At 43.5% G+C, this 144,179-nt stretch overlaps 1 protein-coding gene across 4 annotated transcripts; it reads left to right on the top strand.

The window, feature by feature from the left end:
• The first annotated feature begins 16,134 nt into the window (after positions 1 to 16,134).
• ZFYVE27 (zinc finger FYVE-type containing 27) lies at positions 16,135 to 112,361 on the top strand. 4 transcript variants are annotated; one of them, XM_077258312.1, is made up of 13 exons: positions 16,144 to 16,213; positions 31,488 to 31,700; positions 35,176 to 35,246; positions 40,720 to 40,906; positions 43,594 to 43,689; positions 44,154 to 44,266; positions 62,902 to 63,041; positions 68,690 to 68,761; positions 69,578 to 69,694; positions 71,323 to 71,467; positions 106,200 to 106,246; positions 109,403 to 109,484; positions 110,710 to 111,722. In XM_077258312.1, exons 2-13 carry the CDS (start codon positions 31,489 to 31,491, stop codon positions 110,772 to 110,774), a joined length of 1,347 nt encoding a protein of 448 aa, XP_077114427.1. In that variant the 5' UTR covers positions 16,144 to 16,213; position 31,488; the 3' UTR covers positions 110,775 to 111,722. The 4 variants fall into 4 exon arrangements, with proteins under 4 accessions (XP_077114429.1, XP_077114427.1, XP_077114426.1 ...); XM_077258311.1 differs by lacking the exon at positions 16,144 to 16,213 and adding an exon at positions 31,173 to 31,379; XM_077258314.1 differs by lacking the exon at positions 69,578 to 69,694 and having other exon boundaries at positions 16,135 to 16,213; positions 110,710 to 112,361.
• Positions 112,362 to 144,179: the final 31,818 nt, after the last annotated feature.

The raw sequence follows: 144,179 nt of genomic DNA on the forward strand, positions 1-144,179 counted from the left end.
GCTTTACATACAATATCATCGCTGTCCCCAATGGGGCTCACAATCTACATTCCCTATCAGTATGGTCTTATAGGAGTGTGGGAGGAAACCGGAGAATTTGGAGGAAACCCACGTAAACATGGGGAGAAGACACAAGATCAAGGCATGTTTTCCTTGGTGGGATTTGAACCCAGGATGCTGCAAAGCAACAGTTGTAACCACTTAGCCACCATGCAGTGCTAGCCACTGAGCCACCATACAGTGCAATCACTGAGTCACCATACAGTGCTAATAATCACTGAGTCACCCTATAGTGCTAACCACTGAGCCACCATACAGTGCTAACCAATGAGTCACCCTACAGTGCTAACCACTGAGCCACCATACAGTGCTAACCACTGAGTCACCCTACAGTGCTAACCATTGAGCCACCATACAGTGCTAACCACTGAGTCACCATACAGTGCTAACCACTGAGCCACCCTACAGTGCTAACCACTGAGCCACCATACAGTGCTAACCACTGAGTCATGCTACAGTGCTAACCACTGAGCCACCATACAGTGCTAACCACTGAGCCACCACACAATGCTAACCACTGAGTCACCCTACAGTGCTAACCATTGAGTCACCCTACAGTGCTAACCACTGAGTCATGCTACAGTGCTAACCACTGAGCCACCATACAGTGCTAACCACTGAGCCACCACACAATGCTAACCACTGAGTCACCCTACAGTGCTAACCATTGAGCCACCATACAGTTCTAACCACTGAGTCACCATACAGTGCTAACCACTGAGTCACCGTACAGTGCTAACCACTGAGCCACCATACAGTGCTAACCACTGAGTCATGCTACAGTTCTAACCACTGAGCCACCATACAGTGCTAACCACTGAGCCACCACACAATGCTAACTACTGAGTCACCCTACAGTGCTAACCATTGAGCCACCATATAGTGCTAACCACTGAGTCACCATACAGTGCTAACCACTGAGCCACCCTACAGTGCTAACCACTGAGCCACCATACAGTGCTAACCACTGAGTCATGCTACAGTGCTAACCACTGAGCCACCATACAGTGCTAACCACTGAGCCACCACACAATGCTAACCACTGAGTCACCCTACAGTGCTAACCATTGAGCCACCATACAGTTCTAACCACTGAGTCACCATACAGTGCTAACCACTGAGTCACCCTACAGTGCTAACCACTGAGCCATCATACAGTGCTAACCACTGAGTCACCCTACAGTGCTAACCACTGAGCCACCATATAGTGCTAACCACTGAGCCGCTGTGCAGGACTAATTTCTAGATTTTTTTTAGCATTCGTTATGTATATAGCCCCAACAATTCTGCAGCGCTGCATGGAGATTGTCATCATTCACATCCGTCCCCGTCCTCGGGGCTCACAATCTACTTTCCCTATTGTAGATACACAAACTGGGGTCAGTATCATCGGAAGTCAATTACATCTTAGTAATTTTGGAGATTTGGGAAGGACTCCCACCGGAATAAAAACACTCTTGACATGTCTGTTGCACTAAATGCTTCTATGTCCGGGATTGGCATCTGCACCGTCGCAGCTACAGCCACAAAATTTTGCAGTCACACATCTGGACCCTGAGAGCGTCATAGGCTATGTTGTGAGGCGAAATTTTAACCCCGCGCTTTCCAATTCACCAAACAATTTTGCCCCTATCTACATAATGGGGAAAAAGTGAAAGGAAAAGTGTTGGAGGCAAATTAACAGCTGCCAGATGTGAACAAGGGGGACTTAAAGAATGACAGCGATGGCGCCAAAGAGTATATACTGTACAGTTGCTAAGGTGGGGCCCCAACATGGGATAATCACCACACCACCACGGGGATATGAACACACACAAAATGCGCCACACACTACCACGTGCTCGAACACATATACCACCCTCAGCGCACATTTCACCACACATACACCAACCTCGCCACATAAAAGTCGAAACACAAAAGTCGCCGCTCAAAACTCGCCACGCGCAAAACTCTCCACATGCAAAACTCGCCACACGTGCAAAACTAACCTCATGGAAAACTCGCCACACGCAAAACTTGCACACGCGGAAAAATTGCCACATGCACAAAAGTTGCAACACATGCAAAAGTTGCCTCACACAAAACTTGCACATACTCAAAAGGCACCACGCATAGAACTCGCCACGCGCAAAACTGGCTGCACACAACTTGCTACACTAACCTGTCACATGCAACTCGACGTTAAATCTGTGTGGAATATCTCTGGTGTTGAAATATATGTTGTGAAATGCTTCTATTAGCTTCGTTTTTGCCTTTTAATAATTACATTTCTATCTGTTTGGTGGTTTTTGTGTGCCGAATAAATGTCTATTTTGCTAACAGCAGTTATGAAGCCAGGTAGTACAGCTAGTATATTCATATATTCCCAGGAAGAGTAACAGAGGGTCAGTAGTAACTTTTATCGATTCTTTTCTGTAGGGTGGGAAGTTAATTATTGGCGACGCTGTGCCCCATTCTGGCCCCTGAATTTGGATCTGGGTAATGCAGCATCCTCCTGGCAAAGGAAAATGTTAGGGGAGCGCCGCTTTGTGGTTATGCAGTGCCTGGCGCCATCTCTTCCTGTTGTCTTGGACATTTCCCCTTTTTCTGGTTGGTGAGTATTTAGTACACTCACACATTTCCAGGAGGAATAACAGAGGGACCAGACAGAAAGGGCCATAGACTATAATGGTGCGGGCAGAGTGAACGTGGGCTCTAGCGTGCATCATTGTGTACCCTACAGGAGGCGGACACCCTGATGCGCTCTACTACGTCTGAGTGTTCGCCTCCAGTAAGAGTATACGCCCGAAAATGATGCACATAGGGAACGTTCGCTCTGCCGGCACCATTATAGTCTATTGCCCCGTCGGCGCATATGTCCGAATCCCATTTTGCGGTGATATGGACGCAAGGTCTGACGGGACCCACAGACATGGAGAAAAGCACAATGTGAAAGGACCCTTATGGGACAGATCCACAAAATCCTAAAAGTGGGAGAAGCAGCTGCAAACGTGAGGCTGTACTGCCCTCTGCTGGTCAAAAGTGTCATAACAAGCCTGAAAAATAAGATAAAAACCTGATATTCTTATAGTTAGACCAACAACTAAAATCTAGATGTGAATAAAATCAACCAGCGATCAATTGTATCTGTATTAATGTTATTTTTCATAACATCTCTGTAGGGCTCCTATTTAGGTGCATGGAGCCTCTACTGAACCTCTGGATTTCTTATGTGCAGCGAAACTATGAACAGGGCGAAACTAAAATGGTCAAATGTATCAGCACTGTCTACCAGGAAAACTATTTTAGGCCGCCGTCACACTATCAGTATTTGGTCAGGATTTTACATCAGTGTTTGTAAGCCAAAACCAGGAGTGTAACAAATAGAGGAAAAGTATAATAGAACCATATGCACCACTTCTGCATTTATCACCCACTCCTGGTTTTGGCTACAAATACTGATGTAAAATACTGACCAAATACTGATAGTGTGACGGCAGCCCCAGACTGAGCAGCTTTCGTTTTATCAGAGCTGTTTAACCAATTAAAGAAACAGAGAATTTTTGTTTTTGCTATTCAGTTTCTCTGTTCCTTTTCTAAGAGCCAGAATTTTTTATGAACATCTGGAGTTTGATTGTTTCGCCTATTCAGCCATACGCATTGTTTTAACTGTCTCAGTTCAAGAAACTCCTCTTGTTTTTTTGTGTGTATCATGCTACTACTTTGTGCCCTGCTTACACTCCTCTGTGCTGGACTTTTGTTGCTCCACTCTGCTTTACTACTCAGACTCTGCTAGACCAGCTCTGCTATATCATCCATCACAGGGCCATATTTGTTACATCAGCTATTGCTGAGCCAACTCTGCTACATCAGTCTCCGCTGTTCCAGCTTTGATACATCAGTCTCTGCTGTTCCAGCTTTGCTGCATTCTATATATTAGGCCCTTTTAAATGGTTTTATCTGTGTCTGTCTTTTTTGAGGTGTAATAATAAAAGTTTTTTGATATTGTTTAATTTTCGGGTGTGCATACCATCATTAGTCTAGTCTTTTCTCTTTTTTGCTGTAGCTAGTTTGCCTTACAGACTAGGTTTTGCACCCTGTATCATCATCATCAGTATAGGGAAGCACCCCTTTTACATATATTTACAGCTTTGCTGCATCATTCGCCACTGTTCCAGCTTTGCTACATCAGTCTCTGCTCTTCCAGCTTTCATACAAGTCTCTGCTGTTCCAGGTTTGTTACATCAGTTTCTGCTGTTCCAGGTTTGTTACATCAATCTCTGCTATTCCAGCTTTGCTACATCAGTCTCTGCTCTTCCAGCTTTCATACAAGTCTCTGCTGTTCCAGGTTTGTTACATCAGTTTCTGCTGTTCCAGGTTTGTTACATCAGTCTCTGCTGTTTCAGGTTTGCTACATCAATCTCTGCTATTCCAGCTTTGCTACATCATGAAGGAAGACTTTAAGTCCATCTAGCTCAACCCATAGCCTAACCTAACATGCCCTAACATGTTGATCCAGAGGAAGGAAAAAAAAAACCATGTGGCAAAGAGTAAGCTCCACATTGGGGAAAAAACTTCCTTCCCGACTCCACATACGGCAATCAGACTAGTTCCCTGGATCAACGCCTTATCAAGGAATCTAGTGTATATACCCTGTAACATTATACTTTTCCAGAAAGGCATCCAGTCCCCTCTTAAATTTAATTAATGAATCACTCATTACAACATCATACGGCAGAGAGTTCCATAGTCTCACTGCTCTTACAGTAAAGAATCCACGTCTGTTATTAGGCTTAAACCTTCTTTCCTCCAGACGTAGAGGATGCCCCCTTGTCCCTGTCACCGGTCTATGACTAAAAAGATCATCAGAAAGGTCTTTGTACTGTCCCCTCATATATTTGTACATTAACATAAGATCACCCCTTAGTCTTCGTTTTTCCAAACTAAATAGCCCCAAGTGTAATAACCTATCTTGGTATTGCAGACCCCCCAGTCCTCTAATAACCTTGGTCGCTCTTCTCTGCACCCGCTCCAGTTCAGCTATGTCTTTCTTATACACCGGAGACCAGAACTGTGCACAGTATTCTAAGTGTGGTCGAACTAGTGACTTGTATAGAGGTAAAATTATGTTCTCCTCATGAGCATCTATGCCTCTTTTAATACATCCCATTATTTTATTTGCCTTTGTAGCAGCTGCCTGACACTGGCCACTGAATATGAGTTTGTCATCCACCCATACACCCAGGTCTTTTTCATTGACGGTTTTGCCCAGAGTTTTAGAATTAAGCACATAGTTATACATCTTATTACTTCTGCCCAAGTGCATGACCTTACATTTATCCCCATTAAAGATCATTTGCCATTTATCAGCCCAAGCTTCTAGTTTACATAAATCATCCTGTAATATAAAATTGTCCTCCCCTGTATTGATTACCCTGCAGAGTTTAGTGTCATCTGCAAATATTGAAATTCTACTCTGAATGCCCCCTACAAGGTCATTAATACATATGTTAAAAAAGAAGAGGGCCCAATACTGACCCCTGTGGTACCCCACTGCTAACCGTGACCCAGTCCGAGTGTGCTCCATTAATAACCACCCTTTGTTTCCTATCCCTGAGCCAGCTCTCAACCCACTTACACATATTTTCCCCTATCCCCATTATTCTCATTTTATGTATCAACCTTTTGTGTGGCACCGTATCAAAAGCTTTTGAAAAGTCCATTTACACTACGTCCACTGGGCTCCCTTGGTCCAGTCCGGAACTTACCTCTTCATAGAAGCTGATCAAATTAGTCTGACATGAACGGTCCCTAGTAAACCCGTGCTGATACTGGGTCATGAGGTTATTCCTCTTCAGATACTCCAGTATAGCATCCCTTAGAATGCCCTCCAGGATTTTACCCACAGTAGAGGTTAAGCTTACTGGCCTATAATTACCGAGTTCAGTTTTTGCCCCTTTTTTGAATATTGGCACCACATTTGCTATACGCCAGTCCTGTGGTACAGACCCTGTTATTATGGACTGTTTAAAGATTAAAAATAATGGTCTATCAATGACTGTACTTAATTCCTGCAGTACTCGGGGGTGTATCCCATCCGGGCCCAGAGATTTGTCAATTTTAGTGATTTTTAGACGCAGCCGTACTTCCTGCTGGGTTAAGCAGGTGACACTTAATGGGGAATTTTTGTTATCACTAGTGTTGAGCGATACCGTCCGATACTTGAAAGTATCGGTATCGGATAGTATCGGCCGATACCCGAAAAGTATCGGATATCGCCGATACCGATACCCGATACCAATACAAGTCAATGGGACACCAAGTATCGGAAGGTATCCCGATGGTTCCCAGGGTCTGAAGGAGAGGAAACTCTCCTTCAGGCCCTGGGATCCATATTAATGTGTAAAATAAAGAATTAAAATAAAAAATAGGGATATACTCACCCGTCCGGAGGCCCCTGCACCTTACCGCTGTTAACCGGCAGCCTGCTTTGCTTAAAATGAGCGCGCTCAAGACCTTCCATGACGTCACGGCTTCTGATTGGTCGCGTGCCGCTCATGTGACCGCCACGCGACCAATCACAAGCCGCAACGTCATTCTCAGGTTCTAAATTCCTAGAATGAGGAGTTTAGGGCCTGAGAATGATGTCGCGGCTTGTGATTGGTCGCGTGCCGCTCATGTGACCGTCACGCGACCAATCTCAAGCCGCGACGTCATTTTCAGGTCCTAAATTCCTAGAATGAGGAGTTTAGGGCCTGAGAATGACGTCGCGGCTTGTGATTGGTCGCGTGGCGGTCACATGAGCGGCATGCGACCAATCTGAAGCCGTGACGTCATGGAAGGTCCTAAACGCGCTCATTTTAAGCAAAGCAGGCTGCCGGTTAACAGCGGTAAGGTGCAGGGGCCGCCGGAGAGGTGAGTATATCCATATTTTTTATTTTAATTCTTTATTTTACACATGAATATGGTTCCGATACCGATTCCCGATACCACAAAAGTATCGGAACTCGGTATCGGAATTCCGATACCGCAAGTATCGGCCGATACCCGATACTTGCGGTATGGGACTGCTCAACACTAGTTATCACTGATCATATTGTCTGCCATGGGATTTTCTTGTGTAAATACTGATGAAAAAAAGTCATTTAGCATATTGGCTTTTTCCTCATCCTCATCCACCATTTCACCCAGACTATTTTTAAGGGGGCTCATTGATCGATTCTTTTAGATAAAATCATCAACTTCAGACAAACATAGTTGGAACAACTGCGCGCCCCATCGCCACCAACAGAACAGCCATGAAATCTATTATTATTGATGCACTTTATTTTTATGGGATATTTAATTATTCAGAGAATATGCAAATACAATTATCTGGATAAAAATCCTCACCGCACAGATGAAAAATGCATGAGCTGCGAGAAATGTTTGTGTCTGCCGTCTGTTCCCTTACATTGCCACATGGCCCCTCAGGCGCTAGGAATGTCCAGATATCATGGAGAATGTGTCCTTTACCCTCCAGGCGGCCCATATACAGATGTTATCTGCGCTGACAGATCCCAGAGTGAAGCTGCGCTCTATATCTACAGGCCGGATACAGCGAGTCTACCATATTGGGATTTTTCAGCTTTCCTGATTTTAGTGTCGATTTTCCTTTATTTCGTTGCAAAGAGTGAAAACCCCTAAGGCCGGTTTCACACGTCAGTGGCTCCGGTACGTGAGGTGACAGTTTCCTCACGTACCGGAGCCACTGACACACGTAGACCCATTAAAATCAATGCATCTGTGCAGATGTCATTGATTTTTTGCGGACCGTGTCTCCGTGTGCCAAACACGGAGACATGTCAGTGTTCGTGGGAGCGCACGTATTACACGGACCCATTAAAGTCAATGGGTCCGTGTAAAACACGTACCGCACACGGAAGTTCTCCGTGTGCAGTCCCTGTGCCGTGCAGGAGACAGCGCTCCAGTAAGCGCTGTCCCCCCCACATGGTGCTGAAGCCGCCATTCATATCTTCTCTGCAGCAGCATTTGCTGCATAGAAGATATGAATAACAGTATTTAAAAGAAAGATCTATCTGTAACCCCGCCCTCCCACCCCCTGTGCGCCACCCCACCCCCTGTGCGCCCCCCCGCTGTTTTGAAAATACTCACCCGCCTCCCTCGTTGGCTGTCGCTGCTTCCTGTCCTGGCCGCACCTTCTACTGTATGCGGTCACGTGGGGCCGCCGATTAGAGTCATGAATATGTGGCTCCACCTCCCATAGGGGTGGAGCCGCCTATTCATGACAGTAAATGAGCGGCCCCACGTGACCGCATACAGTAGAAGGTGCGGCCAGGACAGGAAGCAGCAACAGCCAACGAGGGAGGCGGGTGAGTATTTTCAGAACAGCGGTGGGGGCGCACAGACGGTGGGAGGACGGCGGACAGATAGATCTTTCTTTTAAACACTATTATTCATATGTTCTATGCAGCAAACGCTGCTGCAGAGAAGATATGAATTGCGGATTCAGCACCAGATGCTGGTACGTGTGGTACCCAGCACGGTGCGTGTGGTACCCAGTGGGCACACGGGCGGCACACGTGTGCCGCACGTGTGCCACACTGATGTACACCAGAAACGTAGGGGCACACGGACACGGATAATTCTGGTACCGATTGTTTCCGGTACCGAATTATCTGGACGTGTGAGACTGCCCTAAGACAGAATGGAAACGCTAAAGGTTAGAAAATCTGCACAACTTTTCAATTCAACATTGTTTTTTTCTGCTACATGTGAACCTCATCTGCGCGTGTCGTACTTTACAAATCTGCAGCATTTCGTCAATTTGTGAATTTAATCCTTTGGGGGTGGTTTCCAGAAATTGTTGCACAATACATATTGAAAATTGCTATTTTTTTCTTTAGATGGGCTATTTCAGCACCCAATATGTCCAGTTTGTGACATTATTAAGCTATGTTTATGTAACAAGGTAATGTCTTCAAAGGGAAATTTGTAGTTAAAATTCCGCGCTGCCGCTAAGATGAATTTCAGGAGAGTATAGTTGATTCACAGTGGTTTTATTCAACGCGTTTCAGGGGTCTCATGCCCCCTTCATCAGGTGGTATTTCCTGATGAAGGGGGCATGAGACCCCTGAAACGCGTTGAATAAAACCACTGTGAATCAACTATATTCTCCTGAAATTCATCTTAGCGGCAGCGCGGAATTTTAACTACAAATTTCCCTTTGAAGACATTGTTTTCTCTGGTCGGTGAAGACCTGTGGATCTGCAGCAGCCGCTATCTACATGCTCTAATCTCATCCTAACCAGGTGTATATTCTCCTCTATGTAACGTGGATAAGACCCTATTGCGCTTTTTGTCTCCCCATTGTTTTGCAATATGTAACAAGGTGGCACGGGGTAGTAGTCATGGGCGAGTCCAATAAGGCACAATCAGTGAGCACCCCGGCCCTTGCACATAGAAAGACAGATAAAGTCCCGGTCCTGCAGCACAGTCAGTTACCTCCATCACATTATTGCTCTCCGTGCGGGAAACTCCTCCTCAGAGGTGAATGAGGTAACTCTTCCTGCGCTTTCCCTATCAAAATATGCAGCATGGTCTCTGAGAACTAAGGGTATGTGTCCACGTTCAGGTTTGCTTCAGGCTTTGGTCAGGATTTTATGCAGGTAAAATCCTGACCAAAAATGCACCTGAGGTCACCTGCGGTGTTCCTGCGTGTTTTGCTCATTGTAGCAACATGCTGCGTTCTGAAAAAACGCACCGCATGTGCGTTTTTGTGGGAAAAACGCATGCGTTTTTAATGCACAGTGGAGACAGGATTTCATTAAATCCCCTCCACTATGCTGTAACATCTGGACGCTGCGTTTTTGACGCTGCGGCTCAACGCTGCGTAAAAAACGCAGCGTTTCCTGACCGTGGACACATACCCTAACAGTCTTTCGGTGGGCACTTCCAAAGTTCCAGTGCCCGTTCCCACTGACCGGCAGTCCTTGGCAGTAAGTTATTCTCTTCCAGGGGTATACCCTGCTCCCGACAGTGGAGCAGGTCCTGCCTCGGGCAAGCCCGCCCGGGCTCTGGAAGTTACTTCCTGCTTCTTTTTGGCTGTTAATCCAGGCCCCCTGGAAACACGCCCATCTGTGACCCCCATCACGCAATCGCAGGTCACCGATGGGTTGGCATGGCATGACAACCAGAGGTCTCCTACAGACCTCTATGGTTGTCACTGCCGGATTGCTATGAGCGCCACCCAGTGGTCGGGGCTCATAGCAAGTGAGTAATTCTGCTACATACAGGCAATCTGAACATCGCCTGTATGTAGCAGAGCCGATTGGGTTATGGCAGCTTCTCCCATGGAGGCTAAGGCCTCTTTCACACGTCAGTGTCTCCGGTACGTGTAGTGACAGTTTTCTCACGTACCGGAGACACTGACACACGTAGACACATTCAAATAAATGGGTCTATGCACATGTGCGTGTTTTCACACGGACCGTATGTCCGTGCTGAAAACACGTAAACATGTCTGTTTTCTACCGGCAGCACGGACCACAATACGGACAGCACACGTGCACACGGAGAACAGTGTGCACTCTCCTCCGTGTGCACGTACCGCCCGCAGGAGAGACAGCGCTACCAGGGGCGTAACGACCGCGGTCGCAGCGGTCGCCATTGCGACCGGGCCCCGCAGGTCAGGGGCCCCGGGCCGGCAGGTCAGGGCAGGGCCGGGCTGGACATCGGGCACTTCTGGCAAATGCCAGAAGAGCCGATGCCAGTAGTGGGCCGCTGCACTGTTCCTCCCCCCCGCCGCCGCCGCCGCCGCCGCATTTAACTATACCGGCGTCTATGACACCGGTATAGTTCAATGCAATGATGGAGGAGAGCGTCACCTGACGCTCCCTCTCCCATCATTCCCCGCTCTGCCTCTGACAGTACACTGCGGGTGCGCGATGACGTCATATCATCGCGCACCTGCAGTGTCCTGGGCAGACTGCAGCCACCAGGAGCAGCGCGGGCAAAAGGAAAGGTGAGGAGAGTTTTTTTTTCTTTTTCACCGGACTGTGGGGCCATTATCGGGGGGGGGGGGGGGAGATGAGATGCGGGCTGTGCTCTATATACCCCTGTGCTGGCTGTGCTGTATATACCCCTGTGCTGGCTGTGCTGCATATACCCCTGTGCGGGCTCTGCTGTATATATCCCTGTGCGGGCTGTGCTGTATATATCCCTGTGCGGGCTGTGCTGTATATATCCCTGTGCTGGCTGTGCTCTATATACCCCTGTGTGGGCTCTGCTGTATATATCCCTGTGCGGGCTGTGCTCTATATACCCCTGTGCGGGCTGTGCTCTATATACCCCTGTGCTGGCTGTGCTCTATATACCCCTGTGCTGGCTGTGCTCTATATACCCCTGTGCTGGCTGTGCTGCATATACCCCTGTGCGGGCTGTGCTGTATATATCCCTGTGCGGGCTGTGCTCTATATACCCCTGTGCGGGCTGTGCTCTATATACCCCTGTGCTGGCTGTGCTGTATATATCCCTGTGCGGGCTGTGCTCTATATACCCCTGTGCGGGCTGTGCTGTATATATCCCTGTGCGGGCTGTGCTGTATATATCCCTGTGCGGGCTGTGCTGTATATATCCCTGTGCGGGCTGTGCTGTATATACCCCTGTGCTGGCTGTGCTCTATATACCCCTGTGCGGGCTGTGCTCTATATACCCCTGTGCTGGCTGTGCTCTATATACCCCTGTGCTGGCTGTGCTCTATATACCCCTGTGCGGGCTGTGCTGTATATACCCCTGTGCGGGCTCTGCTGTATATACCCCTGTGCGGGCTGTGCTCTATATACCCCTGTGCTGGCTGTGCTGCATATACCCCTGTGCTGGCTGTGCTGCATATACCCCTGTGCGGGCTCTGCTGTATATATCCCTGTGCGGGCTGTGCTGTATATATCCCTGTGCGGGCTGTGCTGTATATATCCCTGTGCGGGCTGTGCTGTATATATCCCTGTGCGGGCTGTGCTGTATATACCCCTGTGCTGGCTGTGCTCTATATACCCCTGTGCTGGCTGTGCTCTATATACCCCTGTGCTGGCTGTGCTCTATATACCCCTGTGCTGGCTGTGCTGCATATACCCCTGTGCGGGCTCTGCTGTATATACCCCTGTGTGGGCTCTGCTGTATATATCCCTGTGCGGGCTGTGCTCTATATACCCCTGTGCTGGCTGTGCTGTATATACCCCTGTGCGGGCTCTGCTGTATATACCCCTGTGCGGGCTGTGCTCTATATACCCCTGTGCGGGCTGTGCTCTATATACCCCTGTGCGGGCTCTGCTGTATATACCCCTGTGCGGGCTCTGCTGTATATACCCCTGTGCGGGCTGTGCTGTATATACCCCTGTGCGGGCTGTGCTGTATATACCCCTGTGCGGGCTGTGCTCTATATACCCCTGTGCGGGCTGTGCTCTATATACCCCTGTGCTGGCTGTGCTCTATATACCCCTGTGCTGGCTGTGCTCTATATACCCCTGTGCCGGCTGTGCTGTATATACCCCTGTGCCGGCTGTGCTGTATATACCCCTGTGCGGGCTTTGCTGTATATACCCCTGTGCGGGCTCTGCTGTATATACCCCTGTGCGGGCTTTGCTGTATATACCCCTGTGCGGGCTGTGCTGTATATACCCCTGTGCGGGCTGTGCTGTATATACCCCTGTGCGGGCTGTGCTGTATATACCCCTGTGCGGGCTGTGCTGTATATACCCCTGTGCGGGCTGTGCTGGATATACCCCTGTGCGGGCTGTGCTGGATATACCCCTGTGCGGGCTGTGCTGTATATACCCCTGTGCGGGCTGTGCTGTATATACCCCTGTGCGGGCTGTGCTGTATATACCCCTGTGCGGGCTGTGCTGTACATACCACTGTGCGGGCTGTGCTGTATATACCACTGTGCGGGCTGTGCTGTATATACCACTGTGCGGGCTGTGCTGGATATACCACTGTGCGGGCTGTGCTGGATATACCACTGTGCGGGCTGTGCTGGATATACCACTGTGCGGGCTGTGCTGGATATACCACTGTGCGGGCTGTGCTGGATATACCACTGTGCGGGCTGTGCTGGATATACCCCTGTGCGGGCTGTGCTGTATATACCCCTGTGCGGGCTGTGCTGTACATACCACTGTGCGGGCTGTGCTGTATATACCACTGTGCGGGCTGTGCTGTATATACCACTGTGCGGGCTGTGCTGGATATACCACTGTGCGGGCTGTGCTGGATATACCACTGTGCGGGCTGTGCTGGATATACCACTGTGCGGGCTGTGCTGGATATACCACTGTGCGGGCTGTGCTGGATATACCACTGTGCGGGCTGTGCTGGATATACCACTGTGCGGGCTGTGCTGGCACCCAACACCATGTTGCAGTGCAGGAGATTCCTGCAACAGTCCGAGGCGTATCTAGGGGAAGGGGGTGGGGGGGCGTCACGGAGGTAGGGGGGGGGGCCCCATTTGGAAGTTCGCACCGGGGCCCATAACTTTGTAGTTACGCCACTGAGCGCTACACTAAGCGCTGTCCCCCCGCGTGTGGTGCTGAAGGCGGAATTCATCTCTTCTCCCCCGCCGGAGAGAAGAGATAAAAGATCAAGTTTTTTTTTTTTTTTTTTTGTGAAAAATAAAGTTTTCATGTGCGTCTGCGTCCCCCCCAGTGCGCCGCCTGGCCCCTTGCCGCAGAAATACTCACCTAGCTCCTGCGACGTCTCCTCTGTCCTCTCCGCGCTGGCAGCCTCTACTGTGTGAGCGGTCACGTGGGACCGCTCATTACAGTCAGGGAATATTCACTGATTGTAATGAGCGGCACCACGTGACCGCTCACACAGGAGAAGCTGCCAGTGCGGAGAGGACACAGGAGACATCGCAGGAGCTAGGTGAGTATTTCTGCGGCAAGGGGCCAGGCGGCGCACTGGGGGGGGGGACGCGGACGCACATGAAAACTTTATTTTTCACAAAAAAAAAAAAAAAACAACTTGATCTTTTATCTCTTCTCTCCGGCGGGGGAGAAGAGATGAATTCCGCCTTCAGCACCACATGCGGGGGGGACAGCGCTTAGTGTAGCGCTGTCTCTCCTGCACGGTCCGTGTGGTCCTCAGGCGGCACACGGGCGGCAAACGGATGCCGCACGTATGTGCCACTTGAGTACACGGACATACGGACACGGATATCTCCGGTACCGGTTTTTCCGGTACTGGAAATATCAGGACGTGTGAAAGAGCCCTAATAAAGCATGCCAAAAGTTAAAAAAAAAAAAAAAAAAAAAATCAAACCTACACATATTTGGTATCGCCGCGTTCAGAATCGCCCAATCTATCAATAAAAAAAGGATTAACCTGATCGCTAAATGACGTAATGAGAAAAAAGTAAAAACGCCAAAATTACGCTTTTTTGGTCGCCATGACATTGCGTTAAAATGCAATAACGGTCGATCAAAAGAACGTATCTGCGCCAAAATGTTATCATTAAAAATGTCAGCTCAGCACGCAAAAAATAAGCCCTCACCTGACCCCAGATGACGAAAAATGGAGAAGCTACGGGTATCGGAAAATGGCGCCATTTTTTTTCTTTAACAAAGTTTGGAATTTGTTTTTTACCACTTAGATAAAAAATAACCTAAACATGTTAGGTGTCTATGAACTCGTACTGACCTGGAGAATCATAATATCAGTTTAGTTTTAGCAATTAATGAACATAGCAAAAAAAAGCCAAACAAAAAACAAGTGTGGGACTGCACTTTTTTTTGCAAATTTCACCGCACTTTAAATTTTTTTCCAATTTTCCAGTACACGATATGTTAAAACCAATGGTGTCTTTCAAAAGTGCAACTCGTCCCGCAAAAAACAAGCCCTCACATGGCCATATTGATGGAAAAATAAAAAAAAAGTTATGGCTCTGGGAAGAAGGGGAGCAAAAGAAAAATGAAAACGCAAAACCAAAAATACCTCTGGTTGTTAAGGGGTTAATGAATAAAAGTTCCGTTTTATTAGCAGCTGATACAAGAAGGGATCAAATATGTTTTTTCACATTACCTTAAAAGCAAAATCGACAGAAAAAAAGTCTTAAAAAAATAAATAAAATAAAAAATAATAATAATTTTATTCATATAGCGCCAACATATTCCGCCGCAGCGCTCTACATTTACATTAACTGCGGGCACTTAATTTTTTGTCTCCAGGCCATCCTGCCCCTTCTCCCTCTCCTAGTTCTCCTCTGTATAATAAAAAATAATTAAAAAAAAACAATTTTTCATGCAATTTTAAAAAGGAAAAGGCAAACAATTGCAGCAGGTTTTTTTTTTTCATAAAAATGCAGACAGAAATAGATTGGGCTAAACAGTCAGGAGATGGGTGACATTTATGGCAGCGGCTACTGAAAAGAAAGAGGTTACAAAAAATAAAATTATGTATAAAAAAATAAATAAATTAATCATCTTTTGCATCTCTTCATCCGCCCAGGCCAGTCCATCAAAACAGAAAGTCAATGAACCCGCTCGTGTGTATACGGTAACGGAAAAAATACAAATAATAAGAATTTTTATTATTGAACAGTTCTCTCTTGAACAATGGAAGAAGAAAAGAAAACAAAAAAACAAAATAAAAATTGCCCAGAGGGAAAGGGTTAATGCCGCTTCTATCAGTCAGGAGCATTGCAGCAATGAACTCTGCGATGTGCAGGGCGGAGGGTGTCCGGTCACACGGGCCGGCTCGGCTGTACCGGCCCGGCTCGGCTGTACCGGCCCGGCTCGGCTGTACCGGCCCGGCTCGGCTGTACCGGCCCGGCTCGGCTGTACCGGCCCGGCTCGGCTGTACCGGCCCGGCTCGGCTGTACCGGCCCGGCTCGGCTGTACCGGCCCGGCTCGGCTGTACCGGCCCGGCTCGGCTGTACCGGCCCGGCTCGGCTGTACCGGCCCGGCTCGGCTGTACCGGCCCGGCTCGGCTGTACCGGCCCGGCTCGGCTGTACCGGGGCACACGCTCCGCCGCCTGCAGGACCGGCCTCCTGTGACGTCACAGCCAGTGACTCCTGAATCCTCCCTCCGTGACGTCACAATGACTCCAAACAGGAAATGCTGGAGAATCGGCACAACAGGGAAAGCGCTGGAGGAGAGAGAATAATGTGCCTGTGAGAGGAAGGTAAGAGCCGCCATCTGCTGCCGCCTGTCCCCGGTGTGTACAGCTGTGTGTACAGCTCCTGGAGTGTCATCACCCATCGTGTATCACACACTGTATATCATATATCACACATCATACACCGATCACACATCACACACTGATCACACATCATACACTGATCACACATCATACACTGATCACACGTCACACATCATATATCATATCACACATCATACACTGATCACACATCATACACTGATCACACATCATACACTGATCACACATCATACACTGATCACACGTCACACATCATATATCATATCACCCATCACACACTGATCACACATCACACACTGATCACACATCATACACTGATCACACATCATACACTGATCACACGTCACACATCATATATCATATCACCCATCACACACTGATCACACATCACACACTGATCACACATCACACACTGATCACACATTGTATATCATCCATCATACACTGATCACACATCACACACTGGTCACACATCATATATCACACATCATACACTGACCACACATCACACACTGATCACACATCATACACTGATCACACATCACACACTGACCACACATCACACACTGATCACACATTGTATATCACCCATCATACACTGATCACACATCATACACTGATCACACATCATACACTGATCACACATCACACACTGATCACACATCACACACTGATCACACATCATACACTGATCACACATCATACACTGATAACACATCATATATCACACATCATATATCACACATCACACACTGATCACACATCACACACTGATCACACATCACACACTGATCACACATCACACACTGATCACACATCATACACTAATCACACATCACACACTGATCACACATCATACACTGATCACACATCATACACTGATAACACATCATATATCACACATCATATATCACACATCACACACTGATCACACATCACACACTGATCACACATCACACACTGATCACACATCACACACTGATCACACATCATACACTAATCACACATCACACACTGATCACACATCATACACAGATCACACATCACACACTGATCACACACTGATCACACATCATACACTGATCACACATTGGATATCACCCATCATACACTGATCACACATCATACACTGATCACACATCACACACACTGATCACACATTGTATATCATCCATCATACACTGATCACACATCACACACTGGTCACACATCACACACTGATCACACATCATACACTGATCACACATCATACACTGATCACACATCACACACTGATCACACATCACACTGATCACACATCATACACTGATCACACATCATACACTAATCACACATCACACACTGATCACACATCATACACTGATCACACACTGATCACACATCATACACTGATCACACATCATACACTGATCACACATTGTATATCACCCATCATACACTGATCACACATCACACACTGATCACACATCACACACTGATCACACATCACACTGATCACACATCACACACTGATCACACATCATACACTAATCACACATCACACACTGATCACACATCATACACTGATCACACATCACACACTGATCACACACTGATCACACATCACACACTGATCACACACTGATCACACATCATACACTGATCACACATCATACACTGATCACACATCACACACTGGTCACACATCATATATCACACATCATACACTGATCACACATCACACACTGATCACACATCACACACTGATCACACATTGTATATCATCCATCATACACTGATCACACACTGATCACACATCATACACTGATCACACATCATACACTGGTCACACATCACACACTGATCACACATTGTATATCACCCATCATACACTGATCACACACTGATCACACATCATACACTGATCACACATCACACACTGATCACACATCATACACTGGTCACACATCACGCACTGATCACACATCATACACTGATCACACATCACACACTGATCACACATCACACACTGATCACACATCACACACTGATCACACATCACACACTGACCACACATCACACACTGATCACACATTGTATATCATCCATCATACACTGATCACACATCACACACTGGTCACACATCATATATCACACATCATACACTGACCACACATCACACACTGATCACACATCACACACTGACCACACATCACACACTGATCACACATTGTATATCATCCATCATACACTGATCACACATCACACACTGGTCACACATCATATATCACACATCATACACTGATCACACATCACACACTGATCACACATCATACACTGGTCACACATCACGCACTGATCACACATCATACACTGATCACACATCACACACTGATCACACATCACACACTGATCACACATTGTATATCACCCATCATACACTGATCACACACTGATCACACATCATACACTGATCACACATCATACACTGGTCACACATCACACACTGATCACACATCACACACTGATCACACATCACACACTGATCACACATCACACACTGATCACACATCATACACTGATCACACATCATACACTGATAACACATCATATATCACACATCACACACTGATCACACATCATACACTGATCACACATCACACACTGATCACACATCACACACTGATCACACATCACACACTGATCACACATCATACACTAATCACACATCACACACTGATCACACATCATACACAGATCACACATCACACACTGATCACACACTGATCACACATCATACACTGATCACACATCATACACTTATCACACATCATACACTGATCACACATTGGATATCACCCATCATACACTCATCACACATCATACACTGATCACACATCACACACACTGATCACACATTGTATATCATCCATCATACACTGATCACACATCACACACTGGTCACACATCACACACTGATCACACATCATACACTGATCACACATCACACACTGATCACACATCACACACTGATCACACATCACACACTGATCACACATCACACTGATCACACATCATACACTGATCACACATCACACACTGATCACACACTGATCACACATCATACACTGATCACACATCATACACTGATCACACATCACACACTGATCACACATCACACTGATCACACATCATACACTGATCACACATCATACACTAATCACACATCACACACTGATCACACATCATACACTGATCACACATCACACACTGATCACATACTGATCACACATCATACACTGATCACACATCATACACTGATCACACATCATACACTGATCACACATTGTATATCACCCATCATACACTGATCACACATCACACACTGATCACACATCACACACTGATCACACATCACACTGATCACACATCACACACTGATCACACATCATACACTAATCACACATCACACACTGATCACACATCATACACTGATCACACATCACACACTGATCACACACTGATCACACATATCATACACTGATCACACATCATACACTGATCACTGATCACACACTGATCACACATTGTATATCATCCATCATACACTGATCACACATCACACACTGGTCACACATCATATATCACACATCATACACTGACCACACATCACACACTGATCACACATCATACACTGATCACACATCATACACTGATCACACATCACACACTGATCACACATCATACACTGATCACACATCACACACTGATCACACATTGTATATCATCCATCATACACTGATCACACATCACACACCATATATCACACATCATACACTGACCACACATCACACACTGATCACACATCACACACTGATCACACATCATACACTGATCACACATCACACACTGATCACACATCATACACTGATCACACATCACACACTGACCACACATCACACACTGATCACACATTGTATATCATCCATCATACACTGATCACACATCACACACTGGTCACACATCATATATCACACATCATACACTGATCACACATCACACACTGATCACACATTGTATATCATCCATCATACACTGATCACACACTGATCACACATCATACACTGATCACACATCATACACTGGTCACACATCACACACTGATCACACATTGTATATCACCCATCATACACTGATCACACACTGATCACACATCATACACTGATCACACATCATACACTGGTCACACATCACACACTGATCACACATCACACACTGATCACACATCACACACTGATCACACATCATACACTGATCACACATCACACACTGATCACACATCACACACTGATCACACATCATACACTGATCACACATTGTATATCACCCATCATACACTGATCACACATCACACACTGATCACACATCACACACTGATCACACATTGTATATCACCCATCATACACTGATCACACATCACACACTGATCACACATCACACACTAATCACACATCACACACTGATCACACATCACACACTGATCACACATCACACACTGATCACACATTGTATATCACCCATCATACACTGATCACACATCACACACTGGTCACACATCATATATCACACATCATACACTGATCACACATCACACACTGGTCACACATCACACACTGGTCACACATCACACACTGATCACACATCATACACTGATCACACATCATATATCACACATCATATATCACACATCACACATCACACACTGATCACACATCATACACTGATCACACATCATACACTGATCACACATCATACACTGATCACACATCATACACTGATCACACAACATACACTGATAACACATCATATATCACACATCACACTGATCACACATCATACACTGATCACACATCATACACTGATCACACATCATACACTGATCACACATCATACACTGATCACACATCACACACTGATCACACATCATACACTGATCACACATCACACACTGATCACACATCACACACTGATCACACATCACACACTGATCACGCATCACACTGATCACACATCACACACTGATCACACATCACACACTGATCACACATCATACACTGATCACACATCATACACTGATCACACATCATACACTGATCACACATCACACACTGATCACACATCATACACTGATCACACATTGTATATCACCCATCATACACTGATCACACATCACACACTGATCACACATCACACACTGATCACACATCACACACTGATCACACATCACACACTGATCACACATCACACACTGATCACACATCACACACTGATCACACATTGTATATCACCCATCATACACTGATCACACACTGATCACACATCATACACTGATCACACATCACACACTGATCACACATCATACACTGATCACACATCATATATCACACATCATATATCACACATCATACATCACACATCACACACTGATCACACATCATACACTGATCACACATCATACACTGATCACACATCATACACTGATAACACATCATATATCACACATCACACTGATCACACATCATACACTGATCACACATCATACACTGATCACACATCATACACTGATCACACATCACACACTGATCACACATCATACACGGATCACACATTGTATATCACCCATCATACACTGATCACACATCACACACTGATCACACATCACACACTGATCACACATCACACACTGATCACACATCACACTGATCACACATCACACACTGATCACACATCATACACTGATCACACTGATCACACATCACACATCATACACTGATCACACATCACACACTGATCACACATCACACACTGATCACACATCACACACTGATCACACATCATACACTGATCACACATTGTATATCACCCATCATACACTGATCACACATCACACACTGATCACACATCACACACTGACCACACATCACACACTGATCACACATCACACACTGATCACACATCACACACTGATCACACTGATCACACATCATACACTGATCACACATTGTATATCACCCATCATACACTGATCACACATCACACACTGATCACACATCACACACTGATCACACATCACACACTGATCACACATCACACTGATCACACATCACACACTGATCACACATCATACACATCACACACTGATCACACATCACACACTGATCACACATCATACACTGATCACACATCACACACTGATCACACACTGATCACACATCACACAGTGATCACACATCACACACTGATCACACATCACACACTGATCACACATTGTATATCACCCATCATACACTGATCACACACTGATCACACATCATACACTGATCACACATCATATATCACACATCACACACTGATCACACATCACACACTGATCACACATCATACACTGATCACACATCATATATCACACATCATATATCACACATCATACACTGATCACACATCACACACTGATCACACATCATACACTGATCACACATCATACACTGATCACACATCATACACTGATCACACATCATACACTGATCACACATCATACACTGATCACACATCACACACTGATCACACATCATACACGGATCACACATTGTATATCACCCATCATACACTGATCACACATTACACACTGATCACACATCACACACTGATCACACATCACACACTGATCACACATCACACTGATCACACATCACACACTGATCACACATCATACACTGATCACACTGATCACACATCACACACTGATCACACATCATACACTGATCACACATCACACACTGATCACACATCACACTGATCACACATCACACACTGATCACACATCATACACTGATCACACTGATCACACATCACACACTGATCACACATCATACACTGACCACACATCACACACTGATCACACATCACACACTGACCACACATCACACACTGATCACACATCACACACTGATCACACATCACACACTGATCACACTGATCACACATCATACACTGATCACACATTGTATATCACCCATCATACACTGATCACACATCACACACTGATCACACATCACACACTGATCACACATCACACACTGATCACACATCACACTGATCACACATCACACACTGATCACACATCATACACATCACACACTGATCACACATCACACACTGATCACACATCATACACTGATCACACATCACACACTGATCACACATCACACACTGACCACACATCACACACTGATCACACATCACACACTGATCACACATCATACACTGATCACACTGATCACACATCACACACTGATCACACATCGTACATCACCCATCATACACTGATCTCACATCATACAGTGATCACACATGATACACTGATCACACATCACACACTGGTCACACATCACACACTGGTCACACATCACACACTGGTCACACATCACACACTGATCACACATCATACACTGATCACACATCATACACTGATCACACATCATACACTGATCACACATCATATATATCACACATCATATATCAAACATCATATATCACACAGCATACACTGATCACACATCATACACTGATCACACATCATATATCACACATCATACACCGATCACACATCACACACTGATCACACATCATACACTGATCACACATTGTATATCACACATCATACACTGATCACACATCATACACTGATCACACATCATACACTGATCACACATCATACACTGATCACACATCACACATTGAATGTCGCACTTCAGATACAAAAAAATTATAAAAGATTATTTCCACTTTTCCTGCCTCCAAACCTCCCTGATGGAGCCTCCGGCTGCAGACCTTCCAGCACTGACCATTATGGGGTGCGACTCACGTTTTTGACCTTGTGAGAAGAACCGGACATGAGGCAGTGAGCAGAGATCTGCCGGTGCCAGGACACACAAGTATAATCCCTTTTTAATACCTTCCCTCGGCTTATTGCGGGACGCTTGATTTTCATAAAGAATTGACTCAGTTCAAATTTAATTCTGTGGCCGATTTACACATTTTTTTCAAAATTAGTTCATTTTAGTAACACAAATAAATAAACATCGCTGTTACATTGTATCATGGCACACTTGTCATATTGACTTCTCACCGTCCGTTACATTGTATCATCGCATGTGGTTCATTTTATAATCACACTAGTTACATTGTATAATCACACTAGTCACATTGTATCATCACACTTGTTACTTTGTATCATCACACTTGTTACTTTGTATCGTCACTCTTGTTACTTTGCATCGTCACTCTTGTTACTTTGCATCGTCACTCTTGTTACTTTGCATCGGTGCTCTTGTTACTTTGTATCATCACACTTGGTACATTGTATCGTCACACTAGTTACATTGTATAATAACACTGGTTACAGTGTGTAATCACTCTGGTTACATTGTATCATCGCACTTGTTACATTGCATATACACACTTGGTACATTGTATCACCACACTTGGTACATTGTATCACCACACTTGGTACATTGTATCATCACTCTTGTTACTTTGTATCATCACCCTTGTTACTTTGTATCATCACTCTTGTTACTTTGTATCGTCACACTTGTTACTTTGCATCGTCACTCTTGTTTGTGTCGTCGCTCTTGTTACATTGTATCGTCACACTTGGTGCATTGTATCATCACACTTGGTACATTGTATCGTCACACTAGTTACATTGTATAATAACACTGGTTACAGTGTGTAATCACTCTGGTTACATTGTATCATCGCACTTGTTACATTGCATATACACACTTGGTACATTGTATCACCACACTTGGTACATTGTATCACCACACTTGGTACATTGTATCATCACTCTTGTTACTTTGTATCATCACCCTTGTTACTTTGTATCATCACTCTTGTTACTTTGTATCGTCACACTTGTTACTTTGCATCGTCACTCTTGTTTGTGTCGTCGCTCTTGTTACATTGTATCGTCACACTTGGTGCATTGTATCATCACACTTGGTACATTGTATCATCACACTTATTACATTGCATATACACACTTGGTACATTGTATCACCACACTTGTTACTTTGTATCGTCGCTCTTGTTACTTTGCATCGTCGCTCTTGTTACTTTGCATCATCGCTCTTGTTACTTTGTATCGTCAGTCTTGTTACTTTGTATCGTCACACTTGGTACATTGTATAATAACACTGGTTACATTGTATCATCGCACTCGCTACATTGAATATACACACTTGATACATTGTATCACCACACTTGTTACTTTGTATCGTCACACTTGGTACATTGTATCGTCACACTTTGTACATTGTATCGTCACACTTTGTACATTGTATCGTCACACTTGGTACATTGTATCATCGCACTTGTTACATTGTATCATCGCACTTGTTACATTGCATATACACACTTGGTACATTGTATCAACACACTTGTTACTTTGTATCGTCGCTCTTGTTACACTGTATCATCACTCTTGTTACTTTGTATTGTCACACTTGTTACTTTGCAGCGGTGCGCTTGTTACTTTGTATCGTCACTCTTTGTACATTGTATCGTCACACTTGGTACATTGTATCATCGCACGCTTGCTCGGCTGTATACAGGCCGACGTCGGCTTACCTCTGCTGCATACGTTGAATATTTTGTGCCTGCGTGTCACAACTTTGTTTCTTCAACCAAATATTGTCACATCAGAATTCCCAAAACTGTTGCACCATCTACATTACAGAATTTCCACCACTTCTCCTTCTGATGGATCTGTTCCTGTTTTTGAATAGAAATATACAGAAACCCTTTTCTGGCCGTGCTCGCAGCCATGTGGTTCTGATCCATTGTTATCTTCCGGACAGATTTTTCCTGATTTTATCATGTGTGATTTTGTTCATTTGACCTTTTTTTAAGCTTTATCTACCTCCAAAAAGCAGCAAAAATCACCTCAAAACCACCTGAAAGCCTTCCCCTAATTAATTTCATTTTAGAGGAAAAATAAAGTGCATGTCAATTCTTTGAAGTGGATCCTGGTGTAATAATAATAATTTTATTCTGCAGCGCTTTACAATTTTAGAGCTTCATATTAAGCGCTGTCCATCAGTAGACTTCAAAAGTGCTTCAAACTCCACCGAAAAAAAAGCGTTTCCTATATCTGCTTCATCTTGAAAAACCTGTTTCTGAAAACCTTCCGCATAGCCTACAACCCGTGTATGGAATGAGCTGCGCTACAATCCATGTAGGCGATATCTAGCAGAGCTGAAAGAGAAACAGTACAGCAGTGCAGGTTTAGCTGCTGACTGTGGATTGTGGGTCACTTTACTCCCACATTTATGAGATCCGTAAATATTTGGGCATTGTCATCCTAAATAATAGGGTCAAGAAGGTAATGTTTGTCCTAGAGAGGAATCCCAGGAATGATCCACCCATTGTCCCCGATTCTCTGACAGCGGCATGTTTACTCTGCTGTAATGACCATAATGTGACGACAAGCTCAGCTGATTGTATCTTACTGAACCTTGGAAGATATATATATGTGTGTACATATATTTATAAGGTCCCCGTTTGCGTTTGCTATGCTAGTTGAGGCCTTGACTAGTCCATGGGCGTTAGTTTCCTCAAAACTAGTCAGCCCTCTTTCCATGTTATCACGCCCCTGTGAGCGTGATAACAATTTGCAGCAGCCGATGTCATCTCATCGGCGCCTGCGAATCTCGCGCACGCGCGCAGCTTTTTTCACTCACGTCTTGTTCCTGCTGAATCCAGCTGTCCTTCGTCTCCTCCATGGACGTGAGCCATTTTCCGCACTTCTGGTCGTGCGCAATGCGCCTCTGAAGCTGGGAAGCATACACCCGACTACAGAGGCGCAGTGACGCTGCCGAAATGAGCGGTGCACTAAAGCCTTTGTTGGTGGTGATGAAGCTTCAGGACTCCTCCTGTCTGGAGAAACTAGTCGCAGGCATTGCTGAGGTATGATTTTGGCCCATTCTTCCACACAAGCACACTTCCTATCCTGAAGGTCCTCCTTCTATGGACGCTGAGCTTTGGTTCCTTCCATACATTTTGTATCGGATTCAGTTCCCGTGATCGGCTAGGCCATTCTAGCAGATTTTTTTTTCAAGAATGATTTGGTACACTTGTCCATTCACCCTTACTTTCATTACATGAAGTTTGCCAGTGCTTTATGCTGATTAACAGCCCCACAACATGATGATCCCACCTCCAAACTTCACTGTTGGTATGTTGTCTTTTGGGTGAGGCCTTTTGACCTCCAAACATGGTGTGTATTATGGCATCCAGAGAGTTCAATTTTGGTCTCATCAGACCAGACTGTATTCTCCCAGTATTTTACAGACTTGTCTAAATGTTGTTGTGTTGAACAAACTGTAAACATGCGTGAACATGCTATTTGTTCAGCAATTGAGTCTTGCGTGGTGAGCGTGCATACAGGCCATGGAGGTTCAGTGCATTAATTATAGTTTTCTTTGAAATAATTGTTCTTGTTGATTCCAGGTCTTTCTGTATCTTTCCACATGTGATCCTTGGCTCTTGGACAGCTCTTCTGATAATTCTTTTCACTCCTCTGTCTGGAATCTTGTGGGGAGCACCTGGTCTTGGCCAGTTTATGGGGAAATTATGTTCTTTCCACTTCCAGATTATGGCCCCATCAGTGCTCACTGGAACCTTCAGCAGTTTAGAAATTCTTCTTTAATCAATGCCATCAGTAAGCTTTGCAACAATAAGGTTGCAAAGGTCTTGAGACAGCTCACTGGTTTTACCCATCATGAGATGTTTCTTGTGTGGCCCCTTGGTAATGAGACACCTTTTTATAGACCATCAGTTGAATCAGCTGATATTATTTTTCACTAAGAGGCACGATTGCTTTCTAATTACCGATAGATTTCAGCTGGTGTCAGGACTTTCCATCGCTTTTTGCACCTCTGTTTCTTCATGTGTTTAATACTTTTTCCCTGTGCCATGTCTCATTATTACACATAGCTTAAGTTTGGGACATGTGTGGTGATTTCTTTGCCTGTGTTGATTGGATGGGTTGTTACCAACATAATTTTTTTGTCCCCTTAAAGAGGTGGTCCACTACAATGTATTATGCACCCATCAATTTAAACATTTTAAATAAGTATGTTTGTAAATACCTTATGTTGCCTCATTTGCCTGTGAGTGGCGCTATTGCTGCTTGCTCATTCCCGATCACATGATCCCGGCTGCTGCCGCTGATGTCACGTCAACTTCCGGACTCCCTAGCACCACCAAGGCGTGACCCACTCACACACGCTACCCCTGGTGGGGCTGAGGGTGGTGTTTCACCGCAGTTAGCCCAATATCCAGCGCGCGCTTCTGGCCAATGATATTGGGCTGGTAATGGTCAAGTCCAACCTTTGGGACCCCACCTATTATGAAGAGAGAGGGGGACTCCAAATTCTTCATGTATATTTCTGCTGGAGGCGTGAAGCCACGGCGAGTGGAGACTCCCAGATACCAGAGTTGTAATAATACGACTTCTGTCCACGATTCTAACTTTCCAACATTTTACTGTTTTATCTGCCACCACCTTGATCACCAGAGCTGCTGTCATAATATTTTGGGCTTCGGAGCTGAAATCCTCCTGGCTTAAAGCTTTTTTGTTTTTTTTTCCCTGTATTTTAATCCCAATGGACCCACAGTGGGCTAATAAAAAGATCCTGTACTCGGCTCCTGGACGGAACCGGCTCCTGTTCACTTATCCTCCCACCAGTCTGCTGGCATCAACATCTGGCGTAGATGGGGAGGTGGTTCCCATAATTGGCTGCAATGATCCCTCTGGATGTTAATGCCCTTCAACCGGTAGTGGGCACAGTAGTGAGTGTGGAAGAGTGGCGCCAGGCCGTGAGTGTGAGATTAGAGTAGTGAGTGTGGAAGAGTGGCGCTGGGCCAGGAGGTGAGTGCGGAATTATAGTAGTGAGTGGGTAAGAGTGTCGCCAGGCCAGGTAGTGAGTGTGGGTTACAGTAGTGAATGGAGCATAGTGGCGTCAGGCCAGAAGGTAAGTGTGCGATTACAGCAGTGAGTGGACAAGAATGGCACAGAGCCAGGAGGTGAGTATGAGATTAAGAGTAGTGAGAGTGGAAGAGTGGCGCCGGACCAGCAGGTCAGTGTGGGATTACAGTAGTGAGTGGGTAAGAGTGGCGCTGAGCCAGGAGGTCAGTGTGGGATTACAGTAGTGAGTGGGTAAGAATGGCGCCGAACCAGGAGGTCAGTGCGGGATTACAGTAGTGAGTGGGTAAGAGTGGCGCCAAGCCAGGAGGTCAGTGTGGGATTACAGTAGTGAGTGGGTAAGAGTGGCGCTGAGCCAGGAGGTCATTGTGGGATTACAGTAGGGGGGTAAGAGTGGCGCTGAGCCAGGAGTTCAGTGTGGGATTACAGTGGGGGGGGGGGGGGTAAGAGTGGTGCCGTGCCAGGAGGTCAGTGTGGGATTACAGTAGTGAGTGGGTAAGAGTGGCGCCGAGCCAGGAGGTCAGTGTGGGATTACAGTAGTGAGTAGGTAAGAGTGGCGCTGAGCCAGGAGGTCAGTGTGGGATTACAGTAGTGAGTAGGTAAGAGTGGTGCTGAGCCAGGAGGTCAGTGTGGGATTACAGTAGGGGGGGGAGTAAGAGTGGCGCCGAGCCAGGAGGTCAGTGTGGGATGACAGTGAGTGGGGAAGAGTGGCACCGGTGCAGGAGGTGAGAGTGAGATTACAGTAGTGACAGGAGAAGAGGTTCGTCGGGCCAGGAGATGAGTGTGGGATTACAGTATTGAGTGGGAAGAGTGGCACCAGGCCAGGAAGTGAGTGAGGGATTTATTTATTTTTTAAATCCATCCTGGAAATAACGCGGGGAAACCCCTTTAAGTTGTGCACAAAGCAAAATTAGCTTCATATTGGTTTCATCGTCCCAAAGCAACCTGCTTGACTTGTAGAACCCCAGAAGACGTGTAAATATACTATAACTATATACTATAATATAATGTACTGACAGCAAACAGAGATCTTAACATTCGAAGGTGAACTTAATATTGAGCTTGAGATAGAGAAAACCGGACCCCCTCAACCGCCTTTAAAACAAGTTGATAGAATTACATTTAAAATGTACAAGAATATTCCATTCATTGACAGCAAGCAGAGATCTCGACATTTTACTATATTACAGAATGAGATCAAGTTGCACGAACAACAAAGAAATACAATTACCGGTATATTTGACAGAATGTTCCATTCACTGACAGCAAGCGGTGATATTGATATTTAAAGGTCTATTCTACATGACCTAAAACAGGTTTACAATTATATGAAACATTCCAGCCTGGAATACAGCAAACGGAGATCTTGACATTTAAAGGGGTATAACACAGATTGAGCTTGAGTTGGCCAAAACCAGACACTTCCCCTTTAAACAAGGACACACAATGAAATCTAACGTTAATTTTCACATTAGAATATTTCATCTACTGACAGCAGAGATCTCGACGATTAAAGGATCATTACCGATTAGATACAAAACTAATTGCTCCTAACACTGACCGCAAACATTTAAAGGGATGTTACAGATTGAGCTCAGCTTCCGTAAAATCAGCAGCAGACCTGTTTACTAAACAAGAACTTACAATTCTATTTTCCAAATAATGATCCGGATGAGAATATTTCACCCGCTGACAGCAAACGGTGATCTTTGACATTTAAAGGGATAATACGGATTGAGCTTAAAGTTACCTACAATTGAAAAGCTCCTTTCCACGAGAGCGTATAAGTATGTGAACCCTCCGTGTAGAAGCCACAGGTGTGGGAGGTGACAGCTGGGACCTTACAGTCTGGCAGCGGTGACACAAAGCAATTACCCTGCGGCCCGTCCCACGTCCAGCCTGCGGCACTGATCAGCCGGGAACCTGTTTATCTGCTGCCTGAACTTCAGATCCTCTTCAGTTTTCTTCTGACCTTTGAACATATTTTTCTGATACCGGCGCTGTACTTCCTGGTGATCGATGCCAGTCCTCCATGGTGTTCCTGGCATCGAGCGCAGCCATGCACTGGAGGCTCCGCAGACGCTTGGCCGGGAAGAAGAGGTCTGAGCGCCTATTGTCACATTCCAGCAGCTTCCTCTGTTCTTCATGTCCAGGAAGTTTTCCCTTCGTCCGCTGTGTGTCTTACGGTAACTCTCTTCCTTCTTGCAGCATGCAGGCGACAGAGAGGGATGCGGCTTCTCCCGGGGACACGGGCTGGTCGGAGGGCATGCCATCCATGGCGGAGTCCCAGCCGGGGTCTCCTCAAGTCGCCAGCAAGTCGCAAGCCTTTGATCTCTTCAACCTGGTCGTCTCCTACAAGAGGATCGAGATCTACCTGGAGCCCGTCCGGGACGGCTGGGACACGGTCCGATACCTGCTGAGGTGAGAGGCGCTCCCTGTACTCGATGGGGCAGAGCTCACTTTGCCATTTCACTATTTCTGGTGCTTTTTTGATTCTGTTTGCATTTTGCAAATCCAATGCTTATGCTAAGTTCACACTAGGCGTTTTTGCAGTGTTTTTTATGCATTTTTTTTAATGCAAGTTTTAGGCTTAGTTCACACTAGGCGTTTTTGCATTTTTTTCTTTTATGCATTTCTTCACGCAAGTTTTAGGCTAAGTTCACACTAGGCGTTTTTGCAGATTTCTTTATCCAAGTTTTAGGCTAAGTTCACACTAGGCGTTTTTGCAGTTTTTTTCATGCATTTTTTATGCAAGTTTTAGGCTAAGTTCACGCTAAGAGTTTTTACTGTGTTTTTTAATGTTTTTTTTTAATGCTAATTTTTAGCTGCGTTTTACAGTACCAGCAAAGTCTGAGATCTCAGAAATCTCATGCACACACATTGTTTTTTTTGTCATCAGGGTTTTGTGCTTTGCACGGTTTCTTGCACAATGGAGGATTTCACTTCTTTCAGCATTTTTTCAGCGTTTTTCACCCATTGAAATGAATGAGTGGTAAAAAAACCGCTGAAAAAATGCAGATATAAGGTTTTGCTGCATTTTTGTGCCAAAACCTGATCCTGTAGAATAGGACTTTTTTAATACTAAACTTAATCAGCATGCACAAGAGACAAATCTAGCATGCCAAAACCGCAGCAAAAAATGCCCCAAAAATGCAGCAAAAAACCCAAGAAAAACGTGCTTTTTTCCTGCAGCTTCTTTCCTGCCAAGAGATCAGGTTTTACTGCTGAAAAACACCGTGTGAACTTACTCCTAACTATTTTTGATATGAGTTTTTTTTAAATTTTTTATGCCATTTGCATTTTGCAAACCCGACACTTATTTTATTGCGGCAGAAATGTGCATTTTACCGCATCGTGGATCCCCATGAAAATTAACTCCATCCGATGGGGTTATCCAGCTGGCTTTTTCTGTATACTACTTTTTTTTTTTTCCCAGTGAATAAATGAGATATGGATTTCATGTGGTTTCCACCTTTGTGCCAAAATCGGCATAAAATCCGACACATATTCCAGGTGTCATGTAAAGATAACCCAGTAGCCATGTACAGAATTTCTGCAGCTTTCTAAAACAATTAGTGTTTCAAGATCTCTGCTTGCAGTCAGTGAGTGGTAACAAGCTAGAGCCTGTTTTTAGCCTGTGGATGTAGACAAGAATGTTTTTATTCACCAACAGCAACAAGAGAGATCGGGAGAAATGTAAACACCAAGGGCTTCATTATTGCATTTTTTTGTCTACTTTTTAGTGTTTTTTTTTCTCCTGTTTATCACTTGCACCTTATTTTTCTTGTAATTTGTGATTTTTTAAAATTTATTTTATGTGTTAGCGTCTTCTCCTTCTCCTCCTTCTTCTCCTCCTTCTGTTTTTCTTCTTCTCCTTCTCCTTCTGTTTTTCTTCTTCTCCTCCTCCTTCTTCGTCTTCTTCTTTTTATTGTTTTCTTCTTTTTTTTCTTCCTTTTCTTCTTTTTAATCTTTTTCCTTCTTCATTTTCTTCTTCTCCTTCTTCTCCTTCTCCTGCTTCTCCTTCTCCTCCTCCTTCTTTTTCTTTTTTCTTCTTTTTCTTCTCCTTTTTCTTCTTCTTTTCCTCTCCTTTTCCTCTCCTTTTCTTCTCCTTCTCCTCCTCCTTCTGTTCTTCTTCTTCTTCTTCTCCTCCTCCTCCTCCTCCTCCTCCTCCTCCTTCTTCTTTTTCTCCTTTTTCTTCTTTTTCTTATTTTTATTCTTCTTCCTTTTCTCCTTGTCTTTCTCCTTGTCTTTCTCCTTCTTCTCTTTCTTCTTCTTCGTCTTCTCCTCCTTCTGTTTTTCTTCTTTTTTCTTCTTCCTATTCTTCTTTTTATTCTTTTTCCTTTTTCTTCTTCTCCGCCTTCTCCTCCTCTTTCTTTTTCTTCTCCTTCTTCTCCTCCTTCTTCTTTTTTTTTCTCTTCCTTCTCCCCCTTTTTTTATTTAAAGTTCACCATTGTAGGCAGGATTTGGGGTTTCAAGATGTTTTTGGCTGATTCATGAAATTTCCAGTCCTTTCCTGAGAGTGATTTTATATAACGGTCTAGAGAAAAAAAGACCAGACTCTTCTGGAGCGAGTGGTGCACACAGGATACCCAGTCCATCAGTTATAACCTATTGCGGCACCTTTCAGTGTGCTTTATCTGGGTGTGTGCATATTCTGCTTTTTTGGTGGATGCCAGCTTCGTCCTAGCCATCGGGTCTATTTTCTAGCAATCCGGCTTCTCCTACCCTGTAGCTTCAGGCGCCATGCACCACATTATACGGTTCACTTTTATGTTCTGTCCTATGATTGTACTTACACCGTTGCCTCTATAAATGTCTCTGCGGTTTTTGGTTTCTTATGTTCCTCTTTTTTTTTACTTTTTCTTTTCCTCTTTGTTTCTTTTTTCCCTTTCTTTTCCTGTTTCTCCTTTTTTTTTACACCTTTATTTTTCCTTCCTGAACTGAGAGATTGAGAGCAATAATACCACAATGATGCTATCCTGGAATCTCCTCTTTTCACCACTTTGTTAGTACTACGTAGATTTATCTGTATTTTGTTTGATTTGTATTTTATGACACTCATGATAAATGGTGTTCATCTATTTTTTTTCCTATTTTCTATAGTTGTACATTTATTTCTTTTTCTTTTTAATAGACTGATGAAGGTTTTGTATTGACCGAAACTTCTATTGTTTTTTCTGGATTTGTCTCAATTAATAAATATTCCTGTTGTATACACCAAAACGGGTGCTAAGTATTTTTGCAGTGAATACAAATGTCTGTCTGAATTTTTTTTTTTGTCAAATTTTGGGACGTTTATGACTTTATGCTAAAAAAAAAAAGCTTAAAAAAATCTAAAGGCAAAAAAAAAAAAAAGTATTTTTGAACCAAATTGTTAAAGAATTTGGTGCGAAAAACAAATACCACAAGACGGAAAAAGAAAAAGTTACTTCAACCCCTTCACGACATATGATGTCATATGTTGTGTCTTCCCCTTTAATACAGGCCCCGGCGCTGAGCCCGCGTCTTTTCCGTCACATGTCAGCTCACTGTCAAGTGCCTCTAACAGCTGCGGGTGGAATCGCGATCCACCCGCGGCTGTTAACATGTTAAATGCCGCTGTCGATCTCTGACATCAGCATTTAACTCAAATGCGCCGGAAGCTCGTCAATAACTCCACCCGTTGGCGCCTCTGTCACATGACCGCTGGGTGCCAACCCGGGTCTGCAGGAGACCCCCCCATGGTTGAAAAAATGAAAAAATATAAAAGTTCACATCACCCCGCATTCTCCCCATTCAAAATAAAACAATAAAATCATCAATAATAAAATATGAAAAATAAATTCCATTGCAATAATAATAAATAATAATAATATTTTGTTCTGTGTTCAATTTTTTTCTCTGCTTTTCCCTGTAGATGGCAGACGCCAATCGTTTCACTTCTCACCTGTTTTCTGGTGAACATTTTGCTGCTCACGATGAATGAAGGTAAGTGGTGATGATCCCACGGATTTGCCGCCGTCTTCTCCGATCCTGGCAGGGAACTTTCACTTTCGTCCTTCATTCACTTCTTTTATATCTTCTCTTGAGAAAACTGGGTGCAAGGTGAGGAACGGAGAACCTGTAGGCTCGGCAAGGGCCATTGCAATCTGGAAAACCATCCCCTACACAATGGCTGGGCGAGAGCATGGTTGCCTTTTACTAATGGCTTATATTTGGGAATTGTAAGATCTGACCACACCCGGGCGCCCAGGCATCTCCCATGTCTGTAACTCCCGTTAGGTCAGTCCTTAATTACAACTTAATTACCTTTTCCACATCCAGACGAGGCCCCTAATAACAAATTAGATGCAAAAATGAATTCCTCTCTCCCGGTTTGGGTCTCCTTTGGCTCCAGACACCACATCACTGGGTCCTCATGTCCTTTCAGGGTAATGATATTTTATGTTGTGGGGCCCATGACATCTTAACGATGACTGGCGACAAGATTCTCAGAGCTTAAGAGGACCCAACCCGGGAGGGAGGAGCGACGAGCAACAGGTGCATTTAGGGGTCTGCGTTGAGGCCTGAATTTGATTTTGGGATTGGTCTAGAGTCTAAATTAATTTTGACATCTAGCCTGAATTTATATAGGAGATCTGAATATATTTAGGTGTCTGGTCTGTTGTCTCAAAGTATTTGGGGGTTTGATCTGGGTTCTGAGTTTATGTAGGAGGTTGACTGAGGTCTGAAGTTATGTAGGGGATTGATCTGGGGTCTGAATTTATGTAGGAAGTTATTCTAGGGTCTGAATTTCTGTAGGAGGTTGGTTAGGTCTAAATTTATGTATGTGATTGTTTGGCGTCTGAATTTATGAAGGAGGTTGTCTGGGGTCTGACTTTATGTAGTGAGAGTTTCTGCGGTCTGACTTTATGTAGAAAGTTGGTCTGAATACATGTAGGTGGTTTGTCTGGGGTTGGTGTTATGATCCTAATGGCAGAGGATCTCAGGAGTACCAGCTAAGTCTGCAAACACAAAAAACCAGCTCATAGGGAAGTGGTAACTAGGCTGACCGTATACCTGATCCTAGCACAAACAACTAGCAGCAGCCGGGGAACGTACCTACGTTGGTTCTAGACGTCTCGCGCCAGCCGGAGAACTAATTAACCCTTTCAGAGAAAATAAGACCTCTCTTGCCTCAAGAGAAAAGACCCCAAAGAAATACAAGCCCCCCACAAATAATAACGGTGAGGTAAGAAGAAATGACAAACGTAAGAATGAACTAGATTTAGCAAAGAGAGGCCCACTGACTAATAGCAGAAAATAGAAAGATGACTTATACGGTCAGCAAAAAACCCTACAAAATATCCACGCTGAATATCCAAGAACCCCTGCACCGACTAACGGTGTGGGGGGAGAATAACAGCCCCCCTTGAGCTTCCAGCAAAATCAGCAATCACATTTTAAACAAAGCTGAAACAAAATAAGGAAAATTCAAATGCACAAAAATAAGAAAGCAGGACTTAGCTTATCTTGCAAAATCAGGAGACCAGGAGACAGGAGAAAACAGACATGGTCTGATAACAACGAATCCAGGCACAATACAGAGTATCCAGGAAGTTTATATAGGCACACCCAAGGCCAAATGAAGCAGGTGGGTGCCAACCTGGGGAAAGACACTCCAAGTGCCATACCGCTAATGACCACAAGAGGGAGCAAAGAAATATAGTTCACAACAGGTTGGGTTTTATGTAGGAAGTTGATCTGGGGTCTGATTTTATGTAGAGGGTTGTTCTTGGGTTTGAATCTATGTAAAGGGAGGTTCTGGGGTCTGAATTTATGTAGGAGGTTGGTCTGGAGTCTGAATCTATGTATTGGGAAGGTTCTGGGGTCTGAATTAATGTAGGGGCTTGATCTGAGGTCTGAATTTATGTAGGCAGGTAGTCTGGGGTCTGGATTTATGTAGGGGGTTGGTCTTGGGTCTGAATTTATGTAGGGGGTTGGTCTTGGGTCTGAATTTATGTAGGGGGTTGGTCTTGGGTCTGAATTTATGTAGGGGGTTGGTCTTGGGTCTGAATTTATGTAGGGGGTTGGTCTTGGGTCTGAATTTATGTAGGGGGTTGGTCTTGGGTCTGAATTTATGTAGGGGGGTTGGTCTTGGGTGTGCATTAATTATGGAGTCTGACCTGTATCAATCTTTGGGTAAAATTTAATTTCTATGTTAAGAATTTTGCAAAAAAAGGCGCTAAGAAATTTCAAAGGCTTCACAGCTGCCTTCAAATCTGTGGTATGTCTGGCATTGTTGGGTATTCTAGTGGCAGCCATATTGGTTGTCGCCATTGTCCATGGGTTGTGTCTAGTGTCGCAACTTATTCACACTCAAGATACCAGACACAACCTGTAGACAAGCGTGGTGCTGTTTTTTGTAGTTTTTTTTTATCCCTCACATAGTTTCCATTCTTGTCTAGTATTTACTTTTCAGGTGTTACTTTTTTTTTTTCATAAAATGATATTGCTGAATACACATCCTCCAGGCCTGGGACATGTGAATGGCTCCATTGTTGTAGCCGGCTGTGTGTGACGCGGGGTGTTTGCTTGCGTCGGTGTGTCCATATAATGCTACAAAGGCCGGTAATCATCTTCCTTAGAAATATGAGAATAATGTTGCAGGTGATTGGTTGTCGTGGGGCGTCTTGTTCCGATGTGGCGCCAGAGTAACGACAGATGGTAACATGTGCGGATCCATGTAAAACACGTCTCACCAATGAATACTTGATGATGGGTGTAAGGACAAACATTCACTCATGGCCGCCCACTCGCTGTGCTGTCGTCCTTTGTGACAAGGACTGGATGGTGAATCCCTCTGTCCCCTGGATGAGCAGTATTGCATTTCTTTTTCCAAAAATATTATTAACCCTTAGGGACCAGGCCTTTTTTCGTTTATTTTTTTTTTTTTGCATTTGAAGTTTTTATCATTTTGGGGTCTATGATCACTTTCATTGTATTTTTTGTGACCCCCCAAAAATTCTGACAATTCTGGGGTTTTTCTTTTTACAATTAACCTCCTGAGTGATCTTACACTGTTACAGACCGGACTTTTATGGACGCGGCGACACTGAGCATGCTTATTGTTTTATTTTTACTTTTTTTCTTTATGTTTTTATGCATTATACATATATATGCACGTATGATGTGTGCACATATAAATGTGCATGCACGCATACATTTTTTTATATATATATATATATATATATATATATATATATATATATATATATATATATATATATATATTATAATATATTTACGCACCGGATCATAAGATGCATCTAGGTTTTAGAGGAGGAAATTAGGGAAAAAAAAAGTGGTCAATTCTTTACTTAATATCCCCTATCCTAGAATATATGGTCCCCTCACCCCTCTCCTGATATACATGGCCCCCTCATCCCTACTCTGGTATGTATGTCCGCCTTATCTCTAGCCTGGCAGGCATGGCCTCATCCCTATCCTGGTATGATTGGCCCCCACTCCCATACTGGTATGTATGGCCCCATCGGAAAACATTAAAAACACAAACCATTACACTTACCTTCCCGGCGCTCCCTCGCAGCATCTTGTTCCGATGCCAGCAGCTCACTGCTCTGCATGCCGGGACTGTGTGCACGGAGAGCAGTGAACATTCAGTGTGAACCTGCTCTCATCTGTGAAGAACACAGGGCACCAATGTTGAGTTTTGCTGTTCTCTGGCAAATGCCAAATTGCCTTGCACGTTGTTGGGCTGGAAGCACAACACCCACTTGTAGACTTCGTGCCCTCATACTTCCCTCATGAAGCCTGTTTCTGACAGTTTGAGCAGACACACGGATGTTCTGGAGGTCATTTTGCAGGGCTCGATCACTGCTCCTTTTCCCTCTTGCACAAAGGAGGAGGTAGCGGTCCTGCTGCTGGGTTGTTGCCCTCCTACGGTCCTCTCCACATTTCCTGGTTTACTGGCCTGTCTCCTGGTATCATCTGCTCCATGCTCTGGACATTCTGCTTACAGACACAGCTACCCTTCTTGCCACAGCTCGCATTGATGCGCCATCCTGGATGAGCTGCACTACCTGAGAAACTTCTGTGGGTTGTAGACACCGTCTCATGCTACTGTACAGTATCACTAGGTGTGAGAGCAATTACAAAATGCAAAAGTGATCAAAATAACAGCCAAAAAGGATGAGAACAGAGAAAAGGTCTTTGGTCACCCCTTGCAGAACCACTCCTTTATAGGGGTTGTCTTGCTAATTGCCGATCATTTCTACCTGTTGTCTGTTCCATTTGCACAACATCAGGAGAAATTGATTCACAATTGGTGTTACTACATAACTGGACAGGTTGATTTCACAGAAGTGTGATGGACTTGGAATTTCATTGTGTTGGTTAAGTGTTCCTTTTATTTTTTGGAGCAGTGTATATATTTACAGCTTCATATGTGCCTACAATAAAGTTTGGATCAGGAGTCTCCCGGTCGATCTTGGCAGACTGTGAAGAAAATGCCCATATAAACTCGGCCTTACTCATGATCCCTTAGGCTGATCCTTTTATCCCTTGGTCCAAAACGCTGGTGTATTTATCTCCATACATGGATGGAGCATGTCCAGCTGATACTCTGCTACCTCAACCCTAATAGGAGATGTTGGCGATCCTGGAGTTCACAGCGACTGTGCCATTGGGGGCAAAAAACTTCTCTTTCTGTAGGACCTGACATGCCTGTCCACTCATTTCAGCAAGGATTATGTAATACTTACCGTATTTTCCGGCATATAAGACGACTGGGCGTATAAGACGACCCCCCAACTTTTCCAGTTAAAATATAAAATCTTCTTAAAAGTCGGGGGTCTTCTTATACGCCGTATGTCGTCTTATAGGGCCGGTGACTAATGTGCCTTTTGGGGGGGGAGTGGTCCTGATGACGAAGAGGGGGCATATCACAGGAAAGTGTGAGTGGAGTATCCCCCATTACCTCATTGTAGCTGCAGTGTGGGGTGCTGGGGAGCGGCGGCGGCCACCGCCCCACAGCACAGCACCTATGCGGCACAAAGAGGAGCAGCAGCTGCCGCCTCTCCCCAGCACAGAGACCCCATGCTGCAGCTACAATGAGGTAATGGGGGATACTCCACTCACACTTTCCTGTGAGACGCCCCCTCTTCGTCATCGGGACCACTCCCCCCACCCACCATATACACATTGGTGTCTGCACTCAGCGTACAAGACGGCACCCGGCGTATAAGACGACCCCCGACTTTTAAGAAGATTTTCAGGGGTTAAAAAGTAGTCTTATACGCCAGAAAATACAGTAATTCTTAATTAATACTTAATTAATGGAAGCGCTGCAGGAAAATTGATCACCTTCTCATATGCTGATCATCCCATAGGCTGAATATTGTATGTCATCGTTGTGTGCAGATATTGTATTTTACATTGATTTTATATTTAATTATTCCAGTTGCCTGGTTCTCGGTGGGCGCCCTGCTGGTCTCCATACCTGCCCTTATCGGCTACCTCCAGGAGCTGTCGCACGCGAATCTCCCCGAACCGGAGCTGGCCAGAAGGAAATACTACAGCGTGCGACGTGAGGATCTTAAGAAAGTAAAACTCACCCGGCAGGAAGCTGTGGCGGAGTTCAAGAGCTTGTAAGTCCTTCTTCATTCCTTGAGTTCTAGATCTGCCCCATCCAGTGTTACATCTCGCGCCGTCTGAGCGATGCCCGTGGCGCAAAATATAAATGTCTGGAGAATACGGAGATTCTCTGTCCTGGAGAATAACACGGTCACTGTTGGTTAATGTGTACTGTCTCTTTAAAATGTGATTATACTATCGTCATTTAAAGGGTTTGTCTAGGGGATAAAAAACATTCTTAAATGTGGTCAAACTGGTTAAAAAAAGAAAAGAAGTGAAAGTTACCCTAGACATTCCATGAAACCATGCGCATCCATCTAGACATTTCATGAAAGCATGTGCCTTCACCTAGACATTCCATGACAGCATGCGCATCCACCTAGACATTCCATGAAATCATACTCATCCACCTAGACATTCGCATGAAAGCATGCTCATCCACCTAGACATTCCATGAAAGCATGTGCCTTCACCTAGACATTCCATGAAAGCATGCTCATCCACCTAGACATTCCATGAAAGCATGTGCCTTCACCTAGACATTCCATGAAAGCATGCTCATCCACCTAGACATTCCATGAAAGCATGCTCATCCACCTAGACATTCCATGAAAGCATGCTCATCCACCTAGACATTCCATGAAAGCATGCTCATCCACCTAGACATTCCATGAAAGCATGTGCCTTCACCTAGACATTCCATGAAAGCATGCTCATCCACCTAGACATTCCATGAAAGCATGCTCATCCACCTAGACATTCTATGAAAGCATGCGCATCCACCTAGACATTCCATGAAAGCATGCGCATCCACCTAGACATTCCATGAAAGCATGCTCATCCTCCTAGACATTCCATGAAATCATACTCATCCACCTAGACATTCGCATGAAAGCATGCTCATCCACCTAGACATTCCATGAAAGCATGTGCCTTCACCTAGACATTCCATGAAAGCATGCTCATCCACCTAGACATTCCATGAAAGCATGCTCATCCACCTAGACATTCCATGAAAGCATGCGCATCCACCTAGACATTCCATGAAAGCATGCTCATCCACCTAGACATTCCATGAAATCATACTCATCCACCTAGACATTCGCATGAAAGCATGCTCATCCACCTAGACATTTCATGAAAGCATGCGCCTTCACCTAGACATTCCATGACAGCATGCGCATCCACCTAGACATTCCATGAAATCATACTCATCCACCTAGACATTCGCATGAAAGCATGCTCATCCACCTAGACATTCCATGAAAGCATGTGCCTTCACCTAGACATTCCATGAAAGCATGCTCATCCACCTAGACATTCCATGAAAGCATGTGCCTTCACCTAGACATTCCATGAAAGCATGCTCATCCACCTAGACATTCCATGAAAGCATGCTCATCCACCTAGACATTCCATGAAAGCATGCTCATCCACCTAGACATTCCATGAAAGCATGCTCATCCACCTAGACATTCCATGAAAGCATGCTCATCCACCTAGACATTCCATGAAAGCATGCTCATCCACCTAGACATTCCATGAAAGCATGCGCATCCACCTAGACATTCCATGAAAGCATGCGCCTTCACCTAGACATTCCATGAAAGCATGCGCATCCACCTAGACATTCCATGAAAGCATGTGCCCTCACCTAGACATTCCATGAAAGCATGCTCATCCACCTAGACATTCCATGAAAGCATGTGTCTGGGCCTTGATTTCTGAAGATCTCAGCAATGGGATCTATAACTATTGGACATTTGTGATTCTCAGACATGTCTTTGATCTGAACTGTCCATCATCAGGAGTGCACCGCTCCTTTACCTTCCGGATTCCTGCTTACCGGGGGGCGGTGCGCTCCTGACGATGGACAGTTCAGATCAGAGACATGTCTGAGCCGCTGGCCTGAAATATGCGCTCTCTGATGCCTCAAGCAGAAGCAGCTCTAACTCTGTAGCATGTAAGGAGGTAAAGCTGTCAATCTTCAGGAGCGCACCGCCGCCTGGGAGGCATGAATCCAGGAGGCAGAGGAGCGGTGCGCTCCTGATGATGGACAGTTCTGACCAGAGTCATGTTAGAGCCTCTGGTCCAAAATATGAGCTCTCTGATGCTGCAAGCGGAAGCAGTTTTACCTCTGTAGCATCGAGGAGGAAAAACTGTCAGTCTTCAGGAGCGCACCGCCCCCTGGGAGGCGAGAATCCAGACTCATACAGCCAGGTCAGACATTTATTGCATATTCTGTGGATATACCACAAATGTCCAAGATGGAGCGCGCCTCCTGTTATATAGAGAAATTGGATATTGTGTCTAAATAGCCAGATGACCTGAAGGTGTCTCATATCTGTGCACTAACACAGAGACCCTGATTCCACCTCTGGGTCACTTACTGGGCTTCCTACTGTAGTTTTGATGAAATCGATGTCTTCTATGGTCAGCTCTGTTAGTCCTGTCATAATGAGCTTTGCCTAACCGACCAACATCATTGATTGACAGCTTTCTGTCTACACTGTGCATAGGCAGAACGCTGGGTGGGCAGGGATAGCCAGGACTTATAAATAACAAGGAACAATGTCTTATCAGAACTACAGCAAGAAGCCCAGTAAGTGACCCAGAGCTGGAAACTGTTTTTTTTCCCCTGCAGATCTCCCCTTTCAGAAGGTTTCTTCGCTGTATGACTCTCCCGCCTTGTGTTTTGCAGCTTGATTCACCTGGAGGGCATCCTCAACCTGATCTGTGGCACTTGTGAGCGAGTCTATCAGGTCGTGCACTGGCAGAATCCTTCCGCTTCAATTCAGTAAGTAACTTGGAAGATTTCTCTTTTGCAGAAGTCTCCAACCTGTGGCGCTCCGTCTTTTGCAAAACTACAACTCCCAGCATGTCCGGACTATGAACCACCGGTTGCAAATCACAGAAGATTGTTGTTAATGTTTATTTACGAGGCAGGAACTAATATTCCGTGCCTGGTATTCACTTGTCTGGGGCTTGGCTGCAATACCGGGCACAGCCTGTGGACAAAGGGGCGCTGTTTCGGGAAAATAAGTCTTTTTCCTTGCTGGAATAGCACCGTATGTTTCCATCCGCCAGAGAGATTAATTTGTCAATGAGTCTGAGCTGCAATACCACTCCCAACCTGTGTACTACCATGGCGCTGTTGTTACAGGAAAGCTTTCCTAATCCTGTCTAACCACATAGATGTATGAGACCGGTAGAAGGACATTCTGGTGTAGAAATGACCTTAGTGTTCCCTTGTTTTCTCAGGTTGTATGGATTATTACTGGGCTCTATTTGCATTCTCTATCTCCTGCCCTTGTGTTGGGTTTTGGTGATTGTGAACAGTACATTATTCCTGAGGAACGCTGACTTCTACAGAGGTAAGAAGGTTTGTGATGCATCCTGAATGAAAAATGATGCAACAGATCTTCATAAAAAATCTCCTTCCGGTAAATGTCTTCAGCTGCTGGGTTGATCTATGTGTTTCCGTGGTAACAGACTACAAACAAACCCTGTGTAGTCAGATCCTGCAGTTAAACGCTCTTCTATCTTTCCCCTACTTCTTGCAACTGTATATATTTTTTAAAAAACATTTATTTTTTATTTTTTATCTTTTTACTTAAATACTGTACATATATTTTAGGGCTAAAAATCACTTTTGCAATCGTATTTTCTGTATAAGTTTTCACAATTTCACTTTTCCAGGCTCCTTGTTCCTCTTTTGCGTTCAACTTTGATGTTGTCATTGATTCTGTATCAGCTTAGAGGAGCTTAGAAAAAGACTGATAAGAGTTAGAAACTGTTCTGTTATACTGTCGGAATGATTTCAATAATTGTCCCCAACAGTAGATGACGCCTTTTTAATAAATAGATCTTTGAGACCTGATGAAGCTGGTGTACTTATATATATATCCGTGCTAAAATATCTGTATACAGTGGAGGTGAGTCCAGCTAGTACTGTTAGTCAGGGAAACTTTGACAATAGAATTATACTTATGTTCTGACATGGATTTTCAGTGTAAGTACACTAGAGTCATCAGGTCTAAGAGCTATTTAATAATATAGGCAATGGAAATATGGTGACAAAAACCCTGTTTGTCTAATAAATAGGAAAGTGATTCCGAAATTATGGGATCGGATATAATTTTTTTTTTTTTTTTTGCCATGATACTCGGATTCTACATCATCAGACTTGGCCCTGGTGTTTCAATGCCGCTTCTAGGGGTGGGGATGTGTTTTATAGGAGCGTGCTAATATCACTATATACTGCAATACTAAAGTAAGTGTGCTTAATAAAAAGTAAAAAGTCGTTAGAATTAATAAAAAAAAAAATAGTAAAAAGATTAAAAAATATATAAACACTTCTAAAAGTTTAAATCCGGTCCTTTACCACTCCAAAAGTATAGAAATTGAAAAATGTACGAATTGGGTATCGCCGCATTGTAAAACTTCCAATCTGACAAAATCTAGCATTAATTAACCCAATCGTTGTAGATAATACCAATAATAATAATAATAATAATAATAATAATAAAAATCAGGAGAATTTTTTTTTTTTTGTAGAAACTTCTGAATTTTGCAAACCCAGTAAAACATACAATTGTGGCCAAAAGTATTGACACCCCTGCAATTCTGTCAGATAATACTCAATTTCTTCCTGAAAATGATTGCAAACACAAATTCTTTGTTATTATTATCTTCATTTAATTTGTCTTAAATGAAAAAACACAAAAGAGAATGAAGCAAAAAGCAAAACATTGATCATTTCACACACAACTCCAAAAATGGGCCAGACAAAAGTATTGGCACCCTTAGCCTAATACTTGGTTGCACAACCTTTATATATAATAACTGTGACCAACCGCTTCCGGTAACCATCAGTGAGTTTCTTACAATGCTCTGCTGGAATTTTAGACCATTCTTCTTTGGCAAACTGCTCCAGGTCCCTGATATTTGAAGGGTGCCTTCTCCAAACTGCCATTTTTAGATCTCTCCACAGGTGTTCTATGGATTCAGGTCTGGACTCATTGCTGGCCACCTTAGAAGTCTCCAGTGCTTTCTCTCAAACCATTTTCTAGTGTTTTTCGAAGTGTGTTTTGGGTCATTGTCCTGCTGGAAGACCCATGACCTCTGAGGGAGACCCAGCTTTCTCACACTGGGCCCTACATTATGCTGCAAAATTTGGTGGTAGTCTTCAGACTTCATAATGCCATGCACACAGTCAAGCAGTCCAGTGCCACAGGCAGCAAAGCAACCCCAAAACATCAGGGAACCTCCGCCATGTTTGACTGTAGGGACCGTGTTCTTTTCTTTGAATGCCTCTTTTTTTCTCCTGTAAACTCTATGTTGATGCCTTTGCCCAAAAAGCTCTACTTTTGTCTCATCTGATCAGAGAACATTCTTCCAAAACGTTTTAGGCTTTTTCAGGTAAGTTTTGGCAAACTCCAGCCTGGCTTTTTTATGTCTCGGGGTAAGAAGTGGGGTCTTCCTGGGTCTCCTACCATACAGTCCCTTTTCATTCAGACGACGACGGATAGTAAGGGTTGACACTGTTGTACCCTCGGACTGCAGGGCAGCTTGAACTTGTTTGGATGTTAGTCGAGGTTCTTTATCCAACATCCGCACAATCTTGCGTTGAAATCTCTTGTCAATTTTTCTTTTCCGTCCACATCTAGGGAGGTTAGCCACAGTGCCATGGGCTTTAAACTTCTTGATGACACTGCGCACGGTAGACACAGGAACATTCAGGTCTCTGGAGATGGACTTGTAGCCTTGAGATTGCTCATGCTTCCTCACAATTTGGTTTCTCAAGTCCTCAGACAGTTCTTTGGTCTTCTTTCTTTTCTCCATGCTCAATGTGGTACACACAAGGACACAGGACAGAGGTTGAGTCAACTTTAATCCATGTCAACTGGCTGCAAGTGTGATTTAGTTATTGCCAACACCTGTTAGGTGCCACAGGTAAGTTACAGGTGCTGTTAATTACACTAATTAGAGAAGCATCACATGATTTATCGAACAGTGCCAATACTTTTGTCCACCCCCTTTTTATGTTTGGTGTGGAATTATATCCAATTTGGCTTTAGGACAATTCATTTTGTGTTTTTTCATTTAAGACAAATTAAATGAAGATAATAATACCAAAGAATTTGTGTTTGCAATCATTTTCAGGAAGAAACTGAGTATTATCTGACAGAATTGCAGGGGTGTGAATACTTTTGGCCACAACTGTATGTGTGTGTATATATATATATATATATATATATATATATATATATATATATATATATATATATATATATATATATATATATATATATATATATATAATGAAAACACCTTATAAGTTTAATTTTGCTGCCATTGACCTAAGAATCAGGCATCCAGGACCGTTGGTACCGCACGTTGAATTTAGAAAATGGAGCAAAAAAAACCCAATGGAAATAATTGCATTTTTTCACCATTTTATCACACTTATATATTTTTTTCGTACATCATGTATTTAAAAAGAATTGTGACATTCAGGTCAACAAACTTGTCCCATAAATAACAAGCCCTCGTATGGAAAAACTAAAAACAAACAAAAAAACAAATTAATATAATAATAAAACAAAATGAATGGCTCATTGAAAAAGAGCAGGGATAAAAATTGGCTTCTATGGGAAGAGGATAAAGACACAGTCCTGATCGTCGTTATCTGACCCCGTCCTCTGCTGTGTTCTCCCTAGTTTGGCTGCTGTGCTTCTTATACCTTACACACACACACTCCACTGTGTACACATTATACACACACGCACACTCCACTGTGTACACATATTACACACACGCACACTCCACTGTGTACACATATTACACACGCACACTCCACTGTGTACACATATTACACACGCACACTCCACTGTGTACACATTACACACACGCTCACCCCACTGTGTACACATTATACACACACGCACACTCCACTGTGTACACATATTACACACGCACACTCCACTGTGTACACATTACTCACACACGCACACTCCACTGTGTACACATTATACACACACGCACACTCCACTGTGTACACATATTACACACGCACACTCCACTGTGTACACATTATACACACACGCACACTCCACTGTGTACACATATTACACACACGCACACTCCACTGTGTACACATATTACACACGCACACTCCACTGTGTACACATATTACACACGCACACTCCACTGTGTACACATTACACACACGCTCACCCCACTGTGTACACATTATACACACACGCACACTCCACTGTGTACACATATTACACACGCACACTCCACTGTGTACACATTACTCACACACGCACACTCCACTGTGTACACATTATACACACACGCACACTCCACTGTGTACACATATTACACACGCACACTCCACTGTGTACACATTATACACACACGCACACTCCACTGTGTACACATATTACACACACGCACACTCCACTGTGTACACATATTACACACGCACACTCCACTGTGTACACATATTACACACGCACACTCCACTGTGTACACATTACACACACGCTCACCCCACTGTGTACACATTATACACACACGCACACTCCACTGTGTACACATATTACACACGCACACTCCACTGTGTACACATTACTCACACACGCACACTCCACTGTGTACACATTATACACACACGCACACTCCACTGTGTACACATATTACACACGCACACTCCACTGTGTACACATTACACACACATGCTCACCCCACTGTGTACACATTACACACACACACACCACTGTGTACACATTATACACACACGCACACTCCACTGTGTACACATATTACACACACGCACACTCCACTGTGTACACATTACACACACACGCACACTCCACTGTGTACACATTATACACACGCACACTCCACTGTGTACACAACATACACACACGCACACTCCACTGTGTACACATTACACACACACGCACACTCCACTGTGTACACATTACACACACGCACACTCCACTGTGTACACATTACACACACACACACTCCACTGTGTACACATTACACACACACGCACACTCCACTGTGTACACATTACACACACACACGCACACTCCACTGTACACATTATACACACGCACACTCCACTGTGTACACATTACACACACACGCACACTCCACTGTGTACACATTACACACACACGCACACTCCACTGTGTACACATTACACACACACACACTCCACTGTGTACACATTACACACACACGCACACTCCACTGTGTACACATTATACACACACACACTCCTCTGTGTACACATTACACACACACACACCACTGTGTACACATTACACACACACGCACACTCCACTGTGTACACATTACACACACACGCACACTCCACTGTGTACACATATTACACACGCACACTCCACTGTGTACACATTATACACACACGCACACTCCACTGTCTGCACATATTACACACACACACACCACTGTGTACACATTATACACACGCACACTCCACTGTGTACACATTACACACACGCACACTCCACTGTGTACACAACATACACACACACACACACTCCACTGTGTACACATTACACACACACGCACACTCCACTGTGTACACATTACACACACACACACTCCACTGTGTACACATATTACACACACGCACACTCCACTGTGTACACATATTACACACCCACACTCCACTGTGTACACATTATACACACGCACACTCCACTGTGTACACATATTACACACGCACACTCCACTGTGTACACATTACACACACACGCACACTCCACTGTGTACACATTATACACACGCACACTCCACTGTGTACACAACATACACACACGCACACTCCACTGTGTACACATTACACACACACGCACACTCCACTGTGTACACATTATACACACACCCACACTCCACTGTGTACACATATTACACACACGCACACTCCACTGTGTACACATATTACACACCCACACTCCACTGTGTACACATTATACACACGCACACTCCACTGTGTACACATATTACACACGCACACTCCACTGTGTACACATTACACACACACGCACACTCCACTGTGTACACATTATACACACGCACACTCCACTGTGTACACAACATACACACACGCACACTCCACTGTGTACACATTACACACACACGCACACTCCACTGTGTACACATTACACACACGCACACTCCACTGTGTACACATTACACACACACACACTCCACTGTGTACACATTACACACACACGCACACTCCACTGTGTACACATTACACACACACGCACACTCCACTGTGTACACATTACACACACACACTCCACTGTGTACACATTACACACACACGCACACTCCACTGTGTACACATTATACACACACACACTCCTCTGTGTACACATTACACACACACACACACACACCACTGTGTACACATTACACACACACGCACACTCCACTGTGTACACATTACACACACACGCACACTCCACTGTGTACACATATTACACACGCACACCACTGTGTACACATTATACACACACGCACACTCCACTGTCTGCACATATTACACACACACACACCACTGTGTACACATTATACACACGCACACTCCACTGTGTACACATTACACACACGCACACTCCACTGTGTACACAACATACACACACACACACTCCACTGTGTACACAGTGGAGTGTGCGTGTGTGTGTAATGTGTACACAGTGGAGTGTGCGTGTGTATAATGTGTACACAGTGGAGTGTGCGTGTGTATAATGTGTACACAGTGGAGTGTGCGTGTGTGTATAATGTGTACACAGTGGAGTGTGCGTGTGTGTATAATGTGTACACAGTGGAGTGTGCGTGTGTGTAATGTGTACACAGTGGAGTGTGCGTGTGTGTGTAATGTGTACACAGTGGAGTGTGTGTGTGTGTGTAATGTGTACACAGTGGAGTGTGCGTGTGTGTAATGTGTACACAGTGGAGTGTGCGTGTGTGTGTAATGTGTACACAGTGGAGTGTGCGTGTGTGTATGTTGTGTACACAGTGGAGTGTGCGTGTGTGTGTAATGTGTACACATTACACACACGCACACTCCACTGTGTACACATTACACGCACACTCCACTGTGTACACATTATACACACACACACTCTCCACTGTGTACACATTATACACACACTCCACTGTGTACACATTACACACACACGCACACTCCACTGTGTACATATTACACACACACGCACACTCCACTGTGTACACATTACACACGCACGCACACTCCACTGTGTACACATTACATACACACGCACACTCCACTGTGTACACATTACACGCACACTCCACTGTGTACACATTACATACACACGCACACTCCACTGTGTACACATTACACACACACGCACACCCCACTGTGTACACATTACACACACACCCCACTGTGTACACATTACACACACACGCACACTCCACTGTGTACACATTATACACACACACTCCACTGTGTACACAACATACACACACACACACACACTCCACTGTGTACACATTACACACACGCACACTCCACTGTGTACACAACATACACACGCACACTCCACTGTGTACACATTACACACACGCACACTACACTGTGTACACAACATACACACGCACACTCCACTGTGTACACATTACACACACACTCCACTGTGTACACATTATACACACGCACACTCCACTGTGTACACATTACACACACACGCACACCCCACTGTGTACACATATTACACACGCACACCCCACTGTGTACACATTACACACACGCACACTCCACTGTGTACACATATTACACACGCACACCCCACTGTGTACACATTACACACACGCACACTCCACTGTGTACACATTACACACGCACACTCCACTGTGTACACATTACACACGCACCCTCCACTGTACACAACACACACACGCACACTCCACTGTGTACACATTACACACGCACACCCCACTGTGTAAACATTACACACACACACACTCCACTGTGTACACATTACACACACACGCACACCCCACTGTGTACACATTACACGCACACCCCACTGTGTACACATTATACACACACGCACACCCCACTGTGTACACATTACACACACACGCACACTCCACTGTGTACACATTACACACACACGCACACTCCACTGTATACACATTACACACACACGCACACCCCACTGTGTACACATTACACACACACGCACACTCCACTGTGTACACATTACACACACACGCACACCCCACTGTGTACACATTACACACACACCCCACTGTGTACACATTACACACACACGCACACTCCACTGTGTACACATTATACACACACACTCCACTGTGTACACAACATACACACACACGCACACTCCACTGTGTACACATTACACACACGCACACTCCACTGTGTACACATTACACACACGCACACTACACTGTGTACACAACATAGACACGCACACTCCACTGTGTACACATTACACACACACGCACACTCCACTGTGTACACATATTACACACGCACACCCCACTGTGTACACATTACACACACGCACACTCCACTGTGTACACATTATACACACGCTCCACTGTGTACACATTATACACACACGCACACCCCACTGTGTACACATTACACACACTCCACTGTGTACACATTACACACACACGCACACTCCACTGTGTACACATTACACACACACGCACACTCCACTGTGTACACATTATACACACACCCCACTGTGTACACATTACACACACACCCCACTGTGTACACATTACACACACACGCTCACCCCACTGTGTACACATTACACACACGCACACTCCACTGTGTACACATTACACACACACCCCACTGTGTACACATCATACACACACGCTCACCCCACTGTGTACACATTACACACACACGCTCACCCCACTGTGTACACATTACACACACACCCCACTGTGTACACATTACACACACACGCTCACCCCACTGTGTACACATTACACACACACGCACACTCCACTGTGTACACATTACACACACACGCACACTCCACTGTGTACACATTACACACACACGCTCACCCCACTGTGTACACATTACACACACACACTCCACTGTGTACACATTATACACACGCTCCACTGTGTACACATTATACACACACGCACACCCCACTGTGTACACATTACACACACTCCACTGTGTACACATTACACACACACGCACACTCCACTGTGTACACATTACACACACACGCACACTCCACTGTGTACACATTATACACACACCCCACTGTGTACACATTACACACACACCCCACTGTGTACACATTACACACACACGCTCACCCCACTGTGTACACATTACACACACGCACACTCCACTGTGTACACATTACACACACACCCCACTGTGTACACATCATACACACACGCTCACCCCACTGTGTACACATTACACACACACGCTCACCCCACTGTGTACACATTACACACACACACACACTCCACTGTGTACACATTACACACACACGCACACTCCACTGTGTACACATCATACACACACCCACACCCCACTGTGTACACATTACACACACACGCACACTCCACTGTGTACACATTACACACACACGCACACTCCACTGTGTACACATTACACACACACGCACACTCCACTGTGTACACATTACACACACACGCACACCCCACTGTGTACACATTACACACACACGCACACTCCACTGTGTACACATTACACACACACGCACACTCCACTGTGTACACATTACACACACGCACACTCCACTGTGTACACATTACACACACGCACACTCCACTGTGTACACATTACACACACGCACACTCCACTGTGTGCACATTATACACACGCACACTCCACTGTGTACACATTACACACACACGCACAGTCCACTGTGTACACATTACACACACGCACACTCCACTGTGTACACATTACACACACGCACACTCCACTGTGTGCACATTACACACACGCACACCCCACTGTGTACACATTACACACACGCACACTCCACTGTGTACACATTACACACGCACACTCCACTGTGTACACATTACACACACGCACACCCCACTGTGTACACATTATACACACACACACCCCACTGTGTACACATTACACACACACGCACACCCCACTGTGTACACATTACACACACGCACACTCCACTGTGTACACATTACACACACGCACACCCCACTGTGTACACATTACACACACGCACACTCCACTGTGTACACATTATACACACGCACACCCCACTGTGTACACATTACACACACACGCACACCCCACTGTGTACACATTACACACACGCACACTCCACTGTGTACACATTACACACACGCACACCCCACTGTGTACACATTACACACACGCACACTCCACTGTGTACACATTATACACACGCACACCCCACTGTGTACACATTACACACACACGCACACCCCACTGTGTACACATTACACACACGCACACCCCACTGTGTACACATTATACACACGCACACCCCACTGTGTACACATTACACACACACGCTCACCCCACTGTGTACACATTATAGCTGTCCTATAGATTGAGAGAATGAAGAGCGGTTATAGTGGGTGGACTTCCTCTGTGGCTGTCCTAAGCAGGGGAAGCCATGTCCGCCCTGAAGGAGGGGATTGGGAAACTTTTCAGAGTAGGGTTGCCTCTAGGGCTCTCTCAGTCAGAGGAAGCCATACCCATTTCTAAGAGGATGAAGAGGCGTTACAGAGGAGCGGCGGGGGTTGCCGCTGTGACTGTCGTGAACAGAGTAAGCCATGACGACTATAATGAGAGGATGAAGGGCTGATGAAGGGCTGCTGTGCCGTGCCACCCGAGAGGCCTATATATGTGGATCATGAGACCTGTTAACTAAATGTCACCTGGGGTCAAGAAAACGAGGGAAGGTCTGGGGTCTAAATCTGGGGTCGAGGAAATTACTCCTAAATATTTCTTGGCGTAGATAATCACATGAGTGGTCCCAGGGCTCGCCAGCAGCAATGTGCACTGCTCCCATTGTCCACCAGGGGGCAGTGTGCACTGCAGATTTCGCAGTCAGCTTTATAGATCGCTGCAGACAGATAATCGTTCCATACTGTATTATGTATCGTGAAAGCAATAAGTAAGATGAATGAAGCGTTTCCCCCGGTATCTGGACGGATGACTCCTCAATCAATAATAAGTAATCCGCGCTGTTAGATTTCATTTTACATCCGCCGTAGTCATTAGATTTCTCTTACTAATCTAATTAGCCGTTGTAGGTTTCAAGTAACTTTTAATCATCTTGTAGCCACCGGTTTATAGCAATATTTATTATGGAGTCACAGCAGATCGCGCTAGGAGAGCAGCCAAAGTGCTTTTATTTATTTTATTTTTTTTTAACCCTTTAGTGCAATCACTATAGACAGTAATTGACGGAACAGATTTGGACTCCCCCGGCCCCGTCCATAAAGGTCTGACTCTCGCACCCCTTCCATGTGGTGCTATAGTGACCGTCTTCCTCCCAGAATAATTTTAGATTGAAAGTGCTGGCATCATTAATACTGTTCTAAGAACCTCCCGGAAGTCTCCATTCTTCTTCCTCCACTTGTGACAGCTGCTTATCTTGGCTCTGGCTTTAAAAAAAAAAAAAATAATCTGGTTTCTATAGTACTTTTTTGTACATTTGGACCCTGCAGGAATCAGCAATGATCATCTGTTCTCTGCAGAGAAAGCAGATAGGAAAGGGTTAATTTCCACTGCAGCGCCACCACAGGAGAAGCTAAGTATTACATGCTTCCCCATGAGTCTGTCCGTGTGATACATACACAAGCTGAGTCCTTTCTATTCATTTACAAGAGTAATATTCTCCCAGCAGGAGAAAAGCATGAAAATTATTAGTTTTTAATAGCAGCGTCCCTTTAATCAGGGGTCAGTTCATTATTTCTTTGCGCAGATCCACCATTTATAGAAATGTATACTGGTAAAAAATCTTGGCAGCCTGCCCCCCTATTAATATAGGTATTGTATGCAGTTGACTATACATCAATCCCACTAAAATTTAGTGACTAAATGAACTTCAGCCATGGTTGGTTAATGAAAAGTCTTGCTCTAGAGCTGCAGAGACTACAAATCCCAGCATGGTAGGAGTTATAGTTTTGTATCATCTAGAGAAGTTGGAAATCACAGATGTACAGCAATTAAATAATAATATTAAATATTCACATTAGATTAAAATTTTGGAAAAACTGCAATACTAAAAAGTTGCCACTAGATGGCAGTGTTTTCACTCTTAAATAACATTAAAAAAACTAAAATAAATTTGTATTTTCTGGGACCAGAAGGTCTATAGCACAGCAGATAGTCTGGGTGTAAGCTCAAAGCCTCCGTTGCGTGTGAGCATTGAATGCATGCAGGGAGCAACTGTATGCCCACATGTCGGAGCAGCAAGTCAACGATTACTCTTGAAGTCTAAGAATGAAGAAAGGTTACATACCAAATGTTTAGTGTTTCACCACTCCATAAAAGCCTGCTACCATATTTTACGTGGTTGTTAATCAGAATTAATAATTTAAAATTAACGTATGTAATTTGCAAGAAAATCATTTTGTGGATTGCCCACTGACTGGTGCCATGTCTAAATGCTAAAATAATGGCGCGTGTGACGCAAAACAGAACTCCGTGTGAGATAATGGGTCACGCTTTTACAGCATGCTGTAAAGCAAAATGTGTTTGTGCAGTAAAGCCTGACATCTAGTGGCCATTAGGGAAACTACATCGATTACAAATGCTCTCCAGTCAGGTTTATCTCATCAAGACATCTCACTTTATTAATTGAAGCTGCACAGTGATTCTTTGAATGAAGCATGCCCGGATTTAGTAACCTCTGGAGATCAGCTGTAACTAGAGGAAACGCATAGCAATGTAGAAGGGTTTAGGTTTTAGCTGGGAGGGAATCTCACGTAAAAAACCCATCTCTTTTCTGTCGTTTTCAGACATGCGGAAAAGGGGGTTGCCTGGTGTTCTGTCTTCATATCTCATCTGCTCCATCTCCCCTCTCACAGCATCAGTCTCAGAGAAACCAGCTGCAGCTGCATCCCCCTTCCTTTTATTTGTTCTCTATTTACAATAGAATATGTCCCCCATCCTGGGCCCCTTCCAGGAATAATGTTCCCTGTTATGATCCTAGTGGCAAGGATCGCAGGTCGGACTAGCTAAGTAACTGAACAGACTACTAGCTCTGGGGAAGTGGTAACTAGATTGACCGCAACCTGATCCTATCCGCACACAACTATAGGCAGCCGAGGGAACGTTACCTAAAAAATCCTAGACGTCTCGTCACGGCCTGAGAAACTGACTATTCCTGAAGGGAAAGTAAGTCCTCACTTGCCTCAGGGGAAGACCCCAAAGATATAGAATAGCCCCCCACAAATATTAACGGTGAGTTAAGGGGAAAGCACAAACGCAGAAATGAAATCAGATTTAGCAAATGAGGCCCGCTAATACTAGATAGCAGAAAATAGGAAGAGAACTGTGCGGTCAATAAAAAACCCTATTCAAAATATCCACGCAGAGATTGCTTGAGCCCCCGCACCAACTAACGGTGCGGGGGAAGCAACTCCGTACCCCAGAGCTTACCAGCAGCAAGAAATCACATATTAGCAAGCTGGACTAGACTCATCATACACAGAAATCATATTGCAGGCAGATGAGCAAAAAATATTCAAACAGAACTTAGCTTATCCTGAAGAGGCAGAAAACGAGATAATCAGGAGTAATCAGAATAGCACTGAATACATTGACAGCCGGCAACAAGTGGAAGTGAAGCAGAGCTAAATAGGAGCCTCCCTGGTGAATAACGAGGCAGCTGATCCAGCAGACCCGCAGGATAATAAACCCAACCACCAGGGGGAGCCAAAAAACCAAAGTCACACAATACCATCTGTGACCACAAGAGGGAGCCTGAAAACGGAGTTCACAACAGTTCCCCATCCTGGGCCCCTTCCAGGAATAATGTCCCCATCCTGGGCCCCTTCCAGGAATAATGTCCCCCATCTTGGATCTCTTCCAGGAATAATGTCCCCATCCTGGGCCCCTTCCAGGAATAATGTCCCCCATCTTGGATCTCTTCCAGGAATAATGTCCCCATCCTGGGCCCCTTCCAGGAATAATGTCCCCCATCTTGGATCTCTTCCAGGAATAATGTCCCCCATTCTGGGCCCCTTCCAGGAATAATGTCCCCCATCTTGGATCTCTTCCAGGAATAATGTCCCCATCCTGGGCCCCTTCCAGGAATAATGTCCCCATCCTTGCCCGTTTTGAGGGTTCACACCCTTGTAAAATTGGTGCTGGCGTGGGTGGACCCCTCTCCCGTGTGGGCCTGGTGCAAATTTTTTTTTTTTTTTTTTAGAAAGGATTTTTTTTAATGATATGGAGGGGAGTATCAGTACATTATTTGACCTGTTTTCTAGAGGGGGAAAGGATGAAAGTAGTGGATGCAAATGTTAATATATAATAATACTTTCCTATCCGACTCCTATAGACTGCGATGTAATAAATTTTTTATTTTTTTTTAAAAAAGGCTGAGAAAGTGCAGTAGAAAACAATGGATCGCAACAGATGCGCACGAACATATGTCACTTTCTATTGAAATACAAAAACGTGATGCGTTGCAGTTTCTAAGGAAAGGTAGTGATCAAGGGGGCTCAAAATTCTGGGATACCTATCCATTATGCTTGTCCGAAACTGGTGGCTGATAACAGGGAACAATAGATTAAATTCCCATTCACAGCGAATAGACATAAGATGCTATTTTTCTTGCATTCTAAAATAGCTAGACTAGATAAAGGCACAGTGTCGCTCCCTGCTGTGTACGTGCGCGCTGCGTTGGTTGGACACAGGCGGGTTCCCGTGGCTTTTTGGTTTGCCCCTTTCATATATTCCTCGGTTCAGTCTTTCCAGGGATAAAGAAGGGACAGATGTTTGCATTTGGATTGCTGGAGCGCAAATTTTCTCCATTTTTGTTCTGGCACCCTTAGTGTTCCCGGATCAGACACTTTGCTATCCGGTGTGAATAGAAGGAAGTGTGCTGCATATGTGTGTGCACCCCGCATAGATCCTGGACCCAGTCTCCGAGCGGAGTGTCAGATTTTGGCTGGATCTCGTGGTCTGGAGGCCATCCTGGTGTTCATGTGTGCTGGTAATTACAGGCGATGTGCGCGGTTCCATCTGGCCGGAGCGTCGGTGCTTGATGGGACCTTGTGCGATTCGTCCAAATGTCACTTTACGTGGACGAGAGCGTTAAGGACAGACGGGAACACGGGCGACTATGTTCACTGTGAATATTTATGTGCCTTGCAAAATTTCCTGATCTGTATCGGAGGGGACAGCAGATGTCTGGTGGCCGCGGCTTACACGGCAGCGGGAGCAGATTGCTCTATTTGCACAAGGACTCTTTGCATCTGGCCAGTTCGAGACAGTTGCATTTCTTAATTATTGAAAAGTTGGCCCACACTGACGAAAAAGAAGGAATATTAGTCGACAGCTTTATAAATGGGTAAATGTAACAAAATGATAGAAAATGCACAAAAGAAATCCCAGTTTCCTTAAAGGGAATGTGACCGAAGTATCATTTATAGCCGGTTGGAGGTCAAAATAGCTTATAAATGGATGACGTAAAAAAGTATAGAAAATTCAAGAAAAAAAATCTCTTCTTTTTAGAATGAGATAAATGTAACAAAATGATAGAATATGCATAAGAAAAATTCCAGTTTCCTTAAAGGGAATATGACCGGAGTATCATTTATAGTCGGTTGGAGGTCAAAATAGCTTAAGTATGGATTACGTAAAAAAGTACAGAAAATTCAAGAAAAATTAATCTCTTCTTTTTAAAATGAGCTTTATAGATATCAAAGCAACAAAGGTGTCGCTTGCAAGACGTGCAATCTACTTTTGCAGCACGCATTGGCATTGCAGAGAAAGTGAATTTAAACCTATTGAGCAAATGTGCTTGCACGTGCTCAGACACTCCCAGATGTGCTTGCAAGTGCTCCGGCACTCCAGATGTGCTTGCACGTGCTCCGTTCACTCCAGATGTGCTTGCACGTGCTCCGTTCACTCCAGATGTGCTTGCACGTGCTCCGGCACTCCAGATGTGCTTGCACATGCTCCAGCACTCCAGATGTGCTTGCACATGCTCCGGCACTCCAGATGTGCTTGCACATGCTCCGGCACTCCAGATGTGCTTGCACATGCTCCGGCACTCCAGATGTGCTTGCACGTGCTCCGGCACTCCAGATGTGCTTGCACGTGCTCCGGCACTCCAGATGTGCTTGCACGTGCTCCGGCACTCCAGATGTGCTTGCACGTGCTCCGGCACTCCAGATGTGCTTGCACGTGCTCCGGCACTCCAGATGTGCTTGCACGTGCTCCGGCACTCCCAGATGTGCTTGCACGTGCTCCGGCACTCCCAGATGTGCTTGCACGTGCTCCGGCACTCCAGATGTGCTTGCACGTGCTCCGGCACTCCCAGATGTGCTTGCACGTGCTCCGGCATGCCACTGTAAATGCTGCACAGTTCCTCCCCCCTTGTGTTTGATTGATGGCTCGTCGTTCTGCAGCACTGCTCTCTTCTGCACAGAAGTCTCGATTGTGTGCCTTGCTTTTCCCTGTTCGGCGCATGTTCTTGTCTTGCAATGGCCGACAGCCTCGTTGACTTGTGCAGTGCAGAGGGTGGCGGCATTGCAACACTTCTGGATCTGTCAATCAGAGGTAAAAGGGAGGGATTGGGAAAGGATTAAGACCGCCCTTGTTGCACTTAATTTTCATGTTGAATTCAAAATGTGGCTAGAAAGCATTTTGGGTTTTTCCCTATGCTGCGCCATAGGCGAAGATCCTCTGTGTCGGGGTATAACATAAGTATGTGTTGTATGATGGTACCAGATTTGGGACATTTGGGAACTGTATTAATTTTTCAAAAACTTTCCTAAAGTGTTACTCAGAATCCATAGGATAGTTGATAACTTGCAGGGTCAGTGGGGGTCCACCCGAACTAAAAGCGTAGCTCAAAAACGCAACATCCTATGAAGTCTGTACCCACCATACTGTGGCGCCACTGCTGGAGGTAGCCGAGATCACAAAATGGCAAAGTAGCCTTTTGACTTAGAGAGTAATGTGATAGGGTCAGATAGATATATAATTTTTCTTTTTTAAGTCTGAGTCACATCTTTTGAGATTTATACAAATTTAGACTAGAGATAAGGATCCTGAAGAATGTTCTGGAGTATCGCCTGCCAGGATCTTTTAATGGCTCTTGGCAGAACTAATGTCTTGGATCCAGATCAATTTTACCGTGCAGAATAATAAAAGGTGCTCTTTAAAGTGGAGATTTGTCTTAAAAGTTTTGCAAAAAAAAATTCTGATGGTTAGGGAACAGAATAGGTGTAACCATTGGGTGCAAATACTTTGCTTAAAGGGGTCCTGTCATTGAAACTAATCTTCGGAACACTTTCTATAACTGTTGGCCAAACGTTGGGTTCTCAATGGGGAAAATGGAATAAGACCCTGCCAGACGCCCCTGCAAAAGTCATTTATGTTGGTTAACGGTGTGCTGATCCCATCGCCTTCAGCAGGATTAGCCACCCATTTAATGCATATGGGGGGATACTGGGGGCCGTGACATAATATCTTCCAGCCTAGTTGGAGGGTGGATTCCGGTTGTTAATATGGCTTCCATTATTTTTTTCAGGATGGCATACCGTTGGTTACTTTTAATAAAGAGTAAACCTTTTGAACATTTTTAATTTTGGAATCAACTTTGACCACTTGTGAGACCCCCAGAGAGTTGAAACGTCTTACCTTTAAACAGGTTGTCTGTCAGAAGATACTGATGACCTATAGTTTACTGCTTCCAGGCTGCCCATTGACTATTAATGTCCGGACGGTACACGCTTTACTTTGCAGTGACGTTTTAAAACGTCAGTACAGAGTAAAGTGGCTGCATGACATTGTGCTGAGACGGGAGCCGGGAGTCGACAGTCAGACTTCCCATTGAAGAAGGCAGAGATGGCTTAATATCGCCTCTGTCTTTCTGATCTCTGTATACAGGGCACTGCCTGATATTTTTTTAAAAAAATTGTTACGGAAAGGGGAATTATAAAAAGCATTTTAGTGGTCCTTTTTGGTACTATAAAAAGTAAAGTTTTCTTTATTTTGCCAACTATATTGCCCCAATTTCGGGAGGGTGGGCGAGATAGTATGAAAATAACATAAAAATTTGCAAAAAAACTATTTTGGATATTGGAAAAAATAACGGCTGTTTAAGCCGCATGTATGGGGAAAAAAAACGAACATGTACCTGGTCAGGAACAGGGGTCCTTTGAAGGTCATTGGTATCAGATCGGTAGGGGTTCAACACCTGCAGGTCTGGCAATGGCTGGATGTGACCATTGAACAGATGTGCTCTGCCCAGCCCCATTCAATGTGTAGCATTGTTGATGTTGGTGAGGTGTCGGGCCCCACCGATCTGATATTGAAGATCTAGAGTAAGGATCTCATGTGAACGGACAACCTCTTTTAGGTTCATGACCATCTTGGAGACATTTCAGCATTTTAAGGAGTTGAGGAATACAGACGATCTCTGACCTCAGTGAGAATCACATCTTGCCCTAATCAAAAATCAAAAAGTTTGGTATGGGAAAACGTCAGACCACTATGGGGGACCTAGAGATGTAGCAGCCGCTAACGTGACTGCTGCGAACTCCAGGTATAGAATCAAGGTGAACATGGCTAGGCTGCGTAAATGACTTTGATGGTCACATTCATGATGGCGGCTGCTACGTCCGTAAAGTCTGTATGAATCTACTTGGGTAGTTGTAAGATGGCTTTAATGACTTATTTCTTTGTCTTTAGTTGTGGCAGAATGTAAAGCATCTCTACAGCAAAGAGGCAGCGGCGGGACGGCTCCATTAGAACCAACGCTAGCGGCGCAAGAGGTCGAGCCCGTACCGGTTGCGGATCGAACCCCCACCCCAGTATTGACCACTTCAGAAGTGAGTAATTATTGAAGGGATCGTCCAGCATGAAAAAAAAAAAGAATCATGGCTGTTTTCTTCCGTAAACAGCGCCGCACCTGTCCATAGGTTGTGTCTGGTATTGCAGCCCAGTTCTGTTGATTGGAATGGGGCTGAGATGCAATACTACACACGGCCTGCGGACAGATGTGGCGCTGTTTGGATGTAGATGGGTGAATTCCAGGGTATTGCTGCAGAGGCAGGAAAAACAGATGAGTATAACACTTTCTCGGCCCTCAAAGAACTGTTTAGCAAAATGTCGGCCGGACGGATTCCTGCAAATACAATCAAATAATAAATATTTCATGTTCATAAGAATCTGAAATTTTCTGGAAACTCGTAACGAATTTGTTTTGATTTGCTCATTTCTAGTCACGACTTTCTTTCCTTTCACTGACGCCATGCAAAAAAATCTGGGAAAATGGTGATCAAATGAAACACATAGAGGAGATTGAGGAGAATCAAAATAAAAACTTGTTGCCCATAACAGCCTATTGCTCAGCTTTCATTTCGTATTCTTTTTTTTTTTGAAAAATGGTTGCTATGGCCAGAAAAGAGTAAGAAAGACTGTTGCCCCATAGCAACCAATCACAGAACCGCTTTCGTTTCATATTTTCCTTTTGAGAAATAAAAGCTGCACTGTGATTGGTTGCTATGGACTAGAAAGAGTAAGAAATGCCGTCTGGTGCCCAAGACCAACCAATCAGAGCACAGCTTTCATTTTGCTCTTAGAGTAATGAAAGTTGCGCCGTGGTTGCTATGGGCAACACAGTCTGTTAGAAAGCTGCAGAACCGTTTCATTGTACAGTGGGGCTATTGTTCCCTGTAATCAGCCACTTTCTCGTACATTTTCTCTATCCTATTACGTATTGTCTTGATCTTTGCATCCAAATCCAATGTGTTTTTCATTAAGTAAGGAAGACTGATCGGGATATTAGTTCAATCTCCTTTTGATCGTTTGCGTTCTCCATAATTCATCTTGCGCTCGACATAAATGATTTTCCTCATCTGAGGATCATTAGATTACATTATAATGGTTACACGATTCCGCACATTCCTTCAATACTCCCCGGACCGTGCGAGAAACTCGTTTGTCCTCCTCAGCAATCAGTTGCCTCCCCATCTGGTTTTTTGGCCGGGGATCCCACAGAGTTGTATTTCTGCTCCGACACTGACGGAGCGTCCTAAATCAGTCCTACCTGGCAGAGCCGCCGCGCCGAGTCCAAGCCTGGCCCCGAGCCCGACCCTCCTTTATGGGCCGCCATACGACCCTGCTTGTTTCTATGATGATCAATGTGTTTTCAGAGCAAAAATATCTTCCCCCTTATGACTTAATTTAATATTTCTGCTGTTTTGGTTGCTTTATTATAGGATGAGTGCTATTTGACGGCCAAGTTCAAATCCGCGGCTGACATTCCCTAGCAACCAGGCAACCCCCACATGTACTCAGGCTGGCTAGCAGCTGTAAATCATGCAGCTGCATCAACAAAAACTAAATCTCCGAGCACTAACAAATACTCGGAGACCACCCGAGCGTGCTCTGGAAAACCCGAGCAACGAGTACACTCGCTCATCACTAGTCCCTAACTTTCCTGTCCAGAGTACAATCCTGCCGAAGGCTGGGTGAAACTCCTGTGTTAGATATAACAGCCATAATACCGATTACCTGATATAGAAAAAAAAAATCTAAAAAGGAAATGTAAAAAAAAAATTGATTTATTTTTCTATTTTTTCATTATATTGTTCCTCTGTTATTCCATCTGGAAATCGACTTCTATGTACCGGAAACCGTGAAATGTTGACAAATACGGTAGCTTGTTTTGAAGAGGATACGTGTCCTCATCTCCTCTATTCCCAGAAGGAATAACGGGAAAGCACAATCAAAGTTCTTAGGGAAAAAAATAGGCAACCTGCTCCCCCTACTATAAGGATAAAGCCTCCTGCACATTTTGGCCCATAATACCTGTGCACCCTGCAGAACGGATGCCAAATATGCTTGTGGGGCATAAAGTCAGGGGTCCTGAAATTATCCCCCCACAGGTCAGATAGCTGATGCAGATTTGTAGCAGCGGTTGTTTTCAGCAGATTGGTCTGTAGGATATTATTATTATTATTATTATTTATTTATATAGCACCATTAATTCCATGGTGCTGTACATGAGAAGGGGTTACATCGAAACAAAAATATCACTTACAGTAAACAAAACTAACAATGACAGACTGGTACAGAGGGAAGAGGACCCTGCCCTTGCGGGCTTACATTCTACTGGATTATGGGGAAGGAGACAGCAGGTCGGGGATGCAGTAGCTTCGATGATGTTGAGGTGGCCGTGTGGTCATTACAGGCTGTAAGCTTCTTTGAAGAGGTTTTCAGGTTTCTTTTGAAGGATCCAAAAGTAGTGGATAACCGGACGTGTTGGGGCACAGAATTCCAGAGGATGGGGGATATTCGGGAGAAGTCTTGGAGGCGATTGGGTGAGGAGCGAATAAGTGTGGAGGAGAGAAGGAGGTCTTGGGAGGACCGGAGATTACGTGAGGGAAGGTATTGAGAGATTAGTGTGGAGATATATGGAGGAGAAAGGTTATGGATGGCTTTGTAGGTCAGTGTTAGTAGTTTAAACTGGATATTCTGGGAAATTGGGAGCCAGTGAAGGGATTTGCAAAAAGGGGAAGCAGAAGTGTAGCGAGGAGAGAGATTAATTAGTCAGGCAGCAGAGTTAAGGATGGACTGGAGGGGTGCGACAGTGTTAGCAGGGAGGCCACAGAGGAGGATGTTGCAGTAGTCAAGGCGGGAGATGATTAGGGCATGCACAAGCATTTTGGTAGAGTGTGGGTTGAGGAAAGGACGGATTCTGGAAATATTTTTGAGCTGGAGGCGACAGGAGGTGGCGAGAGCTTGGATGTGCGGTTTGAAGGACAGGGCAGAGTCAAGGGTTACTCCGAGGCAGCGGATTTTGGGGACAGGGGAAAGTGTGATTTCATTTATTTTGATAGATAGATCAGGTAGGGAAGATATGCGAGATGGAGGAAAGATAATGAGTTCAGATTTGTCCACATTGAGCTTGAGGAAGTGAGAGGAGAAGGAGGATATGGCTGATAGACACTCTGGGATTCTGGAGAGCAGAGAGGTGACATCTGGGCCAGAGAGGTCGATCTGAGTGTCATCAGCATAGAGGTGGTACTGGAAACCATAGGACCTTATGAGTTGTCCCAGGCCGAGTGTATAGATTGAGAAGAGTAGGGGTCCTAGGACAGAGCCTTGGGGGACTCCAACAGAGAGGGGGCGAGATGAAGAGGTAGTATGGGAGTAGGAAACGCTAAATGTGCGGTTGGCAAGGTATGAGGAGATCCAGGATAGGGCTAGGTCTTCGACCCCAAAGGAAGAGAGAATCTGTAGTAGGAGGCAGTGGTCAACTGTGTCGAAGTCAGAGGACAGGTCTAGAAGGAGGAGTGTAGAGAATTGTCTGTTAGCTTTGGCTGTAAGTAAGTCGTTAGTAATTTTGGTCAGGGCAGCCTCAGTGGAATGGTGGGGACGGAAGCCAGATTGTAGGTTGTCGAAGAGAGAGTTAGATGCAAAGTGAGAGGAAAGTTCAGCATGGACGTGCTGCTCGGATATACAATCTGTTTACATAGAGTAACACATCACTGCATGTTGGAAACCAGATTAATTTTTCCTGGAACCTGAAAAACTCAGTGGATTTGGCGTCTACTAGAAAGAAGGGTGACGACGGGGTATAAATGAGTGTTACACCGTCGTACACCATATGTTCTCAGTTTGCGGTGGTTAGTGACCTGCTGAGACATTCTCATCTCAATGAGTCCTAGGATATCGTGATGTATTACGCTCCCCATACAGCAGGGTCATTAAGTGTTTAACCTATCACAATGCAAAGCACATGATAAGCTGATGTGGGAAAAACATTACTATAAATTACTAAATACCTTATTTCAATTCAGATTTAACATTACTGTATACAGCAGATAACACAGAATCCATCATTCACAATTTGTGATGTCACAGCTCACCTCCTCCTCCTGTACAATGACTGATAACACCTCTATATACAGCAGATAACACAGAATCCATCATTCACAATTTGTGATGTCACAGCTCACCTCCTCCTCCTGTACAATGACTGATAACACCTCTATATACAGCAGATAACACAGAATCCATCATTCACAATTTGTGATGTCACAGCTCACCTCCTCCTCCTCTTGCACAATGACTGATAACACCTCTATATCCAGTAGATAACACAGGATCCACCATTCACAATAGGTGATATCACAGCTCACCTCCTCCTCCTGTACAATGACTGATAACACCTCTATATACAGTATATAACACAGGATCCACCATTCACAATAGGTGATGTCACAGCTCACCTCCTCCTCACAATATGTGAAGTCATGGTTCCCCTGTAAGCTTATTTTATATAGATCCTGATATTAAAAGTAATAAAAACATCTAATTAAGAAGAGGTGATTTGTTGCTGACCCGTTCCCTTTAGGTGAAATGGACGAGGGCTCAGCTGTGTTTAGTACTGGGCGGCTCCTGCTGATCTGATGATTTTCTGGAGTCAGACCCTGGTAGATGACACATTGCTCTTTCTTCAGCCGTTCACTTTTGTAGCCAGAGGAGGACATCCAGGACACTGCAGTGCTCCCGGGCCCTTCTGTCTCTCCTGCTGGTCTCAGTCCGATGCCACATTGCCAGTTATTCATTACTGGGTCCCTAATAAGGGAGTATAATGGCGTATTTCATCTTCTTGCCGGAGTTTTCCTTTAACACCTGAACTTTTCATTTCAGCGTCCAGCGATCGTAAACTAGTTGGTTCTTTGCAGCCAAGTTTTCGTTTTGCTGACGCTGTGTATGTGCATGGATTAGATGAAGATTAGACTTTATAATGATATTGGAGCTCTGGTATTTCTCTCCATGAATGATGAGTTTGATTTTTATTGTGAGGTTTATTAAAGCAATCACCTGAAGTCTGCAATATCCCTCCGATCACCGGAGCTGTCATCCTGTCTGAAGTTTTCAGCTCTATGGAAAGAAAAAGAAAAGAAAAAAGTGCAATGGCCTGTCCAACATTAGAATGATACTTTTGGTCATATAGGGTAAATACCGTATATGTGTGCACCCTTCTTAATTTTTGAGTTCACCCATTGCACACAGGTGCGTAAAGTCCAGCACACAGCCATGCGATCTCCATAGACAAATCTTGCTAGGTCTACCGGTCACATTGAAGAACTTGGGTGTTATTAAACATGGCCATACAAGGACATAGCGCCATCATGCTCATTACTGGCAAAGTCGACTATCTGAGCTCTTCGTAGCTGATTGCCACGGCCGCTGTTATAGTAAAGCGATTGCCTGTGACGAGACAACTTTTCCATGGAAAAATAGAATCTAAACACTGAACAAACAGGTAAATCCTGAGAGATTCCAGCTCTGGAATGAAACGAAAAGTTAATAAAAGTTGTGCCTGTATTATTTATTATGTATTTGTAAAAGTTCTCATGTAGAATATGTACATACATGTTACATAGCATTGATGAAAACTGTCAGAAGTTAATAGTAAATATTAAAGATGTCACCAAATGACTTTCTTTTACTTTTTCAGGATTTCTCTCCTGGGAGTGTGGAAGAAGCTGAAGAAGCAGAACCTGATGAGGAATTTAAAGATGCCATAGAGGTGGGTCAATGAGGCAATGTGTAGTTCGGGTATTGTAGAACATTTTCTTTTTGTGCCACTCCCTTAGATTTTTTTTATATTTTTTTTTTTTGGGGGGGGGATGATTTGAAGTCATTGATGAATTCGATGTTGTTAGACTTGATGAGGAGGACAAAGATAGGTGAAAAGTGCTTCATCGCTGGAAATCCCACCTATTGCTAGAATAGGGGTCCTGTTTCCCCTGATTAAAAGTGGCAGCGGTCGACCATGGAAGTTTATGCTCCATTCATTGTATTTGTGACTTTTGAGTATAGCTGAGTGCAGTAGACAATGACTAGAGCGGCGCATGCGTGATTACTTCTTCACCTATCCTTAGGTGATACGTTATAATTTTGGGACAACCCTATACCTGTCCTGATTTGCTGATATCGGGACGATCTGTCAGCAATCCCATGTGTCAGTGATCTCCTGACTGTCACCTAGTGGTGGACACTTGTGGGATAAAGGTTTTGAAAATTCCGGAATCCAGAATTCCCGCAACTTTTTCATCTCCCCATTGGAAGAACAGTTCACTCTTAGTGGAGTCAAGTTATTTAGCTATAGGCTGAGCAATAAACAGAACGATACCTAAAGCGGATTCTCGGCAGATCTAGAAATATTTGTGGCTGGAAAATCAGATTTCTGCGTTTTTATAGGTGACTTGGTATACCAGGTCTAGAATGGATTTCTCCAATGGGTTGAACCATCCATTCATTTTTTTTAAATTATTTTTCTATCTCGAGGAGTTGATTCTTAATTGTTTTATTTTTTCCTTTTTGTCCATGCTGCTTGAGAAAGGAGCAACAACTGATGAGCATGGTGAGTGGTGGACGTGTCATGGAGAGAGACCTTCCCGAGACAGCTGATCTGTTACGTGGTCTCCTCCCCAAAGATTTTTCTCCTTCTCTTCCTCAGGTGATGTCACTATCAGACCTGACGCATGCTCTGCAGGTGCTTTTCGTGAACTGATAGCTGAGGAGAATGGCAAAGATGCCATCTTGACTTGTTGCTGCCTAGTTGGTACGAGTGGGTCAAACCTTAGACTTTAAATATCGTAAGAATAAGGATTTTTTTTTCGTCTTGACTTCATTCAAGAACGTTTAAGATTTACGTGAATTTCGGCCAAACTTTCCAATTGTCTAATGTGATGGCCTACCAGCCAATGGCAACAAAACAAAAAAAGAAGGAAAATAACGACCTGGCCTGTTGGATTTCAGTGGGGAGGATGCAGCACCAGATACATCTTACTCCGCTCTCCTCATTGGGATCACTTGCATGATCGGCCGAGCCATGCTTGCATGTATATGTGCGGATGGGGAGGAATGGTTATTGAGTTTGATGGGACCATTGTAGAAACGAGTGAAATTGCTTTTGATCTTTGCAAAAAAATAATCACCAGGATAAAGGAAAATGGCGGCCAACTGGGAAGAGGTTAAAACATTTTTACAATCCCCTCGGCCCTCTTCTGCACTTTTTACGCTGACGGTCCTTCGGGTTGGCTCGTCTATCTTTTGTCTTCTGTCTTCCGTCCTCCATCTGGTCTGATCCTCCATTCATATGGCACTGCACCATTATATGCGGTGCGACATGTTGTTGATGGGACTACATGAACGGAACAGAGGAGATGATCTGGGGACTGGTAAGGCGGGGGGCGGCCAAGGAGACCTGTGTATAAGATTTGATTTTTGAATCCCTTTCTGGGTTTTTTGCATCAGATTTTTACATTGTGAATCAAACTTCCTTCCCGATCTGCCCAAATTTCAGGAGATTTGCTCGAATTTAGCTCTTTTGGGTTAAGCCAAAAATATACTGGTTAATGGTCTATAGTCGGATTCGTAAAGCATGTAGCAGATACGTATGTTTATGGAGAAATCGTCAGGTTATTAGTGTCTTAAAGGAGTTGGCAAACTTATTTGTATACACTAAGTTAATTTCTTTTAATGCAACATCAGAAGATTCAGCTCATGAAACCCAAGTGACCTAAAGACCGTGAACCCCCGATTCATTGTTAACGTTTTGTTTGAAGTCACTTTTCATCTTTGTCTTACGTTATTCGTTGACTTTTTTTTTTTGGCACTAAAGTCACCTGACCATGGTCGATGAATTTTTCACAAAGTGAAAAGTAACAGTCTGTACTTTTGCCTTGTGATCTGTTTTTGCGATTTTACGGTACAAAAAAGTCGTTTTGTTTGTCGTTTACGTTTTGTTAAATGGTTCCAAAAAAATTGCACCAGAATAACTCATGTACATAAAAACTCTCCGGGATGCATGGGAAGGGGGGATGAGAGAGTAAATTTGCACCAAATTTTTCAACTTTTAAAAAAATCATAGTTGATGAATCAGCCCAAAACATCTGGAAACCCCAAACCCTGCCACAATGGTGAATATAAAAAAAAAACAAGCAAACATATATTAAAAGAAGAATTTGGCACAAATAAAAAAAACAGACAGAAAAAAAGAACAAATGCAAAAATCAATCGGTTTCTCTGTATCCCAATTATCATTCTTAATAATGGCGTCTTTTGTCAAATTTGGTTTTTCAGGAGGATGACGATGTGTCCCAGTGCCTGTCCGAGTATGAACTGAACATGCAGGACAATGGTTTTCTCAGCAGAAACGACGCTCTCAGAAATAAAGTATCCAAATTGACCGAGAAACTGCGCAAGCGATATCCCACCAATAATTTCGGTAGGCACTTGTGTTTATTCTATAGGGAAAAGTTAGAAATTGATCATTGGCAGCAACATGGTTCTAGTAAAGACGATACCAGTAATAAAAATGTGGATTGACACATTAAAAAAAAAAATATATACGTCTGAGGAAGCCGAATTTTGGCGAAACGCGTGTGTGTTTTTTTTTCTATCATTGAATTCCTTTATCCTTCTTCCCTGGATTGGTATTTATTTAATGTGTAAATCCACATTTTTTTACTGGTATTTTCCATGTGATATCTGATGCTGTGCTAATTTTTACATGATTGTTAATTTTTTTTTCTATATTTGTTTGTCAAATTCCTTCTTAACAGCCTCAGGTTGTTTCTTTTCCTTTTTTAAATTCCATGATTCTCCTCTATATAGTGTACACTACATATTATATCTGTGCTGCGCACTTGTTCTAGATTGTATGGTCAAAATATGGCACTATAGAGACTGAATGACTCTTTGTAGGGATTATATGGGCAAAATATGGCACTATAGGGACTGAAAGACTCTTTGTAGGGATTATATGGGCAAAATATGGCACTATAGGGACTAAAAGACTCTTTGTAGGGATTATATGGGCAAAATATGGCACTATAGGGATTAAAAGACTCGTAGGGATTATATGGGCAAAATATGGCACTATAGGGACTAAAAGACTCTTTGTAGGGATTATATGGGCAAAATGTGGCACTATAGGGACTAAAAGACTCTTTGTAGGGATTATATGGGCAAAATGTGGCACTTTAGGGACTAAAAGACTCGTTGTAGGGATTATATGGGCAAAATGTGGCACTATAGGGACTAAAAGACTCTTTGTAGGGATTATATGGGCAAAATATGGCACTATAGGGACTAAAAGACTCTTTGTAGGGATTATATGGGCAAAATATGGCACTGTAGGGACTAAAAGACTCGTTGTAGGGATTATATGGGCAAAATATGGCACTATAGGGACTAAAAGACTCTTTGTAGGGATTATATGGGCAAAATGTGGCACTATAGGGACTAAAAGACTCGTTGTAGGGATTATATGGGCAAAATATGGCACTATAGGGACTAAAAGACTCTTTGTAGGGATTATATGGGCAAAATATGGCACTATAGGGACTAAAAGACTCTTTGTAGGGATTATATGGGCAAAATATGGCACTGTAGGGACTAAAAGACTCGTTGTAGGGATTATATGGGCAAAATATGGCACTGTAGGGACTAAAAGACTCGTTGTAGGGATTATATGGGCAAAATATGGCACTATAGGGACTAAAAGACTCTTTGTAGGGATTATATGGGCAAAATATGGCACTATAGGGACTAAAAGACTCTTTGTAGGGATTATATGGGCAAAATATGGCACTATAGGGACTAAAAGACTCTTTGTAGGGATTATATGGGCAAAATATGGCACTATAGGGACTAAAAGACACTTTGTAGGGATTATATGGGCAAAATATGGCACTATAGGGACTAAAAGACTCGTAGGGATTATATGGGCAAAATGTGGCACTATAGGGACTAAAAGACTCTTTGTAGGGATTATATGGGCAAAATGTGGCACTATAGGGACTAAAAGACTCTTTGTAGGGATTATATGGGCAAAATGTGGCACTATAGGGACTAAAAGACTCTTTGTAGGGATTATATGGGCAAAATATGGCACTATAGGGACTAAAAGACTCGTAGGGATTATATGGGCAAAATATGGCACTATAGGGACTAAAAGACTCTTTGTAGGGATTATATGGGCAAAATATGGCACTATAGGGACTAAAAGACTCTTTGTAGGGATTATATGGGCAAAATATGGCACTATAGGGACTAAAAGACTCGTTGTAGGGATTATATGGGCAAAATATGGCACTATAGGGACTAAAAGACTCGTTGTAGGGATTATATGGGCAAAATATGGCACTATAGGGACTAAAAGACTCTTTGTAGGGATTATATGGGCAAAATATGGCACTATAGGGACTAAAAGACTCTTTGTAGGGATTATATGGGCAAAATATGGCACTGTAGGGACTAAAAGACTCTTTGTAGGGATTATATGGGCAAAATATGGCACTATAGGGACTAAAAGACTCTTTGTAGGGATTATATGGGCAAAATATGGCACTGTAGGGACTAAAAGACTCGTTGTAGGGATTATATGGGCAAAATATGGCACTATAGGGACTAAAAGACTCTTTGTAGGGATTATATGGGCAAAATATGGCACTGTAGGGACTAAAAGACTCTTTGTAGGGATTATATGGGCAAAATATGGCACTATAGGGACTAAAAGACTCTTTGTAGGGATTATATGGGCAAAATATGGCACTATAGGGACTAAAAGACTCTTTGTAGGGATTATATGGGCAAAATATGGCACTATAGGGACTAAAAGACACTTTGTAGGGATTATATGGGCAAAATATGGCACTATAGGGACTAAAAGACTCGTAGGGATTATATGGGCAAAATGTGGCACTATAGGGACTAAAAGACTCTTTGTAGGGATTATATGGGCAAAATGTGGCACTATAGGGACTAAAAGACTCTTTGTAGGGATTATATGGGCAAAATGTGGCACTATAGGGACTAAAAGACTCTTTGTAGGGATTATATGGGCAAAATATGGCACTATAGGGACTAAAAGACTCGTAGGGATTATATGGGCAAAATATGGCACTATAGGGACTAAAAGACTCTTTGTAGGGATTATATGGGCAAAATATGGCACTATAGGGACTAAAAGACTCTTTGTAGGGATTATATGGGCAAAATATGGCACTATAGGGACTAAAAGACTCGTAGGGATTATATGGGCAAAATATGGCACTATAGGGACTAAAAGACTCGTTGTAGGGATTATATGGGCAAAATATGGCACTATAGGGACTAAAAGACTCTTTGTAGGGATTATATGGGCAAAATATGGCACTATAGGGACTAAAAGACACTTTGTAGGGATTATATGGGCAAAATATGGCACTATAGGGACTAAAAGACTCGTAGGGATTATATGGGCAAAATGTGGCACTATAGGGACTAAAAGACTCTTTGTAGGGATTATATGGGCAAAATGTGGCACTATAGGGACTAAAAGACTCTTTGTAGGGATTATATGGGCAAAATGTGGCACTATAGGGACTAAAAGACTCTTTGTAGGGATTATATGGGCAAAATATGGCACTATAGGGACTAAAAGACTCGTAGGGATTATATGGGCAAAATATGGCACTATAGGGACTAAAAGACTCTTTGTAGGGATTATATGGGCAAAATATGGCACTATAGGGACTAAAAGACTCTTTGTAGGGATTATATGGGCAAAATATGGCACTATAGGGACTAAAAGACTCGTTGTAGGGATTATATGGGCAAAATATGGCACTATAGGGACTAAAAGACTCGTTGTAGGGATTATATGGGCAAAATATGGCACTATAGGGACTAAAAGACTCTTTGTAGGGATTATATGGGCAAAATATGGCACTATAGGGACTAAAAGACTCTTTGTAGGGATTATATGGGCAAAATATGGCACTGTAGGGACTAAAAGACTCTTTGTAGGGATTATATGGGCAAAATATGGCACTATAGGGACTAAAAGACTCTTTGTAGGGATTATATGGGCAAAATATGGCACTGTAGGGACTAAAAGACTCGTTGTAGGGATTATATGGGCAAAATATGGCACTATAGGGACTAAAAGACTCTTTGTAGGGATTATATGGGCAAAATATGGCACTGTAGGGACTAAAAGACTCTTTGTAGGGATTATATGGGCAAAATATGGCACTATAGGGACTAAAAGACTCTTTGTAGGGATTATATGGGCAAAATATGGCACTATAGGGACTAAAAGACTCTTTGTAGGGATTATATGGGCAAAATATGGCACTATAGGGACTAAAAGACACTTTGTAGGGATTATATGGGCAAAATATGGCACTATAGGGACTAAAAGACTCGTAGGGATTATATGGGCAAAATGTGGCACTATAGGGACTAAAAGACTCTTTGTAGGGATTATATGGGCAAAATGTGGCACTATAGGGACTAAAAGACTCTTTGTAGGGATTATATGGGCAAAATGTGGCACTATAGGGACTAAAAGACTCTTTGTAGGGATTATATGGGCAAAATATGGCACTATAGGGACTAAAAGACTCGTAGGGATTATATGGGCAAAATATGGCACTATAGGGACTAAAAGACTCTTTGTAGGGATTATATGGGCAAAATATGGCACTATAGGGACTAAAAGACTCTTTGTAGGGATTATATGGGCAAAATATGGCACTATAGGGACTAAAAGACTCGTAGGGATTATATGGGCAAAATATGGCACTATAGGGACTAAAAGACTCGTTGTAGGGATTATATGGGCAAAATATGGCACTATAGGGACTAAAAGACTCTTTGTAGGGATTATATGGGCAAAATATGGCACTATAGGGACTAAAAGACTCTTTGTAGGGATTATATGGGCAAAATATGGCACTGTAGGGACTAAAAGACTCGTTGTAGGGATTATATGGGCAAAATATGGCACTATAGGGACTAAAAGACTCTTTGTAGGGATTATATGGGCAAAATGTGGCACTATAGGGACTAAAAGACTCTTTTGGGGTATTATATGGGCAAAATATGGCTTAGAGGAATTGAATGACTCTTTGTGGGTATTATAGGGGCGCAATATTACCCTCTGGGCACAGAATGATTCTATAGAGGACACTTACATTTGTAATGGATGAATCACGTGCACAACTCTGTTATCCGTGCACGCTCTGTGCAACCTTCTGCAAGATTGTAGCCCTATAGAGAAATCCCGGGCACCACGTCTCCTTTTGGTAAATTTATTAGTACCAAAAAATCATAACGTTTCGCCCGCGCAGGACCTTTATCAAGCCATAGGAAAAAAGGGACCATGCGTATGTGTTTCTCTATGGCTTGATACAGGCTGACCATCTTTTAGTAGCGTTTGCTCTTTTTGTCTGGTCACTATGTGGCTCTATGGCAGCGTACTCGTATCGAATAAAAATTTGCCCCAGACGCTGCCATTTCTGCGGTAGAAATTAGTATCTGGGACATGCAGACGATGCATGACCCCCTGAGTCGTGCAAGGAGTGCGAGGAATCTCTGATATTTTTTGGTCTCCGGGACGTTTTTTTGGAACAAACTCACCTTTTGTTAATTGTAATGGAGCAGAACGAATCTTTTCCCAGCTCAGCAAGTAAAAGCGGCTACATGGGACGTACATACTTGCCATCTCCTGAGATCTGTAACATTACACCGCCAGACCATGCATGTAAGATAACTCAATGGCAGACAAACATTCTTTTCACCCGGGCGGAGCGCGGATTAAGAGTTTAGTTTAAGCTCGGCCTGCTCGCTGGAAATCTGAGCCGACTGCTGGGCATTTCTGTGTTGGACCGGGAGAAGAATGTAAAATAAACATGGAGAAAGCCAGGGGGGCACCGAGATTGGGAATAATTGGTAGCGGCATACTTACTGGATTAACCCCTTGTAGTTATCAAATCTGCAAATTGGAGATAATTGACGGAAGACTTAGAAAATGATTGACAGGGATATGTGTAATGTGTAGTAGGTTAGATGATGAGCAATAGAGAGATGAAAAACGGCAATAAGGAAGAAATGCAGGAAAGTCTCTGTAGATAGAGGTGAGCTGCATATATGATAGATGGACTGTATGGAGAAAAGTGTCGGGCCCTACGGCTTAGGCTATGTGCACACGTTGCGGATTTGCAGCGTTTTTTTCCGTGCAGAAACGCTGCAGATCCGAGAGTGATTTACAGTACAATGTAAATCAATGGGAAAAAAAACCGCTGTGCTAATGGTGCGGAAAATTCCGCACGGAAAAGCTGCTTATTAAAAGGAGGAGCATGTCACTTCTTTTTTGCGGATCTGCAGTGTTTTTGTACCCATTCCATTATAGAAATCCGCAGGGGTAAAAAACGCAAGAAATCCGCACAAAATTTGCAACAAACATGCACAAAAATCCACAGCAAATCCGCAGTTACTCCGCACAATATCCACATAAAAAACGCATCAAATCCGCACCTGCGTTTCCTGCCAAGAGATGCAGAATCTGCGCAAAAAATTCCAGAGGTAAATCCGCAACGCGCGCACATAGCCTTAATCATTGAATCCAGGTTCTCCACCCTATCACCTTCTGCCCTGGTGTATAACATCCGTCCCCCCAGTGTATAACCTCCACTCCCCCCCCCAGTCGGTGTACACCATCCGTCCCCCGGGTGTATAACATCCACCTACACCCCCCCCACCCTGGTGTATAGCATCCGGCTCCATTTCCTCAATGTATAACATCTGGCCCCTCGCCCCCGGTATATAACATCTCACCCCCAGTGTATAACATCTGGCCCCTCGCCCTCCGATGTATAACCTCCGCCCCCCGCCATACCATCTGCCTTTACTAACATGGGAGACAACGGCCGGTGGTGCGGAGCTCACGGATACGAGTGCGGTCCTTTAATAGGAGCCACCGAGGTAACAAGTCCGTCCATGACATTTCTTTCTCCTAAATCTCCCCTCATCACCTGTGAGTGGAAGAAACCGCAGCAACTCTGCCACGAAGTGGAGACCCCATAACGTTACAGAGCGAGGGGCCGAGTACTGAGGAGCAAAGGGCAGAAAAGTCACCACCGCTCTGCTGATCCCAGAACTGCAGACTCCAGACCCCCTCTGGTATAACATCAGCACAAACACTGCTCCCCCGCCGGGAGCTTCATGGCCGAGTAGCTGCATGTAGCCGTACATCACCAAGCACAATGCTGAGCGTCGGATGGAGTGGTGTAAAGCCGCCACCACTGGACTCTGGAGGAGACGTGTTCTGTGCAGTGTCTGATCACACTTCTCTACCTGCGTCTGATGGAGGAGTCTGGGTTTGGTGATTCCAGGAGGACGTTACCCCCTGACTGCATTGTGCCCCCTGTACAGATGGTGGAGGAGGTTGATGCTATGGGCTGTTATCAGGGGGCGGCCTTGGCCCCTTAGTTTCAGTGATGGGAAATCTTAAACCTTCAGCACCAGACATTGTGCACAATTGTAGCTTCTATCTTTGTGAGAACAGTTTGGGGTTCTCCCTTTTCTGTTCCCCATAGCTGTACCCAGTGCACAAGCTCCATACAGTCATGGAGTGGGAACAGGAGCGGCCGCACAGAGCCCGGACCTGCGCCCCAGCCACCATCTAGACCAGAAATTGTGAACCTAGACCCCCCAACATCAGGGTCTGACCCCACAAATTCTCTCCTGGATGAAGGGGCAAAAATTCCCACAGACGCCTCCAAAAACCTGTAGAAACCCTTCCCAGAAGAGCGGGAGCCATTATATCTTCAGAGGGGCGACTCCATGTTACTGTCTATGGATGTAGACGTTCCTGGAGGAGGATGTGGAGGGGGGCACATACTTTTTATCTATATAGTGTATTTCCATATGTATATGATGTAAGCACTGCTGCAGACTTAAAGGGTAATGCTTCTTTAAGCAGACCCCGTATTAATAAGAGGCACGTCCAGCTCCTGTGGGTGATCATGTGCCCGTTGTATTAGGATCGATCACTCAGTTCTGGTAATAATTGTTCATCTCCTATAATTGGAGCTGGAGGAGTTCCCTGAGCTGGGAGGAAATCGCTGTCATTTTGGAACTGAATGCACCGTGATATCATCTCTCCCTCCTAATGGTAGAAGAATAGATGATCCGTCCTCCTCCATGCCGGGCGCAGCCGCTCTGCAATGTTATTCTGTTACCTTCCCATCGAGCATTTCCCAGACCTGGCGGACGTCCTCTGCACAGAACCGGCGGTGACCTGTGCAGGGACCATGGGACGACCACAGACCATTAGATGACATTTCCCCGATATCTCCTGCACCTGCGAGGAACGTCTCATGAATGTGCAACATTATCCCTGTGTATTCACCAACCATCAATCTGCCTGAGTGGTATAGATTTTCTGAATGGATCTACAGATCATTTCTTTCTCCGTAGAAGTAAATGCATTTGGATCTTTCCAATACGACATTTGCCAATTTTCTAGACTTAATGGAAATGTCCATCTTTTATACACTATACTACAAATTACCTGTGTATATATTCTATACAACGCTATCTATTTTCTACTGATCCTGGATTACATCCTTTATTATACCCCAGAGCTGCACTCACTATTCTGCTGGTGCAGTCACTGTGTACATACATTACATTACTGATCCTGAGTTACATCCTGTATTATACCCCAGAGCTGCACTCACTATTCTGCTGGTGCAGTCACTGTGTACATACATTACATTACTGATCCTGAGTTACCTCCTGTATTATACTCCAGAGCTGCACTCACTATTCTGCTGGTGCAGTCACTGTGTACATACATTACATTACTGATCCTGAGTTACATCCTGTATTACACCCCAGAGCTGCACTCACTATTCTGCTGGAGCAGTCACTGTGTACATTCATTACATTACTGATCCTGAGTTACATCCTGTATTATACCCCAGAGCTGCACTCACTATTCTGCTGGTGCAGTCACTGTGTACATACTTTACATTACTGATCCTGAGTTACATCCTGTATTATGCTCCAGAGCTGCACTCACTATTCTGCTGGTGCAGTCACTGTGTACATACATTACATTACTGATCCTGAGTTACATCCGTATTATACCCCAGAGCTGCACTCACTATTCTGCTGGTGCAGTCACTGTGTACATACATTACATTACTGATCCTGAGTTACATCCTGTATTATACTCCAGAGCTGCACTCACTATTCTGCTGGTGCAGTCACTGTGTACATATATTACATTACTGATCCTGAGTTACATCCTGTATTATACCCCAGAGCTGCACTCACTATTCTGCTGGTGCAGTCACTGTGTACATACATTACATTACTGATCCTGAGTTACATCCTGTGTTATACCCCAGAGCTGCACTCACTATTCTGCTGGAGCAGTCACTGAGTACATACATTACTGATCCTGTACTGATCCTTAGTTACATCCTGTATTATACTCCAGAGCTGCACTCACTATTCTGCTGGTGCAGTCACTGTGTACATACATTACATTACTGATCCTGAGTTACATCCTGTATTATACCCCAGAGCTGCACTCACTATTCTGCTGGTGCAGTCACTGTGTACATACATTACATTACTGATCCTGAGTTACATCCTGTGTTATACCCCAGAGCTGCACTCACTATTCTGCTGAATTCAGAGCTGAAATCTGGTCCCGTGCCTTCACAGATCTTGTGGTCTGGACTGTAGGAGACATACTCTCTGCACATTGTCCTGTCTTTACGACTGTGCGGTTGCTCAGGATACAGCAGCTGCCATATGCTGAAGTTGACGCCTAAGCTTTTTTGCCGCCTGAGGCTATTGACCACTATCAATCTAAATGTTAATATTTGATCATTGTTATAGACTTTGTAGCTTTGTTACCTGGTTTGTTTATGAGCAGAGGAGCTGTTATTTGGCAGCTGTATTATTTCAGCACTCTGTGGCGGTAATTAGTTAGCTATCGTTGCACCATTACTCAGCATTGTATGATGGTGGCAGCACTATATGGCATTGCTATTTAAGCAGCTATATAGTAGTGTTATTTGGCCAATATCTGTTTTTTCCTGTTTGATCGTTCACCATATGGGCAGAGGTCACAGACAGAACCTACACTCACTATATAGCGTGTGGTCGGCCCCGGACTGAGTGTCCCTTTCATTCTGTATTCTGTAAGTTTTTATGAAAGTCTCGGGCGGCTATAGAAAAATACAGATAAAACAAAGAGAAACCCTCAGAATTAAACTAAGCCCCTGATTTCGGGGTTGTGTTTCCGTGTGAAGCGGTGAGCGGTGGATACATTTCTGCCCACTTGTGTAGGTTGTGTGGATTCCGCACATTTCATCATACAGGGCGGTAACTGTCTGTTTATTTCATTAACTTCCAATAATCTCTACAGCAACATTCAGTTTTCCTGTGCGGGACTTTAAATGTTATTGAATTGATACATTTTCCCAAGATCGGTTATTTTCTTTACATTTTACTGTGAAAACAAATGAGGAATCTATCGCTCCTCTCCCTCCGTTCTGCGCACGCTTTGCCAGGCGGGAGCGTTGGATATTAGCATATCCATAGATTGTGATTATTATCCATGTGCAGACCTACCGCAGAGAGGAACCGTAACATTACACACTAGATGACGGATACTATCATGATGTCCAAAACTTATGGGGACCTTATATGAATCCATGAGTGGTAAAAACCACGTAGTCCTCGTCTCTCCCATAGAGCTGGCAGTATAGCCCCACTGGGGTACACACAGCAGCATTTCAATCACAAATGGGCGAACAACACAAACATCTTTTTTAACAGAAAACTATCAAAAACTCCTTGACCGATTTATGCACAATTAGGGCTATTGGCTAATATGTACAAAAAGGCAGAATTACTGTCCTGAGTTACATCCTGTATTATACCCCAGAGCTGCGCTCACTATTCTGCTGGTGCAGTCACTGTGTACATACATTATATTACTGATCCGGAGTTACATCCTGTATTATACCCCAGAGCTGCACTCACTATTCTGCTGGTGCAGTCACTGTGTACATACATTATATTACTGATCCGGAGTTACATCCTGTATTATACCCCAGAGCTGCGCTCACTATTCTGCTGGTGCAGTCACTGTGTACATACATTACATTACTGATTCTGAGTTACATCCTGTATTATACCCCAGAGCTGCACTCACTATTCTGCTGGTGCAGTCACTGTGTACATACATTACATTACTGATTCTGAGTTACATCCTGTATTATACTCCAGAGCTGCACTCACTATTCTGCTGGTGCAGTCACTGTGTACATACATTACATTACTGATCCTGAGTTACATCCTGTATTATACCCCAGAGCTGCACTCACTATTCTGCTGGTGCAGTCACTGTGTACATACATTACATTACTGATTCTGAGTTACATCCTGTATTATACCCCAGAGCTGCGCTCACTATTCTGCCGGTGCAGTCACTGTGTACATACATTACATTACTGATCCTGAGTTACATCCTGTATTATACCCCAGAGCTGCGCTCACTATTCTGCCGGTGCAGTCACTGTGTACATACATTACATTACTGATTCTGAGTTACATCCTGTATTATACCCCAGAGCTGCACTCACTATTCTGCTGGTGCAGTCACTGTGTACATACATTACATTACTGATTCTGAGTTACATCCTGTATTATACTCCAGAGCTGCACTCACTATTCTGCTGGTGCAGTCACTGTGTACATACATTACATTACTGATCCTGAGTTACATCCTGTATTATACCCCAGAGCTGCACTCACTATTCTGCTGGTGCAGTCACTGTGTACATACATTACATTACTGATTCTGAGTTACATCCTGTATTATACCCCAGAGCTGCGCTCACTATTCTGCCGGTGCAGTCACTGTGTACATACATTACATTACTGATCCTGAGTTACATCCTGTATTATACCCCAGAGCTGCGCTCACTATTCTGCCGGTGCAGTCACTGTGTACATACATTACATTACTGATTCTGAGTTACATCCTGTATTATACTCCAGAGCTGCACTCACTATTCTGCTGGTGCAGTCACTGTGTACATACATTACATTACTGATCGTGAGTTACATCCTGTATTCTACCCCAGAGCTGCGCTCACTATTCTGCCGGTGCAGTCACTGTGTACATACATTACTAATCCTGTACTGATCCTGAGTTACATCCTGTATTATACTCCAGAGCTGCACTCACTATTCTGCTGGTGCAGTCACTGTGTACATACATTACATTACTGATCCTGAGTTACATCCTGTATTATACTCCAGAGCTGCACTCACTATTCTGCTGGTGCAGTCACTGTGTACATACATTACATTACTGATCCTGAGTTACATCCTGTATTATACTCCAGAGCTGCATTCACTATTCTGCTGGTGCAGTCACTGTGTACATACATTACATTACTTAATTATATAATGAGATTAAGCCTGTAATATACTCCTCCAGAGCTGAAATCATATATGTCTTTCTTTACACTCTATGTCTTGTTGGAGTATACAACAGCTGCAGGCTTATGCGGGGCTATCAGTGCTGGTGCTGCACGATGTCAGAACACTAGTAACCTGCAGATTAACTGCATATCTACAGGTTAAAGGGAACCTGTCAGCAGGATTGTGCACAGAAGCCTCCACACAGTGTCAGGTCGGCACCGTTATACTGATTAAAATGATACCTTGGGTGATGAAATTCGTCTTGTGGTTGTTGTTTAACCCCTTTCTGCCATTGGAAGTAATAATATGTACACGCGTCCTGGGCCTTAATGACGAGGATTATTACATCCAGGCGATCACCGCCTGGTGTCAGGTGAATCTGAAAGCTGAGACCTGGCACTAAGTGCCAGGAGCGGTCACACATCACTACACCTGTACATAAATTCCCAAAGGGATGTAATGTAGCTGCGGAGCCGAACAGCTGAATATTGGGAGTGCTCTAGATATCCGGGTTCCCGATATACCTAGTCGCATAAGGAGTTATCCGTAGCTATTCACTCATCTTTACTGATAACACCTCTATATACAGTAGATAAGGATCCACCATTCACAATAGGTGACATCACAGCTCACCTCCTCCTCCTGTACAATGACTGATAACACCTCTATATACAGTAGATAACACAGGATCCATCATTCACAATAGATTGTCACAGCTCACCTCCTCCTCCTGTACAATGACTGATAACACCGCTATATACAGTAGATAACACAGGATCCACCATTCACAATAGGTGATGTCACAGCTCACCTCCTCCTCCTGTACAATGACTGATAACACCTCTATATACAGTAGATAACACAGGATCCACCATTCACAATAGGTGATGTCACAGCTCACCTCCTCCTCCTGTACAATGACTGATAACACCTCTATATACAGTAGATAACACAGGATCCACCATTCACAATAGATGTCACAGCTCACCTCCTCCTCCTGTACAATGACTGATAACACCTCTATATACAGTAGATGACACAGGATCCACCATTCACAATAGGTGATATCACAGCTCACCTCCTCCTGTACAATGACTGATAACACCTCTATATACAGTAAATAACACAGGATCCACCATTCACAATAGGTGATGTCACAGCTCACCTCCTCCTCCTGTACAATGACTGATAACACCTCTATATACAGTAGATAACACAGGATCCACCATTCACAATAGATGTCACAGCTCACCTCCTCCTCCTGTACAATGACTGATAACACCTCTATATACAGTAGATGACACAGGATCCACCATTCACAATAGGTGATATCACAGCTCACCTCCTCCTGTACAATGACTGATAACACCTCTATATACAGTAAATAACACAGGATCCACCATTCACAATAGGTGATGTCACAGCTCACCTCCTCCTCCTGTACAATGACTGATAACACCTCTATATACAGTAGATAACACAGGATCCACCATTCACAATAGATGATGTCACAGCTCACCTCCTCCCCCTGTACAATGACTGATAACACCTCTATATACAGTAGATAACACAGGATCCACCATTCACAATAGGTGATGTCACAGCTCACCTCCTCCTCCTGTACAATGACTGATAACACCTCTATATACAGTAGATAATATAGGATCCACCATTCACAATAGGTGATGTCACAGCTCACCTCCTCCTCCTGTACAATAACACCTCTATATACAGTAGATAACACAGGATCCACCATTCACAATAGGTGATGTCACAGCTCACCTCCTCCTGTACAATAACTGATAACACCTCTATATACAGTAGATAACACAGGATCCACCATTCACAATAGGTGATATCACAGCTCACCTCCTCCTCCTGTACAATGACTGATCACACCTCTATATACAGTAGATAACACAGGATCCACCATTCACAATAGGTGATGTCACAGCTCACCTCCTCCTGTACAATGACTGATAACACCTCTATATACAGTAGATAACACAGGATCCACCATTCACAATAGGTGATATCACAGCTCACCTCCTCCTGTACAATGACTGATAACACCTCTATATACAGTAGATAACCCAGGATCCACCATTCACAATAGATGATGTCACAGCTCACCTCCTCCTGTACAATGACTGATAACACCTCTATATACAGTAGATGACACAGGGTGCACCATTCACAATAGGTGATGTCACAGCTCACCTCCTCCTCCTGTACAATGACTGATAACACCTCTATATACAGTAGATAACACAGGATCCACCATTCACAATAGATGATATCACAGCTCACTTCCTCCCCCTCTTCGCACAGTGACCTCTGGTTCAATACAATGGAATAGGGTCTGAGTCAGTCTATTGCTCTAATTTACAGGTGGATTCCTTGAAATAAATGAAAGTACAAGTCCAGAATAGCTCCATTTGCCAGTGGGAAAAGTGCAAAATAAAACATTACCAACATACCCATTTTGTTTCTAAAACACATAATACATTTATTTGAAGACACATAACACCGTTCTTGGGGGCATAAATCATTCCCAATGTGTCTGTGTCTGAAATGAACCAGGGGGTAACGTTTCTCCTTGCGGAAAGTGACATGTCAGCCTCGATCCCGGTCAGACACCTTTCACACAGCCAAACCAGATCTCACACTTTGCACTGATGAGAGGTAGAATCCCGAAACACAGTGTCTGCAAATTGAGATTTTGGATTTGGCTTTTATTCTAAGTCATGTCCTGTGTCCCGTACGCGGCAGGGGCCGGCCGTGTCCCACTCGTGGCCCAGGATATAAACTAAAGCGAATAAAACAGGAATTAAAAACAAAGCAGAAATCCTTCTCTATAAATTGGCTTTATTGTCTATAAGGAAGGTTTATGATTCCGCTAGAAGTTACATTCGCAGGCGGCAGTATAGTTCGAGCCTCCGCTTCCGCCGTGCCGCCATGCCTTTGCATTAATGCCCATCCCCGTGATAGGACTAAAATCGTTTTGATGAACTCCCTGGTCAGATATTCTGTGAGCGCCGCCGATCTCGTTCAGGAATAGATGGCTTCATATAAAGCGGCTGTGCACGGAGAACGTGGACACAATCCCTCCGCTGACGGGCACTTTGCTTTTCCCATTCTACTAACAGACCTCAATATTTTTTTTCTCTTTTGTATTTGACAGGCGATAATTTGCATAAGACATTTCTGATAGAAAAGACTTTATTTCTCCCTTTATTCAGTGCTGGAAGCAACATCAATATATGCAGGTGACACATTGTGTTTCCTGTCCGGTTGTTTTCCCTGTGTCAGTATTCACTGAAGTTCTAGTATTCTGCTCATGAGCTTAGTGTAGGGTGGACTGAATTTTAGGATTCTCCCCAGCAAGTACAGTAGATACAGTGGGGCAAAAAAGTATTTAGTCAGTCAGCAATAGTACAAGTTCCACCACTTAAAAAGATGAGAGGCGTCTGTAATTTACATCATAGGTAGACCTCAACTATGGGAGACAAACTGAGAAAAAAAAATCCAGAAAATCACATTGTCTGTTTTTTTATCATTTTATTTGCATATTATGGTGGAAAATAAGTATTTGGTCAGAAACAAACAATCCAGATTTCTGGCTCTCACAGACCTGTAACTTCTTCTTTAAGAGTCTCCTCTGTCCTCCACTCATTACCTGTAGTAATGGCACCTGTTGAAACTTGTTATCAGTATAAAAAGACACCTGTGCACACCCTCAAACAGTCTGACTCCAAACTCCACTATGGTGAAGACCAAAGAGCTGTCAAAGGACACCAGAAACAAAATTGTAGCCCTGCACCAGGCTGGGAAGACTGAATCTGCAATAGCCAACCAGCTTGGAGTGAAGAAATCAACAGTGGGAGCAATAATTAGAAAATGGAAGACATTCAAGACCACTGATAATCTCCCTCGATCTGGGGCTCCACGCAAAATCCCACCCCGTGGGGTCAGAATGATCACAAGAACGGTGAGCAAAAATCCCAGAACCACGCGGGGGGACCTAGTGAATGAACTGCAGAGAGCTGGGACCAATGTAACAAGGCCTACCATAAGTAACACACTACGCCACCATGGACTCAGATCCTGCAGTGCCAGACGTGTCCCACTGCTTAAGCCAGTACATGTCCGGGCCCGTCTGAAGTTTGCTAGAGAGCATTTGGATGATCCAGAGGAGTTTTGGGAGAATGTCCTATGGTCTGATGAAACCAAACTGGAACTGTTTGGTAGAAACACAACTTGTCGTGTTTGGAGGAAAAAGAATACTGAGTTGCATCCATCAAACACCATACCTACTGTAAAGCATGGTGGTGGAAACATCATGCTTTGGGGCTGTTTCTCTGCAAAGGGGCCAGGACGACTGATCCGGGTACATGAAAGAATGAATGGGGCCATGTATCGTGAGATTTTGAGTGCAAACCTCCTTCCATCAGCAAGGGCATTGAAGATGAAACGTGGCTGGGTCTTTCAACATGACAATGATCCAAAGCACACCGCCAGGGCAACGAAGGAGTGGCTTCGTAAGAAGCATTTCAAGGTCCTGGAGTGGCCTAGCCAGTCTCCAGATCTCAACACTATAGAAAACCTTTGGAGGGAGTTGAAAGTCCGTGTTGCCAAGCGAAAAGCCAAAAACATCACTGCTCTAGAGGAGATCTGCATGGAGGAATGGGCCAACATACCAACAACAGTGTGTGGCAACCTTGTGAAGACTTACAGAAAACGTTTGACCTCTGTCATTGCCAACAAAGGATATATTACAAAGTATTGAGATGAAATTTTGTTTCTGACCAAATACTTACTTTCCACCATAAAATGCAAATAAAATGATCAAAAAACAGACAATGTGATTTTCTGGATTTTTTTTTCTCAGTTTGTCTCCCATAGTTGAGGTCTACCTATGATGTAAATTACAGACGCCTCTCATCTTTTTAAGTGGTCGAACTTGCACTATTGCTGAACGACTAAATACTTTTTTGGCCCACTGTATTTAAAACCAGGGTGCATATTTGTAGTGAGAATGTATCTTGCTATAGCTGTACATTCTTAATGGTTCAGAAATGTCTTTTAATCCAAAATAGTTCCTTGCTGGATTTACCTAAATATTTTGGTTGTCTGGCTCCGCCATCTGCAGCGGTATAGATGGGGTGCTGGACTAGTACATCATTTTGCAAGAAACTCCGAGTTCTGCCTCCTTTTTACTATATTTCTTCTGTATGGTGGACTGCCTGTCCGACTTTATTAGGAACCAGCTGAAGAGCCCGGCGTTGCCTGGGCATAGTACATATCTGTGGTTAGTTATAGCACCTCACTTCTCATATTTTTCCATCACGACTCTCATTTTCCCCCTCACATCTCTCATTTTCTCCCTCACACCTCTCATTTTCCCCCTCACATCTCTCATTTTCTCCCTCACACCTCTCATTTTCCCCCTCACATCTCTCATTTTCTCCCTCACACCTCTCATTTTCCCCCTCACATCTCTCATTTTCTCCCTCACACCTCTCATTTTCCCCTTCACTCCTCTCATTCCCCCCTCACTCCTCTCATTCCCCACTAACACTTGTCATTTTGACCTCATACCTGTCATTTTCCGATCACTCCACTATTTTCCCTCACTTCTCTCATTTTACACTCACACCTTTTCATTTTCACCTCACACCCCTCATTTTCACCTCACACCTCTCATTTTCCCCTCAGTATATACATGTTTGTCATCTCCCTTATATATAGTATACACCTGTATGTCATCTCCTATATATAGTATATACCTGTATGTCATCACCCCTGTATATAGTATATACCTGCATGTCATCTCCCCTGTAAATAGTATATACCTGCTGTATGTCATCTCCTCCTGTAAATTGTATATACCTATGTGTCATCTCCTCCTGTATGTAGTATATACCTGTATGTCATCTATTCTGTATATAGTATATACCTGTATGTCATCTCCTCCTATATATAGTATATACCTGTATGTCATCTCCTGTATATAGTATATACATGTATGTCATCTCCCCTGTATATAGTATATACCTGCTGGATGTCATCTCCTCCTGTATATAGTATATACGTGTGCCATCTCCTATATATAGTATATACCTGTGTAATCTCCTCCTATATATAGTATATACCTGTGCGTCATCTGCTCCTGTATATAGTATGTACCTGTATGTCATCTTTTTCTTTCTTTCTCTTTTTCTTTCTTTTTCTTTCTGTTTCTTTTGTTCGGTTTCTTTTTCTCTTTCTATTTCTTTGTTTGTTTCCTTTTATCTTGGCCTTTTAGCTCTTAAGTTTATTATCTTTGTATTCTCTTTTGTGTTTTGCTTTCCTCCCTCTTACTTTTGTTTCTTTTTCTCTTTATTTCTTTTTTTTTTTTCATTTATTATATCTTTATATTCTTTTTTTGTGTGTTTTGATCACCTACCATGTTTCCTTCTCCCTCTTTTTATCCCTAACTTTACTTCTCATGATTCCAAAGCTCAGTTTTCTCTTGGTAAGTACATTTTGACGTCTCCACCCTCTATGTAGCTTCCCGCCATCTTTTTTTTTTATGTTCTGGCGCTGTATTTCTTTTTAAATCAGATATTTTTTATTAAAGTTTTCAGAACATAACAGAATTTTTTCCAAAATACCCCACAGTCTTTTCCCATTCCCAACAACTCCCCCCCCCCCCCCCCCCCAACCCTGGTCCAATGATAAAATATATCACAAGAAAAATACAGACATAGATAAGGCACATATCCCAAGGCACCAGTCATGGAGTACAACTAAATCACTTTCAGGGTGATATAAACATGGTATCACGAGAATAAACTTACAGACGGTAAGCCTGGAACATTCAACCATCCTGCCCAAATTTTCTCAAACACTGCCGGTCTACCCCGTTTAAGATAAATGGCCTTCTCTCTGCATAGTATGAGGTTTAGCTTATTTACATACTCCTTCCTCGTGGGAACTTTATCTGAGATCCAGTGATATGCTATTAATTTTCTAGCAGTAAAAAGCATTCTGGCAACAGCTATTTGTGAATGATCATCTCCTCCCGCCTCCTCAACATATCCAAGCACACAGACAATAGGATCTCTGGGAATATCCTGCTCTGTGGCCATATATATTAAGTTGAGAACCATAATCCAGAATATTTGTATACAGGGACACGTCCAGAACATATGTAGGATATCTGCATTATCGAGCGTACACTTGGGACATTTTGAATTTGGCCTTAGACCTAAATCAAACAGCCACTTAGGAGTCCTATAAACCCTATAAAGGATATATAGTTGAGACAGACGGTTAGGCTCACTGAGAGACAACTTAGGGATCATTTGCATTATTGACTCCCATTGATCTACCGAAATCCCCCCCACTTGATGTTCCCATTTCGCCAATGCAGTCATCGGGTGACCTAATAGCGCCCTCGAGAGGAGCTCCCCGTACACGAATGAAATTAGTCCCCTTGTAGATGCCTGTAAACCGAGCCTATTAATAACAGTATCATGATGTATAATAATAGGGTGTATATGAGTCTGCATTATATAAGCGTGTCTTACTTGTAAATACTGATAAAACATAGAATGCTGAAGTGAGAACTCCCTTCGTAAGTCCTCAAATGATTTAAAGACACCCCCATCTATCAGCTGTGAGAGCCACCAGATACCCACTCGTCGCCATTGCGCAAACCCCTTCAGTGTCCTCAATTGCGGCAGATATGGATTATCCCATATAGGGGTATACCTTGTGAACCCAGTAATTCCCCTTAAACTTTTAATTTTACCCCACACTTTGACCATAAGCATTACCGTCGGAAATTTAGACACCCACGGTTTAAATTTATTTGCCTCTAACTTAGACAATAGGGGACCCCGACCCCCGAGAAACTGAAGAATCCCTCGACCTCCCCCTATTTCCACAGATGTGTCCTCCACTCTACTTGCCAGATGTTGACACTGGGAAGATAAAAAATATAGCCAAGGGTTAGGCAATGCCAACCCTCCTTCCTCCTTACTCCTTTGTAAGTGCTCTAACTTAATTCTCGCACCCTTTTTCAACCATATAAGTTCCCTAAACAGTGCATTAATTTTAAAGAACCTATTTTGGGGAAGCCAAATTGGGGAGTTATGAAGAACATATAAAAGCTGAGGCATAATCACCATTTTCAACAGGTTCACTCTCCCAACTATTGACAAATGTAACTTAGCCCAGGCCTTAATCTTCTGTTTAATCCTAGCCACAAGTGGGGAAAGATTTAAGTGTTCATAAGCTAATATGTTGTTTGATATATTAATACCCAGGTATTTAAAACATGACACTACTGGCACCTGTGGAGCTCTAACCACAGTTGGGTCTAATGGTAAAATAGCAGACTTTTCCCAATTTATGGCCAAACCCGATATAGCCCCAAACGCAGCAAAAAGTGACATTACGCCATTGAGCGATTCGTCAGAGTCAGCCAAAAACAGGAGAATGTCATCGGCGTAGAGAGCCACTTTCTCCTCTAATGTCCCGTATCTAAACCCTTCAATTTCTGGGCTAAGCCTTATCCTTGAAGCCAAAGGCTCCACCGCCAGGGCGAAAAGCAGCGGAGACAGAGGACAACCTTGCCTCGTACCCCTATACAGATTGAAGGACTCAGACAGCAGTCCATTTGCTCGTATTCTTGCTGACGGTTCTGAGTACAAAAGCTTAATCCAACCAATAAAGCCTGGACCAAAACCCATGCACTGAAGCGTAGCAAACAGGTATTTCCATTCCACGCTGTCAAACGCCTTAGCGGCATCAAGGGACAGAACTGCCCTCCTCCCCACATTGTCTGCCCCCACTTGCATATTGAGATATAGTCTTCTAACATTTAGGGCCGTTGACTTATGAGGCATGAATCCCGTCTGATCCGAGTGTATTAGAGATTCCACGACTTTTGAAAGACGAATGGCCAACACCTTTGCTAATAGCTTAATATCTACTGTCAGAAGGGAAATTGGTCTATACGAGGCCGGGAGGGTAGGATCCCTATCTTTTTTTGGTAAGACAGTAATAATAGCTTCCCGCATAGAAGGCGGAAGGACCCCAAGCCCGAGGCTATCATTAAGTGTAGTCAATAATATTGGGAGTAGAACCGACTTATATTTTTTATAGACCTCCACTGGTATGCCATCCACCCCCGGTGATTTGTTATTAGAAATAGTGTTCAGAGCCTCTTCAAGCTCATCTAAACCCAAAGGTTCATCTAACAAAGCTCTATCCGCATCAGAAAGTTGCGGGAGCCTGGCGGCTTCTAAAAAGTCCGCAAGCTCTTCCGTGGAAGCCCCAAAATGAGAGGAATACAAGTTAGTGTAAAAGGCCCTCAAAATCCTTAGAATTCCCGGTGAATCCGTAATAAGTGTCCCATCCCCACCACTGAGCCCAGGTATGAACGAGGACCCTTTTTGTGCTGACGTTATAACCGAGAGTAGGTGCCCCACACTCTCTGCACTTTCAAAGAATTGGGTTGATTGGAACATACGTTTCTGCGCGGCCGCCTCTAGAGTCATTTTGGTCACTCGTGACTGAGCATCCCTAAGTCTCCTCTGTGTGTTAGGGGTGACCTGCATTGAGAAAGCCCCCTCTGCAGCCTCCAACTCCTGAAGTACAAGTTTAGATTTTTGTCTTGAACTAGACTTAATCTTTGAAATCTCGCGAATAAACATACCACGCAAGTATGCCTTCAGAGTCTCCCACACCACCAGACTAGAGGCTGAGTTCTCATTAAACTGAAGGAATTCCTGTAATTCCGAGGTGAACATATCTGTCTTATCCACTAGCTGCAACCAAAATGGATTTAAGCGCCACAAAGGCCTACCCCGTGACACCACGTCATCCCCCTTGATCACAATGGACAGGGGTGAATGGTCCGACACTGTCCTTGGCAAATATTCAACATTTTTAATTTTCCCCAGCATGAGACCATCCCCCAAGGCCAGATCGATACGAGATAGAGAAGTAAAAGTAGGAGAAAAACATGAATACTGATACACCTCGGGATTCCTGCATCTCCACAGATCAGTTAAAGCTAGTTCTCGCAGGAGCGCCCCAAATGGTGTGCAATTACCTTCCGGTTTTATAGGTGCGTGATTACCTCTATCCCAATGGGCCTGGCGCTGTATTTCTAGCAGGGCTATAAGGTGACAAACTCTGAATTTCAGATAAACAGACTGAATAGAATTATGCGATCCAAATGTGCTTTTGTCATAAAACGAATACCCCAAGAGGCTGCTGCGCTGAACCTTGCCCTGGGGCTGCAGAGTGATCTTTGATGACCCTCAGACTGCTATGTAGAACATGGTGGTGACAGAATTTTACTGCGTTTTATTAATGACCCAGGGAATTGTGACTTCTGCAGCAGTAGTAGCATGTATTATAAATGTCTGCCGAGATGAAGGAAGAAAAGGCTTTGAAGCCTCCAGATAAAAATGTGCATATTACAAGCCCTATAACTCCAGCTGAATGCTTTATGTCTGTGGACAAGGGAGATTACAGTTCTTTAATAACCTTGTGAATACAATGGAAAAAAGCCAAAGTTAGAACAGGATATAAAACTAAAGTTTTTACTTTTTGAGTATATATGTATACGATCCACAATGCCTTTCTGTGGGGTCCTCAATATGGGGGCATTCAGGGTGTCAATGTCTAACAGTAAAACTTGCCTTATTGCCCATGGCAGCGGCGATGAAAAACATGATTGATTAGCTATTTGTGATACCTAATCTCAGCTTTCTCCATCCCGAGCGTCGGTGGGACCATTTGCTTGTTGTCGGGGATTGTACCAGGAATGATACCATGGCATTCCTAATAACTGTCCCATTATTTCACGGATTGTTCCTCCAATTGGATCAAGGGATTTGTGACGATTAGCTGAGGGTTAATATGTTCTAAAGCATACCTGTATAGTCAAAACCTGTGAAAAAAAACATGCACTTGTTGCCATCATCCCCCAAAACATTTAAACTGATTTTGGTGATCATAATACCAGTCTGAAAAGTCCAGGAACTGTCCCAATTCCCATGCGCTCTAACTTACCGTCCACCTGCCTCTCTGTTATGCCTATATACAGTTTGAGAGACAAGGAAGTGGGAGAAGACAAACGCCTGCCCCCATTGCCTGACGAGAGACAAAAACCTGTGTCCACTGCCTGACGAGAGGCAAACGCCTTCCCCCACTGCCTGACAAGAGGCAAACACCTGCCCCCACTGCCTGACAAGAGGCAAACACCTGCCCCCACTGCCTGACCAGAGACAAACACCTGCCCCCACTGCCTGACGAGAGGCAAACGCCTTCCCCCACTGCCTGACGAGAGGCAAACACCTGCCCCAACTGCCTGACAAGAGACAAACACCTGCCCCCACTGCCTGACGAGAGGCAAACGCCTTCCCCCACTGCCTGACGAGAGGCAAACACCTGCCCCAACTGCCTGACGAGAGACAAACACCTGCCCCCACTGCCTGACGAGAGACAAAACTGCCCCCACTGCCTGACGAGAGACAAACACCTGCCCTCACTGCCCGACTAGAGACAAACACCTGCCCCAACTGCCTGAGGAGAGACAAACACCTGCCCCCACTGTCTGATGAGAGGCAAACACCTTCCCCCACTGCCTGACCAGAGACAAACACCTGCCCTCACTGCCTGACAAGAGACAAACACCTTCCCCCACTGCCTGACCAGAGACAAAAACCTGCCCCCACTGCCTGACAAGAGACAAACACCTGCCTCCACTGCCTGACAAGAGACAAAAACCTGCCCCCACTGCCTGAGGAGAAACAAACACCTGCCCCAACTGCCTGACGAGAGACAAACACCTGCCCCAACTGCCTGACGAGAGACAAACACCTGCCCCCACTGCCTGACAAGAGACAAACACCTGCCCCCACTGCCTGAGGAGAAACAAACACCTGCCCCAACTGCCTGACGAGAGACAAACACCTGCCCCAACTGCCTGACGAGAGACAAACACCTGCCCCCACTGCCTGACGAGAGACAAACACCTGCCCTCACTGCCTGACAAGAGACAAACACCTGCCCCCACTGCCTGACAAGAGACAAAAACCTGCCCCCACTGTCTGACAAGAGACAAACACCTGCCTCCACTGCCTGACAAGAGACAAAAACCTGCCCCCACTGCCTGAGGAGAAACAAACACCTGCCCCCACTGCCTGAGGAGAGACAAACACCTGCCCCAACTTCCTGACGAGAGACAAACACCTGCCCCCACTGCCTGACAAGAGACAAAACTGCCCCCACTGCCTGACAAGAGACAAAACTGCCCCCACTGCCTGACGAGAGACAAACACCTGCCCTCACTGCCCGACTAGAGACAAAAACCTGCCCCTCTGCCCGACTAGAGACAAACACCTGCCCCCACTGCCTGACGAGAGACAAACACCTGCCCTCACTGCCCGACTAGAGACAAACACCTGCCCCCACTGCCTGAGGAGAGACAAACACCTGCCCCCACTGTCTGACTAGAGATAAACACCTGCCCCCACTGCCAGACTAAAGTCAAAAACCTGCCCCCACTTACCGTAAAAAAAATACCTGCCCCCCACTTCGTGTAGATGGACAGAAACCTGTCAAATTCTTATGGAAACAGGACTGCCCCCCACTTCCTGGGTAAGCAAAAGACCACCCCCCACTTCCTGTGTAAACAAAAAACCGCCCCCACTTCCTGTTGAATCAAAACACCGCCCCCACTTCCTGTAGAAACAAAATACTGCTCCCCACTTCCTGTAGAAACAAAATACTGCTCCCCACTTCCTGTAAAAACAAAAGACTGCCCCCCACTTCCTGTAGAAACAAAAGACCGCCCCCACTTCCTGTAGAAACAAAAGACCGCCCCCCACTTCTTGTAGAAACAAAAGACCGCCCCCCACTTCCTGCAGAAACAAAAGACCGTCACCTAGTTATGCCACACCTGTGGGGTGGACAGATTATCACAGCTGGGACTGGTACAATAATAAAAAGCGTAATTTCTGAGCTACTTTTGAATTGCACAAAAAAAAATAGTATGACTACAGAATCAGACTACACAGGGATTGTTTGTAGTCTGTTACCATGGAGACACACAGGCGTGCATAGGACCTACATACATAAGATAAGAGATTTGTTTTTACTTAATACTATTTGTGAAGTTTTCTGACTGTTCCATACATTGGAACAAGTTTCTGTGCTTTGGAGGCATAGTAACACCTCTCACTCCTTCCGTCTACCAGCAGATGATCAGCGGCATGAAGCGCTGTCTGGATGGATTGCTCTTCTGTATTTATCAGGTGTAATTACTTTATAATGAATGGTTTGTGTAAATATGATGGATTCTAAAGGTGAAAATGAGCTGCACCTGGTGAAATCCTGCAGCTGAGGAAACAGGTGACCTCTGCAAATTGGCTTCATTTTCGGCTCCAGAAAGCAAATAATGTCTATTACACATTGAAGCCGTGCTGACATCTGAAAAACAGGTCACCCCAGCTGGAGGGGTGATAAAGATACACTGAATATTTTTGGTTGTCACCCAAAACCTTCAGGGGTTTTCCACTACAGGAAAACCTCCTCTTTAATAGTTAAGTTCCCCACATAAAGAAAAATCTACATACATCTGCTCTGATTACTGAAAAGCTGCAGCCAATCACTGTCCACTGATTGACTGCAGCAGTCACATGACATAACAGTCACAGTGTTGACATCGCAGGAATGGCACAAGTCTGGGGGGGTAGGTATATGTTTTTTTTATTTCAGGTGGAGGATTTAAGCAATTAAGAAAGGGAGTTGATATGGATACCTTTTGTGGTCATTTTTACCAAATGCATGTTTTTTTCTTTGCTAGGAATCTTTTTTTTTTCCAATAAGATCACATTAGTAATTCTATATCCTTTGTCTTCTACAGCCTCTATGTATCCCTGTACATAGCAGACTGCAGAAGGTGTTAACAGTGAATCAGTTAGTGCAAATATTCTAACCCCCTTACCTCTCCAGTCCAAAAACCATCTTCCTAGGTCCACATCAAAGTCCAACTTTTATCTCATTCTAAAGTTTTCTATGTACTGTGATACACAAAGGCTGTGGAAGCCAGAATGTTACAAATTTTAATGAAACCCTATAGCAAAATTGCAGTTCTTTATAACATATGCAATACTTTGTCCACGACTCATCAGCAATTTTTTTGTCATTTTTCCGTCTTTCTGTTTTTCCTGATGGACTTTGAACCAAATGTATCAAAATGGTGCACAAAATTGGATGAATTTGGGGCAAAATTAAAAGGGTTGGTTTTTTTGTACCCTTTTAAAGTAAAAAGCTTCACAATTCTTTAATTAGTACTTTTTAACATTTTACTCTTCAACTGCTTAAAAAACTTGAGATTTTGTGCCCTACTTAGTTACTAAAGTACAATTGAGGAAAAATTGTCACGTTTGAAAAAGTTGCAAATAACGAATTAGCCGATGAGATCTATGTGATGAAAACCATGCCCACATTGTCGACCAAAACATAAAAATGATGATGAAAATAAAAATGGTTAAAAATTGGTAAAATAAAGCCATAATTTGTTGCAAAAGTTAAACTGACTAAAATCCAAATTTGAAGTTTGCAAAAAAGATGCAAAAACGATGAATTGGGTTATTTTTCAGATACTATCACTGAGAACACTTTGGTTTAATATCTCTGGGACTCGCATCTTTTTCGAGGATGGAGATCCCCATCTATTAGTAGCCGTGAATGTAGAAGTCTCCATTCACTTCTGCAAAAATTCAGAGGTGGGACCCGCATTTCTCCGACATTCCAAGTTGATAGAACAACTCCGCTAAACTTTGGGTGGATGTTTCAAATTGCAAAACGACTTTCAGGGGACCTCTGTCTTCCCAATTGTTGGTTGTTCCAAATTTACCTAGCACCCTCTCGATAATGTCCTCAATCTATACATTACCAGATGCTCTTATTCTGATATTTTTGGCTATCTCCCTGCAATCCTATAAGTTGTACAGCGCCGGTGAAGCTTCTACTTACGGCACCTGTGAGATACGACGACCGAGAACTTCCAAATGAAAAAAAAAAGTTTGTAACTTTTTGCTTCCAAGGCAAATACAAATAGCCATAAAGCGAACACCTGCAGGTCTCAATCTAGAGATTTCATTTGCTATTTTGGCCTGATGCACACAGTGTGCGGCAGACAGTAAATCAACATAATACCGTAAAAGATGAAAATTTATAGAAGTAACCATTTTTACAATGCAACGATTACCAGCGGGGGAGGAGAGGAGGGAGATGTTAGGTATGGGTGATGTCTTGGAGGCTGGAGCTGTCGGCTCCTCTCCCTGCTCATACAAGAGCGGAGGTGTAATGGAAAAAAGATGTTCTTGGGAGTATTTTTCATCCAAAGCTGGACTGCGGTTCTGCTGAAATATGGAATGAATGTTTGGATCGAGATAATAAGTGGGCAGGATTTATTTCTCGCTTCCAAAACGTAAGTCTGTAGCAAAATTTCCGAATGGCACCAGATAAAGAACTTTAACCGGTAAATGGAAGCTTCGGAGTTGTTCCTTAGTTTGGGATACTTGTCTCACGCCCTGTTACGGTGGCCGTTTTTGCTGCTCCAGAAACTGATATTATCACTGTCCAAAATCTGTTACATTGGTAAAAAGTCGCTTATGAGCTACATTGTCATGTTGTGGAAATGCTGTGGAGCTTCCATCCCATTTGCAACAAAACATGGCACATGCACACAGCACGTTTCTGGAGATGACCCGACCCACAGCGGAAACGCCGCAGCAATTATCATTTTTTTAACTGAGCTTTTCTTTTGTTCTTCGGGGGTCTTCAAAACAGAACGCTGTGCAAAAATATTATGACTATGGCTAGTGGTGAGCGACTCTCCCGAAGCTTATTTCCGGCAGATTCGGCCTCAATTTTGGTCCAAATTGAAAGTGTCCCGATTGCCGCGAAAAGACAATTTATTATGCTCCAATGTCTCAGCATAACAAAAGCAAAGAGGGGGGTGTAAAAAAAAAAAATTATGCACGCCTATCGAAATCCTGCCTCCAAAGCTTCTTGGTCCACCATGTTTCTTCTGAGGCCAGTGGTGGGCATCACACGGTCTCGTGGGGAAGGTGGATGCACCTAATTGACAAGTGTCTCGTGAGGGGGATGCACGCCATCGACATTCATCCCTATCCGGGACAGAAGAACTGAAGATCAACATAGTGAACCCAGGCAGGCGGCATAAGGACATGAGGGTCTAAGATAGGTTAGTATAATGTATTTTGTCAAAAGAAGCCAGCAAAATGGCAGCAAGGTGGTCACCACTTTTCTAGATTTGTGAGTATTTGCCAGAACCATAAATTTTGCGGAAAATTTAATTTGGTTAGTTGCGGATCAATTCGCATATCTCTAATTTAGGTCATTAACTCATTACAGGGTAATAGCTATATGGAGTATATGGGAAGCAGCAACTCGGATACACTGGAGCCTGCAGGGGCCATAAAGATTCCCTGCTGACACCAGTATTATAAATGGCACTTGTAAAAGGATTGGAGGAAATGTAACCAATTTTATATTGTGCCCATTGTGCAATAAATGTAAAATGCTGAGGACCATACTTGCCGCCAGTCATATTCTGCCGCCCTGTGTAGGTGAATCCATAATCTCTGCAAGTTAGAAGGTCCATGCGGAAAGTGGCCATCTACATGGTCCGGGCGACATTGCCTGATATCTTATAACATTCCTAATGATGAATATTTAGCATCTACTTATAATATGTGCAGAACTACACCTGAAATAACAGCGCAGGAATGTGTCTGCTTAACCCAAAGTGCGTACGGACCTGTCATTGGTTTCCATCAAGCTCGGCACCATGCGTGTGTATGTAATGTGAGCGCTCTGCTGGTGCGTGTTACGTTCTCATCCCCTGGTATATAACATCACCAGCATTGGTGCAATGGCCTCCATTGTAAATGACTGCTGTTCTACAGAGGGGCCTGTGCAACATCTCCGGGTCTTGGGTTGTCAGCGTCCACATAATGCATACGCTTGTCAAGCTGTCCGTAGCCATGAGGAGTTCCAGGATAGATTCCACGAATGACACAGACTTCATTACACTTAACACTTGCTCTTCTCTATTCCCGAGCTAGTGACGGGGCTGGAGCTGCGGAGTTGCTGCCTTTCAGCTGTCATAGCTGGATTGTGAATTAATGGGAGTTTTGTGCAAGGATAATGGTTTGGGGTCTCCTATGATGTAGGTTCCCGGCGCTACCTGCCCAATTATCAGAATAATGTTTCATTGTGAGAGAAGTTCTACCTAAAAGCAGAAGTTACATCGTATCGACTGTAGAACAGAGCCGTCCGGATCGAAGAACTGTATCCTCCCCATGGTCCGATGAGAAGAAAGCTGATTAAATATTATGAAACGTTGCATGACCCTCCCATGCACTTGGTGCCACAATTCCTCACCATTTTGAAGATATCTGCTTGTGGTCGGTGAAAAATAGCAAAAATGCTTCAAACCTGAACTCCTCTCGCTATTGAGGGTGTCTCGCAGTATAAGGCTTTGTTCATTTTTCGTTTGGTTGATACATCGGAGGTAGACATGTACTCGGACGTGACCTGTGCCACCCGCGAGTGACAAAAGTGTCCTTTGGCCCGCACTGTCTGTGGATTCCAGGCTGAGGCTCTGTAACCGAACCTGCAGGTTTCACATTAGTAGGTCCTGGTTTCATTGTCTAAGGCTGCGTTCACATACAGTGTTTTTTTTCAGCACTCTTTTCATTCAGCTTTTTGCAGCGACCTAATAAATAAATCATCTTTATTTTTATATAGCGCTAACATATTCCGCAGCGCTTTACAGTTTGCACACATTATCATCGCTGTCCCCATTGGGGCTCACAATCTAAATCCCCTATCAGTATGTCTTTGGAATGTGGGAGGAAACCGGAGAACCCGGAGGAAACCGACGCAAACACGGGGAGAACATACAAACTCCTTGCAGATGTTGTCCTTGGTGGGATTTGAACCCAGGATTCCAGCACTGCAAGAATGCTGTGCTAACCACTGAGCCACCGTGCCGACCTATTCGAAGTAGCAATCCAAAAGTCACTATCGACTCTTTTAGGGTTTGTGCACACGTTGCGGATTTGGCTGGGGATCCGCAGCAGTTTTCCATGCGGTGTACAGTACCATGTAAACCTATGGAAATTCAAAAATGCTGTGCACATGCTGCGTAAAAAAAAGTGTGGATTCGCAGCATTTTATTTTCCGCAGCATGTCAATTCTTTGTGCGGATCTGCAGTGTTTTTACACCCATTGACTTGCATTGAGTCAGGCACATCTGCAGCAAAACCGCAGATGTAAAAAAGATCTGCGGTTTAGCTGCAGATGAAACGCTGCAGATTGGAAGGAGGGAGTGTGTGGGCGGAGTGTGGGCGGTGACTGTGTGCGTGTATGTGTGTGCTGGCGGGGTCTGCGGGCTGTCCATGGGTCTGTGCGGGGCTGTCCGGGTGTCTGCGGGGCGGTCCGGGGGGGGTCTGTGGGCTGTCCGGGGGTCTGCCGGGGCTATGTCAGTGTGTGTATGTGTAAGCATCGTCCGATGGGACTACAAGTCCCATCCAGCTATGCCTGCTACAGTGACAGTGATTGACACATTAGCCAATGATGGGACAGTAGTAGTCCCATCATCCAGCTAATGTGTTGAATGCAAAAAAAAAAAACACATACAGTACATATATATTAAATACTCACCATCTACACCTAATCCCTGAAGACCTTGCTCACCTGAAAAAATTTTAAAATAATAAACCAACAATATACTCCCTGTGTTCGACGTAATCCAATTAATATGAGTGTCCCACGACTATCTCCTGTGGAGAGCAGCCACATCATCTGATGCAACCGCTCTCCAGGGGCTCCGGGATACAATGACGGAAGGTATCCTTCCTCACTGTATCCCTCCGCCGCTGTGAGTACAGTAAAGTCCATACTCTCACTTGCGGCACTGCTGCGTGGGAAAATTCCCACCCAGCATTGCCATAAAGCGAGACAATGAACTAAAGTAACCTCTTCAGTAATGCACTGCAGGAGCCATTGTCTCCTGTCAGTGTGTCACTGGAGGCCCTATAGAGCAGTGATATCTCCTGATGTCACTGTTCTATAGGGGAGATCGTCGTGGGACACTCGTTATTAATTGGACTGCGTCGGACAGGGAGTATACAGTTGGTTTATTATTTATTTTTTGCAGGCGATCAAGGGCGTCGCAGGTATTAGGCATGGTTGTAAGTATAGTGAAATTAAGAATAATAAAATACTTTTTTCTGGCTTTTTTTTTTTTTTAACTCTTTCACTACTATAGGATTAGTAATGGATAAGTATCTTATTGACGCCTTGCCATTACTAACCGGGCTTAATGTCACCTTACAATACAAAGATAACATTAACCCCTTATTACCCCATATGCCACAGCTACAGGGCAGTGGGAAGAGAGAGGCTAAGTGACGTAATTGGCGCATCTTACAGATGCTCCATTTCTGGGGCAGCTGTGGGCTGGTATTTGTAGCCAGATGGGGGGGCAATATCCATGGCCCCTCTCTAGGCTATGAATATCAGCCCGCAGCTGTCTGCATAGCCTTTCTGGCTATAAAATATAGGGGGACCTCACGTCACTTTTTTTTGGGTCCCCCTAGTTTAATAGCCAGTAAAGGCTATGCAGACAGCTGCGGGCTGATATTCATAGCCTGGGAAGGGGCTATGGGTATTACCCCCTTTCCATTCTACAAATATTGGCCCCCGGCCGTCGGCTTTCCCCCTCTGACAAGGAAAATTGCACGGGAGCCCACGCCATTTTTTTCCCCTTTTTTTAATCAAAATTAAACCTATTGTTCGGTAATAAACATCGGCCTTGCTATGATATATCTATGGATATAACTATATAACCGTGGATATATCTATCTATAGAGATATCTATCTATCTATCTATCTATCTATCTATCTATCTATCTATCTATCTATCTATCTATCTCATTCCTTCTATCTATCTATAGATAGATGGATAGATAGAAGGAATGAGATAGATAGGAATGAGATAGATCTATAGATAAATAGATCTATACATAGATCGATAGATATTATCTATAGATCTATCTATCTATCTATCTATCTATCTATCTATCTATCTATCTATCTATCTATCTATCTATCTATCTATCTATGTGTGTAATAGATTGTGGGTTGGACAAATGTAAAAATGTAAAAGAGGAGGTTGTACAAGAAATGACATCTTTTTTTTTTTGTTCAATAATAGATCTTTATTAAAACGTGCAGATTTTTACCTGCGTTTTCTGCCAAGAGATGCGGATTCAGTGTGGAAAAATCCACAGGCAAATCCGCAACGTGTGCACATACCTTAACGAGCCTTGCAACATGACTTGTATAAAAGCCAAACCAGAATCTCAATTTGCAGATATGGTGTTTCGGGGAGTTGTCCCTCATCAGTGCAAAGTATGAGCTCTCATTTTGATGTATGTGAGACTTCTGACTGGGGTCTAGTGGGTAATGTTTTTCTTTATGGAGGGTGACATGCCAGACCTAGTATGCCGTAGTGAGAAGGTTTGCATGCCAGACCTAGCATGTCACCCTCCACAAGGAGAAACCTTACAGCCTCTAATACAACCAGCTCAGATCTCATACTTTTCACACTTGAGGGGTAACCCCCCCCCGAAACACGTATCTGTAAACTGAGATTTCGATTTGGCTTTTTTCCTAAGTCTTGCGGCAAGGCTCGTTAAAGAGTTGATAGTGACTCTTAGGATTGCTACTTCCAGTAGGTGGCGCTATAGAGTTCTGTTGCTCTTCCTCTCTGAAGAGGCAAATTGCATATATAATTTCAAAGAGGAGCATTGCATGGCTTTTAAGCCTCCTCACGCTGGCATGTCACTTTTCACAGCCTTTGAGAAGTATTTTCGATGCTGTTTACATGCGTGATTCGTCTACAGTACGTGTTTAAGAACATTAGTTTTATTCACCAACAAACGCTACGAAAAATGCTGTTGCGTTTTTTACAGCACTTTTTCACTTTCTTGATGCTTTCTTTGGGTGAAAACATACTGCAAAAACTCTGAAAGAAGTGACGTGTTGCAGTTTTACATAAACTCAGCAGTGTTCCAGTTCAGTCATGGAAAACCAGAACAAGTATGTCTGAGATTTCTGAAATGTTATAGCTTTGCTGGTACAAAGCAGCTTTTAAATTGCATAAGAAATCAACAAAGAAAAGCTGCAAAAACATAATGTGTGAACATGGCCTTAGGGTGTGCGCCCAGGGTCAGAAATTCGGCTGCAAATCCTGATTCTGCATTTAAAAAAAACGTGCATTTTTGTTGCGTTTTTTTATCTGCAATTTTTTTTTTTCGATTTTCCCCCACTCATTAGTAAGGTTGACATCTGCTGCATAAGCATTACAAGAATTGACGTTATGCAGATTTGAATTTGCTGCAAATCTGCAAGGAAAAAAAAAATCAGCGTGTGCGTGAGACTTCAGGATACTCAGTCACTAGGAAATCTTTCAGGTTTTGTGACAAAACTGGACAACTGTGACATGCTCACAGACCCTTATAGGGTATGTGCACACATCAGAAAAATCCTGAAGAAAACCGGACATTTTCTGCAAGAAATCCGCATGCTTTTTTTCCGCGTTTTTCACGCGTTTTTTTCCCAATGCATTAAATAGTGGGAAAACGCAAAAAAATCTGCAAAATTAATGAACATGCGTTTTTTACCACGATGCGTTTTTTTTTTTCGCGGAAAAAATGCATCATGTGCACAAAAATTGCAGAATGCATTATAATTGATGGAATGCATATGTATGCGTTTTTATCGCGTTTTTATAGGGAAAAAAAACCAAAAAAACGCAGCGTGTGCACACAGCCTAACATGTTTTTTTTGGGGGTGGTTTCAGAAAGCACTTGTTACTCATCCTCCCCTGGTCCAGCACTGAGCCTGCATTGCTGCTAATAGTGTCTAAATTTCCTGCAGCGCTGCAGCCAATCAGTGAGCTCAGCAGCTTGTCCTTTCAACTGAGGCAGGGCCGCTGAGCTCACTGATTGGCTGCAGTGCTGTCAGCATGATGTCAGCGCTGCAGACCATTACAGTCACTGGTGCGAGTGGAGATGAAGTGAAGCTAAATTCTTCCGTGGTTTGCAACAATGTCTCAGTGCAGGTGAAATGCGTCGGCCCGTTCTGATTACTTAACAAGACATTAATACGATTGTAGCAAACTATCAGCTGTGAGAAGTCTCGCTCTTTGGGTCAGAATGGAGAACTTCGCTGAAAGACTTCGATTGGTCGGAACGGTCTCCATGGCATATTTTATTTTTCCCTGCCCCCGACCCCCTGAATTACCGAGCTGGCTGCAGCGTCTAGTGATGAGCGAGCGTGCGCGTTACACCCGTACCCAGTATTGTGGCTGCTCTTGTGAAATGTTCGCATCCCCGCGTGTTTCGCTGTAGTTACACGGCCGCAAAACATTGGGGTATTGTCCGTGTATGTGAGGTACGTACCCGAGCACCCGATGCAAACATCAAGCACGCTCGGCACTATTCATTACCACTTCTGTATCTCTACACTTTCTATCTTTGTTTTCTATTTTGCAGGTACATGTAATGGATGCAACGCAACATTTTCAGTACTGAAAAAGAGGGTATGTCTCATTAATTACCTGAAAATATTAAGGGGATTTATTTTCATTTTTATGTTTTACTATTTACTATTTTTCCCTGCGTACAACGATATATCTACTCCAACACTGCCTGCTATACCTAACAATATAACTACTATGATGCTACGTCCTATGTACAAGAATATAACTACTATAATACTGCCCCTATGTACAAGAATATAACTACTATAATACTGCTCCTATGTACAAGAATATAACTACTATAATACTGCTCCCATGTACAAGAATATAACTGCTATAATACTGCTCCTATGTACAAGAATATAACTACTATAATACTGCCCCTATGTACAAGAATATAACTACTATAATACTGCCCCTATGTACAAGAATATAACTACTATAATACTGCTCCTATGTACAAGAATATAACTACTATAATACTGCCCCTATGTACAAGAATATAACTACTATAATACTGCTCCTATGTACAAGAATATAACTACTATAATACTGCCCCTATGTACAAGAATATAACTACTATAATACTGCCCCCTATGTACAAGAATATAACTACTATAATACTGCCCCTATGTACAAGAATATAACTACTATAATACTGCCTCCTATGTACAAGAATATAACTACTATAATACTGCCCCTATGTACAAGAATATAACTACTATAATACTGCCCCTATGTACAAGAATATAACTACTATAATACTGCTCCTATGTACAAGAATATAACTACTATAATACTGCTCCCATGTACAAGAATATAACTGCTATAATACTGCTCCTATGTACAAGAATATAGCTACTATAATACTGCCCCTATGTACAAGAATATAACTACTATAATACTGCTCCTATGTACAAGAATATAACTACTATAATACTGCTCCCATGTACAAGAATATAACTGCTATAATACTGCTCCTATGTACAAGAATATAACTACTATAATACTGCCCCTATGTACAAGAATATAACTACTATAATACTGCCCCTATGTACAAGAATATAACTACTATAATACTGCTCCTATGTACAAGAATATAACTACTATAATACTGCCCCTATGTACAAGAATATAACTACTATAATACTGCTCCTATGTACAAGAATATAACTACTATAATACTGCCCCTATGTACAAGAATATAACTACTATAATACTGCCCCCTATGTACAAGAATATAACTACTATAATACTGCCCCTATGTACAAGAATATAACTACTATAATACTGCCCCCTATGTACAAGAATATAACTACTATAATACTGCCCCTATGTACAAGAATATAACTACTATAATACTGCTCCTATGTACAAGAATATAACTACTATAATACTGCCCCTATGTACAAGAATATAACTACTATAATACTGCTCCTATGTACAAGAATATAACTACTATAATACTGCCCATATGTACAAGAATATAACTTCTATAATACTGCCCCTATGTACAAGAATATAACTACTATAATACTGCTCCTATGTACAAGAATATAACTACTATAATACTGCCCCTATGTACAAGAATATAACTTCTATAATACTGCCCCTATGTACAAGAATATAACTACTATAATACTGCCCCTATGTACAAGAATGTAACTACTATAATACTGCTCCTATGTACAGGAATATAACTACTATAATACTGCCCCTATGTACAAGAATATAACCACTATAATACTGCTCCTATGTACAAGAATATAACTACTATAATACTGCTCCTATGTACAAGAATATAACTACTATAATACTTTCCCTATATACAAGAATATAACTACTATAATACGACCCCTATGTACAAGAATATAACTACTATAATACTGCTCCTATGTACAGGAATATAACTACTATAATACTGCCCCTATGTACAAGAATATAACTACTATAATACGACCCCTATGTACAAGAATATAACTACTATAATACTGCTCCTATGTACAGGAATATAACTACTATAATACTGCCCCTATGTACAAGAATATAACTACTATAATACTGCCCCTATGTACAAGAATATAACTACTATAATACTGCTCCTATATACAGGAATATAACTACTATAATACTGCTCCCTATGTACAAGAATATAACTACTATAATACTGCCCCTATGTACAAGAATATAACTACTATAATACTGCCCCATATGTACAAGAATATAACTACTATAATACTGCTCTTATGTACAAGAATATAACTACTATAATACTGCTCCTATGTACAAGAATATAACTACTATAATACTGCTCCTATGTACAAGAATATAACTACTATAATACAGCTCCTATGTACAAGAATATAACTACTATAATACTGCCCCTATGTACAAGAATATAACTACTATAATACTGCTCCTATGTACAAGAATATAACTACTATAATACTGCCCCATATGTACAAGAATATAACTACTATAATACAGCTCCTATGTACAAGAATATAACTACTATAATACTGCCCCTATGTACAAGAATATAACTACTATAATACTGCTCCTATGTACAAGAATATAACTACTATAATACTGCCCCATATGTACAAGAATATAACTACTATAATACAGCTCCTATGTACAAGAATATAACTACTATAATACTGCTCCTATGTACAAGAATATAACTACTATAATACTGCTCCTATGTACAAGAATATAACTACTATAATACTGCCCCTATGTACAAGAATATAACTACTATAATACTGCTCCCTATATACAAGAATATAACTACTATAATACTGCCCCTATGTACAGGAATATAACTACTATAATACTGCTCCTATGTACAAGAATATAACTGTGGCCCTGGCCACACCCAGGGTGCATTTTTCACTCTAATTAGCATAGTTGATTAAACTTTAGCTTCTGCAGAACGGAGTCAGTGATTGGAAGAATAAAGTGCCACATATATAAAGGCCATGTTCCCTACAGGGCTATGTGTTTCGCTTATGCTGTCAGTTCTGGATGACAGACTCCCTTTAAATCCGCCTGGGTACTTCAGACCCTCTTTGCCGGGACTTCGACTAAATCCACAAGTTGTGCTTTTACTGTTTGGGGATAACCCTGTTAGTGGCTGGACAACCCCTTTAAGGGGTTATGTTACATTGTGGCTGTAATGTTGATATATAACCAGCATCTGATTTTGCTTTGCAGAGAAACTGCAGTAACTGCGGGAACGGCTTCTGCTCACGATGCTGCTCTTACAAAGTCCCTAAATCATTGATGGGGGCCACAGGTAAGTCCTAAGAGCGTAGAGTCCTGGCTTGTGGGTTGTGTGACCTTCACTCGTGGTGGCAACGCTGCGCCACCAGAAAGGTCCATAGACTCCTGTGGGGGCCACAGTGGGGAAAAGACACTTCCAATGCTGTGGATCTGGGGTCCCATGACCTTGGATTTTGGGGCATCCCTGCCTTCCTGCTATTAAAGGAGGTTTACAGGATTAGAAAAGCAAACTTCTGGAAGTTGGAAGTTTAGCTCGACTCTATGGGCTGCAATACAACACACCACCTGAGGACAGGGGCGGCGCTGTTTTTGTCAGTATGCAGTCATGTTTTTCAAATCATGTAAAATCCCTTTTTGCAAAGTGGTTTTCTTTGTCGATATCATTATACTAAATTAAAAGTTTTCAAATTAAAAAAATATATTTTCTTATCAGATTAGCTTAAAGACAAAAAAAGAGCATTTTTTTTATTTTATGCAAAAGTCAAGATTTTGCTCCGTTTTGAAAAATTTGGCTTAAAATAATGTCAACAAATTCCACAAGAGAAAATAATAAAAGAGGTTAAAAAAAAAGTTGCAGTATGAATCAAGACACAGAAAATGCAAGAAATGTATCAGTCGTTCTCACTGTTGGATAAATCTATTATTTTTTTCAACTTTGTGTATTGTTACTTTTCAATTGGGACAGATTGAAACACAAAGGGCTCATTTCATCTTATTGCGTTGTTTCCTTTTATTTTTTTTTTTCATTCGCTTTTCATTTTTTTTTGCCTTGTGGTATTCATTGAAGATTTTTGGGTTTTTTTTATATTAAAAAGTTTTGCTAAAATGTTGCAAAATTTGCTCAAAAATTTCAGGTGTACGTAAAATATCACTTCAGGGGTTTAGATTGGAGTAAATTTTTGCATATCCCCAAAAAATTAGCGACTTTTCAAAATTTCGGCTGGAAAACAAAAACCACGTCCGCAATGACAAACATGTAAAAACAGATGTAAAAAAAAAAAAAGACTTAAATTTAAAAAACATTAAGAAAAAAAAAAAGTACCAAAAATTTGCTAAAAAAAATATAAATGCAATAATTGGACACAAACTACATTAGAGAGTTGTAGAATCTAAATAAGAATTATACGCAAATAAAAAATGCCAAAAATTTGTAAAAAATGTATTACTTACAGATTTGTCAGCAGAAAGTGTCTTTGTGTCTCTTACTGTTAATAATATATGATGCACTTTAATTTCAGCTCCGGATGCACAAAGAGAAACTGTATTTGTCTGCGCCCTGTGCAACCAGGCGCTCTGTAAATAGGATCGGACTTTTCACTGTGGACGTGGGATTGGAACGTTTGCTACATCTGAAGAAGATCTGACATAGCTATACAGATGGCATCTCGGGGGTGTATCCCCATGGCCTCTTCCCGCCCCCATGGCCTCATCCCGCCCCTGAGGATCTTATGTCCTGGACATGACTACCGGGTATTATCAGAAGCCATTATGACTGCTAAGAAATTAACTATTAGCTACATATAGACCAGGTCTTAGGGACAGCTCCTGTGGCTCCTAAGGGGCCCCGTTCAGATCGGGTCCATGCCCCTGCCCTATGGGCTATGTTAGTCTTTAGTTGACTCCCTTTACATAGGAAAAGAGCGAAGAAGAATCCAAGGATTGAAACATTTGCTACATCTGAAGAAGATCTGACATAGCTATACAGATGGCATCTCAGGGGTGTATCCCCATGGCTTTATCCCGCCCCTGAGGATCGTATACTGTATCTCCTGGACATGACTACTGGGTATAATCAGAAGCCATTATGACTGCTAAGAAATTAACTATTCGCTACATATAGACCAGGTCTTACGGACAGCTCCTGTGGCTCCTAAGGGGCCCCGTTCAGATCAGGTCCATGCCCCTGCCCTATGGACTATGTTAGTCTACAGTTTAATCACGTTACATAGGAAAAGAGCAAAGAAGAATCCAAGGATCATCCAACATCTTGCTCCAACAAGGGACGTACGCTGGGGTCCCTTGACCCAATAGCCCGGATGTGGTCTCCTTGAGAGGGGCCCCTTTAATATTTTTGCCCGGTTTTGTATAGGCTCATACAGCTAAACATAGACCGGTTTATAGGAGCAGTCACGGCGGTGTAGTTCTCAGTTGCACAGGACGGATCCCTCCTGGTCGTCTTGATGGCAGGAATAGTGGCCCCCGCCAGAGGAGAAATGTCTGACGACCATGGTGGTGCTCCGCTTGTGAAGTCAAAAGGGAAAAAATCAATTAACATGGTCTTGTGATACAACACATGTGCAAGTAAGGTCACATTGGTGAAGTCGGGGATGATTTCCAAGGCACTAGAGAGTAATTGAACCCCTTTGGCACCGCATAGAGACTTCTGTTCTGGTCAGTCATCATGGACAACAGCACCCACTGGTTGCCGTCCAGTCGATAGCATGTTGTAGAGCAGGAGAACCTTAGCAGATAGATCTATGGGTTTATGGGAAAAAAATTCAGTATAACTTGTCATTTATTTATCTAAAGCCCCGCCCTTTTTAAGCTCAGGAGTCCAGTGGGCGGTCCTCCTCAGTGTCAATCGCCAATTAAGACCACCTATGCGTAGAATAAACAAATTTTGATCAATAAATTACAATGTATGTTAAATATTTTCCCATAAAACCAGATATCGATCCGCTCGGCTTCTCCTGCTGCTGTCAGACTGAGTAACGTGTTCAAGGTAGTAGAAATCTCCGAGCAGTGTCAAAGGGATCGAACCTTACAAAACTTGTTCCAGCTGAAAAATCACTGGTGTGACTCCCCAGACCGCACCAATGTCGTCCCCTATGACTATATGATGAATTGACTATTACCAGCACCATTAAAAAATAAAACTGCAGTAATCGCTGACAGCGTTTATTATAAAGTCATATCAGTAACCTCTCTGCTCCGCCGTGTATCAAATAACAATTTTGGATTTTTTTTTTTTTATTATTATTTTTATTTTTTTGGATTTATTTTTTTTTTTATTTTGGCATTGTGCCACCCTACCATTATTCCTCCTGAAAATTTATTGAAAACTCACCAATCCCCTTCCCGATTAACTCGTTAATCACCATTTTGTCATGGAGAGCATTGAAGAAAAGTGTTATTTTATACCGTTAGTCTCCTGCCCTGTAGCTGCCTGCAGCCACCGCTAGGGGGAGCACTTTGTAGTGTCTTATGTTCACATATTGTGCAGTTAGCTCCCTCTAGTGGTGGCTCCTAAATGCCTTTTTTTTTTTTTTTTTTTTTTGGTGAATTTTGCATTGAAACCTGCCTCCATTGTTATAGACACTTCTATTGCATCAATTCTTTAAAAAAAAAACTGGGCAAACAGTCTTGATAAATAATAATTAAAAAAAACTACCGTTTAGTGTACACAGCTCCTTTGCTAATTTATGTATCTATAGTGTCACAGTGTCAGACCCTGCAGCTGTGTTTTACTTTTCTCCATTTTTTTCTGTTTACTACTCGTTTTAGGTTTATCGACACATAGGTCTGTGTAGGAGCTGTGAACCCCAAACGGTTGGAGGTTTGTTTTTTTTTAAATTATTATTTTGATCAAGACTTTTTGCAAAGTGTTTTTTTCTTAAAGTATCCGAGCATTAAAGGTTTTGATGTTTAGAATGCAAATGAATAAAATCATAATTTTTTTTTTTTTACACTAGGTCGGTATTGTGTGCAGTTAAAGGGATATTCCCAACCTGCCCAAGGGATATGCTATAAATGACTGATAAATGCAGGGGCTTGCACCCTCCAGGTGGAGAAAAAAAGGAGAGGTGACGGCGCATGCGCAAGGCTCCCTCCATTCTCTACTATGGGAGTTCTATCAGATCGGGGGCCGGATGACTCCCATTGTGCACAAAGGTGCAGGACCCCAGGGGGCGGCTCACATCTGTTAGACATTTGCCCTGTAGAAATGGGAGAATACCCCTTTTACAATCTTATCCACCAGTCTCGTTCTCAGCGGTAATGTGGCCGCTCATTAAAGTAATTCTTACACGGCTGACCCCTAAAATATCTGTTTCTCTTAAGTTTTTATTGTAAAAATGTCCATTTTCGGCACATCTCCCGGGCTACGTTCTGTGGTTTTATGGGATGCACTAACGCTACAATATTTAGGATAGTATGCCTTGACGCCCCTCTATGACTGGTGGTGCGGCTGGGGATGGCGGCATTGTGTCTATATAGGGGTCATTGTAGATAAATTCTGAATATAAAATGTATTATAGACGTTACACTGGACTATAAGAATCACAGTAAATAGTGATGAGCGAACGTGCTTGGATGAGGTGTTATCTCAACATGCTCGGGTGCTAACAGTGCTCGAAAAATATGTCCGTGCGGCTGCATGTGTAACAATCAGACAATCCCTGCATGTGTTGCACCTGTCGAACAGCCGTGAGACATGCAGGCGCGGGGACTTGGACATATTTTTCAGCACGCCGGAGACTCTCTTGTTGTGAATTTGGATTCTGGGCTCCCCCGGTGGCCGCTTGTGGAATTGGACTTGTCATCCTCTTTCCTGTTTCACCTGGTTCCATCAGTAGTGGGTGTCGCTATTTAAGCTCATTTCTCTGGTGGTTTCTTGCCGGTCAACAATGTTATCTGATGCCTCTCAGTGCTTGTTCCTGCTTCTAGACAACTACTAGATAAGTTGGACTTTGTCCATGTTTTGTTTTGCCTATTTGTTCCAGTTCACAGCTGAAGTTTTGTTACTGTGTCTGGAAAGCTCTCGTTGATCAGGGATTGCTACTCTGGCGTTATGAGTTAATGCCAGAGTTTAAGGTAATCTCTGGATGGTGTTTTGTTAGTGTTTTTCTGCTGACCATGAAAGTATACTATCTGTCTTCTGCTATCTAGTAAGCGGACCTCAAATTTGCTAAGACTATTTTCCTGCTGCGTTTGTTGTTTCATCTGAACTCACCGTCATTATATGTGGGGGGCTACTGTCTTCTTTGGAATATTTCTCTAGAGGTGAGCCAGGTCTTATATTTCCCTCTGCTAGCTATTTAGGTCTTAGGCCAGAGCTGGGCATCTAGCGATAAATAGGAAATGCTACCTGGCTATTTCTAGTTGCGCGGCAGGCTTAGTTCATGGTCAGTATAGTTCCATCTTCCGAGAGCTTGTCCCTCTATAGGCTTGCTATGATCTCTGCCTGCAGAGATCATGACAGTTTGACCGGCCCCTAAAGTGTTAAAGACCCAGGTTGAGAAAGGAGAGTTATAAGAAGTCTGCTGGAATTTTTTTTTTTTTTTTTTTCCTCCAGTCTGCCTTGCTGCAGTCTTTTTTCTCTCTCTCCTCCTAATCTCTGTATGCTCTGTGTGCACCTGACAATAATGGATCTCCAGAGTGTAACTGCGGGTTTGAATAATCTCATCACGAAAGTACAAAATTTACAAGATTTTGTGGTACATGCTCCGGTATCTGAGCCGAGAATTCCTTTGCCGGAGTTCTTTACAGGGAATAGAGCTAGCTTCCAGAATTTCCGAAATAATTGTAAGCTTTATTTGTCCCTGAAGTCTCGTTCAGCTGGAGACCCTGCTCAGCAGGTTAGGATTGTGATTTCCTTGCTCAGGGGTGACCCTCAAGATTGGGCCTTCTCATTGCCAGCAGGGGATCCTGCGTTACGCGATGTGGATGCGTTTTTTCTGGCCTTGGGCTTGCTTTATGAGGAACCTCATTTGGAACTTCAGGCAGAAAAAACTTTGATGGCACTATCTCAGGGGCAAGACGAAGCTGAAGTTTTCTGCCAAAAATTCCGTAAATGGTCTGTGCTTACTCAGTGGAATGAGTGCGCCTTGGCGGCAACTTTCAGAGAAGGTCTCTCAGATGCCGTTAAGGATGTTATGGTGGGGTTCCCTTTGCCTGCAGGTCTGAATGGGTCCATGACAATGGCTATTCAGATTGATAGGCGTCTGCGGGAGCGCAAACCGGTGCACCATCTGGCGGTGTCTATGGAAAAGACGCCAGAAAGCATGCAGTGTGATAGAATTCTGTCCAGGAGCGAGCGACAGAATTTTAGACGGAAGAATGGATTGTGTTTCTATTGTGGGGATTCTACTCATGTTATATCAGCATCCTCTAGGCGTACAAAGAAGCTTGATAAGTCTGTTTCCATTGGCACCATTCAGTCTAAGTTTATTTTGTCTGTAACCCTGATTTGCTCTTTGTCATCCATTGCCACGGACGCCTATGTTGACTCTGGCGCCGCTCTGAGTCTTATGGATTGGTCCTTTGCCAATCGTTGTGGTTTTGATTTAGAGCCTTTGGAGACTCTTATTCCTCTGAAGGGGATTGACTCCACCCCATTGGCTAATAATAAACCACAATACTGGACACAAGTAACCATGCGTATCAATCCGGATCACCAGGAGATTATTCGTTTCCTGGTGCTGTATAATTTACATGACGATTTGGTACTGGGATTGCCATGGTTGCAGTCTCACAACCCAGTCTTGGACTGGAGAGCAATGTCTGTGTTGAGCTGGGGATGTAAGGGTATTCATGGGGACGTACCTTTGGTTTCTATTTCGTCGTCCATTCCCTCTGAAGTCCCTGAGTTCCTCTCTGATTATCAAGACGTCTTTGACGAACCCAAGCTTGGGTCGTTACCTCCGCACCGTGAGTGCGATTGTGCCATAGATTTGATACCGGGTTGTAAATATCCAAAGGGTCGTTTGTTTAATTTGTCTGTGCCGGAACATGCTGCTATGCGGGAATATATAAAGGAGTCTTTGGAAAAGGGACATATTCGTCCATCTTCTTCTCCCTTGGGAGCTGGGTTTTTCTTTGTCTCAAAAAAAGACGGCTCTTTGAGACCATGTATTGATTATCGGCTTCTGAATAAGATCACTGTTAAGTATCAATACCCATTGCCATTGCTTACTGATTTGTTTGCTCGTATAGAGGGTGCTAAGTGGTTCTCTAAAATTGATCTTCGTGGGGCGTATAATTTGGTGCGGATCAGGCAGGGGGATGAGTGGAAGACCGCATTTAATACGCCCGAGGGCCACTTTGAGTATTTGGTCATGCCTTTTGGTCTTTCTAATGCCCCTTCAGTTTTCCAGTCTTTTATGCATGATATTTTCCGCGATTTTCTGGATAAATTTATGATAATATATCTGGATGATATTCTGATTTTTTCTGATGACTGGGACTCTCATGTCCAGCAGGTCAGGAGAGTTTTTCAGGTTCTGCGGTCTAATTCTTTATGTGTGAAGGGGTCTAAGTGCGTTTTTGGGGTCCAGAAAATTTCCTTTTTGGGGTATATTTTTTCTCCCTCTTCCATTGAGATGGATCCCGTCAAGGTGCAAGCTATTTGTGACTGGACTCAGCCCTCCTCTCTTAAGGGTCTTCAGAGATTTTTGGGCTTTGCCAACTTTTACCGCCGATTTATTGCTGGTTTTTCGGATGTCGTTAAACCACTGACTGATTTGACCAGACAAGGCGCTGATGTTGCTAATTGGTCCCCTCATGCTGTAGAGGCCTTTCAGGAGCTTAAGCGCCGTTTTGCCTCTGCCCCTGTGTTGCGTCAGCCTGATGTGAATCTGCCTTTTCAGGTTGAGGTTGACGCTTCGGAGATCGGAGCTGGGGCAGTGTTGTCGCAGAAAGGTTCCGACTGCTCCGTCATTAGGCCTTGTGCCTTCTTTTCTCGCAAATTTTCGCCCGCAGAGCGGAATTATGATGTTGGGAATCGGGAGCTTTTGGCCATGAAGTGGGCGTTTGAGGAGTGGCGCCATTGGCTCGAGGGGGCTAGGCATCAGGTGGTGGTATTGACTGACCACAAAAATTTGATTTATCTTGAGACTGCCAGACGCCTGAATCCTAGACAGGCGCGCTGGTCTTTATTTTTTTCTCGCTTTAATTTTGTGGTGTCATACCTACCGGGTTCTAAGAATGTTAAGGCAGATGCCCTTTCTAGGAGTTTTGACCCGGACTCTCCTGGTAATTCTGAACCCACAGGTATCCTTAGGGAGGGAGTAATTTTGTCGGCCGTTTCTCCTGATCTGCGGCGGTCCTTGCAAGAGTTTCAGGCGGATAGACCGGATCGTTGTCCGCCTGATAGACTGTTTGTTCCGGATGATTGGACCAGCAGAGTCATCTCTGAGGTACATTCTTCTGCATTGGCAGGTCATCCCGGAATTTTTGGTACCAGGGATTTGGTGGCAAGATCCTTCTGGTGGCCTTCCCTGTCACGAGATGTGCGAGTCTTTGTGCAGTCATGTGACGTTTGTGCTCGGGCCAAGTCTTGTAGTTCTCGGGCTAGCGGACTGCTGTTGCCCTTGCCTATTCCTAAGAGGCCTTGGACACACATCTCGATGGATTTTATTTCAGATCTGCCTGTTTCCCAGAAGATGTCTGTCATCTGGGTGGTCTGTGACCGTTTCTCTAAAATGGTCCATTTGGTTCCTCTGCCCAAGTTGCCTTCTTCTTCTGAGTTGGTTCCTCTGTTTTTTCAGAATGTTGTCCGATTGCACGGTATTCCTGAGAATATTGTTTCTGACAGAGGTACCCAATTTGTGTCTAGATTTTGGCGGGCATTCTGTGCTAGGATGGGCATAGATTTGTCTTTTTCATCTGCTTTTCACCCTCAGACTAATGGCCAGACCGAGCGGACTAATCAGACCCTTGAGACATATCTGAGGTGTTTTGTCTCTGCTGACCAGGATGATTGGGTTGCTTTTTTGCCATTGGCAGAGTTCGCCCTCAATAATCGGGCCAGTTCTTCCACCTTGGTGTCCCCGTTTTTCTGTAATTCGGGGTTTCACCCTCGATTTTCCTCCGGTCAGGTGGAATCCTCGGATTGTCCTGGAGTGGATGCGGTGGTGGAGAGATTGCATCACATCTGGGGGCAGGTTATGGACAATTTGAAGTTGTCCCAGGAGAAGACTCAGCGTTTTGCCAACCGTCATCGTCGTGTTGGTTCTCGGCTTTGTGTTGGAGATTTAGTGTGGTTGTCTTCTCGTTTTGTCCCTATGAGGGTCTCTTCTCCTAAGTTTAAACCTCGGTTCATCGGCCCTTATAGAATATTGGAGATTCTTAATCCTGTTTCTTTCCGTTTGGACCTCCCTGCGTCCTTTTCCATTCATAACGTTTTTCATCGGTCGTTATTGCGCAGGTATGAGGTACCTGTTGTACCTTCAGTTGAGCCTCCTGCTCCGGTGTTGGTTGAGGGTGAGTTGGAGTACGTTGTGGAGAAAATTTTGGACTCTCGTGTTTCCAGACGGAAACTCCAGTATCTGGTCAACTGGAAGGGTTACGGCCAGGAGGATAATTCTTGGGTCAATGCATCTGATGTTCATGCTTCTGATCTTGTTCGTGCCTTCCATAGGGCTCATCCTGGTCGCCCTGGTGGATCTGGTGAGGGTTCGGTGCCCCCTCCTTGAGGGGGGGGTACTGTTGTGAATTTGGATTCTGGGCTCCCCCGGTGGCCGCTTGTGGAATTGGACTTGTCATCCTCTTTCCTGTTTCACCTGGTTCCATCAGTAGTGGGTGTCGCTATTTAAGCTCATTTCTCTGGTGGTTTCTTGCCGGTCAACAATGTTATCTGATGCCTCTCAGTGCTTGTTCCTGCTTCTAGACAACTACTAGATAAGTTGGACTTTGTCCATGTTTTGTTTTGCCTATTTGTTCCAGTTCACAGCTGAAGTTTTGTTACTGTGTCTGGAAAGCTCTCGTTGATCAGGGATTGCTACTCTGGCGTTATGAGTTAATGCCAGAGTTTAAGGTAATCTCTGGATGGTGTTTTGTTAGTGTTTTTCTGCTGACCATGAAAGTATACTATCTGTCTTCTGCTATCTAGTAAGCGGACCTCAAATTTGCTAAGACTATTTTCCTGCTGCGTTTGTTGTTTCATCTGAACTCACCGTCATTATATGTGGGGGGCTACTGTCTTCTTTGGAATATTTCTCTAGAGGTGAGCCAGGTCTTATATTTCCCTCTGCTAGCTATTTAGGTCTTAGGCCAGAGCTGGGCATCTAGCGATAAATAGGAAATGCTACCTGGCTATTTCTAGTTGCGCGGCAGGCTTAGTTCATGGTCAGTATAGTTCCATCTTCCGAGAGCTTGTCCCTCTATAGGCTTGCTATGATCTCTGCCTGCAGAGATCATGACACTCTCTGTTAGCACATGAGCATGCTCAGATAACACCTTATCCGCTCACGTTCGCTCATCACTAGTAAATGACTAAAACTAGCTTGGTAAATGCAACGATGTTGATACTTTGCACATGTATATGGATATATATAGATACATAACACTGTAGTCATTCTGTATGCAATCATCCTCTGCATTAGAGTGGGACCGGGGCTCTGAAATATTGGAAAGGGTTAAAGGAACGCTGCGTTCCCCTGAGTTAGGTGCATGACACAGGCGTCAATTTGGTGCATCGTCAGGACTGGTAAAATGCTCATTTGGACGAATCGGGCCCCAAAAGTCTGAGATTCATGTTCTACCCCCCAACCCTCGCACTACTTGCTCCTGTAGTTTGATGATTACTAATTGGGCCCATTTTTTGCCACCACTGTGGATTGCTACATAACTATGCCATCTAATTTCTGTGCACACTGGCAGCGGGGCACACCTACACCCCAGGCTTGACGTGGGTGCCATGTGGCTGTACTGTATGATACCACTGGTGCCGATTAGGGAATATGTAATATGTAAATTGGCATTTACCATTGTTAACCACTTCCTCTACCACTCGAGACCTGAAAAAAAAAGTTTGCAAAAGTTCAGTCAGTCACTTGTAGAGCTGCAAACCTTGCTAAAAGTAGTGTAAAGGACTCCTGCACCGTGTCCACAGGGCACATCTGGCTGGGTTCACTCTACGCTTGTGCCCACTGTCGGGCGTATGCACAAAACATGGGCCATAGTCGGGATGGATGCCCAGGAAGTCGCCCACCATAGGGACCCGAAGAAAAGTTTATTGCAATGTTCCCTTGTGTAGGAAAGTATAGTCTGCTGCACTTTCCAACCCAGTTAAAGGGGTTGTACGGCCTTAGGCTACAAGTCTGCAGTCGCTCTATGTGCGCACTGTGAGGATTCTCCGGCAGCGGGATCACAAACTGCAAGTATTCGATTTGCATACATGCGGTCACATGCCAACTAGACATGCACAGCCTTGCTCAATGCAAGAGTATTGAGTGAGGCGGGACAGTCTAGTCGTTATGTTGCCGGGAGTATGCAAATCACATACTTGTGGTCACATGATATTGGAGCCCCTGAGCATGCTCAGATAACACCTTATCAGAGGACGTTCACTCATGACTGCTCAGCGCATGTGCCAGTTTTTGGCTCTACACTGGTGTTTGCCCTTGTGTGGGCAGAGTAATCAATTTTGGCCTGCGCATGCGCCAGTCCGGAGTTACCTTCAGGGTCAACACATGTGCAGCCGGGGTTTATTACTCTCCTGGCACAAGAGTAATTCCTCTGCAGATGTGACTTCAGTATTTGCTTTTGTGTGGCCATAGGAATCAGTTCTTGCGTGTTCCACGATCCAAATCTCACTTCTGGATCATTAGAACCTGCAGAACCTCCCCTGTGCCAAAAGTGATTCTCTCGGGGGTTTCGCTCTAGGTCAGAGGGAACACCATTTTGGTTCATGCATGCGCCAGTCCTGATCTTGCTCGCCCCTCTTCCCCTCGATGACATTGGATCGTCTACGAGGGATTTTTTGTTGCTTTATGTTTGTATAGCACAGAAGATCTTTCGTATCTCGTTAGGTTTGTCTGGTCTATTAGTCCAGGATGCTGAGATCCGGGGTCCTGTCTGCACTGAAGGACCCATTTATTTAGTTTTCTGATCTTTTGGCGGTCGGCGGTCCCTAACTTGAAAGGAAATAATGTAATATACTAATTTAGTAAATTCTGTAATTTTTAAACAAAATACTTCTGAAGCTATAATGATATATTTTATGTATATATGCAGAAAAACCTTCCTGGATAAAGAGGTCACTTTTTGGTGGATGAGGGTCTTTTTTTTTTTTTATAAAAACAAATGAGTTCTATAGCTGTGTATCATGGCTCCGCTAATTATCAGCAGTATGTGCTCGATCATGTAACATTCTCTTCTGGTTCTTATGGATGTCATGCCTTTTTGTTGTGTTTTACTTACGTGTCGCTTTAACAGTTGTTTGTTGCACATGTGATATTGTATTTATTATATTTATTGGTGTTTTTTTTTTGTTTTAGTACAATAGCTGCACAGGTATCACTGTTATATGTTATTACTGTCTGTGCTGACCTTCTTCTCATGACAACCCCTTTTAGAAATGAAGCTGCCCGGGGCGATCGCTGAGAGTCTGGATCTTTGATCGCTGCAGCTGGCTGCACATTTTCTCTGCAGTGGCCTCTACTGGGCAAATAGAGCATTACACGTCGGTTACTTATAGGGAACCCGTCAATTGGTTCATGCTTACTAAACCGTGGACAGCTTGAATCAGATCCTGGCTGGATGATTGCAGCCAAGGTTTGTTTCAGAGGACGTATACTTTGAAGATCCGACAGGTCTCCAGACGGCTCTTCCAATTATATTTTCTATGCAATAGTGCGGCCAGGTTCTGATTCATCCTGCACCGAATCTGGACATCATGAATGTGATTTGAAGATTCCCTCTAAACTATGCGTAACATGAGCAGCTATACGCTATATCCAGGACTAATATATATATATATATATATATATATATATATATATACATACATATACATATATATATATATATATATATGTATCTGATGGTCCTGCAGTCTTGAAAGCAATGTGCTGCAAATATATATATGCACACACACATTTGCAGCAATACATATCGCTGCAAATGTGTGTGTGTGTGTGTGTGTGTATATATATATATATATATATATATATATATATATATATATATATATATATATATATGTATATATATATATTATTGTGTGTGTACTATTTCCTGTGCTTTCCATTAAAGGAGACCAATCTTTTTCTGTATGTCTTCATCAGGACAGCTACCTGTATACTGTATAATCACTTAGGAACATTATTGGGTTTCCAGAGATTAATTAGGAAGTGCTCCCGTGACATCTGATGTGAAACTACAACTCCCAACATGTCCTGATAGCTGCAGGCTGGAGATCAATGGATGATGGTATGCATAAGATGCAATGTCACAGCTTACTAGTGAGGTCAGGACATTCAGAAATATCATTCTTCATGTGCCCAAATATAATTGAGGTAGCCCTCTCCTCCCTCCCGCCTGTAGTTAATGTCCTCCCTTCAACACCCTTTTGTTTTTAAAACCTTTTAAGTTCTGAATTTGTTTGTAATATTTTATTATAGTGGTTTAAGCTCCATTTTTTTTCTCCTACAAAGCTCCAAATCTGCTGCAGAAAGATACAGTAAAATGCTAAAATTCTCATTACCTTCAGTCACCACTAGAGGGAGCCCAGTAGTTTACTGAATACAATTTATACATTGAGCTCAATGATAACACAGCAGGAAGCTCCCCCTAGTGGTGGCTGCAGGGAGACAGAATGGTATCTGTTTGTGTCGTCTCTACCAGTAAAGCATTAAAAGGTCTTGTAGATTTCCTACTTGGTTCTAGTTTAATCTTTTTTTTATTGTTGTCTTTAGTTTTACATAAAGTATCGGTATATTTCTTACACAGGGGAAAAAAATAATCAGCTACTGTTAGTTTTATGTATAGGTACAATTTTTTTATATATATTTTATCCTGCAAAAATTGTTTTATTGTTTTGTTTTTTTTCTGTTTTGCTTAACATGTGGATCAATAAATGTGTCACCAGGTGGATTATTTGTTTGGCTCTTACTTCACTTTCCTGCTCGATGTCCTTATCTGGGGTCATTACTGACTCTTTCCAAGATGTGGAATTTTCCATTTATTAATAAAACAGAAGTTAATAGTCACAGATTTTGGGGATAATTTTTCGGCGGTCATATAGATATAGATGGATGGCAGTCTAAAAATTATTTAAAAAATGGAGTAAATTGCAACTAATTTATAAAGAAGATTACGCCTTTTAATAAAATAATTGCCATTTTTTTGCAGTTTTAAAGTCAGAAAATAAAATCTATGCCTGCTAGACTTGCAACACAAACAAAGGGCACTGTTGTTCCGTTGCTGCGGAAACGCGAAACACAGAACACGCACAAAAAAATGGAAACATATCCCAGCATTTTCTCCCATAATCTTCTCTTCTTCTTTGTTCTTAATTTGCCTCGTTTTACAATTAAAGCTGAAAAATATACAATGCTGTCCAAAAGTTTTAGGCATGTGTGAAAAAAAAAATGCTGCCCTGGAAGGCTATGTTCACATGTTGCAATTTTGGTTCTTTTTTTTTTTTTTTTGCAGTTTTTTTTTTATGCAAATGTATAGATGCGTTTTACAGTATCGGCAAAAGCTCTGAGATTTCAGAAATCTCATGGACAGGATTGGATTTTTTTTCCTGAATGAATTGGATAACGACGGTGCTTTTTTAAAATCTGCAGCACCTCGATTCTTCCAGCGTTTTTACAGCTTGTTTTTCTCCCATAGAAAGTAATGAGAAAGTGAAAAAAGCGTTTTTACAGCATGTTTGGTGGAAAAAAAAAACTAACAATTTCATCAAACGTTTTTTAATGATATTTTAACATATTACATAATAGGAAAATATGTGGGATAAAAGGAAAAAGGAGATACGGGTGGGAAAACTATTCCGAGATGCCTGTTGGGACAGGAAGAAAAGGTATAAAAACATATTAAAAAGGGGGAAAAAAATCTTACAAAAACGGTCTGAGTAATAATTTAAAAAAAATAACTTTATTAAACACAAGTAATCGGCATAAAAATGCAGAAAAAAAAACACAAAAAGGGGGGTTTTGAACTCAGCGTTTTTACTGACGAGAGCACATTTTGGGTGTTGAAAAAAATGCGACAAAAATGCAACATGTGAACATAGCCTAAGAATACTTTAAAACAAAATAAGCGTTAATAGTTTATTTTTATCAATTAACAAAATGCAAAGTGATTGAACGAAAGAGAAATCTAAATCGCATCACTATTTGGTGACCTCCCCGTCGCATTCACCAGTTCTTCTAGGAACTTGTCACTTGCACACAGTTTTTGCAGGAACGTTGTAGGGAGGTTGTTCCAAACCTCTTGAAGATTGTTTTTTTTGTGTGTGTGAAAAATCACTGATGGGATCAGTTTTTCATCTTTTTTTCTACACCCTAAAATCTTGTTTGCTTTTGCAGCAGCTGCCTGACATTGAGCGCTGCTGCTCAGTTTACTTGAAACCAGAATCCCCCATCCTTCTCCTGTCCTGTATTCCCGAGTGTACTTTCATTTACTGTCTATGCAGCAATATAATTACTACAGGCTCTATTTCTAGTTTTCAGTTGTCCCCGAGCTAGTGGATGGAGGCTATCTGCTAAGATGTCTTCTATACACCTCACACATGGACATGAGGGATTCATTCTGTCCTCTCTCTCATTTTCAGAAGTGTCAGTATGGAAGATATTATACCCTAGTACTGGTCAGTGTAGCTGTGCATCCAGCTCATTGGTGAGATAAAACACTTACTAGAGAGTAGAATCACAATCTCCCCCTCTGCTTTTCTCTCTTTTTCCTTTTCATAGACTTCAATAGGCAGCTGTAATCTCATCCTCAATGATGATGGACATTAGCTGTATTTTTTAATAACTTATGATTTCAGGAGATTGAAGGGGGAAAGAGGTGGCTCATAAGTAGAGAAAGAAGTATATTTCTATTGATAAAATACAATGCAAAGTTTGTTATAATCACATGTTGATTTATGCAAAATTTATCACAATGACTATTTAAAATCGGTTAAGATAAACTGCAATACTAGAAATTAACTGTTCACAAAAGTGGTGCTGTTTTGGGAAAAAAAAATCTTCAGTTTTTTTCTCCCCCCCAAAAATGTATATATATTCTCCTCCTGAAGGTTTAGCTAGGATGTTCCTTTAACGCTTTTCTTGTGTAATAATAAGTTCTATGATTTTTCCTTTTGTGCCTCTTCCAGGCACAGTAATTCCGGCTCTTCTGCCAGTCTCTGGTTATTGCCAACAGAAAATGACTGCACAATTCCACCCTGTTATTAAGAATACAGGATACTAGAAACGCGCGTCGGGGGGAGGGAGCCCCTATAAAGAATATCAGATAGACTCCAATTATGGGATATTTAGACTTGTCCTTCTGTTTATTGCACCTGTGTGGCTGAAGCAGCAGCCAAGAGGAGCAGCTGGACCCAACATTTCTGCAAACCTTCATCTTTTTGTAATTTGTTCGGAGTAGCTTGTGGAGATGGGACCGAACTCGACAGATCATGGAATCTGCGGCCAGAAAACTTCTTGAAAATCTGCACTTAAAATAGGTAAGTGATGAAATATAACAACCTGCCGCCACCACCATAGCAGAGACGTAACCTGAAGGTCCTTGGCCCCGAAACAAAACCCCTCAACTATTACTGGCCTTATTTGGGACAGACGCACCCTTTGGAGCTCCCACCGACACTGTGGCCGGCGTGACTGCAGCTTCTGCTTTGTCCACACCTACTTCTGGGAGCAAATATCCTCTTTAAAGCTAACGCCCACTAACGTTCCTGATTCTAATTCTCTATATTTTGGCTGCTTCTTCATTAGCATTCTTCCAGCACTATAGGACCTGGAAAAGCCTTTGCCATTGACGAATGGCTTGACTGCCCTCTGTTGCTCCTATATGCACTTTTTTGGAATACGAGACCTACCCCAATTCCTGTGGATAAACCAACCTGACAGCAAGGGTTCTTTTTTCCTGCAGTGCCCCCACAGGAGAAATGAAGTATTGCACAGCGCCTATTAAAATTAGTTGGCTGCCCATGTGTTTGGTCCTCCAGAGCAAGACACGATGTCCGCTCTAATAGATGAGGGTCAGAATCGGGTTTTTTGAAAGAAAAAACTAAAGTACAATCATTTGGATTTGCCTTCCCCCCCCAGCCCCCCCGCATTTGCAAATAAGTGCCCTATAAAATCTAAAGACTGCACAGGAACATCTAAAATCTAAACAGAAGAATCTTTATGGAAGCTCGTTAATGGACAGCTGGCTATCTACACAGCTGATAAGAGGATAACAGCTTGTATGACCGATAACGTGCGACGTCGGACTTATCCTCTACCTTCATGGTACAGAATGTTACAAGGCGCCTCTATAGAATCCCAGGTCTGGAATCCTCCGATTGTTTTTTGGCTCCTCGTCAGTAATGATACAAGTTTTAGGACAATAGTGAAATGATATTATTTAATGGCTGCTGCAATGTTGCCCTTTGGGTCTTACAAGATTAGGACACCCTTATCCGTTTCCTTTTGATGTCAAGGAAATAAGTGGTGGAAGTGCAGGCAGGGAGTGTGGAGTGATAATAGGTGTTTGTTTTAGTCACTGACTAAGTTCATTATCTCCACGTTCAGGAATCATTTCCATTGATGCTTTCAGGTCATTGAGTTAAAAGAATAAGTGAACAGAAGCGCATTGTATGGCTGCTCTCTGGAAGAATAGAACATCGGATTCATACAAAACAGATGGAGCCGAGCTAAATAAGTCATCAGTGCCCTCTTTTTACGCTGCCTCTCTTCCCTGGTCTTGGCCTCTTTGCTTGTCCCTTGGACTTCCCACCATCTATTGTGTCCTTCTCCTTTGACCTTGACCTTTTGACGATGTCTCTGTTACGCTGCCTGGATTTGTCCTTCCTTGATGACCCCCAATTCAGAGCTATGGCTGCCACCTTGATTCCTCATTTGTGCCTCATCTGCACTAAGGATGGTAACCTGGGAACCTATCTGCTTGAACTTGAGTCCAACCCTCCTCATGGGTGAAGAACTGTAGGAACCTTTGGACTCCACAACTCACTTTAGTCAGAACCATGCCATTTGCAGTGCGAGGTTCGTCCGCTCAGGGACCACATTTTTCAGAATAGTTGACAATTTTTCTTGCCCTAGTGATAGCAGAAGAATAATGGGGGACAAACTACTATTTTAGCACTAGCACTTTAACTTGGTTGATTCTATAAATGAGGATGCTTGATTATTACTGATGAGCGACGGTGTTCGGATAAGGTGTTATCTGAGCATGCTTGGGGGCTAACCAAATGTCTTAAGAGTGCTCGAAAAATATGTTTGAGTCCCCACGTCTGCCTGTCTCTCCGCTCTTCAACAACCACAATACACGCAGGGACTGTCTAAGAAACAGGCAATCACTGCATGTGTTACACCTGTTGAACAGCCGCGAGACATGCAGATGCGGGGACTCGAACATATTATTCGAGCATGCCGAAGACACTCGGTTATCACCCGGGCATGCTCAGATAACACCTTATCTGAGCACGTTCGCTCATCACTAATAATTATATTGAGCTTTAATCTAATCTAATATTTTGGGAGTGTGATGCTTCATTATGTTGTATCATGGCCATTTAACTAGACATAAAAAAAGAAAGTATGGGGAGGCATAGCAAACTTTTGGATGGGGTCTGAAAAACAGCAACCAGAGCAAACATTGCTTTCAGCCCCGCAACCCCCCAATGCCACCCTTGGGCCTCTCTCGCCATGCCTGTAGGGCTTGCTTCTCTCTGATAGGAGATTCTTGGCCGGAGTGGTATTGGGTCTCCTTTTTGGGATGTTATGCCGGTTTCTGGTCTTGCTTCCCCTCCAGCCCCAGTACACCTGCCAGACCCCATGTTCAGCAACGAGATTCACTCTTGGCCCTTGCACAACCTGGAGGAATCTTGCTGCCTCCCAACACCACCAATGGCCATAACGGGCCAGGGAGAGAGGACATGAGCAGAGGACACGGTGGAAAATGAGAAGGTGAGGGGTGCTAGTCTACTTGGGTGGGGTGCGATGGGGTGAACCACAAAATGTCACCTTGTTTTGCTGCTCATAAGGATGCAGCACATTCTTTAGTGAATAATTCTCCATTAAATTACCCATAGAGGGTGAGTGCCAGCTGGCCACTGTTAGGCAGATTTCAGCTTTCTGTAGAATAATCTGGACTTGGAAATTGTGAGAAAATCATCTCTTACTTGGGACATACAGCAGCCATAATGTTCATCATCAAAACAGTCCATTTTCTGCACAACGTCTGAGGTCTGATGATTCTGCTGAAAGCTAAAATCCACAATAGGTTTTGGTCCCAGACTCAACGCGGCAAAGAGCACAGCATCAGTGGACAGACCTGACAGCCGAAATCTGCAATACCCCAGATTATAGGGCCTGGTGACAGATTGTGACTGGCCAAGTGACAAGATCAGCTCTGCTAAATCTGTGCTTTAAGCATCTTCAAAGTCTGACAGCATGGATGAGAGGCCAGTACCACATTAGTCCTGTTTTTTGTATGGGACTTGACAAGCGAACCCTAGATGTGTTGACGGCGCGGACAATGTTCTGCCTTGTTTTCCCCTATTCTCTTCCCTGCATACAGCTTCTCACTGCTGGAAACATCTGGGGCTTTGAATAGCAGACACGTGTTGATTAGGAGGATCCAAAATGGAGGATCAATCTTCTGGAAAAACACTATTTTCAGGCTCGGCTCAGGTGGGATTTCGGTCACGGCCAAGAACAACAAGTGCAGTAAGCCACCACTGCTAAGTATCCCATCTACTGTAATTATCCACATTAATAATGGGATGTAATATCTGTTCTTGGGCGATCGGACTTTTGTGTGGCCATGAAGGTCCTCTGAGCATCTTCATCAGGTTGGCATCCATGTAGCCAGTAGATTTCTTCTAATGTTTTCCTCTTTCATTGGACTTTGAATTACATATTTTCTTCTCCCTTTGCATCTTTAGCTGCACTCCCGCTTTGGCTGGCTTCCTGACACCAGGAGGCAACGTAAGGAGAACGCTCAGGGCATAGTAATACTAAGAAAACTAAACTTGTAGACCACATGTCAGTCAGCAGGTGCAGGATCAATTGTGTTTGTTACCTTGGACAACCTGCGGAATTCTCCCTTCTCTGGCTACATTCTGAATTCTTCTGGTTCCTGATACCAGGGAGCAGTAACCTGTAGGAGTTCAGAAGATTATAGCGTAAGCGCTAAATCGCCAAATCACTTGTCGATAAATAGGCGCAGATCAACTGTTTCTGTATCCAAAGGCAAAGTTTGCTTCATTCTCTAGTTAGATCCAAAAAGTTACAATCATAAGTTTTCTTTTCTTGGTTTCAGAGAGCAGTACGGTGTAATAGCTCGGCATAGTCGGGCATGCAAACAGGAGTAAACATATTGTCTTTTTTAAAGGGAATCTGTTAGGTCGTATAGCGTTATTAACCTACAGATATAGGGTTAATCTGCAGGCTAATAATGTTATCAAGGTACTGAAAGTGCAGCACCCGGGAAAAAATGAGCTTTATCTCTTATGGGAGCTTCCGGCTTTCAGTCATGCCAGCGTGATTTCAGTCATTGCTCACTATACTGTGAGTGGTGGTTGTAAGCACACCCCGGCACTGACTGACAGCCAGCTCAGCGGTGCATTATAAATGTGTATACCGCACAAATTATATGCGACTCACACTGTATGTTACACATGTATAAACCAATAGCAGATACAGATATGTACAGTTGTGTGAAAGTATGTGCCCCCTTCCTGATTTCCTATTCCTTTGCATGTTTGTCACACTTAAATGTTTCCGATCACCAAACAAATGTAAATATACAAAGATAACACAAGTAATCACAAAATGCAGTTTTTAAATGAAGGTCTTTATTATTATTAAGGGAAAAAAGAAATCCAAACCCACAGGGCCCTGTGTGAAAGTGTTTGCCCACCCCCTCTAAAACATAAATTAACTGTGGTTTATCACATCTTTGGGAAGCTGAATTCACATTTCCTAACCACACCCAGGCCTGATTGCTGCCACACCTGGTCTCAATCAAGAAATCACTTAAATAGGACCTGACTGACAAACTGAAGTTGACCAAAAGATCCTCAAAAGCTAGACCCCATGCCGCGATCCAAAGAAATTCTGGAACAAATAAGAAACAAAGTAACTGAGATCCATCAGTCTGGAAAAGGTTATAAAGTCATTTCTAAAGCTTTGGGACTCCAGCGAACCACAGAGCTGTTATCAACAAATGGTGAAAACATGGAACAGTGGTGAACCTTCCTTGAAAATGGTATAAGCACAGATAGTACTGCCACCCTCTCTCTACATGGTAGTGACGCAGACTTAGACACTACAGTTCCTGAAAATTAGGAATAGAAATGTCACCCTGTCATGTAAATCATGTATGCAATAACAGTACTTCCTTCCCGCATCTCATTTAAGTGATGTAAGCAATGATAGTACTGCTTACCTGTAGCTCTCTGGAAAAGATATTAGCACCATATGTACATATATGCAATAATAATAATACTTCCTTCCTGCATCTCATCTAAATGATCTTTACATACATAGTACTTTCTCCTTATTTCTCCCTGAAGATGTTGGCACAGGTATTACTGCTTCCCTGTCTCTCCCTAGGGCTGAGTGTACCTCTAAGTGTCTCAGCCATATTGCATTATTGCAGATGGATGCTTTTATTACATACAGTGTTCTGGTCTGTAGAATGGATCAGACTAATGCCTGCTGCGACTATTTTCACACCCTACAAATATAGGCACAGATAGTACTGCCTCTTCCTGCAACACAGGTTCCGATAGCACTGCGATAAATAGGGAAACCTCATTCTCAAGGCGGTAAGACCCCAACATGGCTACTGTGGTCAGAAAGTAACCGGCGGATTACTGAACGAAGTTTACTATAAATAAGTGACGGATCGACATAAGAAGAATCATCAGGAGTCGTGCGACCTCATCTTTCATCCGGCATTGACCCCCCGATTCCTCCCCGAAGTGTTCAATAACCTTGACAGCTCCCGGTGACAGATCAGCGGCATTAGCTTGTATGACTAATGAGAAAATCATTTGGTTTTCTTCTTATTTAAGCCCATCAGCCTTTTCAGCACCACACAGGGGAACAATGTATCACACGTCTACAAGGATGTGTTTTTCTTCCTCCTGGAACGAGAATCCTTACTGAAATTCCAACTTCATTTACTGGAATTTACGGGAATGGCCGAGGCTACCAGCAGAGGCGTAACTTGAAGCACATGGTGCCTGATTGCAAAATATGTACTAGAGACCCCCACTAATCTTGTGACATAACGTCTACTTATGCGGTGGATGGGACCTTTGCAGACCCTTAGGCCCTAGGACCCAGGTACAGCTGTCACCTTTGCACCCTATATAACTACACAGAGGAAATGACCACGTTAAAAAAAACCTCTTTAATTTCTGGATTATATTTGTAGCACAGCAAACGGGACAGGATTGTAGCTTCTTGTATAGTGGGAAGCTGAGAACGTCTCTGTGCAGAGAAAATCCAAAAAGGAGGTGCAGCTCTTCAAGTGAATCTGTCACCATGTCTAATCTGAGGGCAGCATAACATAGAGACAGAGACCCTGATTCCAGCGATGTATCACTTATTGGGCTGCTTGCTGTAGTTTTTGTAAAGTCCTAGTTTTATCAACAGGAAATTATCACTAGATAACCAGTAAACCTGCTATTATGTAGTCCTCTATATTCATGACTGGCAGCTTTCTGCCTACTCACAGTGTACACAGAAAGCTGCCTATAGGGGCTATACAGAGCTCAGCATTCAGAGAACTGGTAGATGAACAGCAAATAAATCAGTGTTTAATCAAAACTGCAGTACCCAGCAAAGTAAGTGATAGCTGGAATCTGTATACAAAAGCCTGAGGGTTTTACTATCTGTATCTACTTCTTGGCTTAGATCTGCTGGTTACCCCTTCTTCTGCTGTAAGCATAGAGAACTGTTTTAGGACTTGTTCACATTCCATCTTTTTTGCAAACTCCAGTAGCTTTTATAACCTGCATCTACTTTCTGGTTCTGACCTGCTGTTTAACCCTTTATCTGCTGTAAGCATAACGAACTATTACTTAGACTTGTACACATTAAGCTGCTGCAATTCCAGAATACATTACTTCTTCAGTTCCTTTGTTTGTCTACATTCCTGGCTTTGTGCTTTCTGGTGTGTCCTGTTTGGCTTGTCTGCCATTCAGCATAGGCCATTGTTCTTGTCCTCTCTGTTTCACATGTCATCTGGCAAGTCCCGCCCACTGTTCCATCACCCCCGGTCCGCGTGTTTACTCTGAAGACTGGCTTAGTGAATTCACCTCACCAGGTGATCCCCAAGAATAAAATAAGTGGCATACCGCCAACATTAGCAAATCACACAGCCACTATAGGGCCCTTGAGTTGAGACCCGGAGCAAGCGCTGTCACCAACCCATTATATGGGGCCCATTATACTATATAGAGGACTATGGGAGGCCTGTTATGATCCTAGTGGTAGAGGATCTCAGGAATTTCAGCTAAGTCCGCAATCACAAAAACCAGCTCATAGGGAGGTGGTAACTTGGCTGACCGCATACCTGATCCTAGCCCACAACTAAAAGCAGCCGGGGAACGTACCTACGTTGATTCTAGACGTCTCGCACCAGCCGGAGAACTAGCTAACCCTTTCAGAGAAAATAAGACCTCACTTGCCTCAAGAGAAAAGTACCCCAAAGTTATAATACAAGCCCCCAACAAATAATAACGGTGAGGTAAGAAGAAAAGACAAACGTAAGAATGAACTAGATTCAGCAAAGAGAGGCCCACTAAATAATAGCAGAAAATAGGAAGCGGACTTATGCGGTCAGCAAAAACCCTACAAAAATATCCACGCTGAATATCCAAGAACCCCTGCACCGACTAACGGTGTGGGGGGAGAATATCAGCCCCCTTGAGCTTCCAGCAAAATCAGGAATCACATTTTGAACAAGCTGGACTAAAATGAGAGCAAGCAAATAAACAAAAATAAGAAAGCAGAACTTAGCTTATCTTGCAAAGATCAGGAGACCAGTAGACAGGAGAAAACAGACATGGACTGATTACATCGATTCCAGGCACTAGACTGAGTTTCCAGGAAGTCTAAATAGGAACACCCAAGGCCTAACAAACCAGGTGAGTACCAACCTGGAGAAAGACAATCCAAATGCCATACCGCTAGTGACCACAAGAGGGAGCCAAGAAGTATAGTTCACAACAGTACCCCCCCTTTAAGGAGGGGTCACCGAACCCTCACCAAGACCACCAGGGCGATCAGGATGAGCAGCGTGAAAGGCACGAACCAAATCGGCCGCATGAACATCAGAGGCGACCACCCAGGAATTATCCTACTGACCATAGCCTTTCCATTTGACCAGATACTGAAGCCTCCGTCTAGAGAGACGAGAATCCAAGATCTTCTCCACCACGTACTCCAACTCGCCCTCAACCAACACCGGAGCAGGAGGCTCAACAGCAGGAACCACAGGCACAACGTACCGCCGTAACAAAGACCTATGGAACACATTATGAATGGCAAACGACACCGGAAGATCCAAACGAAAAGACACCGGGTTAAGGACTTCCAAAATTTTATAAGGACCAATAAAGCGAGGCTTAAACTTAGGAGAGGAAACCTTCAGAGGGACATTCCGAGAAGACAAACAAACCAAATCCCCAACACGAAGTCGGGGACCCAAACCGCGGCGGCGGTTGGCAAAACGCTGAGCCTTCTCCTGTGACAACTTCAAGTTGTCCACCACATGATTCCAAATCCGCTGCAACCTATCCACCACGGAATCCACTCCAGGACAGTCAGAAGGCTCAATATGACCCGAGGAAAAACGAGGATGAAAACCAGAGTTGCAGAAAAATGGCGAAACCAAAGTAGCGGAACTAGCCCGATTATTGAGGACAAACTCAGCCAATAGCAAGAAGGTCACCCAATCATCCTGATCCGCAGAAACAAAACATCTCAAATAAGCCTCCAGCGTCTGATTAGTTCGCTCCGTTTGGCCATTAGTCTGAGGATGAAAGGCAGATGAAAACGACAAATCAATGCCCATCTTAGCACAAAAAGGTCGCCAGAATCTGGACACAAACTGGGATCCTCTGTCAGACACGATATTCTCAGGAATGCCGTGCAAACGAACCACATTCTGAAAGAACAAAGGAACCAGATCGGAAGAGGAAGGCAACTTGGGCAAGGGCACCAAATGGACCATTTTGGAAAAACGATCACACACCACCCAGATGACAGACATTCCTTGAGACACCGGAAGATCTGAAATGAAATCCATGGAAATGTGTGTCCAAGGCCTCTTCGGAACGCGCAAGGGCAAAAGCAACCCGCTGGCACGAGAACAGCAAGGCTTAGCCCGAGCACAAATCCCACAGGACTGCACAAAAGAACGCACATCCCGCGACAAGGAAGGCCACCAAAAGGACCTAGCCACCAAATCTCTGGTACCAAAAATCCCAGGATGCCCTGCCAACACCGAGGAATGAACCTCGGAAATAACTCTGCTGGTCCATTTATCAGGAACAAACAGTCTATCAGGTGGGCAAAGGTCAGGTCTACCAGCCTGAAATCTCTGCAACACACGTCGCAAATCAGGAGAAATGGCCGACAAGATTACTCCCTCTTTAAGAATACCAGCTGGCTCTGAGACTCCAGGAGAGTCAGGCACAAAGCTCCTAGAAAGAGCATCAGCCTTCACATTCTTCGAACCAGGCAGGTACGAGACCACAAAGTCAAAACGGGAGAAAAACAATGACCAACGAGCCTGTCTAGGATTCAGGCGCTTAGCAGACTCGAGATACATCAGATTTTTGTGATCAGTCAAGACCACCACACGATGCTTAGCTCCCTCGAGCCAATGACGCCACTCCTCAAATGCCCACTTCATAGCCAACAACTCCCGATTACCAACATCATAGTTCCACTCAGCAGGCGAAAATTTCCTAGAAAAAAAAGCACATGGTCTCATCACAGAGGAACCAGAGCCTTTCTGCGACAAAACAGCCCCTGCACCGATCTCAGAAGCATCCACTTCAACCTGAAAGGGAAGTGAGACATCAGGCTGGCACAAAACAGGCGCCGAAGTAAACCGGCGCTTCAGCTCCCGGAAGGCCTCCACGGCTGCAGGAGCCCAATTAGCAACATCAGAACCTTTCTTGGTCATATCCGTCAGAGGTTTAACAACGCTAGAAAAATTAGCAATAAAACGACGGTAGAAATTAGCAAAACCCAAGAACTTCTGAAGACTCTTAACAGACGTGGGCTGAGTCCAATCATGAATAGCTCGGACCTTGACTGGGTCCATCTCCACAGTAGAAGGGGAGAAAATAAAACCCAAAAAGGAAACCTTCTGCACTCCAAAGAGACACTTTGAGCCCTTCACAAACAAAGCATTATCACGCAAAACCTGAAACACCATCCTGACCTGCTTTACATGAGAATCCCAATCATCAGAAAAAAACAGAATATCATCCAGATAAACAATCATAAATTTATCTAGATACTTCCGGAAGATGTCATGCATAAAGGACTGAAACACTGAAGGAGCATTAGAGAGCCCAAAAGGCATCACCAAGTACTCAAAATGACCTTCGGGCGTACTAAACGCAGTTTTCCATTCATCTCCCTGCTTAATGCGCACAAGGTTGTACGCACCACGAAGATCTATCTTGGTGAACCAACTGGCACCCTTAATCCGAGCAAACAAGTCCGAAAATAGTGGCAAAGGATACTGAAATTTAACCGTGATTTTATTCAGAAGTCGATAGTCTATACAAGGTCTCAAAGACCCGTCTTTCTTGGCCACAAAAAAGAATCCCGCACCAAGAGGGGAAGAGGATGGGCGAATATGTCCCTTCTCCAAAGACTCCTTTATATAAGAACGCATTGCGGCATGCTCAGGTACAGATAGATTAAATAATCGTCCCTTAGGAAATTTACTACCAGGAATCAAATCTATAGCGCAGTCACAGTCCCTATGAGGAGGAAGAGCACTGGACCTGGACTCACTGAATACATCCTGATAGTCAAACAAATACTCAGGGACTTCAGAAGGAGTAGAAGAAGCAATAGACACCGACGGGGAATCGCAATGAATTCCCTGACAACCCCAACTTGACACGGACATAGCCTTTCAATCCAAAACTGGATTATGGGTCTGTAACCATGGCAGACCCAGAACGACCAAATCCTGCATTTTATGCAAAACAAGAAAACGAATCACCTCCCGATGTTCAGGAGTCGTGCACATGGTCACTTGTGTCCAATACTGCGGTTTATTCTCCGCCAATGGCGTAGCATCAATTCCTCTAAGAGGAATAGGATTTTCCAAAGGCTCCAGGACAAAACCACAGCGCTTGGCAAACGACAAGTCCATAAGACTCAGGGCAGCACCCGAATCCACAAACGCGATAACAGGGTAGGAAGACAATGAGCAAATTAAAGTCACAGACAAAATAAATTTAGGCTGCAAGTTACCAATGGCGACAGGACTAACAAACTTTGTTAGGCGTTTAGAGCATGCTGATATAACATGTGTAGAATCACCACAGTAAAAATACAACCCATTCTGACGTCTATGATTTTGCCGTTCGGTTCTAGTCTGAATTCTATCACATTGCATTGAGTCAGGTGTCTGTTCAGACAACACCGCCAGAGGATTAGCGGATTTGCGCTCCCGCAAACGCCGATCAATCTGAATGGCCAGAGCCATAGAATCATTCAGACTTGTAGGAATGGGAAAACCCACCATCACATTCTTAATGGCTTCAGAAAGGCCATTTCTGAAATTTGCGGCCAGAGCACACTCATTCCACTGAGTAAGCACAGACCATTTCCGAAATTTTTGGCAATACACTTCAGCTTCATCCTGGCCCTGAGAGATAGCCAGCAACGCTTTTTCTACCTGAATTTCAAGATTTGGCTCCTCATAAAGCAATCCGAGCGCCAGAAAAAACGCATCAATATTTGCCAATGCCGGATCTCCTGGCGCCAATGAGAAAGCCCAATCCTGAGGGTCGCCACGCAAGAAGGAGATAACAATTTTAACTTGCTGAACTGAATCTCCAGACGAACGAGGCCTCAAAGATAGAAACAATTTACAATTATTCCTAAAATTCCTAAATTTAAATCGATCTCCAGAGAACAGCTCAGGAATAGGTATCTTAGGCTCTGACATAGGACTACTAGTAACAAAATCCTGAATGCCCTGCACTCGTGCAGCAAGCTGATCCACACTAGTAATCAGAGTCTGAAAATTCATGTCTGCAGCAGAGCTTCAAGCCACTCAGAGAAAAAGGGGAAGAAGAAAAAAAAAAAAAAACTCAGAACTTCTTTTCTTTTAATCCCGCTTCTGCAATGCATTAAATATTCACTGTAGGCCTGGAATACTGTTATGATCCTAGTGGTAGAGGATCTCAGGAATTTCAGCTAAGTCCGCAAACACAAAAACCAGCTCATAGGGAGGTGGTAACTTGGCTGACCGGATACCTGATCCTAGAACTAGATTCAGCAAAGAGAGGCCCACTAAATAATAGCAGAAAATAGGAAGCGGACTTATGCGGTCAGCAAAAACCCTACAAAAATATCCACGCTGAATATCCAAGAACCCCCGCACCGACTAACGGTGTGGGGGGAGAATATCAGCCCCCTTGAGCTTCCAGCAAAATCAGGAATCACATTTTGAACAAGCTGGACTAAAATGAGAGCAAGCAAATAAACAAAAATAAGAAAGCAGAACTTAGCTTATCTTGCAAAGATCAGGAGACCAGTAGACAGGAGAAAACAGACATGGACTGATTACATCGATTCCAGGCACTAGACTGAGTTTCCAGGAAGTCTAAATAGGAACACCCAAGGCCTAACGAACCAGGTGAGTACCAACCTGGGGAAAGACAATCCAAATGCCATACCGCTAGTGACCACAAGAGGGAGCCAAGCAGTATAGTTCACAACAGAGGCCCATTATACTATATGGAGGGCTATGTGGGGCTCATTATACTGTATGCAGGACTATGTGGGGCTCATTGTACTGTATAGCGCACTTTGTGGGGTCCATTGTACATTATGGAGGACTATGTAGGGCCCCTTGTATAGATGGCTATATGGGGCCCATTGTAATGTATTGAGGACTATGTGGTGCCAATCATACTGTATGGGGGACTTTGTGAGGCCCATTTTACTTTAAGGAGGACTATGTTGGGCTCATTATACTGCATGCAGATCTATGTCGGGCCCATTATACTGATCTGATGACTGTGGGCACATTATTCTGTCTGGAGGACTATGTGGGGCTTATTATACTGTATAGAGGACTAGGTGGGGTCCATTATAGTGTATAGAGGACTATTTGGAGCCCATTATACTGTATGAAAGGCTATGTAATGCCCATTATACTGTAGGGAAGCCAATATAGGACTAATTATACTATATTGGGCCCATTATACTGAATGGATGACTATGTGGGCATATTATTCTGTCTGGAGGACTATGTGGGGCTTATTATACTGTATAGAGGACTAGGTGAGGTCCATTATAGTGCTTAGAGGACTATATGGGGCCCATTATACTGTATGAAAGGCTACCTAATGCCCATTATACTCTAGGGAAGCCTATATAGGACTAATTATACTATATGGAGGGCTATATTGGGCCCATTATACTGTATGGAGGACTATGTGGGCCATTATACTGTATGGAAGGTAATGTATGGTGCATTATACTAAATGGAAGGCTATGTGGGGCCCATTATACTGTTTTAAGTGCTATGTGGGGGCATTATACTGTTTTGAAGGCTATGAGGGGTCCATTATACTATATGGAGGGCTATGTGGGTTCCTTTATACTGTGCAGGGCTGTATCCCAATATAGTTGTGTCACATTATACTATTTGAAGGGCTATATGGGGGCCATTATACTGTATGCCAGCAATTATACAGTGTGAAGGTTTGTGTGGGGTCAATCATACTGTGTGCAGGGCTGTTTGGAGGGCAGGGTGGGAGCCATTATACAGTGTAGAGGGTTGTGTTGGGGCCATCATACTGTGTGGGGGCCATTATACTGTATGACGAGTTGTGTGGGGATCACATTTTGGGCATCATATTGTTTTGGGGTCACCATACTTTGCCGGGGGAGTTGAGGGGGGGTACAATAAGGTCATCATACGCTGCGTGTGGAGTGTACTGTGGGAGAATTCACTGTGGGGGTATCATGTTGTGTTTGGAGAGGCATTTTTGTTGATCACATACTTTGAGGGGAATCTTGGGGCTTCAATAGGGGGGAAATTACTTTGTAAGAGTTGTAAGCTATACTATAAGAGAAGCTTTGCAATTTTTTATTTTTTTGCGCATATGAGAAAATCAATGATGAAACACCAATAGTAAAAATTGACAGTGATAAAACACTGATTATACTTGGATCAAAAGCGCTGCTGTAAATCTGATAGAAAACACTGATGAGAATCGGTCTGCTCTTTATACGTATCTGAAAGAGACAGTACTGACAGCAAGCAGAGTTATATGAAACTTCGAGACTATAGCCGTGACATGGAAGGAAGGTGCTACTATATGACACTAACATCTGCACTTTGGGCTTTTTTTTACCTATATTTCTGCTCTACTCATGAATTTTCTGAATGTTGATAAGAAGAAGAAAAATAAAATATTGTGAAACCTGTATCATAATATCTACATAACCAGCATATAAATCCGAGGATTCAGCACCTGAGCGCGGTCATCAGTGCAGGTCAGTAGCCATCACATGAGCCACAAGGTGGCATCCAAACCTTTAATGTATCCAGAAAGAAGAGAACAGATGGATTCTAATGTAAACACTGTGATATTATTATACAGTTCTATGTAAACAGTGTTACATTAACCCCTTCCCGCCACTAGCAATTTTCTTTCTTTTTTTTTCTTTTTTTCTTCTTCCCTTTTTCTAAGAACTATAACTTTTTTTTGATTGTTTGTTTCTCCATCAACATAGACACATATGGGCTTGTTTTTTGTTTTTTTGTGGGACAAGTTGTTATATCACTGTAACGGATCGTGCAGATGACCATATTTTTAGTCCAAGTGCGATCCAACAAGATATCATATCGTATTCAGACCAATGTTATTCTATGGGGCCGTGCACATGTCCGAGGGAAAAACAAATCGCAGCGTGCACAATTTGCACATCCGACACTCAGATCACACTCGGTCATGCAAGTCAATCATCCCGTGGGAAACATCGGTCTGCGCTCGGATGACATCTAATTGCAGTCCAATGTCCATGTGCTGGCAGAATGGAGAAGATGGAGACTTTTTTTTTTCTCCATCTACGATTAAATGCATTGCTGACCATTTGCATGATTGATCCGATGACAAAAAATACGTTCATCTGCACATAGCCAAAACGTGATTGAATAATTTCGATCAAAAGCCCATCCCCAATTATAAGAGGATTTTCACACATATTCAACCACATTATTATTATTATTATTTTTTTTTTCCTTGCACTGGAAAGTTTTTTTTTTCCAATTAAATTGTGCAGATTATGGGTGACATTAAAGGTGGAAAAAGTTCTAAAATAATTTTTACATGACAAAGTATGGAATTTTTATATCCAGTGTGATTATATATATATATATATATATATATATATATATATATATATATATTTTATTTATTTTTTTTTATTTATTTTTTTGCATTGTCTTCATCTTTCTTCTATTTTCCCATAACCCAGTTTCTTTAATTCCCAAACCTCGTTAGATTTTCTCTCTGTTGCTGTAAATCAAACACAAGCCGCGGCGAAAATATCAGTCCGTGGCTGCAAGGCATTTTCCAATCTATCTGTGGAAATAGAATTCCAGATTTTTGCCCTTTGCCAAACAGCTGAGGTCTTCATTTACACACAGATGAAGCTGTAGAGACAACACGGGCCGTGCCGATATTTGTCAGGTTGTAGCCGGTGGAGCGGCTCCTGCAGCCTTGCAGCCATGTTTTTACGCGTTTGATGAAGTGAGCGCCGAGTGGATGATACAATTATGAGGCTCGTCTGTATCTGACAGATGGGGCCGCCTCGCACCGGCCCGCTCAGCCAAACTCCAATTGTCCTACAGAGAAAAGCATCCAAGACAATTGGCCGGGATTTTAATGGACTTGACTGGAGCTGGAAAATTCCAGTAAGGTTAATATTTCTGAGCAATTTTTTCCCCTAAATCTTGGAATGAAACTGAATCATTCTCATGTAGCCGAGGCTGGGGCTCAGACGGACGCCTTGGGCCCCTCTGTAATCCTTACGAACTTGTGCCCACGGTACATCATTGTCATCTCTATGAAATATAACGTCAGCACCTCTAAAATTAGAGTGACTGCAGACTTGTAGTCTAAGGCTGACAACCCCTTTAAGGGATTATCCTTACATATTATTTCTAAATACTCTGTTTCGGTGATTACTTTGTATCTCCGTTCATACTGCACCCACACACAAATGATGCACCATTTGAAAGGTAAATTTGCCCCCTTCAGCAAGAAAATAGCCAAACAAACCACACATCCACAATGTGATCACAAAATACAGTTTAAACATTAATTTTCATAAACCTGCAGTAAGGAAAAATGACCTGCAGGTCGCACCACACTACCACAAAGCACACTACCACAAAGCTGCTTACAGACATCACAAACAAATCCTAACATTTTCCTTGCGGGCTTTCCAGCTTGCCCAACTCCTTGCCCAGCCGATTTCAGACACATTGGAGGGTTGCACACTTCACTGCAGGTGAGTCACATATACAAACACATTTGTAAACATGCACCATTTTTTCAGTGATTACTTCGCCCCACACACACAAATAATACACCACTCGAAAGGTAAACTTTCCCCCTTCAGCAAGAAAAGACACAAACAAACCACACATTCACGATTTGATCAATAAATACAGTTTAAACATTCATTTTCAGAAACCTGCAGAAAAAAACAACCTGCAGGTGGCACCACAACCTCAAGCCTCTACTTATCAAACCAATTTATTGTATTATCAATCTACATATATAAATACCTCTCTGTGATCATCTCATTAAATACATTAACATTTAACCAGCTTGATTTTCCTGAAATTTCCTGTGCCCCCGACAACCAATGTGCAAAAATTTTGCACGGGCCACTAGTTATTATTATTTATTTATATAGCACCATTAATTCCATGGTGCTGTACATGAGAAAGGGGTTACATACAGAATTATAGATATCACTTACAGTAAACAAATTTACAATTACAGACTGGTACAGAGGGGAGAGGACCCTGTTCTTGCGGACTTACATTCTATGGGATATTGGAGAAGAGACAAGGTCTGGGGTGCTGCAGCTCGGGTGGTGGTGAGGCTGCAGAATGGTTATTGCAGGCTGTAGGCTTTCCTGAAGAGATGGGTTTTCAGGTTCCGTCTGAAGAATCCGAGCGTGGTGGATAGTCGGACGTGTTGAGGCGTGGAGTTCCAGAGGATGGGGGATATTCGGGAGAAATCTTGGAGGCGGTTGTGTGAGGAACGAATAAGTGTGGAGGAGAGTAGTAGGTCTTGGGAGGAACGAAGATTACGTGAGGGAAGGTATTGGGAGATTAGTTCAGGGATATGGGGAGGGGACAGGTTGTGGATGGCTTTGTAGATCAGTGTTGTTAGTTTCAACTGGCTTTGTCGGGGAATTGGGAGCCAGTGGAGGGATTTGCAGAGGGGAAAAACGGGAGAAGCGAGAAGAGAGGTGGATTAGCCGGGCAGCAGAGCTGAGGACAGATTGGAGTGGTGCAAGGGAGTTAGCGGGGAGGCCACAGAGGAGAACGTTGCAGTAATCAAGGTGGGAGATGATGAGGGCATGCACAAGAGTTTTAGTAGATTGTGGACTGAGGAAGGGACGGATTCTGGCAATATTTTTGAGTTGGAGGCGACAGGAGGTGGCAAGGTTTGAAGGACAGGGTAGAATCGAGAGTTACCCTGAGGCAGCGGATTTCAGGCGCGGGTGAGAGCGTGATGCCATTTACCATAATAGATAGATCGGGTAGGGGGGATACGCGAGATGGAGAAAAGATGATGAGTTCGGTTTTGTCTACATTGAGTTTTAGGAAGCGGGAGTTGAAGAAGGAGGATATGGTTGATAGACACTCCGGGATTCTGGACAGCAGAGAGGTGACATCTGGGCCAGAGAGGTAGATCTGTGTATCATCCGCATACAGATGGTACTGGAAGCCATGGGACTTTGAGTTGTCATAGGCCAAGGGTATAGATGGAAAATTAGTTTATATAAGGTTTTTCTAGTTAGGCATCTTTTTTTTCCAGTGGTGTTTTTAGTTTTTTAATATGTTAAATATGTTTGTGAAATTAGTAAATGTGTATGTTATACATATAAAATATTCTAGTTATATTTAACACTGGCCGCTCAAGCCAACACTGCCAATTCCTATTTTCTGATGATCACTCATCACTGCTTTGCTGTATAGACTGTGACAGAATGAGCAGAGTTATCTCATTATCATTAGAGGGCAAAAAAATATTAGTCCTAGATAAAGCAGAAACCAAACACTTTTTACATCAGTTTGTATACAGAGCTCTTTTGACTGCCCGATCTTTGGGAAATGAGCTGTATTTTGTCTCTTCTTGCTGCTTGTGTTAGTCTATGGACATTTTTCTATTCATTATCTCTCATTCAGTGCAGCTGCATATAACGCACACGCATTTTGATGCAGTCAATAAAAGTCTCCAATATTTCGCCTCCAAAAGGAGATTTGTTTT

Source organism: Ranitomeya variabilis, chromosome 4 (assembly GCF_051348905.1).
Source record: "Ranitomeya variabilis isolate aRanVar5 chromosome 4, aRanVar5.hap1, whole genome shotgun sequence".
Classification (NCBI taxonomy): domain Eukaryota; kingdom Metazoa; phylum Chordata; class Amphibia; order Anura; family Dendrobatidae; genus Ranitomeya; species Ranitomeya variabilis.

What these genes read in the sequence shown, in the direction of transcription:
- ZFYVE27 (XM_077258311.1), top strand. Translation starts at nt 31,312, where the DNA reads ATGGTGTTCCTGGCATCGAGCGCAGCCATGCACTGGAGGCTCCGCAGA. An exon ending in CGCTTGGCCGGGAAGAAGAG is followed by an intron (nt 31,380 to 31,487) that starts GTCTGAGCGCCT and finishes TCCTTCTTGCAG; the next exon opens with CATGCAGGCGACAGAGAGGG. An exon ending in GCTGCTCACGATGAATGAAG is followed by an intron (nt 35,247 to 40,719) that starts GTAAGTGGTGAT and finishes TAATTATTCCAG; the next exon opens with TTGCCTGGTTCTCGGTGGGC.